At 53.2% G+C, this 129403-nt stretch overlaps 4 protein-coding genes and 1 long non-coding RNA gene across 14 annotated transcripts; 2 read left to right on the top strand and 3 right to left on the bottom strand.

Annotated features, from left to right (window-relative positions):
• The first annotated feature begins 11997 nt into the window (after positions 1-11997).
• Positions 11998-56391, top strand: LOC106995141 (putative bifunctional dTTP/UTP pyrophosphatase/methyltransferase protein). Its single transcript, XM_077988167.1, has 13 exons — positions 11998-12193; positions 18596-18727; positions 23973-24020; positions 28576-28640; positions 29821-29882; positions 30537-30645; positions 33669-34056; positions 36227-36389; positions 39966-40150; positions 42612-42744; positions 44117-44260; positions 49283-49405; positions 56042-56391. The coding sequence occupies exons 1-13, from the start codon at positions 12101-12103 to the stop codon at positions 56260-56262; spliced, it is 1866 nt and encodes a 621-aa protein (XP_077844293.1). The 5' UTR covers positions 11998-12100; the 3' UTR covers positions 56263-56391.
• On the bottom strand, positions 34063-55905 carry LOC114676043 (uncharacterized). 5 transcript variants are annotated; one of them, XR_013412681.1, is made up of 4 exons: positions 54938-55905; positions 51251-54321; positions 50475-50658; positions 34063-35006 (listed from the first exon to the last, which is right to left on the bottom strand). It is a non-coding gene; the product is annotated as an uncharacterized LOC114676043 (long non-coding RNA). The 5 variants fall into 5 exon arrangements; XR_013412679.1 differs by lacking the exon at positions 34063-35006 and adding an exon at positions 44149-44282; XR_013412680.1 differs by lacking the exon at positions 34063-35006 and adding an exon at positions 48262-48428.
• Positions 56392-56532: 141 nt separating the features above from the next.
• On the bottom strand, positions 56533-70320 carry LOC144338472 (uncharacterized). 3 transcript variants are annotated; one of them, XR_013412676.1, is made up of 3 exons: positions 68265-70320; positions 60863-64336; positions 56533-60539 (listed from the first exon to the last, which is right to left on the bottom strand). XR_013412676.1 is itself a non-coding variant. In XM_077988173.1 (2 exons), exon 2 carries the CDS (start codon positions 57848-57850, stop codon positions 56810-56812), a length of 1041 nt encoding a protein of 346 aa, XP_077844299.1. In that variant the 5' UTR covers positions 57851-64336; positions 68265-70320; the 3' UTR covers positions 56533-56809. The 3 variants fall into 3 exon arrangements, 1 of the variants encoding a protein (XP_077844299.1); XR_013412675.1 differs by having other exon boundaries at positions 56533-61027; positions 61427-64336; XM_077988173.1 differs by having other exon boundaries at positions 56533-64336.
• A 1702-nt stretch (positions 70321-72022) lies between these two features.
• On the top strand, positions 72023-77437 carry LOC719811 (ADP/ATP translocase 3). Its single transcript, XM_015126871.3, has 4 exons — positions 72023-72237; positions 74519-75005; positions 76147-76287; positions 76837-77437. Exons 1-4 carry the CDS (start codon positions 72127-72129, stop codon positions 76992-76994), a joined length of 897 nt encoding a protein of 298 aa, XP_014982357.1. The 5' UTR covers positions 72023-72126; the 3' UTR covers positions 76995-77437.
• A 5290-nt stretch (positions 77438-82727) lies between these two features.
• On the bottom strand, positions 82728-121037 carry LOC106995138 (interleukin-3 receptor subunit alpha). 4 transcript variants are annotated; one of them, XM_077988164.1, is made up of 12 exons: positions 120633-121037; positions 115694-115778; positions 112908-113026; positions 110712-110826; positions 107931-108063; positions 107661-107842; positions 103907-104022; positions 98249-98275; positions 92948-93062; positions 86770-86875; positions 85176-85257; positions 82728-82990 (listed from the first exon to the last, which is right to left on the bottom strand). In XM_077988164.1, the coding sequence occupies exons 2-12, from the start codon at positions 115755-115757 to the stop codon at positions 82916-82918; spliced, it is 1134 nt and encodes a 377-aa protein (XP_077844290.1). In that variant the 5' UTR covers positions 115758-115778; positions 120633-121037; the 3' UTR covers positions 82728-82915. The 4 variants fall into 4 exon arrangements, with proteins under 4 accessions (XP_077844290.1, XP_077844291.1, XP_077844292.1 ...); XM_077988165.1 differs by having other exon boundaries at positions 115694-115775; positions 120633-120962; XM_077988166.1 differs by having other exon boundaries at positions 107661-107845; positions 120633-120871.
• Between the last annotated feature and the right edge of the window lie 8366 nt (positions 121038-129403).

The following is a 129403-nucleotide window of genomic DNA, read 5'->3' as shown; positions in this document are numbered from 1 at the left end:
GGGGAACCTCCCTGGGAAACAGCGCTCTTCCACACATGGATGAAGGAGAGGCAGAGAGTGCAGTGATGCAGCCACAAGCCCAGGGACCCCTGGAGCCCCCAGGAGCTGGGAGAGGCGGGAAGGATCCTCCCTTAGAGCCCCCCAGAAGGAATTGGATACAACTGTAGTAGATTGAATAGTGGCCCCCAGAAACATCTGTCCGTAGCCTAATGCTCAGAGCCTGTGAGTAAGACCTTATTTGGAAACAGGGTCTTTGCAGATGTGATTAAGTTAAGGACCTTGAGATTGGATCCTTCTGGAGTAGGGTGGGCCCTAAACGCAATGGCAGGTGTCCTTCTAAGACACACAAGAGGAGATGCAGACACAGAGGAGGAGGCCACGTGGAGACGGAGGCAGAGACTGGAGTGATGCGGCCACAAGCCCAGGGACCCCTGGAGCCCCCAGGAGCTGGGAGAGGCAGGAAGGATCCTCCCCTCGAGCCTCCAGAGGGAACTGGGGGCTGCAGGAGAGACCCAGAACTTCCACAGAAAGAGAGAAATTGTCCTCCTGCTTCTCTAGACTGTCCCAAAGCTGAACCCTAGAAAGCAAAGCTGATACAGGAGCCTCCAGGACTGAAAGGCCTCAGTCAGCAAGAGACCCCGTAGGAGATCCAACCACAGGTGCTCAGCGTGGGCCTTGGGTGTGTCTTGTGGGGGTGGGGGGCGGAACCCGTGAAAAACCTCAGAGTAACACCTTCAGGGCAATGCACAGAAGATCCCTAAACTGCCTTGTAAACAAAACTGAGAGCTTGAGTCAGAGGAAGCCGAGAGGATATCCTTCCTCGACACTGTGTGAGAACGCCGACATCCTCCCGCAAATGAAGACGTTGCAAGCAGGCAAAGTGCTTCAGGTTTTTTTTTTTTTTTTTTTTTTTTTTTGCCTTTATGACGATTTGTGCAGCCACTTGGCTATGGAGAGCGACCGACACCCCCTCTTACATCTGTGAATGTTTCCTGGAAGCTGACTCCGTGTGTTCACTTGCCGAGCTTTGAGTAAAAAGATAGCACGTGTCTGTTGACTCACACCCGTGTTTTAAGATGGAAAACTTTACTTCTGTCCTTGGCAGGACATGGAGAGAGGGAGGCACTCCAAAAAGTCTCAGCCTCCATCAAGACGTGGTGGTTCATGCCGGTAATCCCAGCACTTTGGGAGGCTCAGGCCGGAGGACTGCTTGAGTCCGGGAGTTCAAGGGCCAATCTAGGCAACACGGTGAGACCCTGTGTCTGTAAAAATTAAAAATAAAACATAAAAAAAAAATCAGCGTTGATGCTGCTTCTGTTTTGTTCCACTGCAGAAGGAAAATGTGTTTCTGTCTCTGATTTCTGTGGGGTTTGCATTTTAAACACAGACCCCATTTGATGCTGGATCCAATGTCTTATCCTCTTCACAGGCTCCCTGTCTTGGTCCGTTTATCCTGCTGGAAAACAAACAAACAAAAACAAAAACAAAACGCCATTGCTTTACTCAGGGTTCTCTAGAGGGACAGAACTAATAGCATAGATAGATAGATAGATAGATACATAGATAGATACATAGATAGATAGATAGATAGATAGATAGATAGATAGATAGATAGTAGGTAGATAGATACAGATAGATAGATGATAGATAGATAGATAGTAGGTAGATAGATATAGATGGATAGATAGATAATAGATAGACAGTAGGTAGATAGATATAGATAGATGATAGACAGACAGATAGATAGATAGATAGACGATAGATAGATAGATAGTAGGTAGATAGATACAGATAGATAGATAATAGATAGACAGTAGGTAGATAGATATACATAGATGATAGACAGATAGATAGATAGATGATAGATAGATAGATAGTAGGTAGATAGATACAGATAGATAGATAGATAGATAATAGATAGACAGTAGGTAGATAGATATAGATAGATGATAGACAGACAGACAGACAGATAGATAGATAGATAGATAGATAGATAGATAGATAGATAGTAGGTAGATAGATACAGATAGATAGATGATAGATAGATACATACATACACAGACAGATAGATAGATAGATAGATAGATAGATAGATAGTAGGTAGATAGAGATAGATGATTGATAGATTGATAGATAGTAGGTAGAGATAGATAGATGTAGATAGATAGATAGATGATAGATACAGATAGATAGATAGATGATAGATAGATAGATAGATAGATAGATAGTAGGTAGATAGATACAGATAGATAGATGATAGAGACATAGATAGATAGATGATACATAGATAGTAGGTAGATACAGATAGATAGATGATAGACAGATGATAGATAGTAGGTAGATAGATACAGATAAATGATAGATAGTAGATAGATATAGACAGATAGATGATAGATAGATAGATACATACATACACAGATAGATAGATAGATAGATAGATAGATAGATAGATAGATAGATAGGTAGATAGATAGTAGGTAGATAGATACAGATAGATAGATGATAGATAGATAGATAGATAGTAGGTAGATAGATATAGATAGATAGATAATAGATAGACAGTAGGTAGATAGATATAGATAGATGATAGACAGACAGACAGATAGATAGATAGATAGATGATAGATAGATAGATAGATAGATAGTAGGTAGATAGATACAGATAGATAGATAATAGATAGACGGTAGGTAGATAGATATACATAGATGATAGACAGATAGATAGATAGATAGATAGATAGATAGATAGATGATAGATAGATAGATAGATAGTAGGTAGATAGATACAGATAGATAGATAGATAATAGATAGACAGTAGGTAGATAGATATAGATAGATGATAGACAGACAGACAGATAGATAGATAGATAGATAGATAGATAGATAGATAGATAGATAGTAGGTAGATAGATACAGATAGATAGATGATAGATAGATAGATACATACACAGATAGATAGATAGATAGATAGATAGATAGATAGATAGATAGATAGATAGATAGATAGTAGGTAGATAGATACAGATAGATAGATGATAGATAGATAGATAGTAGGTAGATAGATACAGATAGATAGATAGATAATACATAGACAGTAGGTAGATAGATATAGATAGATGATAGACAGACAGACAGACAGACAGATAGATAGATAGATAGATAGATAGATAGATAGATAGATAGATAAAAGAGTTTAAGACTGGGCGCAGTGGCTCACACCTGTAATTCCAGCACTTTGGGAGGCCGAGGTGGGCAGATCACCTGAGGTCCAGAATTCAAGACCATCCTGGCCAACAAGGTGAAACCCCGTCTCTACTAAAAATACAAAATTACCAGGCGTGGTGGCGGGCACCTGTAATCCCAGCTACTCGGGAGGCTGAGGCAGGAGAATCGCTTGAACCTGGGAGGCGGAGGTTGTAGTGAGCTGAGATCACGTCACTGCACTCCAGCCTGGGTGACAGAACAAGACTCTGTCTCAAAAAAAAAAAAAAAAGACAAATGGATAGATACATGGATAGATAATAGATGGATAGATAGATGCATACATGGGTAGATAGATGATAGATTGATAAATGGATGATAGGAGATAGATAGATAGATAGATAGATAGATAGATAGATACATACATACATACATACATACATACATAGATGAAAGGTAGATGATAGATTGATAGATGATAGATGAAAGTATAGATGATGGATAGATGGATAGATAGACAACAGATTGATGATGGAAAGATAGATGGATAGATGGATAGAAGATAGATAGGTATATAGATAATACATTGATGATGGAAAGATAGAAAGGTGAATAGATGGATAGAAGATAGATAGATAGGTAGATAGATAGATAGATAGATAGATAGATAGATAGTTATACAGATGATAGATAGATGGATACATAGATAAACAGAATGGATGGATGGATAGATAATAGATGATAGCTAGATAGATGCAGGTAGATAATGGATACACAGATGGATAATAGATAGATAGACAACATAAGTGGGGGGATAGATGACAGATGAGGTAGGTAGGTAGATACAATAGATAGATGACAGGTAGGAAGAATAGATAGATGATGGATAGACAGATATATATATACATAGATGGATAGATAGATACATAGATGATAGATAGATACATACATAGATGGATAGATAGATGATAGATACATATATACATACATAGATGGATACATACATAGATGATAGATGCATACATATATAGATACATGGATAGATACATAGATGATAGAGAGATACATACATACATACATAGATGGATAGATAGATGATAGACAGATATATACATGGATAGATAGACGATTGGATAGATACATACATACATAGATGGATAGATAGATGATAGATAGATACATATATACATACATAGATGGATAGATACGTAGATGATAGATGCATACATATATAGATACATGGATAGATACATAGATAGATGATGGAGAGATACATACATACATACATAGATGGATAGATAGATGATAGACAGATATATACATGGATAGATAGATGATAGATACATAAATACATATATGGATAGATAGATGATAGATACATATATACATACATAGATGGATAGATACATAGATGATAGATGCATACATATATAGATACATGGATAGATACATAGATAGATGATAGAGAGATACATACATACATACATAGATGGATAGATAGATGATAGACAGATATATACATGGATAGATAGACGATTGGATAGATACATAAATACATAGATGGATAGATAGATGATAGATAGATACATATATACATACATAGATGGATAGATACGTAGATGATAGATGCATACATATATAGATACATGGATAGATACATAGATGATGGAGAGATACATACATACATACATAGATGGATAGATAGATGATAGACAGATATATACATGGATAGATAGATGATAGATACATAAATACATATATGGATAGATAGATGATAGATAGATACATATATACATACATAGATGGATAGATACATAGATGATGGATGCATACATATATAGATACATGGATAGATACATAGATAGATGATGGAGAGATACATACATACATACATAGATGGATAGATAGATGATAGACAGATATATACATGGATAGATAGATGATAGATACATAAATACATAGATGGATAGATAGATGATAGATAGATACATATATACATACATAGATGGATAGATACGTAGATGATAGATGCATACATATATAGATACATGGATAGATACATAGATAGATGATAGAGAGATACATACATACATACATAGATGGATAGATAGATGATAGACAGATATATACATGGATAGATAGATGATAGATACATAAATACATATATGGATAGATAGATGATAGATAGATACATATATACATACATAGATGGATAGATACATAGATGATAGATGCATACATATATAGATACATGGATAGATACATAGATAGATGATAGAGAGATACATACATACATACATAGATGGATAGATAGATGATAGACAGATATATACATGGATAGATAGACGATTGGATAGATACATACATACATAGATGGATAGATAGATGATAGATAGATACATATATACATACATAGATGGATAGATACATAGATGATAGATGCATACATATATAGATACATGGATAGATACATAGATAGATGATAGAGAGATACATACATACATACATTAATGAATAGATAGATGATAGATAGATACATACATAGATACATAGATAGATACCTACATAGAGACATGCGTACATAGATGGATAGATGATACATACATACATAGATGGACAGATACATAGATGATAGATACATACATACACATACAGATGGATAGATACATAGATGATAAATAGATACACACATACATACATAGATGGACAGATACATAGATAGTTGATAGATACATACATACATACATAGATACATGGATAGATACATAGATGATAGATACATGCATACATAGATGGATAGATACAGAGATGATAGACAGATACATACATACATAGATGGATAGATAGATGACAGACAGATATATACATGAATAGATAGATGATTGATAGATACATACATACATAGATGGATAGATAGATGATCGATAGACATATACAAACATACAAACATAGATGATAGATAGATAAATACATACATACATAGATCCATAGATGGATGGATAGATAGATAGATATCATGGCTAAATAGATGGAAGGGTGATAGATAGATCCGCAGACAAGATAGATGGATACATGATAGATGAATAGCTGGATAAATGATGGACAACATAGACACATAGATAGATGATAGATAGACAAACCCTCGCATGCTAACTCAGGGTTTCTCCACCTCAGCACAGCTGACATTTGGGGCTGGAGGGCTCTCTGCGGTGGGGCCGTCCCAGGCACTGTAGGATGTTGAGCAGTGGCCCTGGGCTCTGCCCACCAGATGGGAGCAGCACCCCCACACTGCACACACCCAGACATGACAGCCAAAAATATCTTCAGACATTGCCAGGTGTTTCCTGGACGGTAGGATCTCCTCAGTTCTTGGCAACTGAATTACACACAACCTACAAACAGGCACACATTTGAGAATCTTTGAACATCAGACTATGCGATGCTGGCTCAATGCAAAACAGGACATTAAGGAGAGAAGCCCGGCCTGGCGGGATGGGGTGTCTGAGTTTGCCGGGGTTGCCATAGCAAAGTTCTGTACGCTGTACAGCTTAGACAACAAACATTGATTCTCCCACAGTCCTGGAGGCTGGAGGTCTGAGGTCAAAGTGTGGGCACGGCTGGTTCCTCCTGAGGCCTCTCTCCTGGGCTTGGAGACGCCGTCTTCTCCTTGTGTCCTCACAGCGTCATCCCTCCATGTGTGTCTGTGTCCTCATCTCCTCTTCTTATGGGATGTCTTAGTCCATTGCAGGCTGCTATCACAGAATACCATAGACTGGCTGGCTTAGACACAACAGGCATTTGGCCGGGCACAGTGGCTCACGCCTGTAATCGCACCACTTTGGGAGGCCGAGGCAGGCAGATCACCTGAGGTCAGGAGTTCGAGACCAGCCTGACCAACATGGTGAAACCCTGTCTCTATTAAAAGAAAAAAAAAATACAAAAAATTAGCTGGGCGAGGTAGCAGGCACCTGTAGTCCCAGCTACTCAGGAGGCTGAGGCGGGAGAATGGCGTGAACCCTGGAGGTGGAGCTTGCAGTGAGCCGAGATTGCACCACTGCACTCCAGCCTGGGCGACAGAGTGAGATTCTGTCTTAGAAAAAAAAACAAAAAAGAAAACAAATAAACAACAACAACAAACAAAAAACAGGCATTGGCCGGGTGCGGTGGCTCATGCCTGTAATCCCAGCACTTTGGGAGGCCAAGGCGGGCAGATCACCTGAGGTCAGGAGTTCGAGACCAGCCTAACCAATGTGGTGAAACCCCGTCTCTACTAAAAAAAATAATAATAATACAAAAAAATTAGCGGGGCGTGGTGGCAGGCGCCTGTAGTCCCAGCTACTCGGGAGGCTGAGGCAGGAGAATGGCGTGAACCCAGGAGGAGGAGCTTGCAGTGAGCTGAGATCGCGCCACTGCACTCCAGCCTGGGGGACAGAGCGAGACTCTGTCTCAAAAACAAACAAAGAAACAACAACAAAAAAAAAAACAGGCATTGGCCGGGCATGGTGGCTCATGCCTGTAATCCCAGCACTTGGGAAGGCCAAAGTGGGTGGATCACCTGAGGTCGGGAGTTTGAGACCAGCCTGGCCAACATAGAGAAACCCCATCTCTACTAAAAGATACAAAAAATTAGCCGGGCGTGGTGGTGGGCACCTGTAGTCCCAGATACTCAGGAGGCTGAGGCAGGAGAATCGCTTGAACCTGGGAGGCAGAGGTTGCAGTGAGCCGAGATCGTGCCACTGCGCTCCAGTCTGAGCAACAGGGCAAGAGTCAGTCTTAAAAAAAAAAAGCAAAGGAAATTCTGAAGGGCACGTTGAGAGCAGGAGGGCTGCAGTAGTGAGGGCTTTTGAGCAGTTAAATCTCTGCCTGGTGGGGTTTCAATGCTGTGGCCATAACGGAGAACTTACAGGCTGCTGGACCCCATCTCTGGTTAGCTGGCACCCCTTCTGGAACGCTGGTATGGGGGACTGGGTGGATCCGTGTCTCCCCATCGACTTGTCTACCAGGTGAATAGCACCTTATTTGGAAATAGGGTTCTTACATGTGCAATTAGTTCATGGTTTCAAGATATCATGCTGGATTAAGGTAGACCCTAAGTCCAATGACAAGTGTCCTTCTAAGAGACAGAAGAGGAGACACAGACACAGAGGAGAAGGCCACGTGGAGACGGACGCAGAGACTGGAGTGATGCGGCCACAAGTCCAGGGACGCCTGGAGCCCCCAGCAGCTGGAAGAGGCAGGAAGGATCCTCCCCGAGAGCCTCAAGAAGAAACCAAACACAATTGCAATGGTTTAGATGGTGAGCTCCAAATGATATGTCCATGTCCTAAGCCCCAGAACCTGGGAATGAGACCTCACTTGGAAAAAGGATCTTTGCAGATGTGGTTAACGATGAGATCATCCTGGAGTAGGGTGTCCCTTAAGCACAATAACAGGTGTCCTTGTAAGAGAGAGAGGAGGAGACACAGACACAGAGGAGGAGGCCACGTGGAGACGGAGGCAGAGACTGGAGTGATGCGGCCACAAGCCCAGGGACACCTGGAGACCCCAGGAGCTGGGAGAGGCAGGAAGGATCCTCCCCTAGAGGCTTCAGAGGGAGCGTGGCCCTGCCTATGCCTTGATTTCAGATTTCTGGCCTGCAAGGCTGTAATGCAATTGACTTTTGCTGTTTTAAGTTCCAGGGTTTTCAGTGACGGTTACCAGTAACCCCCACTGTAGGTCACTGAACCCTTCAGCTTTGCCTGTACCTGTTCAGGAAGTGGCAGCGTTCACTTCATCTTCCATAGATAATTGCTATAATTTTCTTTGCTATTTTTCCTTTTCTTTTTCTTTTTCTTTCTTTTTTTTTTTTTTTTTTTTTTTTTTGAGATGAAATCTTGCTCTGCCGCCCAGGCTGGAGTGCAGTGGTGCGATCCCGGCTCACTGCAAGCTCCGCCTCCTGGGTTCAGGCCATTCTCCTGCCTCAGCCTCCCGAGTAGCTGGGACTACAGGTGCCGCCACCTCGCCCGGCTAATTTTTTGTATTTTTCAGTAGAGACGGGGTTTCACCGTGTTAGCCAGGATGGTCTCGATCTCCTGAGTTCGTGATTTATCTGCTTCCCAAAGTGCTGGGATTATAGGCATGAGCCACCGCACCCGGCCTTCCTTTGCTATTTTTCTTTATGATTTAATATCTCACCCGCGGCTGGGCCCAGTGGCTCACACCTGTAATCCCAGCACTTTGGGAGGCTGAGGTGGGTGGATCACCTGAGGTCAGGAGTTCGAGACCAGCCTGGTCAACACGGCGAAACCCCATCTCTACTAAAAATGCAAAAATTAGCCAGGTGTGATGGCAGGTGCCTGTAATCCTAGCTCCTCTGGAGGCTGAGGGAGGAGAATCGCTTGAACCTGGGAGGCAGAGGTTGCAGTGAGCCGAGATCATACCATTGTGCTCCAGCCTGGGTGACAGAGTGAGACTGCATCTCAAAAAAAGAAAGAAAAGAAAAGAAAAGAAAAGAAAAGAAAAGAAAGAAAGAAAGAAAGAAAGAAAGAAAGAAAGAAAGAAAGAAAGGAAGAAAGGAAGGAAGGAAGGAAGAAAGGAAGAAAGAAAGAAAGGAAGAAAAGAAAAGAAAAGAAAGAAAGAAAAGAAAAGAAAAGAGAAAAGAAAGGAAAGAAAGAAAAGAAAGGAAGGAAGGACGAAAAGAGCTTCACTTGCATGGAGTTTATGTTATATGCAGTACAGTTTGTAAAGTTGTGATTCCCTCTGTTGCTTCAAAACGAAGAAAAGTTACTTCTCCAAAAATATGAAATATGAATCTGTATGCTGCTGTTATGTTTAAATTTTTTTTTTCAAAACTCACAATATTGCAAATCAGACATCACATGGTTTAGGTGTTTTATTTTTTCCTCCCGTTTATTTGACTATTCTGTAACTTCTCTGTTTTCCGTTTTCTCCATAATGTATTGGACACCCTCAGACGTCGTTCCACAGTGAACAAGAGTAACTGTGGGATTCCGTTCTCTGTATCTGCACATCGCTGGCATGTGATCTGGGTGTATGATTATTTTTGACATTTTATTTTAAAATCTTCTGAGTCACAAAAGGCTGGGGAAACAGTACCCGGAGTCTCCAGGCCACGTTGGGTTTATGTGGAGCAGGTGCGGCTGGGCTCTGGGTGGGGGCGGGTTAAGAAAAATCCAGGCACAGCTCACGCGCGCCCCCTGCAGCCTGCGGCGCGCAAGGGACCCGCTGCCTGGAGGTGGGGTCCGTTTAGGGAGGGAAGGTGCAGCCGAGACCACCAGGGCGTCCCTGACCTCGCAGCGCCCGCTCTGGTCCCATCCCTGAGCCCACAGGGGGTCCCCACGCCGCGCCCATCACCAGGCGCGCGGATCCCCAATGTCCACGCCCCTCCCACAAGGACCCCCACCTTCTTCCACACCCCTCCCACCCAGCCCGCGGGGACCCCCATCTCCATACCCTTCCCAGCATTCTCGCGGGGACCCTCATCTCCAAAGCTCTCCCACCATCCCCACGGGGACCCCATCTCCACGCCCCTCCCACCATCCCCGCGGGGACCCCATCTCCATGCCCCTCCCACCGGTCCTGGAGGGGTCCCCTTCTCCACGCCATTCCCACCAGTCCCGCGGGGACCTCATATCCACGCCCCTCCCACCAGGCCCGCGGGGACCCCCATATCCACGCCCCTCCCACCAGGCCCTCGGGGACCCTCATATCCACGCCCCTCCCACCAGGCCCTCGGGGACCCTCATATCCACGCCCCTCCCACCAGGCCCGCGGAGACCCCATCCCCACACGCCTCCCACCGGTCCTGGAGGGCCCCCCGACGTCTCCACACCCCTCCCACCAGGTCCGTGGACAGCCCCATATCCATGCCCCTCCCACCGGTCCTGGAGGGACACCCCCATCTCCTCGCCCCTCCCACCAGACCCGTGGACAGCCCCATATCCACGCCCCTCCCACCAGGCCCGCGGGGACCCCATATCCACGCCCCTCCCACCAGGCCCGCGGGGACCCCATCTCCACGCCCCTCCCACCAGGCCCGTGGACACCCCGTCTCTACGCCCCTCCCGCCGGCCCTGCGGGTAACCCCCGATCTCTACGTTCCCCAAGACGGCGCCCACAAGACCCCCATCTCTGAGCCTGGCCCCCCCACTTTCGGGTAAGAACACCCCACCCCCCACCGCTGTTCACAACCGCAGCCGCGGGAACCCCAGCATTTCCACTCCCCACGCCGCGCCTGCAAGGAACCCCAGGAATCCACGCTGGCCTTTCCTCCCTGGGGGACCCCCAGCTGCTGGCGCGTCCTGCGGGATTGTCAGTCTTGGCGCTGCGGGCGGGGCGGGGAGGGGCGGGGCGAGCGCCAGGGGCGGGGACAGGGCCCGGGAGGCGGAGCTGGGGGCGGTGCTTCACTGAGAGGCCGGGGCGGTGCCCGAGGGGAGTCGGGCGGGGGTGTGGCCTGGGCGTGGCCTCACGGGGAGACCAATGGAGGCGTGGAGTGGGCGTGGCCTGGAGGGGTGGGCAACGACGGCGAGGCCGGGGCGGGGCATCGCGGGGAGGCCAATGAAGGCATGGACTGGGCGTGGCCTCACGGGGAGGCCAATGGAGGCGTGGAGTGGGCGTGGCCTGAAGGGGAGGGCAACGACGGCGAGGCCGGGGCGGGGCATCGCGGGGAGGCCAATGAAGGCATGGACTGGGCGTGGCCTCACGGGGAAGCCAATGGAGGCTTGGAGTGGGCGAGGCCTGGCGAGGAAGGCAATGAAGACCTGGACGGGGCGTGGCCTCGCGGAGGCGGGCGGGGCGTGGCCTCGCGGAGGCGGGACTCTGGCCGCCGTTTTTTGCAGCTGCGCTCACCACGGGCTCTGGGCTCAGCTCCGCGGACTCCCGGCTCCCGGCGTGGGCGCCATGGTGCTGTGCCCGGTGATCGGGAAGCTGCTGCACAAGCGCGTGGTGCTGGCCAGCGCCTCCCCGCGCCGTCAGGAGATCCTCAGCAACGCGGTGCGGCCTGGGCCTGGGCGGGGCAGGGGGCAGGGGGCGGAGGGGCTGAACCCAGGAGGGCCCAGAGACCCAGGAACCCGAGGGGTAGGGATGGGAGAGTGACCCGAGACCCTGAGGGATGGGGGAGGGCAGAGTGACCCGGGACCCCCAGGAATGCGGTTGGGGAGAGTGACCCGGAAGCTCCAGGGATGGGGGAGGGGAGAGTAACCCGGGACCCCCGAGGGATGGGGGTGGGGAGTGACCTGCGACCCCTTAGGGATGGGGAAGGAGAGAGTAACTCGGGACCCCTAGGAATGGAGAGGGTAGAGTGACCGAGGACCCCTAGGGGTGGGGAGAGCAGTCTGACCCTGGACCCCCATGGATGGGGACGGGGAGAGTAACCCGGGACCCCTAGGAATGGGGAGGGCTGAGTCACCCAGGAGCCCCTAGGGGTGGGGAGAGCAGTCTGACCCTGGACCCCCATGGATGGGGACGCGGAGAGTAACCCGGGACCCCTAGGGTTGGGGAGGGCTGAGTCACCCAGGAGCCCCTAGGGACGGGGGAGGGGAGAGTAACCCAGGCCCCTAGGAATGGGGAGGGCAGAGTGACCTGGGACCCCCAGGGATGTGGGAGGGGAGAGTAAGCCGGGACCCCTAGGGATGGGGAGGGCTGAGTCACCCAGGAGCCCCCAGGGATGGGGGAGGGGAGAGTAACCCAGGCCCCTAGGAATGGGGAGGGTAGAGTGACCCGGGACCCCCAGGGATGTGGGAGGGGAGAGTAACCCGGGACCCCTAGGGATGGGGGAGTGGGGGAGAGTAACCCAGGACCCCTAGGAATTTGGAGGGCAGAGTGACGCGGGACCCCCAGGGTTGGGGGTGAGGGGAGTAACCCAGGACCCCTAGGGATGGGGTTGGGGAGAGTGATCCCGGACCCCTAGGAATGGGGAGGGCAGACTGACCCAGAACCCCCAGGGATGGGGACGGGGAGAGTAACCCGGGACCCCTAGGGTTGGGGAGGGCTGAGTCACCCAGGAGCCCCTAGGGGTGGGGGAGGGGAGAGTAACCCAGGCCCCTAGGAATGGGGGATGGCAGAGTGACCTGGGACCCCCAGGGATGTGGGAGGGGAGAGTAACCCGGGACCCCTAGAGATGGGGAGGGCAGAGTCACCCAGGACCCCTAGGGATGGTGGTGGGGAGACTAACCCGGGACCCCCTAGGGATGGGGTTGGGAAGAGTGACCCAGGACCCCTAGGCATGGGGTTGGGGAGAGTGACCTAGGAGTCCCTAGGCATGGGGTTGGGGAGAGTAACCTGGGACCCCTAGGAATGGGAAGGGCAGAGTCACCCAGGACCCCTAGGGATGGTGGTGGGGAGACTAACCCGGGACCCCTAGGGATGGGGAAGGGGAGAGTGACCTAGGAGCCCTAGGCATGGGGTTGGGGAGAGTGACCTAGGAGCCCCTAGGCATGGGGTTGGGGAGAGTAACCTGGGACCCCTAGGAATGGGAAGGGCAGAGTCACCCAGGACCCCTAGGGATGGTGGTGGGGAGACTAACCCGGGACCCCTAGGGATGGGGAAGGGGAGAGTGACCTAGGAGCCCTAGGCATGGGGTTGGGGACAGTAACCTGGGACCCCTAGGAATGGGGAGGGCAGTGTGACCCAGGACCCCTAGCGATGGGGAAGGGGAGCGTGACCCAGGACCCCTAGGGATGGGGATGGGGAGACTAACCCAGGACCCCCCTAGTGATGAGGGAGAGCAGAGTGACCCAGGACCCCCTAGGAATGGGGAGGGCACAGTGACCCAGGACCCCCTAGGGATGGGGGAAGGGAGAGTGACCCGGGACTCCCTAGGGATGGGGGAGGGGAGTGACCTGGGACCCCTGGGGATTGGGGAGGTGAGTGATCCAGGACTTCTAGGGATGGAGTGAGCCCTGTGACTGAAGGTTGGGCTTCATCGCTGGGGTGTGGGAAGTGTTTCCTGGTGCCCCCGTGGGGATCTTATTGCAGGTGGTAGTGGGCCTAGGCAGTGGGTGTCTGCCTCTCTGGAGCCCTAATGACATGGAGGAGAGGGTCTAGTGATGAAGGGATAGTTACTGGTGATGGGGGTAGTTACTGGTGATGGGGGATAGTTATAGGTGATGTGGGATAGTTACTGGTGATGGGAGATAGTTACTGTTGATGGGGGGATGGTTACTGGTGATGGGATATAGTTACTGGTGATGGGGGTTAGTTACTGGTGATGGGGGTAGTTATTGGTGATGGGGGGTAGTTACTGGTGATGGGGATAGTTACTGGTGATGGGGGTAGTTACTGGTGATGGGGGGCAGTTACTGGTGATGAGGGGTAGTTACTGGTGATGGGGGGTATTACTGGTGATGGGGGGGTACTACCCTCACTGGTGATGGTGGGCAGTTACCGGTGATATGGGGTAGTTACTGGTGATGGGGGTAGTTACTGGTGATATGGGATAGTTACTGGTGGTGGGGAGTAGTTACTGGTGATGGGGGTAGTTACTGGTGATGGGGAGTAGTTACTGGTGATGGGGGTAGTTACTGGTGATATGGCATAGTTACTGGTGATGGGGGTAGTTACTGGTGATGGGGGGTAGTTACTGGTGATGGGGGTAGTTACTGGTGATATGGCATAGTTACTGGTGATGGGGGTAGTTACTGGTGATGGGGGTAGTTACTGGTGATGAGGAGTAGTTACTGGTGATGGGGGTAGTTACTGGTGATATGGCATAGTTACTGGTGATGGGGGTAGTTACTGGTGATGGGGGGTAGTTACTGGTGATGGGGGTAGTTACTGGTGATATGGCATAGTTACTGGTGATGGGGGTAGTTACTGGTGATGGGGGGTAGTTACTGGTGATGGGGGTAGTTACTGGTGATGGGGAGATGGTTACTGGTGATATGGGATAGTTACTGGTGATGGGGGGTAGTTACTGGTGATGGGGGTAGTTACTGTTGATGGGGGGATGGTTACTGGTGATGTGGGGTAGTTACTGGTGATATGGGATAGTTACTGGTGATGGGCGGTAGTTACTGGTGATGGGAGGTACTATCCTCACTGGTGATGGGGGGCAGTTACTGGTGATGAGGGGTAGTTACTGGTGATAGGGGTAGTTACTGGTGATGGGGGGTAGTTACTGGTGATGGGGATAGTTACTGGTGATGGGGAGATGGTTACTGGTGATATGGGATAGTTACTGGTGATGGGGGATAGTTACTGGTGATGGGGGTAGTTACTGTTGATGGGGGGATGGTTACTGGTGATGTGGGGTAGTTACTGGTGATATGGGATAGTTACTGGTGATGGGCGGTAGTTACTGGTGATGGGAGGTACTATCCTCACTGGTGATGGGGGGCAGTTACTGTTGATGGGGGGATGGTTACTGGTGATGTGGGGTAGTTACTGGTGATATGGGATAGTTACTGGTGATGGGCGGTAGTTACTGGTGATGGGAGGTACTATCCTCACTGGTGATGGGGGGCAGTTCCTGGTGATGGGGGGTAGTTACTGGTGATGGGCGGTAGTTACTGGTGATGAGGGGTAGTTACTGGTGATGGGGTAGTTACTGGTGATGGGGGGTAGTTACTGGTGATGGGGATAGTTACTGGTGATGGGGGGTAGTAACTGGTGATGGGGGGCAGTTACTGGTGATGTGGGGTAGTTACTGGTGATGGGGGTAGTTACTGGTGATGGGGGGTAGTTACTGGTGATGGGGATAGTTACTGGTGATGGGGGTAGTTACTGGTGATGGGGGGTAGTTATTGGTGATGGGGATAGTTACTGGTGATGGGAGTAGTTACTGGTGATGGGGGTAGTTACTGGTGATGGGGGGTAGTTACTGGTGATGGGGAGTAGTTACTGGTGATGTGGGGTAGTTACTGGTGATGGGGGGTAGTTACTGGTGATGGGGGGTAGTTACTGGTGATGGGGGGTAGTTACTGGTGATGGGGGGTACTACCCTCACTGGTGATGGAGGGCAGTTACTGGTGATGAGGGATAGTTACTGGTGATGCAGGGTAGTTACTGGTGATGTGGGGTAGTTACTGGTGATAGGGGTTAGCTACTGGTGATGGGGGTTAGCTACTGGTGATGGGGGTTAGCTACTGGTGATGGGGATAGTTACTGGTGGTGATGGGGGTAGTTACTGTTGATGGGGGTAGTTACTGGTGATGGGGGTTAGTTACTGGTGATGGGGTAGTTACTGGTGATGGGGGTAGTTACTGGTGATGGGGGTAGTTACTGGTGGTGGGGAGTAGTTACTGGTGATGGCAGAAAAGTTATTAGTGATGGTGGGGTAGTTACTGGTTGCCTATGGATAGAGCAGTGGGCAGGAGTCTGCTCTTGGGAACTAAGGACAGGAGGTCTGGTACCCTGGGAGAGGGGACCCCACGTGCCTGGGCCTAGTGACGGGGATGAGAATGGTCTGGGTGCCTTACAGAAGGCATGGGTCTCCATGATGGGGGGTGACGGGGCATAAGGCAGGAGTCTACGTGATCTGGGGTTGAGGTCTGCGGGGCAGGTCCAGGGCTTGGTGACTGGTGCCCTGAAGACCAGGATGGGCGTTGGGGCCAGGATCTGGGTACGCCTTCAAGAGGTGAGAAGGGCTGAGGAGGGTGTAAGAGTTGAAGAAAGATGAAACAAGAAAAGCAGCTTCACAGTCAAAGACAGATTTATTTTGGAGAATAAGCCTGAGGGGGGCTTCCGGCGGCGTTCGGTCGGGAGCGTTCTCTTACAGACTGAGGGTACTTAAGGGTTTAGGAAGGGAAGCCTATGGCGGGCTCGGAATGTTTCTGTGTGAGGCAAAGTTGACTGATGGGTTGGAATGTCTCTGGTCTGAGGGGAGCTTAACTTGGCCTTGGGATGTTTCTGGTCACAGTGGTTTATTTCAGGGTTTGACTGTTTCTGGTCATGCTGACATTAGCCATGAGGCTCATGATTTGGGGCTGGTTTTAGGCGGTTTTTAATCAAGGGAACTTAAAATGGTGGCACTTGTCCAAGATGGTGGTAAGTGTCCAAGATGGCCGTGCGTGTCCAAGATGGCCGTGCGTGTCCAAGTTGGCCGTGCGTGTCCAAGTTGGCAGTATGTATCCAAGATGGTGATATGTGTCCAAGTTGGCCGTGCATGTCCAAGATGGCGGTGTGTGTCCAAGATGGCAGTATGCGTCCAAGATGGCAGTATGTGTCCAAGTTGACCGTGTGTGTCCAAGATGGCGGTGTCTGTCCACGATGGCGGTGTGTGTCCACGATGGCGGTGTGTGTCCACGATGGCGGTGTGTGTCCAAGATAGGGGTGTGTGTCCACGATGGCGGTGTGTGTCCAAGATGGCGGTGTGTGTCCAAGATGGCAGTGTCTGTCCACGATGGCGGTGTGTGTCCACGATGGCGGTGTGTGTCCACGATGGCGGTGTGTGTCCACTATGGGGGTGTGTGTCCACGATGACGGTGTATGTCCAAGATGATGGGGTGTGTCCAAGATGGTGGTGTCTGTCCACGATGGGGGTGTGTGTCCACGATGGCGGTGTGTGTCCACGATGGGGGTGTGTGTCCACGATGGTGGTGTGTGTCCACGATGGGGGTGTGTGTCCACGATGGCGGTGTCTGTCCACTATGGCGGTGTGTGTCCACGATGGTGGTGTGTGTCCACGATGGGGGTGTGTGTCCACGATGACGGTGTATGTCCAAGATGATGGGGTGTGTCCAAGATGGCGGTGTCTGTCCCAGATGGCGGTGTGTGTCCACGATGGCGGTGTCTGTCCAAGATGACAGTGTGTGTCCAACATGGGGGTGTGTGTCCAAGATGACGATGCTTGTCTGTCAGAGGGGGAGATGCGGAGTTCCCTGAGCCCTGGCAGGTTGTGACAGCCAGGGGCACCCCCACTGGGGGCATTTACCACCATCATTCCTGACCCCACAGTCTCTGCGGGGATCACTACCTCTCAGACCAGGCCTCCCCAGGGACGCTGTTTTTTCTTCCTGGGTACCAGGGATTGACTCAGAGCCATCATTGCTTCCTTTCCCGCAGCCATCACTGCTGGCATTTTTCCTGAACTTCCTGTGGGCAGGATGGTTTTACCCCAACCATCAGGGCTCCGGGAACCCTCTGCCACCATTGACTCATGCGTTCAGGGCCTGAGTCAATCCTTCCCCGCTGGCCTCTTCGTTCCTGGCTTCTTCCTTTGCCAATGTCTTCCGTCGAGAGCCAGGAAGGCCCCCGGTCAGTCCCTGAAGGCCCCTAACCACACTTAGGGAAAGCTCTGGTGAGTTTCCGACTCCCCGGCCACACTCAGGGAAGGTTCGGTGGATGGAGGAGAAGATCGGGGCGTGTAGCCAACATCTCCTGCCAATCCTGCACGTTCCGTTCCGTTTTCTTAGGATCTGTCGTTGACCCTCCTGACCCCTTTTTCTTCTGTTGCAGGGTCTGAGGTTTGAGGTGGTCCCCTCCAGGTTTAAAGAGAAGCTGGACAAAGCCTCCTTCGCCACTCCGTACGAGTACGCCATGGAGACCGCCAAGCAGAAGGCCTTGGAGGTGGCCACCCGGATGCACCAGGCAAGGGGCCCCCTGCCCTTCTGCCCCCATGAAAATTCCTTTGCTCTGACGAGGGGATTTGCAGGTGCTAAATATCCATGATACAAATAAGTGTCATTCACAAGATACAGTTGGTGCCACAGCTGAGCTATTACTATGTTACAATGTAATGCGCTGTTGCAAGTAACCTAATAGTTACTTAGATAATAGTATCATTTATGATACAGAATTAATGTAGATTATTACTATATGTGTTATATTCTCTTGCAATTGATATCATAGTATCATTTATGATATAGAATTAATGAAGCTTATCTGTTACTATGTTATTCTCTTGCAATTGATGTAGCATCATTTATGATACAGAATTAATGTAGATTATTACTATATGTGTTATATTCTCTTGCAATTGATATCATAGTATCATTTATGATATAGAATTGATGTAGCTTATCTGTTACTATGTTATTCTCTTGCAATTGATGTAGCATCATTTATGATACAGAATTAATGTAGATTATTACTATATGTGTTATATTCTCTTGCAATTGATATCATAGCATCATTTATGATCTAGAATTAATGTAGCTTATCTATTACTGTGTTATTCTCTTGCAATTGATATAGCATCATTTATGATATAGAATTAATGTAGATTATTACTATATGTGTTATATTCTCTTGCAATTGATATCATAGTATCATTTATGATATAGAATTAATGTAGCTTATCTGTTACTATGTTATTCACTTGCAATTGATATAGCATCATTTATGATATAGAATTAATGTAGTTTATCTATTACTATATGTTACAATATTCTCTTGCAATTGATATCATAGCATCATTTATGATCTAGAATTAATGTAGATTATTACTATGTGTTATATTCTCTTGCAATTGATATCATAGCATCATTTATGATCTAGAATTAATGTAGATTATTACTATGTGTTATATTCTCTTGCAATTGATATCATAGTATCATTTATGATATAGAATTAATGTAGCTTATCTGTTACTATGTTATTCTCTTGCAATTGATGTAGCATCATTTATGATACAGAATTAATGTAGATTATTACTATGTGTTATATTCTCTTGCAATTGATATCATAGCATCATTTATGATCTAGAATTAATGTAGATTATTACTATGTGTTATATTCTCTTGCAATTGATATCATAGCATCATTTATGATCTAGAATTAATGTAGCTTATCTGTTACTATGTTATTCTCTTGCAATTGATATAGTATCATTTATGATATAGAATTAATGTAGCTTATCTATTTATGTTACAATATTCTCTTGCAATTGATATCATAGCATCATTTATGATCTAGAATTAATGTAGATTATTACTATGTGTTATATTCTCTTGCAATTGATATCATAGCATCATTTATGATCTAGAATTAATGTAGATTATTACTATGTGTTATATTCTCTTGCAATTGATATCATAGCATCATTTATGATCTAGAATTAATGTAGATTATTACTATGTGTTATATTCTCTTGCAATTGATATCATAGCATCATTTATGATATAGAATTAATGTAGCTTATCTGTTACTATGTTATTCTCTTGCAATTGATATAGTATCATTTATGATATAGAATTAATGTAGCTTATCTATTTATGTTACAATATTCTCTTGCAATTGATATCATAGCATCATTTATGATACAGAATTAATGTAGATTATTACTATGTGTTATATTCTCTTGCAACTGATATCATAGCATCATTTATGATCTAGAATAATGTAGATTATTACTATGTGTTATATTCTCTTGCAGTTGATATCATAGCATCATTTATGATACAGAATTAATGTAGATTATTACTATGTGTTATATTCTCTTGCAGTTGATACCATAGTATCATTTATGATATAGAACTAATGTAGCTTATCTGTTACTGTGTTATTCTCTTGCAATTGATATAGCATCATTTATGATATAGAATTAATGTAGATTATTACTATGTGTTATATTCTCTTGCAATTGGTATCATAGTATCATTTATGATATAGAATTAATGTAGCTCATCTATTACTATATGTTTTAATATTCTCTTGCAATTGATATCAGCATCATTTATGATCTAGAATTAATGTAGATTATTACTATGTGTTATATTCTCTTGCAATTGATATGAATAGTATCATGTATGATATTCAATTAATGTAGCTTATCTATTACTATGTATTCTAATCTCTTATGGTCGGGCGCGGTGGCTCACGCCTATAATCCCAACACTTTGGGAGGCCAAGGCGGGCGGATCACCTGAGGTCAGGAGTTCAACACCAGTCTGGCCAACATGGTGAAATCCCATCTCTACTGAAAATACAAAAATTATCTGGGCGTGGTGGTGCACGCCTGTAATCCCAGCTACTCAGCAGGCTGAGGCAGGAGAATTGCATGAACCCGGGAGATGGAAGTTGCAGTGAGCTGAGATCATGCCACTGCACTCCCGCCTGGGCGATAGAGCAAGACTCCGTGTCCAAAAAATAAAAAATAATTTATCTTGCAATTAATATAATAGTATCATTTATGATATACAATTAATGTAGTTTATTACTATGTGTTATAATATTATCTTGCAATTAATATAATAGTATCATTTATGGTATACAATTAATGTCCAGTATTACTATGTGTTGTAATATTCTACAATTAATATAATAGTATTATATATTGTAATAATATGATATAGAATTATGTAGCTTATTACCGTGCCACTATGTAATATCTGATTGCAATTAATGTAACATCATTTCTAATATAGAATTATGTAGTTTATCTGTTCCTATATGCTACAATGCAATATACAATTATAATTAATATACTACTATCATTTAAGATTTAAGATTCATGTAGCTTATCTGTTACTATGTTATGAATGTAATATTGCAATTAATATAGTAATATCAGTTACAATATAGAATTAACATCTATCACTATGTGTTGCGATACACAGAATTAGTATGTGTTACTGTGTGAGACTATGTAATACACTATGACAATTAATATAATTGGATCATCATCTAGAATTACGTCACTTATCTGTTACTATATGCTACTATGTAATACACTATTATTTTAGTAGAGGTGGAGCTTCACCATGTTGGCCAGGCTGGTCTCCAACTCCTGACCTCAGGTGATCCACCTGCGTCGGCCTCCCAAAGTGTTGAGATTACAGGTGTGAGCCACCGCGCCCGGCAGTAATATACTATTATAATTAATACACTCCTGTCATTTAGGATAGAGAAGTCATGTAGCTTATCCATTACTATATGTTATATAATGTATGACTCCAATTAATATATGAGTCACAATGTATAAAATTAACGCAGCTATTACTATATGTTGTAACTTGCTGTTACAGAGAATGTAATACTATCATTTAGGATATAGAGTAAATGTAGCTCCCCTGTTGATGTGTGTTACCATACAATACGCCATGGCACTTAATAATAAGAGATACATTAGAGGGCCGGGTGCGGTGGCTCACACCTGTAATCCCAGCACTTTGTGAGGCCGAGGCGGGCGGATCACGAGGTCAGGAGATCAAGACCATCCTGGCTAACACGGTGAAACCCCGTCTCTACTAAAAACACACATACAAAAATTGGCTGGGCGTGGTGGCGGGTGCCTGTAGGTAGTGGCAGGTGCCTGTAGTCCCAGCTACTCGGGAGGCTGAGGCAGGAGAATGGCGGGAACCTGGGAGGCGGAGCTTGTAGTGAGCTGAGATGGCGCCACTGCCCTCCAGCCTGGGTGACAGAGCGAGACTCTGTCTCCAAAGGAAGGAAGGAGGGAAGGAAGGAAGGAAGAAAGGAAGGAAGGAGGGAGGGAGGGAGGGATGGAGGGATGGAGGGAAGGAAGGAAGGAAGGAAGGAAGGAAGGAAGGAAGGAAGGAAGGAGGGAGGGAGGGAGGGAGGGAGGGAGGGAGGGAGGGAAGGAAGGAAGGAAGGAAGGAAGGAAGGGAAGAAAGACATTAAAGGAAGGAAGGAAGGAGGGGAGGAAGATATTAAAGGAAGGAAGGAAGGGAAGGAAGACATTAAAGGAAGGAAGGAAGGAGGGGAGGAAGACATTAAAGGAAGGAAGGAAGGGAAGGAAGACATTAAAGGAAGGAAAGAAAGAAGGGAAGGAAGACATTAAAGGAAGGAAGGAAGGATGGAAGGAAGAAAGGAAGGAAGGAAGAAAGACATTAAAGGAAGGAAGGAGAAAGACATTAAAGGAAGGAAGGATGGAAGGAAGGAAGGAAGGAAGGAAGGAAGACATTAAAGGAAGGAAGGAAGGAGGGAAGGAAGGAAGGAGAGAGAAAAGGAAAGGAAGAAAGCCATTAGAGGGAATGCTGTTGTGAGTAGTGCTATGAAGACAGGAATATTGATTGTGGCTTTTGGCAGTGCAGAGCTTAGGGAGGCCAGGGCTGGGGGCGACGAAGGTCAAAGCTGCACGCAGATGTCCTGTGACTGCCGGCTGCTCTGCGGCTGAATTTCCAACCTGGATTTGTTTTATCACCCTAAGTACCTTTTTTTTTTCTTTCTTGCCTTTTTTGTTGTTGTTGTTGGAGACGGAGTCTTGCTCTGTCACCCAGGCTGGAGTGCAGCGGTGCGATCTCGGCTCACTGCAACCTCCACTTCCTGGGTTCCAGAGATTCTTCTGCCTCAGCCTCTGAGTAGCTGAGATTACAGGTGCCCGACTGATAAATTTGTATTTTTCTTAGAGACGGGGTTTCACCGTGTTGGCCAGGCTGGTCTCGAACTCCTGACCTCAGGCGATGCACCCGCCTCAGCCTCCCAAAGTGCTGGGATGACAGGCGTGAGCCGCCGCGCCCGGCCCTAAGTACCTTTTTCTGAAATTACATCGAACAGGTCAAAAGTCTTTTGGCCTTAATTCTGGGCAACTTGGGGCCCCTGGATCAACCTCAAGTAGAACCTGGAAGAACAAAAACTTACGCAACAGGCATCGTGTTTCCCGTGGTGCCCGTGAGACGCTCTGTGAGTGCCGGACCCCTGATCCTGCAGCCCCTGGGGCCCCGGCCTCACCCACGTTCCAGCCCCTGCAGGGGGACCAGCTGGGACGCCCACTCGTGTCCTTGCTCATGACTTGGAGCGTCCCCAGCCTGAACTTCCAAAGTGGGCCTGGCTTTGCACCCTGTGCTGCTGTTTCACGCCCGTACCAACGGGGTGGACACTCCTCTGTGAGACCCACGGCATGTCACCACTAAACCGGAATCTTGCTTTCTTGCAGAAGGACCTGCGGACGCCCGACGTGGTCATCGGGGCCGACACGATCGTGGTGAGTGCGGCCAGGGTCCCTCCTTTCTAACGTCCGACTTGGTTTTCACGTGCTGGGTGACTCTGCCTGTTCCGGACGTTCCGGGTTCCCTTGAAGACAGCAGTCCTTCGCCAGGGGCCAGCAGCGCCTCCTGGGTATGAGCACCCTGGCCTGTGGAGGAAAGGGGTGGACTCGCTTCCGGAAACTTCCATCACAAACCGCCACCAGATAAGGGGCCTAAAGGCACAGGAAGGGGCCGGGCGCCGTCGCTCGCCCCTGTCATCCCAGCACTTTGGGAGGCCGAGGCGGGCGGATCACCTGACGTCAGGACTTCGAGATCAGCCTGGCCAACATGGTAAAGCCCCATCTCTACCAAAAACACAAAAATGATCACGCCTGTCATCCCAGCACTTTGGGAGGCCGAGACGGGCGGATCACGAGGTCAGGAGATGGAGACCATCCTGGCTAACACGGTGAGACCCCGTCTCTACTAAAAAAATACAAAAAAATATTAACTGGGCGTGGTGGCGGGCGCCTGTGGTCCCAGCCGCTCGGGAGGCTGAGGCAGGAGAATCGCTTCAATCCGGGAGGCGGGGGGTGCAGTGAGCCGAGATGGCGCCACTGCTCTGCAGCCTGTGTGAGAAGAGCAAGACTCCACCAAAAAAAAAAAAAAAAACAAAGGCACAGGAAGGTACACAGTTCTGGAGGCCAGAAGCCACAAATCAAGGTGTCTGTAGGATTCGTTCCTTCCAGACGTACTGAGGAGACGTTGGTCTTGGTCTGTCTCCAGCTCCTCGTGGCTGCCGGCAGCTCCTTGTATCCTTTGGCTCATGGATCCCGTGGTTCCTATCGGTGCCTCCATCTCCATGTGGCCTTCTCCCCTCTGGGTGTCAGTGTCCAGATTTTCCTCTTCTTTTTCTGGTTTTGAGACGGAGTCTCACTGTGTCGCCCAGGCTGGAGTGCAGTGGTGCGATCTCAGCTCACTGCAACCTCCGCCTCCCAGGTTCAAGCGATTCTCCTGCCTCAGCCTCCCGAGTAGCTGGGATTACAGGCACCTGCCACCATGCCTGGCTAATTTTTGTATATTTAGTAGAGACGGGGTTTCACCACGTTGGCCAGGCTGGTCTCGAACTCCTGAGCTCAGGTGATCCACCCGCCTCGGCCTCCCAGAGTGCTGGGATTATAGGCATGAGCCACCGTGCCCGGCCGACATTTTCCTCTTCTTATGATGACACCTCTCATAAAGTGCCCGCCCTAATCCTGTCCAACCGCATCTTAATTACATCGGCAAAGACCCATTCCTCTTTTTTTTTTTTTTTTGAGACAGAATCTCACTCTGTCCCCCAGGCTGGAGTGCAGTGGTGTGATCTCGGCTCACTGCAACCTCCGCTTCCCAGGTTCAAGCGGTTCTCCTGCCTCAGCCTCCCGAGTAGCTGGGACTACAGGCACCCGCCACCACGCCCAGCTCATTTTTGTATTTTTAGTAGAGACGGGTTTCATCATGACCAGGCTGGTCTCAAACTCCTGACCTCAAGTGATCCGCCTGCCTGGGACTCCCAAAGTGCTGGGATGACAGGCGTGAGCCACCGCGCCTGGCTGAAACTTTCCCCTTTTTATAACACCACCACCCATAAAGTGTCCACCCTAATCCTTTCCAACCGCATCTTAATTACATCGGCAAAGACCCATTTTTTTTTTGAGATAGAGTCTCACTCTGTTGCCCAGGCTGGAGTGCAGTGGTGGGATCTCGGCTCACTGCAACCTCCGTCTCCCGGGTTCAAGCAAATCTCCTGCCTCAGCCTCCCGAGTAGCTGAGACCACAGGCACCTGCCACCACACCCGGCTAATTTTTGTATTTTTAGTAGAGACGGGGTTTCACCGTGTTAGCCAGGATGGTCTCAAACTCCTGACTTTGTGATCCACCTGCCTCGGCCTCCCAAAGTGCTGCGATTACAGCCGTGAGCCACCGCGCCCGGCCTATGTCTTTTGTTTCTAAGCCACCTAGTCTCTGGTATTCTGTGATAGCAGCCTGAAATGGACTGAGACATCTCATAAGAAGAGGGGATGAGGGCACAGACAGACACAGAGGGACGACCCTGTGAGGACACAGGGAGAAGATGGCGTCTCCAAGCCCAGGAGAGAGGCCTCAGGAGGAACCAGCCCTGCCCACACCTGGATCTCGCCCTTCCAGCCTCCACGACCGTGGGAGGATCAATTTCTGTAGTTTAAGCCACCCGGGTTAAAGGACTTTGCTATAGTGACCTGAGCAGACTAACACATCTGCTCTTAAGTATGTACCCGAAAGGATTCAAAACAGGTCTTCAACCAAAAACTTCCACATAAATGTTCACAGCAGCACCATTCACAACAGCTAAAAGCCAGGAACAGCCCACATGCCTTTCAGTGGATAAATGGATAATTACAACACGGTCCATCCACACACAGTGGAATACTATGCAGCCATGAACAGGAACAAGGCTGGCCGGGCGCGCTGTCTGACGCCTGTAATCCCAGCACTTTGGGAGGCCGAGGCGGGCGGATCACGAGGTCAGGAGATCAAGACCATCCTGGCTAACACGGTGAAACCCCGTCTCTACCAAAAAATACTAAAAATTAGCCGGGCATGGTGGTGGTGCCTGTAATCCCAGCTACTCAGGAGGCTGAGGCAGGAGAATGGCGGGAACCTGGGAGGCGGAGCTTGCAGTGAGCTGAGATCCGGCCACTGCACTCCAGCCTGGGCGGCAGAGTGAGACTCCGTCTCTAAAACAAAAAAAATTACCTGGGCGTAGTGGCGTGCACCTGTAATCCCAGCTACTTGGGAGGCTGAGGCAGGAGAATCACTTGAACCTGGGAGGCAGAGGTTGCAGTGAGCTGAGACTGCACCACTATACTCCAGCCTGGGCAAAAGAGTGAGACTCCATCTCAAAGGAAAGGAAAGGAAAGGAAAGGGGAAGGGAAGGGAAAGGAATGGGAAGGGGAAGGGAAGGGGAAGGGAAGGGGAAGGGAAGGGGAAGGGGAGGGGAGGGGAAGGGGAAGGGAAGGGGAGGGGAGGGGAAGGAGAAGGGAAGGGAAGCGGAAGGGAAGGGGAAGGGAAGGGGAAGGGAAGGGGAGGGGAAGGGGAAGGGAAGGGAAGGGGAAGGGAAGGGGAAGAGGAAGGGAAGGGAAGGGGAAGGGGAGGGGAGGGGAGGGGAAGGGGAAGGGAAGGGAAGCGGAAGGGAAGGGGAAGGGAAGGGGAAGGGAAGGGGAAGGGAAGGGGAAGGGGAGGGGAGGGGAGGGGAAGGGGAAGGGAAGGGGAAGGGAAGAGGAAGGGAAGGGAAGGGGAAGGGGAGGGGAGGGGAAGGGGAACGGAAGGGGAAGGGAAGGGAAGGGAAGGGGAAGGGAAGGGGAAGAGGAAGGGAAGGGAAGGGGAAGGGGAGGGGAGGGGAAGGGAAGGGGAAGGGAAGGGGAAGAGGAAGGGAAGGGAAGGGGAAGGGGAGGGGAGGGGAGGGGAAGGGGAAGGGAAGGGGAAGGGAAGAGGAAGGGAAGGGAAGGGGAATGGGAGGGGAAGGGAAGGGAAGGGAAGGGAAGGGGAAGGGAAGGGGAAGGGGAAGGGAAGGGGAAGGGAAGAGGAAGGGAAGGGAAGGGGAAGGGAAGGGGAAGGGAAGGGGAAGAGGAAGGGAAGGGGAATGGGAGGGGAGGGGAAGGGAAGGGAAGGGAAGGGGAAGGGAAGGGAAGAGGAAGGGAAGGGGAAGGGGAGGGGAGGGGAAGGGGAAGGGGAGGGGAGGGGGAGGGGAAGGGAAGGGGAAGAGGAAGGGAAGGGGAAGAGGAAGGGGAGGGGAAGGGAAGGGGAAGAGGAAGGGGGGAAGGGGAAGGGGAGGGGAAGGGAAGGGAAGGGGAAGGGAAGGGGAAGGGAAGGGGAAGAGGAAGGGAAGGGGAAGAGGAAGGGGAGGGAAGGGGAAGCGGAGGGAAGGGGAGGGGAGGGGAGGGGAAGGGGAAGGGAAGGGGAAGGGAAGGGAAGGGGAAGGGAAGGGGAAGAGGAAGGGAAGGGGAAGGGAAGGGGAGGGGAAGGGAAGGGGAAGGTAAGGGAAGGGGAAGGGAAGGGGAAGGGAAGGGAAGGGGAAGGGAAGGGGAAGGGAAGGGGAAGAGGAAAGGGAGGGAAGGGGAAGCGGAGGGAAGGGGAAGGGGAAGGGAAGGGAAGGAAAGGAAAGGAACAAGGAACATGAATGGACCTTGAGGACATCACGCTCAGTGACGGAAAGCAGGCACAGAGGACGGCAGGTTGCAGGGTTCCATGACTACGCCGTGTCCACAACGGGCAAACGCACAGTGAAAGAAAGAGGATCTGGGGAGGGGCACTGGGGCGGGACAGCTTCGTGGGGCCAGGGTCTCCTTCTGGGGTGAAGAGAACATTCTGGAACCAGGCAGGTCGCGGTAAGGCAACGTGGTCCGTTCAGGTAGTTGTTTGATACGGTGACTCTCGGGCCGTGTCCACTTCATTTCCGTAAAACGAGTGAGTTCTGCGAATGGCCCCATGGGGCTTGCGCGGGCCTGACTCAGGTGGCGGGGACCCACTCCCCGCGTTCCCTTCCTCTCGCAGACGGTCGGGGGGCTGATTCTGGAGAAGCCGGTGGACAAGCAGGACGCCTACAGGATGCTGTCCCGGTGAGCACCGTGCCGGCCTCGGAGCTGTCTCAGGTTCTGGGCCAGAGTAGCCGGCATATCCGGCCGGGTGTCCTGGGGAGCAGGGTGGATGTGTCTCAGCTCTGCCGTCGGAGCTGTGCTGTCTGTGCTCCTCTGTGTGAGCTGTGTGTGTGAGCTGTGTGTGTGAGGTGTGTGTGTGAGCTGTGTGTGTGAGCCGTGCTGTGTGAGCCGTGCTGTGTGAGCTGTGTGTGTGAGCTGTGTGTGTGAGCTGTGTCTGTGAGCTGTGTGTGTGAGCTGTGTGTGTGAGCTGTGCTGTGTGAGCTGTGTGTGTGAGCTGTGTGTGTGCGCTGTGTTGTGTGAGCTGTGCTGTCTGAGCTCTGCTTTCTGAGCTGTGTGTGAGCTGTGCTGTGTGAGCTGTGTGTGTGAGCTGTGTGTGTGAGCTGTGTGTGCGCTGTGTGTGTGAGCTGTGTTGTGTGAGCTGTGTGTGTGAGCCGTGCTGTGTGAGCCGTGTTGTGTGAGCTGTGTTGTCTGAGCTGTGTTGTGTGAGCTGTGTGTGTGAGCGGTGTGTGTGAGCTGTGTGTGTGAGCTGTGCTGTGTGAGCTGTGTGTGTGAGCTGTGTGTGTGAGCTGTCTGTGTGAGCTGTGTGTGTGAGCTGTGTGTGTGAGCCGTGTGTGTGAGCTGTGCTGTCTGAGCTCTGCTTTCTGAGCTCTGCTTTCTGAGCTGTGTGTGAGCTGTGCTCTCTGAGCTGTGCAGGGAGGCAGGCACCATCCCTCCATGCTCACCCTTGTCTGGGATTCTGCAGCACCGATCCCAGAGTGTCTCACGCCCACTGCAGACTGTTGGGGCCATGAGAAGTTGGCAGTGCCCTGTCCTTCCCACTGGGCGTCCTGGACCTGAGCCCACAGCCTGGCATCTCACTCCCATCCCAGGACATGGGAGAGACGCGCCCCTCCCTGCCCGCCATAGGCCCAGCTGAGGGCTGCCCGGCCTGGGGCCTCCCGTCAGGGCCACGGCTCGTGGGATTTGTGACGCCTTCCTTGGCCTCTCCGTAAAGGTTTCCCTGGAGACCACACGGCAGGACCATCGGGAAGCAGAGACTGGGGACAGAGCCAGGACCAAGGACACCTCGCTGGCTCCCTGGTTTGAGACTCGCTTTGTAGCTCTCACGGTTCACAGCACGGTCACCGGTTGTGTCTTGCAGGTTGAGTGGGAAAGAGCACAGCGTGTTCACAGGCGTCGCCATTGTCCACTGCTCCAGCAACGGTAACCGTGGCCCGGGGATCGGGGTCCCCCCCAGAGGCCGAGAGAAGAACCCGGGACATTCTCAGGACCCTGGGCTGGAGGGAGGGGGACGGTTACCCACCCCCACCCCCAGAGGGGTTTGTGCTTATGGCCTGCCTGGGAAAGTTGTCAGCCGATTTGGAAGTGTGCAGGAGAAAGGAAAACGTGTGCTTTGTCTCTCTTTCTTTTTTTTTTTGAGACAGAGTCTCGCTCTGTTGCCCACAGGCTGGACTGCAGTGGTACAATCTCAGCTCACTGCAACCTCTGCCTCCCAGGTTCAAGCGATTCTTCTGCCTCAGTAGCTGGGATTACAGGCGCCCATCACCACGGCCAGCTAATTTTTGTATTTTTAGTAGAGACGGGGTTTCACCATGTTGGCCAGGCTGGTCTCGAACTCCTGGCCTCAGGTGATCCACCTGCCTCAGCCTCCCAAAGGGCTGGGATTACAGGCCTGAGCCACCACGCCCAGCCCCTTTCTCTCTTTTCTTGTCTGAGACGCACCCCTTTCCCCCATGAACCATCCACATCTGAACTGTGCGCTACACTCAAGTCCACACCTCCACAGCCTTTCCACTGTCAGGGCACGGAGGTGACAAGCTGGCGTCCAGGCTCACCCCCAGGGCTCTGTCCTTGCAGACCGTCAGCTGCACACCAGGGTCTCGGAATTCTACGAGGAAACGACGGTGAAGTTCTCGGAGCTGTCTGAGGAGCTGCTCTGGGAATACATCCACAGCGGGGAGCCCATGTGAGTCTCGGGGGCGGGGGGAGGACGGGGGACACGTGTGGAAGCCTCTGGCCACCCTCACACGCGGGGTCCCACTCGGCCTTTGGGAAAGAAGGAGGCCCCTGTTCCTGAGGCCGTGTGGCAGAGGGAGAGCCGCCCGGCTGGGAAGCACAATTATCCCTGGGCACACCTGTACTTTTCTGAGCCACCCGCTGCTCGCTGGGGGCTCGTCCAGGCACCTGCTCAGGTTGGGTCATTTGCTCCAGGGGCTCACAGAACTCAGGACAGCACTTTTCCTTCCCAGTTCCTTCTTCACGACCACACTGAGCCATGGAGGCTCAGAGAACCAGACTCCCAGGACAGAGAGGGGCCGGGTGGGAGCCAAGGGCTGCGGTGGGGACGGGGGAGGCCCTGGGCAGGGGTAGAGAAGTTCATGCCGTGGGAGGAGGAGACCCCAGAGGTCTATGCCCAGCATGCTGGCTACAACTAACACTGAGAAACGGTGTGATCCAAAGTCACCCTAAGAGGTGATTCTAACTGTCGTCCCTGCCAAAGAATGGTGAGCGTGGGAGGTCTGCCGGCACCCGTCGGCTTCACTCATCATCCACCATCTGCGTTTATATGGGTTATACTCATCTACATCACACATCATGTCTACATAATGATACATTATATAACGTAATGTGATAGAATTATATTTACAATTACATATAATTTATGTATTACACATATATTAATTATACATAATTATACATTATGCAAATAGTTTATATATTATATATTTGTAATCTATTCTATTATACTGTAATATGTACATATAATATATTTTATTATAGAGTATAAATCATAATTTCGATTGATATTTAATGGTTAATTTTTAATGATTAATTTTAATTAATATTAAGTAATGATTGTCATAATTAATATTAATGTAATGTAGTTATACACCATTATAATTATAATAGATATTGTTACAATACATTATATTATAGATTATATAACACTTAAAATAGTTTATATAATAGGGACTGTTATATATAGTTATATATAATTTATTATATATTATAATAAAATATAATTATATATATTTATGTAATATAGAATTATATATGAATCTATGATATGATGGATAATATATATGTATTAAATATGAATAGATGTAACTATACATATTAATACATATTAATTACATAATACTATATATTATATGTTATGTGTGATTATATACATATAAATTATATATTAAATATATGTAATTATACATATTAATTATATATAAGATACAATATTATAATATATAAATATTATATATAATATACATAATATGTAATTATATATAATATAACATGATTATATTAAAAATAATTATATTAAATATATTTTTATATTATAAAAGTATATAAAATATTTATATATTTATGTATATAAATTTGTATAAAATACGTTTATATATATATAAATAATTTTATCTATTTTTTTGAGACAGGGTCTCACTGTCACCTGGGCTGCAGTGCAGTGGCAAAGTCATAGCTCCCTGCAGCCTCAACCTCTCCAGTCAAAATGATCCTCTCACCTCAGCCCCGCTAGTGGCTGGGTCTACAGATGGACACCACCACGCCTGGCTAATTTTTTAAAATTTTTTGTAGCAATGGGGTCTCACTATGTTGCCCAGGCTGGTCTTGAACTCCTGGGCTCAAGCAATCCTCCCACCACAGCCTCGTGAGTAGCTAGGACCACAGGCACACGCACCAACGCACAGGCCCGATTTTGTTTTTGGTTTTTGTCGAGACGGAGTCTGCGTAACGTATACGTATCTTAACCTAGAGGATGCTACGTCAGCTGAAATAAGCCAGGCAGAGAAAGATACCACAGGATCTTACTTATATGGAATATAAAACAGTTGCACTTAGTCAAAGAATACAAGATATAAGTCAGGGCCAGGTGCGGTGGCTCACGCCTGTCATCCCAGCACTTTCGGAGGCCGAGGCGGGTGGATCACTTGAGGTCAGGAGTTTGAGACCAGCCTGGCCAACATGGCGAAACCCCATCTCTACAAAAAATACAAAAATTAGCCGGGCGTGGTGGCGGGCGCCTGTAATCCCAGCTACTCTGGAGGCTGAGACAGGAGAATCGCTTGAACCCGGGAGGCGGAGGTTGCCGTGAGCCGAGATCACACCACTGCACTCCAGCCTGGGCGACAGAGCGAGACTCCGTCTTTAAAAAAAAAAAAAAAAAAAAAATTAAGTGAGACGGGAGGAAGAATTTCAAGGCTTTTTCCAGCCTGGTGACTGTGGCTTTCAGTAACACTGTCTTACTGGAAAATTGCCAGCACACTAGATCTCAAGTCTTCTCCCCACACACACAAAATAAGTACATGAGGTGCTGGATAGGATAATTGGCTTGATTTAATGATGTTACATGTATACGTATGTCAAAATATATCCCATTTAACACATGAAATTTTTTTTTTTTTTTTTTTGAGACAGAGTCTTGCTATGTCAGCCAGGCTGGAGTGCAATGGCGCGATCTTGGCTCACTGCAACCCCTGCCTTCCAGTTTCAAGCGATTCTCCTGCCTCAGCCTCCCGAGTAGCTGGGACTACAGGCACCTGCCACCACGCCTGGCTAATTTTTTTTTTTTTTTTTTTGAGATGGAGTCTGGCTCTGCCGCCCGGGCTGGAGTGCAGTGGCCGGATCTCAGCTCACTGCAAGCTCCGCCTCCCGGGTTCACGCCATTCTCCTGCCTCAGCCTCCCGAGTAGCTGGGACTACAGGCGCCCGCCACCTCGCCCGGCTAGTTTTTTGTATTTTTTAGTAGAGACGGGGTTTCACTGTGTTAGTAATTTTTGTATTTTCAGTAGACGGGGTTTCACCATGTTGGCCAGGCTGGTCTCGAACTCCTGACCTCAGGCGATCCACCCGCCTCGGCCTCCCAAAGTGCCGGGATGACAGGCGTGAGCCACCGCGCCCGGCCTTGCCCTGAAATTTTTAGACCCGGAAACTTTTCTCCCCGTCGTCACCTCTTAACCTTCCCCTGCCCACCCAGGGACAAAGCTGGCGGCTACGGGATCCAGGCCCTGGGCGGGATGCTGGTTGAGTCTGTGCACGGGGACTTTTTGAACGTCGTGGGCTTCCCGCTGAACCACTTCTGCAAGCAGCTGGTGGAGCTCTACTACCCACCCCGCCCGGAGGACCTGCGGCAGCCCGTCCAGCACGACTCCATCCCGGCCGTGGACACCTTCGAAGACCTCAGTGATGTGGAGGGGGGCGGCTCGGAGCCTGCTCAGAGGGAGACGGGCAGCCGCGACGAGAAGGCCGAGGTGGGAGCGGCCGGACAGGCCACGGCCGAGGCCGAGTGCCACAGGACTCGGGCGACCCTGCCCCCGTTCCCCACACGCCTCCTGGAACTGCTGGACGGCTTTAAACTATCAAAGGTACCTGTGTCTGTCTCCTCAGGTTGCTTTCACCGATAACCCCACACACTCGGCTTGAATCAACAGTCCTGAAGGCTGGCAGTCTGAGGTCAAGTTCTCTCAGGGCCACGCTTTGTCCGAACGTTCTAGGGGAGGCTCCTTCCTGCCTCTCCCAGCTCCTGACGGCTCCAGGCATCCCTGGGCTTGTGGCCGCATCACTCCAGTCTGCCTCCGTCTCCACGTGGCCTCCTCCTCTGTGTCTGTGTCTCCGTCTCCTCTTCTGTCTCTTAGAAGGACACCTGTCATGGGACTTGGAGTCCATCCTTCTTCATGATGATGTCCTCTTGAGATTATTAATTATATCTACCAAGACCCCTTTTTAAAACAAGGTCCCATTCACAGGTTCTGGGGATCAGGATATGGACAGATTTTTCAGGAGGACCACAGTTCAATCTACTCCAGGTGTATCCAGTTCCCTCTGGAGGCTCTAGGGGAGGATCCTTCCTGCCTCTCCCAGCTCCTGGGGGCTCCAGGCGTCCCTGGACTTGTGGCCGCATCACTCCAGTCTCTGCCTCCGTCTCCACGTGGCCTCCTCCTCTGTGTCTGTGTCTCCTCTTCTCTCTCTTAGAAGAAGGCCTGTTGTTGGGTTCAGGGCCCTGATGCAGGATGATCTCATCTCAAGATCCTTAACTTGATTACATCTGCAAAGACCCTATTTCCAAATCAGGTCTCATTCCAGGTCCTGGACTTTAGGATGCGGACAGATCTTTCTGGGGGCCGCTGTTCCATCTGGTATAATTATATTCCGTTCCTTCTAGGGTTCTAGGGGAGGATCCTTCCTGCCTCTCCCAGCTCCTGGGGGCTCCAGGCGTCCCTGGGCTTGTGGCCGCATCACTCCAGTCTCTGCCTCCGTCTCCACGTGGCCTTCTCCTCTGTGTCTGTGTCTCCTCTTCTGTCTCTTACAAGGACACCTGTCACCGGATTTTGAGGCCTCCCTAATCCACTGACTCCAGCTCATCTGAAGTCCCCTAGCTTACTTGCATCTGCAAAGACTCTTTTTTTTTTTGAGACGGAGTCTGGGTCTGTCGTCCAGGCTGGCGTGCGGTGGCGCCATCTCGGCTCACTGCAAGCTCCGCCTCCCGGGTTCCCGCCATTCTCCTGGCTCAGCCTCCTGAAGGGTTTCGCCATGTTGGCCAGGCTGATCTCGAACTCCTGACGTCAGCCGATCCACCCACCTCGGCCTCCTAAAGTGCTGGGATTACAGACGTGAGCCACCACGCCCAGCCTCAGGCCCCGTCTTTCAGCCGTTCTGCAGGTCTGCGCTCCCAGGGTCCCCTCAGGGCGCACAGCAGACCGAGAAGGGATGCAGCCCTCCCAACACCAGGTGTCCCTTACAGGGCATCCTCTGGGAAGCAGAGGTGGGGATGTCAGGTGCAGGAGGGGTGCAGGTTTTGGGGAGACAGGGAGACCGGGCTGACACCTCCTGTCATTCATCATCACCAGGAGAGAGAACATGAGGTGAATAAGGAATAAAGGTAGTTACGGCACATTCCATCTCTGTCTCTAATTTACTGAGTGATGATTATTAAATCACCACCGGATGGATTATAAACAACAGACATTGATTCTCCCACCGTCCTGGAGGCTGGAAGTCTGAGATCCAGGTGTGGGCAGGGCTGGTCCCTCCTGAGGCCTCTCTCCTGGGCTTGGAGACGCCGTCTTCTCCCTGTGTCCTCACAGGATCATCCCTCTGTGTGTGTCTGTGTCCTCATCTCTTCTTATAGGGACCCCAGTCCTATTGGATGAGGCTCCACCCAAATGACCTCATTTTACCTGAATCACTTCTTTCAAACCCTGCCTATGCATACCGTCACATCCTGACCTGAGGGACTGGGGGTATTAGGGGGGCAACATACGGGTTTGGAACTCAGTCCATATCTGCAGCACGTTGATTTTTCTCCCACAGGCTGGTTTTTCTGCATGATGTTCACTGCTGTGCTTTTACCTTGTGTACGCCTTGTTTTACAGCTGGAGACTTGATCCTCCAGATCCCCAGCGTTCTCTGTAAAAGGCGGCTCGGTGGCCCCGTCGAATACTTTCGACAACATTGGTCTGCGTCTTTTGGGTCTGCGGGAGTCAAAAGTACTCGGCAAGTGACTTCATGGGTCTCTCTGCACTTGTTTTTTAACAGGCCCTGCTCACTGCTTGCAAGCTGAAGGTGTTCGATTGGTTAAAACGTGAAGCACCCCAGAAGGCGCCAGATATTGCCAGCAAAGTGGACGCCTCTGCCTGTGGAACGGAGAAGCTTCTGGACGTCTGTGCTGCCATGGGGCTCCTGGAGAAGACAGAGCAAGGTGACAGGACCCAGCGGGTTTTGCTCTGACGATCTTTACAGGTAGAAGTCATTGAGGGAAGGTGAGCTGGAGCCCGGGCAGAGCGAGGAAGGAGGGCCAGACCTTCTATCCTTCTGCCCTCGGGAACGCTGCTTTTCCCAGAACGGGGAGAAGCAGAGGGTGAATGAGAGAGGGGGAACAGTGGTGGCCGCAAGCACGCCGGAGAAGTGTGACGTCCTTATGGGCTCTAGTCTCAAAGGGGCTGTATCAGTCCATGTTCTCCTGAGAAACAGAACCCAGTAGGGTGCACACAGACATTAATTTACTTGCTGATTGATGTTTATGGACAGATAAGGTGGGTGGATGGGTAGACAGATACATAGATAGATGATAAATGCATAGATACCTTGATATAGATTGACGATACAGAGATGATAGATACATAGGTGATGGGAAGAATTGATAGATACATAAATGGATGGATGGATGGTAGGTGGATAGATGGATGGGAGGAAGGATGAATGGATGGATGGACAGATGGATCGATCAATGGACAGATGGATGGATGGGAAGGTGGATGGATTGGTGGATCAGTGGATGGGTGGATGGATAGATGGATGGACGGATAGACGGATGGATAAATGAAAGGGTGGGTGGATGGATGGATCAATGAATTGGTGGATGGGTGCATAGATGGGTGGGTAAGTGGATGGATGGGTGGATGGATGAGTGGGTGAGTGGATGGGTGGGTGGATGGATAGATGGATGGATGTGTGGATGGAAGGATGTGTGGAAGGATGTCTCGATGGAGGGATAGATGATTGGATGGGTAGGTAGGTGAATGGATGTGTGGATAGATGGATGAGTGGGCATGTAGATGGGTGGGTGGGTGGGTGGGTGGATGGATGGATAGATGGATGGATAAATGAAAGGGTGGGTGGATGGATGGATCGATGAATCGGTGGATGGGTGCATAGATGGGTGGGTAAGTGGATGGATGGGTGGATGGATGAGTGGGTGAGTGGATGGGTGGGTGGATGGATGGATGGATGTGTGGATAGAAGGATGTGTGGATGGATGGGTGGATGATTGGATGGGTACGTGGGTGAATGGATGTGTGGATGGATGGATGAGTGGGCATGCAGATGGGTGGGTGGATGGATGGATGGATACAATGGATAGATAAATGAAAGGATGGGTAGATGGATGGATGGATCAATGAATCGGTGGATGGGTGCATAGATGGGTGGGTAAGTGGATGGATGGGTGGATGGATGAGTGGGTGGGTGGACGGATGGATGGACGGATGGATGGATGAATGGATGCATGTGTGGACTGATGGATGAGTGGGCATGTGGATGGGTGGGTGAATGGATGGATGAGTGGATGGATAGATGCATGGCTGGGTAGATGATTGGGAGTGTGGGTGAACAAATGAGTGGGTGGACGGATGGATGGATGGATGGATGGATGGATGGATGGATGGATGGATGTGTGGATGGATACATGTGTGGATGGATGGATGAGTGGACATGTGGATGGGTGGGTGAATGGATAGATGAGTGGATGGATGGATGCATGGCTGGGCAGATGATTGGGAGTGTGGGTGAACAGATGGGTGGGTGGGTGGACGGACGGACGGATGGACGGATGGATGGATGGATGGATGGATGGATGGATGGATGGATGGGTGGATGGATGGATGAGTGGGTGGGTGGGTGGATGGATGGATGGATGAGTGGGTGGGTGGGTGGATGGATGGATGGATGAGTGGGTGGGTGGGTGGATGGATGGATGCATGGATGAGTGGACATGTGGATGGGTGGGTGAATGGATGGATGAGTGGATGGATGGGTGCATGGCTGGGTAGATGATTGGGAGTGTGGGTGAACAAATGAGTGGGTGGACGGATGATGGATGGATGGATGGGTGGGTGGGTGGATGGATGGATGGATGGATGGATGGATGAGTGGACATGTGGATGGGTGGGTGAATGGATGGATGAGTGGATGGATGGGTGCATGGCTGGGTAGATGATTGGGAGTGTGGGTGAACAGATGGGTGGGTGGGTGGACGGATGGATGGATGGATGGATGGATGGATGGATGGATGGATGAGTGGGTGGGTGGGTGGATGGATGGATGAGTGGGTGGGTGGGTGGGTGGATGGATGGATGGATGGATGGATGGATGGATGAGTGGACATGTGGATGGGTGGGTGAATGGATGGATGAGTGGATGGATGGGTGCATGGCTGGGTAGATGATTGGGAGTGTGGGTGAACAAATGAGTGGGTGGACGGATGATGGATGGATGGATGGATGGATGGATGTGTGGGTGGATGGATGTGTGGGTGGATGGATGAGTGGATGGATGGGTACATGGCTGGGTAGATGATTGGGAGTGTGGGTGAACAGATGGGTGGGTGGACGGATGATGGATGGATGGATGGATGGATGGATGTGTGGGTGGATGGATGTGTGGGTGGATGGATGAATGGATGGATGGGTGCATGGCTGGGTAGATGATTGGGAGTGTGGGTGAACAGATGGGTGGGTGGGTGGACGGGTGGATGAATAGATGTATCGGTGGATCGGTGGATGGGTAGCTGGGTGGGGGAATGGATGGAAGGAGTTGGACAGGCTTGCTTCTGGGGTTTTCAGTGAGCTGGATGAGGCCCACTCACATTTTGGAGATTCATCTCCTTTCCTTAATGTCAAACCGATGGTAGATGCAAACGCCAGCTTCAGTGCACCTCCACACCCACATCTAGATGGGGGTTTGATTGCGTAACTGGGAACTTAAGTGTGGCCACAACCACGAAGGAAGGATCAGCCTCGTTGGGTAACAGTTACAGCAGTCGACAGCTGGGGCATGGTGGCTATAGTCAGATGGATGATGTTTATTTTATTTTATTTTTGAGACGGAGTCTCGCTCTGTCGCCCAGGCTGGAGTGCTGTGGCGCGATCTCGGCTCACTGCAGCCTCCACCTCCTGGGTTCCCGCCATTCTCCTGCCTCAGCCTCCCGAGTAGCTGGGACTACAGGCGCCCGCCACCTCGCCCGGCTAATTTTTTGTATTTTCAGTAGAGACGGGGTTTCACGGTGTTAGCCAGGATGGTGTCGATCTCCTGACCTCGTGATCCGCCCGCCTCCGCCTCCCAAAGTGCTGGGATTACAGGCGTGAGCCACCGCGCCCGGCCGTTGTTGTTGTTTTTGAGATGGTGTCTCGCTCTGTCACCCAGGCTGGAATTTCAGTGGCATGATCTCGGCTCACTGCAACCTCTATCTCCCAGGTTCAAGCCATTCTCCTGCCTCAGCCTCCCAAGGAGCTGGGACCACAGATGCCCGTCACCACACCCGGCTAATTTTTTTGTATTTTTAGTAGAGACGGGGTTTCACCGTGTTCGCCAGGATGGTCTCGATCTCCCGACCTCGTGGTCTACCCGCCTCGGCCTCCCAAAGCGCTGGGATGACAGGCGTGAGCCACCGCGCCCGGCCGACGATGCTGATCGTAACATCTCAGTGATGCGTCCCCTACGGTCAGGTTTCCTTGGGTTTCCTCGTTAGGAGGTCACAGGACCGTCCCCGTTTCTTCAGGTTACAGTAACACGGAGACAGCCAACCTTTACCTGGCGTCGGACAGTGAGTACTCTCTGCACGGCTTCATGTTGCAAAACGACGACGTCATCTGGAACCTCTTCACGTACCTGGAGTTTGCCATCCGAGAGGGGAGAAACCAGCACCACAGGGTGCTGGGGAAGAAGGTGGAAGATCTATTCCAGGTATAGCGTAACAGCCCCGCACACACCTTTTTCCACCTAGCGTGCATTTTGCTAAAGCACTTTGGCACCCAGCTCACCAGGCACCTTGAGCCATCTGTCTCCGGTCTGACGGATCCCAAAGGCTCGGCTCGTTCCGCCTGGAGACCTTAGTGCCGTGGCCTTTGCGTCCCTCAGCCCGGGAACAGGTGCAAGGTAGACCCTCGTCCACCGTTATCCAGCAGCTGATGAACATAGAATTCCCTGCTAGAAACGGGTCTGAAGGCCACGCACAGGGGCTCGCACCTGTCATCCCAGCACTTTGGGAGGCCGAGTCGGGAGGATGATTTGAGCCCAGGAGTTTGAGACCAGCCTGGGCAACATAGTGAGACCCCATCTCTGCAAAAAAAAAAAAAAAAAAAAAAATTAACGATTAGGCTGGGCACGGTGGCATGAGCCTGTAATCCCAGCTACTTCGGGAGGCCGAGGTGGGTGGGAGGGTCCCTCGAACCCGGGAGGTCGAGGCTGCCGTGTGAGCCGTGCTGCCGCACTCCAGCCCGGGCGACAGAACAAGGCTCTGTCTCAAAAGCAGCAACACAGGAAGGAGCGGGACAGCCTGCGTCAAATGAATGCCCTGGTTTTTTTTTGTTTTCTTTTGTTTTGTTTTTTGCTTCAATGGAATCGACACTTGCTTATCCGAGACCGCCGTTTGCAAAGCGCTGGCTGCATCCTCTCACCCCTCCTTCCCCTTTCCCCGCCCAGAACCTCTCTGAGGTGGACGCGCGAGACGTTGTGGGGTCCGTGGGGCCTCTGCGGGCGGCGAGGGGGTCTCGGTCTGCAGGGCTGCACCAGACGGGCGTGGGGAGTCTGCTGTGGGCTCGGCCGGCCACGGCCTCATTCCTCCTCGGCAACCTCCGTCCCTATGGCACCGAGCGCCCAGTCAGAGAGCGTGTGTGTGTGCTGCAGAGATGGACCCCAGGGAGCCTGGGGCTTCGTTCCGATGTCAGGGAGAGACACAGACAGACAGACAGAGGGAGACACAGAGAGAGACAGGGAGACAGAGACAGGGAGATAGAGGGAGACAGAGACAGGGAGGCTGAGAGACAGACAGAAAGAGAGATAGAGGGAGACGGGAGACAGTGAGATAGGAAGACAGAGACAGGGGGACAGAGAGATAGATAGAGGGAGACAAAGACAGAGAGACAGAGGGAGACACAGAGAGAGAGACAAGGAGACAGAGAGATAGAGGGAGACAGAGACAGACAGGCAGAGATGGAGGCAGACAGAGACAGGGAGATAGAGGGAGACGGGAGACAGAGAGAGAGACAGTGAGATAGGAAGACAGAGACAGGGGGACGGAGACACAGATAGAGGGAGACAAAGACAGAGAGACAGAGGGAGACCGACAGGGAGACGGGAGACAGAGAGAGATAGTGAGATAGGGAGAGAGAAACAAAGAGGGAGACAGAGTAAGAGACAGACAGAGACACAGAGGGAGATGAGAGACAGAGGGAGACAGCGAGGTAGGGACACAGGACAGGGAGCCTTGGAGAGACAGAGATAGAGGCAGATAGAGACAGAAACAGGAGACACAGATAGAGGGAGACAGAGGCGGAGGGAGATAGAAAGACAGAGACAGACAGAAGGAGACAGAGAGAGAGAGAGAGAAAGAGGAAGACAGAGACGCACCGAGGGAGACAAACAGAGACAGACAGACGGAGACCAAGGGAGACAGAGTCGGAGAGAGACAAAAGCCAGTGGCGGAGAGAGAAGCCGAGAGGCGTGGCCGGGGGCCCCGAGCCGGCGTGAGCAGCTGGCCTGGGCATCGCAGAGGACACATCCCTAAGCCCCATCATTGCCACCCGCGCAGGGGAGGGCCGGGAGCCCCCGTGGGATTTAGGGAGCCAGGATGGAGCGGGGCCGTCCCGCCGGGAGTCGGGCTCAGAAGCAGCCTCAGCAGGGTTTGCATGCCCTGGCGGGGACAGGGGATGTCCGCGCAAACCCCGGACGCAGCCCCGAGCCAGGATGGGCCTGGGCTCCTCCGGGACCCGGGGTAGGTGCCACCGGGGGAGACGTGGGGAAGCTCGGAGTGGAGCTTCTCCTCTGCACACCGGAATTCTCGGAGGAGCCCCCTCTGCCACACCACACCGGCGGGGTGAAGCACGAGCACCCTCCAGGGTGAAAAGCTTGATTGTGAAAAGCCTATTGGGAAACTCAGACGCTTGGAGTTCAGGCTGTGATGCGGACCAAGCGATTCCAAGGAGACGGCCCACCACTTTGGGGTCCTCCGTCCCCAGCCAGCCCAGCCCCCACAGAGACAGGGGCGCCCAACACAGCTGTGGTGGGAAGTCTCCTCTGCAGCCCAGGCCTGGCTGAGCCCCTACGCCCTGGAGCCCTGCGCTTCGACCCCCGGACCCCCGGGGAGAGGCTGGGCGGACCCTCGGCCCGTGCTCCCTGGCGCCCCTGAGCCCCCGCTGTGTTCCAGGACGCGTACTACCGGAGCCCGGAGACGCAACTGCGGTTCATGCAGGCCATGCACGGCGTGGCAAAGCTGACTGCGCGCCAGGTGGCCACGGCCTTCGATCTGTCCCGCTTCTCCTCCGCCTGCGACGTGGGAGGTGGGTAGCCCCCCCCCCCCACCCCTCCAGGGCTCTCCTTCCTTTCGTTGATTAAGCCGCGGGCATCTTCCCTGCTCAGGACACCTGCAAACTGCCTTTTTCCACTGAGAAACCTGACGACGACCTGAACTGGGCCAGGCTGAGTCCCAGATGGTGGGTGGATATTCCCACATTCCAGGAGTCCCCCTACAGACTCTGGGGCCCTCTCTGTTGGCCGCGGAGCTGAGGCAGAGCACCTTGGAGCCGCTGGCTTCCCCTCAGCAAGTCTGATTATATCCTGACTCACCCTCCACCCCACCCCAGCCCTGGACAGTGGGTGGAGCAGTAGACACGTTCCCAAGGGGTGCTGGGGGATCAGGGGCCTGGGATGATTCTCACACCATCCGCTTACATTTCCCCAACCTCGGAATGCCTCTCCTCCTTGTGGTCCAGAGTGGCTGCTGTAGCACCAGCCATTGTGTCTATATCCCCATGGCAGGAAGGAGAAGGGAGAAGTACAGCCCCCACCTCTGGGCTGGAAGGATTTCCCTGCAGGTCTGTGCCCCCACACGTGGCCCAGAGTGGCTGCTGTAGCACCGGCCATTGTATCTATATCCCTGTGGCAGGAAGGAGAAGAGAGGAGTACAGCCCCCACTTCTGGGCTGGAAGGATTTCCCTGCAGGTCTGTGCCCCCACACGTGGCCCAGAGTGGCTGCTGTAGCACCGGCCATCGTGTATACATCCCCACGGCAGGAAGGAGAAGGGAGGAGTACAGAGTACACCCCTGGGCTGGAAGGATTTCCCTGCAGGTCTGTGCCCCCACACGTGGCCCAGAGTGGCTGCTGTAGCACCGGCCATTGTGTATACATCCCCACGGCAGGAAGGAGAAGGGAGGAGTACAGAGTACACCCCTGGGCTGGAAGGATTTCCCTGCAGGTCTGTGCCCCCACACGTGGCCCAGAGTGGCTGCTGTAGCACCGGCCATTGTGTATACATCCCCACGGCAGGAAGGAGAAGGGAGGAGTACAGAGTACACCCCTGGGCTGGAAGGATTTCCCTGCAGGTCTGTGCCCCCACACGTGGCCCAGAGTGGCTGCTGTTGCACCGACCATCGTGTCTATATCCCCATGGCAGGAAGGAGAAGGGAGGAGTACAGCCCCCACCTCTGGGCTGGAAGGATTTCCCTGCAGGTCTGTGCCCCCGCACTCACCTGCTTGCACAGTCTTGTCTGGGACCCCAGCGAACTCCCCACCACTGGCTTTCCCTTCCAGCATGGGTCTCAGTGCCATGCCCTCGAACATGACTTCTGCCCCGGTTGAGCTTGGGAGAGTCGTCAGCGTTCCGTAGGCACCAGGACGACCTGGCCGCAGAGCGTGTATTTGCTTCCCCGCAGGCTGCACAGGTGCACTGGCCCGAGAGCTGGCCCGCGAGTACCCTCGTCTCCAGGTGACTGTGTTTGACCTCCCGGACGTCGTCGAGCTGGCCGTCCACTTCCAGCCCGCCGGACCACAGGCGGCGCAGATCCACTTCGCAGCAGGTGAGCCTTCCTCGCGTTCGCCCTGCCAACGTTTTCCAGGCTCCGTCATCTCTTTCCAGACAGAGTGCGTGGCTGTGCGTGTACCCGTGTTTCTGCGTGGGCGCTTCTATGGTGGGTGTCTGTGTGCATACATGACTGTGTGCTGTGCTTGTGTGTGTGCATCTGTCTGCATGTGTGTGTGGTATGCCCTTGGGCGTGTCTGTGCGTGAGAACGTGTGTGTGCGTGTGTGTCTGCATCCGCACGTGTGTGTGTACGTCTCTGGTGTGTGGTTGCATATGTTTCTGTGAGAGGTTGTGTGTGTGTCTGTGTGTCTGCCTCTGTGTGCATGTTGTGTGCCGATGGGTGTCTGTTTGTATATATGACTGCTGGGGTTGTGTGTGCATGTGCGTGTCTGTGGGCATGTCTGTGTGTCTGCATCGGTGTGCATGGTGTGTCTGTGGGTGTCTGTGTGCATATGTGATGGCTGTGCTTGTGTGTCTGTGTCTCTGTGTGTTTCTGTGTCTGTGTGGTATGTCTGTGTGTGTGTGTCTGTGCGTGAGACTGTGTCTGTGTCTGCGTGTGTGTGCACGTCTCTGTGGTGTGTGGTTGCATATGTTTCTGTGAGGGTGTGTGTGTGCACCTGTGTGGATATAGGTGTGCATGTCTGTGTGTGTGTGCATGCTGTGTGCTGGTGGGTGTCTGTGTGTGCATGCTGCGTGCCGGTGGGTGTCTGTGTGTGCATGTCTGTGTGTGTGTGTGTGCATGCTGCGTGCCGGTGGGTGTCTGTGTGTGCATGTCTGTGTGTGTGTGTGTGCATGCTACGTGCCGGTGGGTGTCTGTGTGTGCATGCTGCGTGCCGGTGGGTGTCTGTGTGTGCATGTCTGTGTCTGTGCATGCTGCGTGCCGGTGGGTGTCTGTGTGTGCATGTCTGTGTGTGTGTGTGCATGCTGCGTGCCGGTGGGTGTCTGTGTGTGCATGTCTGTGTGTCTGTGTCTGTGCATGCTGCGTGCCGGTGGGTGTCTGTGTGTGCATGTCTGTGTGTGTGTGTGTGCATGCTGCGTGCCGGTGGGTGTCTGTGTGTGCATGTCTGTGTGTGTGTGTGTGCATGCTGCGTGCCGGTGGGTGTCTGTGTGTGCATGTCTGTGTCTGTGCATGCTGCGTGCCAGTGGGTGTCTGTGTGTGCATGTCTGTGTGGGTGTGTGCATGCTGCGTGCCGGTGGGTGTCTGTGTGTGCATGTCTGTGTGGGTGTGTGCATGCTGCGTGCCGGTGGGTGTCTGTGTGTGCATGTCTGTGTGGGTGTGTGCATGCTGCGTGCCGGTGGGTGTCTGTGTGTGCATGTCTCTGTGTGTGTGTGTGCATGCTGCGTGCCGGTGGGTGTCTGTGTGTGCATGTCTGTGTGTGTGTGTGTGCATGCTGCGTGCCGGTGGGTGTCTGTGTGTGCATGTCTGTGTGTGTGTGTGTGCATGCTGCGTGCTGGTGGGTGTCTGTGTGTGCATGTCTGTGTCTGTGTGTGCATGCTGCGTGCTGGTGGGTGTCTGTGTGCATGCTGCGTGCCGGTGGGTGTCTGTGTGCATATGTGACTGCTGTGGCTGTGTGTGTCTGTGTCTCCGTGTGCATATGTGTGTGCATGTCTGTGTGTCTCCGTCTGTGTGCATGGTGTGTGTCGGTGTCTGTGTGCATGTGTCTGCTGTGCTTGTGTGCGTGTCTGTCTCTGTGTTTGTGTCTGTGTGTAGTATGTCCTTATGTGTGTGTGTCTGTGCGTGAGACTATGTCTGTGTCCACGTGTGTGTGCACGTCTCTGTGGTGTGTGTGTGTGTGTCTCTGAGGGTACGTGCATGTGTCTGCGTGTCTGTGTGGGCATATGTGTGCATGTCTGTGTGTGTGCGTCTCTGTGTGCCCGTCTGTGCGTCTGTGCATGTCACTGCTGTGCTTGTACATCAGTGTGTGCATGTGTGTCTGTGTGTGCATGTGTATGTGTGTGTGGTATGTCCTTGCGTGCATGTCTGTGCATGAGAATGTCTGTGTGTCTGCGTCTGCGTCTGTGTGTGTGCAACTCTCTGTGGTGTGTGCTTGCATACGTGTCTGTGAGGGTATGTGTTTCTGTGTGTCTGTGTGTACATGTCTGTGTGTGTGTCTGCATCTGCGTGCGTGTGTGTGCCTGTCGCTGTGTCTGTGTGCCCATCTGTGCATGTGTCTGCATCTGTGTGTGTGTGTCTGTGTGCCCATCTGTGCATGTGTCTGCATCTGTGTCTGTGTGTCTGTGTGCCCATCTGTGCATGTGTCTGCATCTGTGTGTGTGTGTGTGTCTGTGTGCCCATCTGTGCATGTGTCTGCATCTGTGTGTGTGTGTGTGTCTGTGTGCCCATCTGTGCATGTGTCTGCGTCTGAGTGTGTCTGTGTGGGCCTGTCAGTGTATCTCTGTATGTCCGTGCTTGTGTCTGTGTGTGCATGTCTTTCTGGTGTGTGCTTGCATGTGTGCCTTTGTGTCTGCAGGACTGTACGTCTGTGCATTTGGATGGGTGTATGTGTGCGTGCCTGTGTGTCTGCGTCCGTGGGTGTGCCTGTGCATGTCTGTGTGTGGGTCCAGAGAGACACGAGGGCATCTCCAAACAGGTGGATGAGACCGGGTGCGCTGGCTCACACCTGTCATCCCAGCACTTTAGAGAGGCCGAGGCGGGAGGATCACCTGAGGTCAGGAGTTCGAGACCAGCCTGACCAACATGGTGAAACCCCGTCTCTACTAATAATACAAAAACCAGCCGGGCGAGGTGGCGGGCGCCTGTAGTCCCAGCTACTCAGGAGGCTGAGGCAGGAGAATCGCTTGAACCCGGGGGGAGGCGGAGGTTGCAGTGAGCCGAGATCGCGCCACTGCACTCCAGTCTGGGCAACAGAGCGAAACTCCATCTCAAAAAAGAAAAAAAAAAAAACGAGACACCTGACATGCCGTAATTCAGTACCATCCTACAGCCGCCAGGCCTGCAGGCACAGGTGCTGGGGACCTCCATGCCCCTCCACTGGAGGTTTCTGGATACTTTTTTTTTTTTTGAGACGGAGACTCGCTCTGTGGCCCAGGCTGGAGTACAGTGTCCGGATCTCAGCTCACTGCAAGCTCCGCCTCCCGGGTTCACGCCATTCTCCTGCCTCAGCCTCCCCAGTAGCTGGGACTACAGGCGCCGCCACCTCGCCCGGCTAATTTTTTGTCATTTTGGTGGAGACGGGGTTTTACCGTGTTGACCAGGCTGGTCTCGAACTCCTGATCTCAGGTGATCTGCCTGCCTCGGCCTCCCAAAGTGCTGGGATTACACCCCGCCCGGCCGGAAATGCTAAAGTTTAAAATCATGAGCCCTGAAAGAGCACCTTCTCCTCAGAGCTGGGGGAAAGCAGCTCAGACTTCCCACCACACACCCTCCCGCCCCTTCTTTCCCCTCATGCAACTCGCAGCTTGCTTGCTTGCTTGGCTGTGGTTCATATTTGCTGGACACAGCAGGGTTAGCCATCAGTCAATACAAACACTTCTGTGACCATCCGCAGGTGCACACCAGCACACGGTAGCTACGGGGTTTCCCGGGGTGACTGGAACAAACTAGCCCAAGCGGGGGCCTCACAACTTCCAAAACCACAGGAATTTATCCTCTCCCAGTCCTGGAGACCAGAGTCTGAGATCAAGACATCTCAGGGCTGGGAGGATCCTTCCTGCCTCTCCCACCTCCTGGGGGCTCCAGGCGTCCCCGGGCTTGTGGCCGCATCACTCCAGTCTCTGCGTCTGTCTCCACGTGGCCTCCTCCTCTGTGTCTGTGTCTCCTCTTCTGTCTCTTACAAGGACACCTGTCATTCCATTTAGAGCTGAGCTAATCCTGGGTGATCTCATCTCAAGATACTCAACAGAATGACACCCGCAGAGACCTTCTTTCTAAATGAGATTCTATTCACAAGTCTACGGGTTAGGACATGGACAGATCTTTTGAGGTCACCATCCCAGCCCACTGCAATCGTGTCTGGTTCTTTCTGGAGCCTCTGGGGGAGGGTCCTTCCTGCCTCTCCCAGCTCCTGGGGGCTCCAGGCGTCCCTGGGCTTGTGGCCGCATCACTCCGGTCTCTGCCTCTGTCTCCACGTGGCCTTCTCCTCTGTGTCTGTGTCTCCTCTTCTGTCTCTTAGAAGAACACCTGTCATTGCATTTAGGGGACACCCTATTCCAGGATGATTGCATCTTGAAATTCTGCACTCAATGACATCCAGAGAGACCCTATTTCCAGATAAGTTCCCATTCCCAGTGACCGAGAGTCGGCACCTGAATGTATCTTTTAAGGGGACGCCATTCACCGCACTCCAGCAGACCATCTTTTAATTTCAGCAATCATAGAGGGGCGTGCCGCTACACGCACCCCCCTGCAGGCAACCCTTCCGGGGTGCCTGAATCGGGATCGCCAGGGAAGGCCCCGCTGTTGCCCACTCCCTAGCAGTGCGGCCCCGACGCTCCCTGGCTGAGAGAGACACCCATTTGCGCTGACTCTGCCTGCCTCGCCCAGGTGGTGCCTCTGAATTTCCTTTTTTCCTCCCTTGCCTTTTTTTTTTTTTTTGTCAGCCGGGCTGGAGTGCACTGGCGTGATCTCAGCTCACTGCAGCCTCCGCCTCCTGGGTTCAAGCGATTCTCCTGCCTCAGCCTCCCGAGTAGCTGGAATTACAGGCACCCACTACCCCCGTCCAGCTAATTTGTATTTTTAGTAGAGCTACGGCTTCGCCATGCTGCTCAGGCTGGTCTCGAACTCCTGAGCTCAATCTGCCTACCTCAGGCTCCGAAACTGCTGAGATTACAGGTGTGAGCCGCCGTGCCCGGCCTTTCCTGGCCGGAGTCTAACCGCACGCCCGTGGCATCGCTAACCAGCTCCTCTGTTCAAGTACCCATGGGGATATACTCATTCCTGCCCACACCCCTCTCTTCTCCATCCCTGATTTAGGATGTGGGTGGCCGTCCGAGGATCTGTCCGGGGAGGACTGCTTCTCCCATACCTGACGGACGTGTCGCCTTTTGTCTTTAAACCAGGTGATTTTTTCAGGGACCCCCTCCCCAGCGCTGAGCTATATGTCCTGTGCCGGATCCTGCACAACTGGTCAGACGACAAAGTCCACAAGTTACTCAGCAAGGTCGCCGAGAGCTGCAAGCCAGGTGAGAGCCCGTCGTCACGTTCACTCTTTTTGTTAAGACGTAGTTTTCGGTTCAAGTTTTACAAGGAGGCCGGGCGCGGTGGCTCACACCTGTCATCCCAGCACTTCGGGAGGCTGAGGCAGGTGGATCACCTGAGGTCAGGAGTTCAAGACCCGCCTGGCCAACATGGTGAAACCCCGTCTCTACTAAAAATACAAAAATTAGGCCGGGCGCGGTGGCTCAAGCCTGTAATCCCAGCACTTTGGGAGGCCGAGACGGGCGGATCACGAGGTCAGGAGATCGAGACCATCCTGGCTAACACGGTGAAACCCCGTCTCTACTAAAAAATACAAAAAACTAGCTGGGCGAGGTGGCGGGCGCCTGTCATCCCAGCACTTTGGGAGGCTGAGGCAGGCGGATCACCTGAGGTCAGGAGTTCGAGACCCACCTGGCCAACATAGTGAAACCCCGTCTCTACTGAAAATACAAAACTTAGGCAGGCGTGGTGGCGGGCGCCTGTAATCCCGGGTCCTTAGGAGGCTGAGGCAGGAGAATCGCTTGAACCCAGGAGGTGGAGATTGCAGTGAGCCGAGATTGCACCACTACACTCTAGCCTGGGTGACAGAATGAGATTCTGTATCAAAAAAAGAACAGCCAAAAAAGAACTGGCTTATGTGATTTTTGGAGGTTGGCAAGTCCAGCGTCTGGATGAGAGGCCCGCGACATTGTGGAGGATAAATCCGCTGTATTTAAAGTTGGCCAATGTGGTCAGGTGCAGTGACTCACACCTATCATGCCTGCACTTAGGGAGGCCAAGGTGGGCAGATCACCTGAGGTCGGGGGTTTGAGGCCAGCCTGGCCAACACGGTGAAACCCCGTCTCTACTAAAAACACAAAAAATTAGCCGGGCATGATAGCAGGCACCTGTAATCCCAGCTACTCGGGAGGCTGAGGCAGGAGAATCGCTGGAACCTGGAGACGGAGGTTGCAGTGAGCCGAGACGGTGCCACTGCACTCCAGCCTGGGCAACAGAGCGAGACTCCATCTCAAAAAAAAAAAAAAGAAAATCCTAAAGAGAAAATATATTTACCATTATGAAGTTGAAGTGGCTCATCCTAAAGGTCTTCATTCTTGTTGTCTTCACACTGAGGAGGCTACAGAGGAGGAGGAAGCCGTGGGCTGCTCTTGCTGTCTCAGGGGTGGCCGAGGCAGAGGGAAATCCGTGAGTGAGGGCAGTTTAGAGCCGTGTTGCTCAAGGGTCAGCTGGATCGAACCTGTGTGTTTATACACAGGCACAAGTGTACACACACACACACACACACACACACACACACCACAGGCACAAGTGTACACACACACACACACACACACACACACACACCAGGCACCCTCTCGGCTCAAAGCCTTCGTATCAGGTTTCTCCCGTACACACACACACACACACACACACCACGCACCCTCTCGGCTCAAAGCCTTCGTATCAGATTTCTCCCGACACACACACACACACACACACACACCACGCACCCTCTCAGCTCAAAGCCTTCGTATCAGATTTCTCCCGTCACACACACACACACACACACCACGCACCCTCTCGGCTCAAAGCCTTCGTATCAGATTTCTCCCGTCTCTCTCTCTCACACACACACACACACACACACAGACGTATCAGGTTTCTCCCTTCCCCCCAGCCTGCTCTGGAGCCGGGTGGGGCTGCTGGAACCCCAGGCTCCAGGGGTATCGATTTCCACAATGGAAGGACATGGCCCTGAGGGAATCTGGTGGGCGTTCAGGCTCCGTCAGAGTTCAAAGTTGCTGCTGCAGTGAGAATTCCTAGAATATTTGCAGAGAACACTTAATTACCTTAACGGAGCCGGCCAGGACTCCATAGGTTCAGCTGGTCAAGAGACTTCCATCCTTTTCTCTCTCCCTCTCCCTCTTTCTCCGTCTTTCTCTGTGTATCTATCTTTTTTTTTTTTTTGAGACGGAGTATCGCTCTGTCACCCAGGCTGGAGTGCAGTGGCCGGATCTCAGCTCACTGCAAGCTGCGCCTCCCGGGTTCACGCCATTCTCCTGCCTCAGCCTCCCGAGTAGGCACGTGCCACCACGCCCGGCTAATTTTGCATTTTTAATAGAGACGGGGTTTCACCATGTTGGTCAGGCTGGTCTTGAACTCCCAACAGGTGATCCACTCACCTGGGACTCCCAAAGTCCTGGGATTACAGGCGTGAGCCACTTTGCCCGGCTCTCTTTATATATATATATATTTTTTGAGACGAGGTCTCATTTTGCTGCCCAGGCTGGTGTGCAGTGGTGCAGTCACAGCTCACTGCAGCCTTGACCTCCTAGGCTCAAGCTATCCTCCCACCTTAGCCTCCCGAGTAGCTGTGAGTACACGCATGCATCACCATGCCCAGCTAATTTTTTTTAAAAGTTTTCTTTTGTGAGGCCGGGCGCCATGGCTCACACCTGTCATCCCAGCACCTTGGGAGGCCGAAGCCAGCAGGCTACGAGGTCAGGAGTTTGAGACCAGCCTGAGCAATAGGGTGAAACTCCATCTCTACTAAAAACACAAAACTTAGCCAGGCATGGTGGCGGGCGTCTATACTCCCAGCTACTCAGGAGGCTGAGGCAGGAGAATCGCTTGAACCCAGAAGGTGGAGGTTGCAGTGAGCCGAGATCACGCCACTGCACTCCAGCCTGGGCGACAGAGCGAGAGTCTCAAAAAAAAATAACCAAAAAGGTTTCTGTGGAGATGGGAGTCTCTCTCTGTCACCCAGGCTGAAGGGCAATGGTGTCATCATAGTTCACTGCAGCCTTGACCGCCTGAGCTCAAGCAATCTTCCCTCCTCAGCCTCCCCAGTACCTGGGAGTACAGGCATATATTACCATGCCCTGCTACTTTTTTAAAATTTTTTTTTGTAGAAATGGGATCTTGCTATGTTGCCCAGGCTACTCCCAAACTCCTGGGCTCAAGCGATCCTCCTGCCTTGGCCTCCCCAAATGCTGGGGTTAAAAGATGCTCGAGCCACTGCACCTGGCCTCTGTCTCTCTTTCTCTCCCTCTTCCTCTCTGTCTTCTCTCTGTGACTTTTTATGTATCTCATCTATCATCAGTCTGTTTCTCCTCTCTCCTCTTTTCTCCCTTCCTTCCTTATCTGTCTTCTGTCTCTTCCTCCCTCTCCTCACCCTGCCTCTGTCTCTTTTTATACTTCTACCATCATCCTTTTAAAAAAAAAATCCTTTTTAAAAAATAAAATAAAATAGAGACCAGATCTCACTATGTTGCTCGAGTTGGTTTGAAATTCCTGGGCTCAAACCATCCTCCCACCTCAGCCTCCCAAAGTGCTGGGATTACAGGCGTGAGCCACTGCACCTGGACTTCTAACAGTGATCCGTCAGCTATCTGTCATCTGTCTATCATTTATTATCTATCTATCCATCCATCCATTCATCTACCTACCGATCATCTACCATCTATTCATCTATCCATCCATCTCATCCATGCATCCATCTATCTATCCATTCATCTATTTGCCCATCATCTACCATCTATTCATCTATCCATCCATCTCATCCATGCATCCATCTATCCATCCATTCATCTACCTACCCATCATCTACCATCTGTTCATCTATCCATCCATCTCATCCATGCATCCAACTATCCATCCATTCATCTATCTGCCCATCATCTACCCATCTATTCATCTATCCATCCATCTCATCCATGCATCCATCTATCCATCCATTCATCTACCTACCCATCATCTACCATCTATTCATCTATCCATCCATCTCATCCATGCATGCATCCATCCATCCATCTGCCCATCTACCATCTGTTCGTCTATCCATCCATCTCATCCATGCATCCAACTATCCATCCATTCATCTATCTGCCCATCATCTACCATCTGTTCACCCATCCATCTCATCCATGCATCCATCCACCCATTCATCTGCCCATCATGTACCATCTGTTCACCCATCCATCCATCTCATCCATGCATCCATCCACCCATTCATCTGCCCATCATCTATCATCTGTTCACCCATCCATCCATCTCATCCATGCATCCATCCATCCATCTGCCCATCATCTACCATCTGTTCACCCATCCGTCCATCTCATCCATGCATCCATCCATCCATTCATCTATCTGCCCATCATCTACCATCTATTCACCCATCCATCCATCTCATCTATGCATCCATCCATCCATTCATCTATCTGCCCATCATCTACCATCTATTCACCCATCCATCCATCTCATCCATGCATCCATCATTCCATCTGCCCATCATCTACCATCTATCCACCCATCCATCCATCTCATCCATGCATCTATCCATCTGCCCATCATCTACCATCTGTTCACCCATCCGTCCATCTCATCCATGCATCCATCCATCCATGTGCCCATCATCTACCATCTATTCACCCATCCATCCATCTCATCTATGCATCCATCCATCCGTTCATCTATCTGCCCATCATCTACCATCTATTCACCCATCCATCCATCTCATCTATGCATCCATCCATCCATCTATCTGCCCATCATCTACCATCTATTCACCCATCCATCCATCTCATCCATGCATCTATCCATCTGCCCATCATCTACCATCTATTCACCCATCCATCCATCTCATCCATGCATCCATCCATCCATTCATGTGCCCATCATCTACCATCTATTCACCCATCCATCCATCTCATCTATGCATCCATCCATCCGTTCATCTATCTGCCCATCATCTACCATCTATTCACCCATCCATCCATCTCATCTATGCATCCATCCATCCATCTGCCCATCATCTACCATCTATTCACCCATCCATCCATCTCATCCATGCATCTATCCATCTGCCCATCATCTACCATCTATTCACCCATCCATCCATCTCATCCATGCATCTATCCATCTGCCCATCATCTACCATCTATTCACCCATCCATCCATCTCATCCATGCAACCATCTATCCATCTATCTGCCCATCATCTACCATCTATTCACCCATCCATCCATCTCATCCATGCAACCATCTATCCATCCATCTACCTACCTACCTACCTACCCATCATCTATCATCTATTCACCCATCCATCCATCTCATCCATGCAACCATCTATCCATCCATCTACCTACCTACCTACCTACCCATCATCTACCATCTATTCACCCATCCATCCATCTCATCTATGCATCCATCCATCCGTTCATCTATCTGCCCATCATCTACCATCTATTCACCCATCCATCCATCTCATCCATGCATTCATCTATCCATCCATCTACCTACCTACCTACCCATCATCTACCATCTATTCACCCATCCATCCATCTCATCCATGCAACCATCTATCCATCTATCTGCCCATCATCTACCATCTATTCACCCATCCATCCATCTCATCCATGCAACCATCTATCCATCCACCTACCTACCTACCTACCTACCCATCATCTATCATCTATTCACCCATCCATCCATCTCATCCATGCAACCATCTATCCATCCATCTACCTACCTACCTACCTACCCATCATCTACCATCTATTCACCCATCCATCCATCTCATCCATGCATTCATCTATCCATCCATCTACCTACCTACCTACCCATCATCTACCATCTATTCACCCATCCATCCATCTCATCCATGCAACCATCTATCCATCTATCTGCCCATCATCTACCATCTATTCACCCATCCATCCATCTCATCCATGCAACCATCTATCCATCCATCTACCTACCTACCTACCTACCCATCATCTACCATCTATTCACCCATCCATCCATCTCATCTATGCATCCATCCATCCGTTCATCTATCTGCCCATCATCTACCATCTATTCACCCATCCATCCATCTCATCCATGCATTCATCTATCCATCCATCTACCTACCTACCTACCCATCATCTACCATCTATTCACCCATCCATCCATCTCATCCATGCAACCATCTATCCATCCATCTACCTACCTACCTACCTACCCATCATCTACCATCTATTCACCCATCCATCCATCTCATCTATGCATCCATCCATCCGTTCATCTATCTGCCCATCATCTACCATCTATTCACCCATCCATCCATCTCATCCATGCATTCATCTATCCATCCATCTACCTACCTACCTACCCATCATCTACCATCTATTCACCCATCCATCCATCTCATCCATGCAACCATCTATCCATCCATCTACCTACCTACCTACCCATCATCTACCATCTATTCACCCATCCATCCATCTCATCCATGCAACCATCTATCCATCTATCTGCCCATCATCTACCATCTATTCACCCATCCATCCATCTCATCCATGCAACCATCTATCCATCCATTCATCTACCTACCCATCATCTACCATCTGTTCATCCATCCATCCAGGAGAACTGGAACGGACCCAGGTGATGCATCCATCTATCCACCAATCTTTCGATCTAATCTCCTTCTCCCCGTCTGTCCGCCCTGCATCGTTCTGTCTCACTGCCCTCCCCTCCCTGTGTAAGGGTTGTCGGCAGCCTCTGCTCACAGCTCTGAGCTCCCATTGCCCGCTGTGTCCCCCTGAAGGATCCCCGCCTGGCTGGCCAGGACTCCGGCTCTCTGCTCTCCCCCCCCAGGGGCCGGCCTGCTGCTGGTGGAGACGCTCCTGGATGAGGAGAAGAGGGAGGCGCAGGGTGGCCTGATACAGTCGCTGAACATGCTGGTGCAGACTGAGGGCAGGCAGCGGAGCAGAGGCGAGTACCAGTGCTTGCTGGAGCTGCACGGCTTCCACCAGGTGCAGGTGGTGCACTTGGAGGGTGTCCTGGATGCCATGTTGGCCACCAGAGTGGCCCCCTGAAGCCCAGGCAGCGTGTTCATTATAGGGACGTCCTCCCCCAGGCTGCAGGTGGACCGCCTGGTCCCCAAGTACATAGGACAGTCACATAGGAGCGTGCAGTCGTGGCTGAATAAAGAAAGCAAAAGTCTGTCCGTGGCTCCTCTGTGAGAGTTCTTGATGAGGGAAGAGGCTGCATTTGGGGAGAAGGGGACAGAGGGTGCATTTGGGGAGGAGGGGATGGAGGCAGCATTTGAGGAGGAGGGGAAGGAGGGTGCATTTGGGGAGGAGGGGATGGAGGCAGCATTTGAGGAGGAGGGGAAGGAGGCTGCATTTGGGGAGGAGGGGATGGAGGCTGCATTTGGGGAGGAGGGGATGGAGGCTGCATTTGAGGAGGAGGGGATGGAGGCTGCATTTGGGGAGGAGGGGATGGAGGCTGCATTTGAGGAGGGGAAGGAGGCTGCATTCGGGGAGGAGGGGAAGGAGGCTGCATTTGGGGAGGAGGGGATGGAGGCTGCATTTGAGGAGGGGAAGGAGGCTGCATTCGGGGAGGAGGGAAAGGAGGCTGCATTCAGGGAGGGGGAAGGAGGCTGCATTCGGGGAGGAGGGGATGGAGGCTGCATTTGGGGAGGAGGGGATGGAGGCAGCATTTGAGGAGGAGGGGATGGAGGCTGCATCTGGGGAGGAGGGGAAGGAGGCTGCATCTGGGGAGGAGGGGATGGAGGCTGCATTTGGGGAGGAGGGGATGGAGGCTGCATTTGGGGAGGAGGGGATGGAGGCTGCATTTGAGGAGGGGAAGGAGGCTGCATTCGGGGAGGAGGGGAAGGAGGCTGCATTCAGGGAGGGGGAAGGAGGCTGCATTCGGGGAGGAGGGGATGGAGGCTGCATTTGGGGAGGAGGGGATGGAGGCTGCATTTGGGGAGGAGGGGATGGAGGCAGCATTTGGGGAGGAGGGGAAGGAGGCTGCATCTGGGGAGGAGGGGAAGGAGGCTGCATCTGGGGAGGAGGGGATGGAGGCTGCATTTGGGGAGGAGGGGATGGAGGCTGCATTTGGGGAGGAGGGGATGGAGGCTGCATTTGAGGAGGGGAAGGAGGCTGCATTCGGGGAGGAGGGGAAGGAGGGTGCATTCGGGGAGGAGGGGGAGGAGGGTGCATTCGGGGAGGAGGGGGAGGAGGGTGCATTCGGGGAGGAGGGGAAGGAGGGTGCATTCGGGGAGGAGGGGAAGGAGGCTGCATCTGGGGAGGAGGGGATGGAGGCTGCATCTGAGGAGGAGGGGAAGGAGGCTGCATTTGGGGAGGAGGGGATGGAGGCTGCATCTGGGGAGGAGGGGATGGAGGCAGCATTTGAGGAGGAGGGGAAGGAGGCTGCATCTGGGGAGGAGGGGAAGGAGGCTGCATTTGGGAAGGAGGGGAAGGAGGCTGCATTCGGGGAGGAGGGGAAGGAGGCTGCATTCAGGGAGGGGGAAGGAGGCTGCATTCGGGGAGGAGGGGGAGGAGGCGGCATTCGGGGAGGAGGGGAAGGAGGCTGCATTCGCAGAGGAGGGAGATGGAGGCTGCATTCGGGGAGGAGGGGATGAGGCTGCATTTGGGGAGGAGGGGAAGGAGGCTGCATTTGGGGAGGGGGGACAGAGGCTGCATTTTGGGAGAGGGGATGGAGGCTGCATTTGGGGAAGAGGAGGAAAAGGAGGCTGCATTCGGGAAGGAGGGGACGGAGGCTGCACTGGGGGAGGAAAGGAAGGAGGTTGCATTTTTGGAGGAGATGGAGGCTGCATTCAGGGAGGAGGGGGAGGAGGCTGCATTTAGGGAGGGAGGTACAGAGGCTGCATTTGGGGAGGAGGAGGGGAAGGAGGCTCCATTGGGGGAGAAGGAGAAGGAGGTTGCATTTTTGGAGGAGATGAAGACTGCATTCAGGGAGGAGGGGACGGAGGGACAGCAGGGAGGACCGTTCAGCCCGGCGGACGTCCTGGGAGCCAGCAGCCTTCCAGAGTAGCCGGTGGGGACTCGCGGGGAGGGTGGTGGGGACGGGGCTTTCTCACGGCTGCTACGAGGGTGCCGTCCACCAGGCAGGTTCTTGGTCCTTCTCCGCACCCCAGCCTGCATCTTCCCACCTTCCCCACGATTTCCAGTGTGTCTCCTCTGTGGGAGCACCGTCGCTGCCGCTCACCCCCGGACGCCCACAGGCCACAGAGTGGCAGTTCTCCGGGCAGCTTCCGTGTCTCCTGTCTTGGTGTAGAGACTGTCACGAGCGGGACCTCCCCAGCCCCTCCTGCAGGGCTGAAATGCGTCTGTAAAACACCCCCTCCCCGAGTCCAGGCAGGCCAGACTCACACCTGCCCTGCGAGGACCTCCTGGGCACACAGTCACTGCGGCTGTAGGGAGCCCGGCGAATCCACATTTCCCCCGTGCTCCACTCCCAGTTCCTGCTGCCGGGCTGTGTCCCGACCCTCAGACCTCAGTTGGCCCTGTGGGGCCCACACAGCCCCCTTTCCTCCCTAGCCCCTCCGGGAACAGCTGGGCCAACCTGGGGCTGGGCTGGGCTGGGGCGGAGCCCCTCAAACCACAGCCTTGACCTCCAGGAGCACCGAGGTTCAGGCATGATCTGAAAAGCAGGGAGAACCGGAGCAGACCCAGGTGATGTTTTTAGGGCAGACACACCCACAGCTTTCCCGTTCCCGGGCTGGGCGTCCGTCTGCGTGATATTTCAGCTGTTTTCCTTTTTTTTTTTGAGACAGAGTCTCGCCCTGTCGCCCAGGCTGGAGTGCAGTGGCCGGATCTCAGCTCACTGCAAGCTCCGCCTCCCGGGTTCACGCCATTCTCCTGCCTCAGCCTCCCGAGTAGCTGGGACTACAGGCGCCGCCACCACGCCCGGCTAGTTTTTTGTATTTTTTCTTTAGTAGAGATGGGGTTTCACCGAGTTAGCCAGGATGGTCTCGATCTCCGGACCTCGTGATCCACCCGTCTCGGCCTCCCAAAGTGCTGGGATTACAGGCTTGAGCCACCGCGCCCGGCCGGTTTTCCTTTTTTTGAGACGGAGTCTGGAGTTTCGCTCTTGCTGCCCAGACTGGAGTGCAATAGTGCGATCTCGGCTCACCGCACCCTCCACCTCCTGGGCGGCCTATTTCAAGGTGCCCGCTGGACAGGTGGGTGTGTGCTTTTCTGCAGTGGTCACGCGTGATCGCAACACCCAAGTCACAAGCTGCTGCACCCTTACTGTTGCCTGGCATCACAAAAGAATGTGTAGGTTGCTTTGTGCTTTAAGAAAACAGCTGAAATAGGCTGGGTGCAGTGGCTCACACCTGTCATCCCAGCACTGTGGGAGGCCGAGGAAGATAGATCACTTGAGGTCAGGAATTTGAGAGCAGCCTGGCCAACATGGTGAAACCCTGTCTCTACAGAAAATAACAAAAATCAGCCGGGCGTGGTGGCGGGCGCCTGTCATCCCAGCTACTGGGGGGAGGCTGAGGCAGGAGAATCGCTTTAACCTGGGAAGCGGAGATTGCGGTGAGCCACGATTGTGCCATTGTACTCCAGCCTGGGCAACGAGAGTGAAACTCCATCTCAAAAAAAAGAAAAGAAAAAGAAGAAAAAAGAAAACAGCTGAAATCGGCTGGGTGCAGTGGCTCACGCTTGTAATCCCAGCACTTTGGGAGGCCGAGGCGGGTGGATCCCCTGAGGTCAGAAATTTGAGACCAGCCTGGGCAACATGGTGAAACCCTGTCTCTTCAGAAAATACAAAAAATCAGCCGGGCGAGGTGGCAGGTGCCTGTAATCCCAGCTACTGGGGGGAGGCTGAGGCAGGAGAATCACTTGAAACCAGTAGGCAGAGGTTGCGGTGAGCCGAGATCGTGCCCCACTGCACTCCAGCCTGGGCGACAGAGCAAGACTCCGTCTTAAACAAATAAAAAAAAGAAAACAAAACTGATTTCTATATATTTTATGTAACATAAATTATGTGTTCTATAAATTCTGTAAATGATGCGTTCTATCCATATACAGGTATGTGTGTAGAGGTGTGTGTGTTCAGGTGTGTATACGTACATACACACCCATCTGCACACACACACACACACAGATACGGTCATACGTGTCACTGAACGACACGGACCTGTTTTGAGAAATGCGTCCTTCGGCAATTCTCTTTGTGTGCACATCACGGGGTGCGCTCACACATACCGCCGTGGCACACACAGCCTGCTACTCACCTGGGCTGTGTGGCAGGGCCCCGGGCTCCCGGCCTGCTACTCACCTGAGTGTGCCGAGTGCCGTAGGCTGCTATAACACAACGGTAGGTGTTTGTATGTCTACAAATAAAGACACAGGAAAACTACAGTATTACCATCTCCTGGGACTTCTGATGTCTACGAAGGCCGTTGTTGACTGAGGGAACGTTACCAGGCACGCGTGACTGTGTGTGATTCTGGACAGACTCCGTTTTTTTTTTTTTTCTTTTTTGAGACAGAATCTCGCTCTGTCGCCCAGGCTGGAGGGCAATGGCGCGATCTCGGCTCACTGCAACCTCCGCCTCCCGGGTTCAAGCCATTCTCCTGCCTCAGCCTCCCCACAGTAGCTGGATTACAGGCACCCACCACCACGCCCGCCTAATGTTTGTATTTTTGGTACAGACCGTGTTTCACCATGTTGGCCAGGCTGGTCTGGAACTCCTGACCTCAGGTGATCCGCCCGCCTCGGCCTCCCAAAGTGCTGGCATTGCAGGCGTGAGCCACCGCGCCTGGCCTAACCGCACTTTTTTTTTTTTTTTACGATCACACGTGGTGTCTCCATGGCAGGCCTAGATGGACCAGGAAGAAAATTCGACTTTGATGATGAAAGGGGGAGTCCAGAGCAGTGGTGCGTGGCTGTGGCCCTCACCGCTTGGCAAGCAGGAAGGATGAGGCTTCCAGGCCCCTCCAATCACACTGGCCTCAGCGTGGGGCCAGACAGGACAGCCGCCAGGCGATGCCACAGAGCCCAGCCCTGGAAAGCGGCCAGCCCTCCGTCCCTCCTACTCCCTCCTCCCTCCCTTCCCATGTCAGCCTGGCCCAGAGCTGTCCCTCCTTCCTCCCTCCCCAAGTCAGCCTGGCCCAGAGCTGTCCCTCCTCCCTCCCTTCCCACGTCAGCCTGGCCCAGAGCTGGGGCGACAGATAGCATCCCGGTCACCTTGGGCTGCCTGCAAGGTTTCCCCATGTACCTGCAGGACGCCATCTGTCTTAAGGCACGAAGGCCTCTGCAGGGTTCACAGACGGCTTCCACAGCTGCTCTCTGCTCCATCTCAGGTGACCACTGGCCATCTCGAAAGCAACCTGCTTTGATGGCTTTCAAGCCTGAAGCTCCCTCCTCTCCAGCCCCTGCCACTGGGGACGGGGAATCGGGACAGGATGGAGACAGAGGCAGGCCCAGCCCGCCAGTTGTAGGGGCCAGGGACAGATTCCCACCTCTTGGGTGCCCAGGGAAGGCCCCACCCCGGATTGAAACGTTCGTGGGTCCGAGAAGGTTCTGGGACTCTGCCCAGGAAAAGGCTGGCATGGGGGGCCCCTCGGTGGAGAGAACCACAGGCATCTGACCTCGGGGGAGCCCAGGCCCTGCGTGGTCTTGGCTGCTGGGAGTGGGCTGGGGGGCCACGTGATTGCAGCAGGACCTCCGGCGTGGCCTCCCTGTGTTCTGGTCCCCACGCCCATGTGTGCCCTTAAACTAAGGGTCCATGGAGGGCGTCCCCCAGGTGGAAGGAACCTGCAGGACACCCTCAGCAGAAGCCAGACACAGGGTCCCTGGGACCTGTTCCCTCTCACTCTCCCTTCTGTGTCTGCTGGAACTTTTTTTTTTTTTTTTTGAGGAGTCTTGCTCTGTCGCCCAGGCTGGAGTGCAGGTGGTGCGATCTCGGCTCAGTGCAATCTCCGCCTCCCAGGTTCAAGCGATTCTCCTGCCTCAGCCTCCCCAGTAGCTGGAATGACAGGCGCCCGCCACCACGCCCAGCTAATTTTTTTGTATTTTCAGTAGAGACGGGGTTTCACCATGTTGGCCAGGCTGGTCTCGAGCTCCTGGCCTCAGGCCTCTCAAAGTGCTGGGATGACAGGCGTGAACCACCGCGCCCAGCCCGTCTTTTTATTCATTGGAGTAACTGTGCAAAAGCAGCACCTCTGGACTCTGAGAGTCTCTGTGTGGCATGCATAGAACATCGCAAAGACTGCGATGATTTAAAAACCAGTGGCCGGGCGCGGTGGCTCAAGCCTGTAATCCCAGCACTTTGGGAGGCCGAGACGGGCGGATCACAAGGTCAGGAGCTCGAGACCATCCTGGCGAACACGGTGAAACCCCGTCTCTACTAAAAAAATACAAAAAACTAGCCGGGCGAGGTGGCGGGCGCCTGTCGTCCCAGCTACTCGGGAGGCTGAGGCAGGAGAATGGCGGGAACCCGGGAGCTTGCAGTGAGCTGAGATCCGGCCACTGCACTCCAGCCTGGGCGACAGAGCGAGACTCCGTCTCAACAACAACAACAACAAAAAAACCAGTGGGGTGACAAGGCTGGAAGTCTGTGCAGGGCAGCCTGGCCGGCCGGGTTCACCCACTCCCTCCTTCTCCACTCAGCGAGCACTGCACTGAGGGCCTGGTGCATACCAGGAGTGTCTGTCTGGCTCCAAAACACCCTCTGGATTTATCTGGGGGCTGGGGTGGTGGGAGGAGGACAACAGACCCTCAGGATGATGTTGAGTACACAGCTCCTCCCCACCTGCCGAGCTCAATGCCCTTTTCCAGAGTAAAGGTCTTAGGGGGCTCTTCGTGGGGGAGAGGTCTTGGGGGGCCCTTGTGAAGGGGGAGGTCTTGGGGAGCCTTCGAGACGGAGATCTTGGGGAGTTGTCTTCCAGGGGCAGGTCTTGGGGGGCCTCTTTGGGGGGAAAGGCTTTGGGGGACCCTCTTCATGGGGGAAGTCTGGGGGGCTTCCTTCAGAGGGCAGGTCTTGTGGGGACCCCTTTGGGGGAGGCCTTTTGAGGAGCCCTTTTCAGGGCGGTGGCCCTGGGAGTCCCTTTTCAGGGAGGAGGTCTTGGGGAGCCCTCTTCAGAGGGAAGGTCTTTTGGGGGTCCTCTTCTGGGCAAAGGGGTCAGGCCCCCTCATCCTGCAGTCTCATCAGCTCTCCCTGGCCCACACTTCTTACGGGCAGAGCCTCGGTAATGATTAATTACAGAACAGCTGCCGTGGCCCCACCCAACACAGAGCCTGGCACCCCACCCCACCCCGCAAAAAGCCCACCTCAGCCCTGCTCTGATTCCTTCCCGGCCATCGGATGAAGCCTAACGTCGCTTCCGGGTGGGACGTGGTGGCTCACACCTGTCATCCCGGCACTTTGGGAGGCCGAGGCGGGCCGATCGCTTGAGGTCAGGAGTTCGAGACCAGCCTGCTGCTTGGGCCCGGCACCCAGGATGTGCTTGGCAAATGCTTCTGGAATGGATGGATGACACCCCGTCTCTATTAAAAATACAAACATGAGGCGTGGTGGCACGCACCTGCAATCCCAGCTACTCGGGAGGCTGAGGCAGAAGAAACGCTTGAACCTGGGAGGTGGGGCTTGCAGTGAGCCAAGATCGCGCCACTGCACTCCAGCCTGGGCAACAGAGCAAGACTCCGTCTCCATACACACACAAAAGCCACCTCTACTTCTATATGAACCCACCACTTCTCTGAACCCCAGGGGGCTTTCTGGACGCAGATTCCATGACAGCACCCGCTGGTCAGGCAGCAGTGATCGCTGAAGCCACGCGGGTAATTTTATCAGACGCTGGCAGATAAGGAGTCCTCGTGGCCGAGTGCCTGGCAGGCGGATCGGGACTCATTCCTCTCTACTCAGTCCTTGGAGGGGGAGGGCGGTGAGAGACACAAGCTTTACTCCCACTACCCAGCAGCTGTTCTCTCCCTCACTTCCAATTCCCGGCTGTGAGGCTCACCTCACCCTCCTTTCCCAGGGAGGCCATGTCCCCGGGTTCCGGGGCAGGTGGCCCCAGAGGCTTCCCAGGTCATGCCCTAGTCAGGCATGGCGACTGCGTTGTTCCCTCCCAGATACGAGGGGCAAAGAAGTTAGCGTCCAGGGCTAAGTCCCACGTGCAGGACTCTGTACGGAAAAACAGCCCCAGTTAGCAATTCATCCATCCATCCATCCTTCCATCCATCCATCATCTATTCATCCATCCATTCATCCATCCATCCATTATCCATTCATTCCCGAATTTGCCGAGTGAGCACATCCATCTATCCATGCATCTATCCACCCACCCATTCATTATCCATCCATCCATCCTTCCATCCATCCATCCATCATCCATCCATCCATCCATCATCCATCCATTCCAGCATTTGCCAATCAAGCAATCCATCCATCCATCCATCCTTCCATCCATCCATCATCTATCCATCCATCTATTCATCCATCCATCCATTATCCATTCATTCCCGAATTTGCCGAGTGAGCACATCCATCTATCCATGCATCTATCCACCCACCCATTCATTATCCATCCATCCATCCATCATCCATCCATCCATCCATCATCCATCCATTCCAGCATTTGCCAATCAAGCAATCCATCCATCCATCCATCCATCATCTATCCATCCATCCATTCATCCATCCATCCATTATCCATTCCAGAATTTGCCGAGTGAGCACATCCATCTATCCATGCATCTATCCACCCACCCATTCATTATCCACCCACCCATCCACCCACCCACCCACCCATTCATTATCCAACCATCCATCCATCCATCCATCATCCATCCATTCCAGCATTTGCCAATCGAGCAATCAATCCATCCATTCATTCATCCACCCCCCCACCCCCCCCACCCATTCATTATCCAACCACCCACCCATCCATTCCAGAATCATTTGCCAAGCAAGCACATCCATCTATCCATCCATCCACCCACCCATTATCCATCCATCATCCATCCATTCCAGAAGCATTTGCCGATCAAGCAATCCATCCATCCACCCATCCATTCATTATCCATCCATCCATCCATCCATCATGTATCCACCCATCCATTCCAGAAGCATTTGCTCATCAAGCAATCCATCCATCCATCCATCCATCCATCCATCCATCCATCCCAGAAGCATTTGCTCATCAAGCAATCCATCCATCCACCCACCCACCCATTATCCATCCATCCATCCATCCATCCATCCATCCATCCATCCCAGAAGCATTTGCTGATCAAGCAATCCATCCATCCACCCACCCACCCATTATCCATCCATCCATCCATCCATCCATCCATCCCAGAAGCATTTGCCAAGCACATCCATCTATCCATCCATCCACCCATTATCCATCCATCCATCCATCCATCCATCCATCCATCCATCCATCCCAGAAGCATTTGCCAAGCACATCCATCTATCCATCCACCCACCCACCCACCCATGATCCATCCATCCATCATCCATCCATCCATTCATTCCAGAAGCATTTGCCAGCAATCCATCCACCTACCCACCTATTCATTATCCATCTATCCATTCATCCACCCACCCACCCATTATCCATCCGTCCATCATCTATCCACTCATTCATTCCAGAAGCATTTGCCAATTAAGCAATCCATCCATCCACCCACCCACCCATTCATTATCCATCTATCTATCCATCATCCATCCACTCATTCCAGAATCATTTGCCAAGCAAGCATATCCATCTACCCATCCATCCACCCACCCATTCATTATCCATCCATTTATTATCCATCCATTCATTCCAGAATCATTTGCCAAGCAAGCATATCCATCTACCCATCCATCCACCCACCCATTCATTATCCATCCATTCATTATCCATCCATTCATTCCAGAATCATTTGCCAAGCAAGCACATCCATCTACCCATCCATCCACCCACCCATTCATTATCCATCCATTCATTTTCCATCCATTCATTCCAGAATCATTTGCCAAGCAAGCACATCCATCTATCCATCCATCCACCCACCCATTCATTATCCATCCATTCATTCCAGAATCATTTGCCAAGCAAGCACATCGATCTATCCATCCATCCACCCACCCATTCATTATCCATCCATTCATTATCCATCCATTCATTCCAGAATCATTTGCCAAGCAAGCACATCTATCCATCCATCCACCCACCCACCCACCCATTCATTATCCATCCATCCATCCATCCATTCATCCATCCATCCATTCCAGAAGCATTTGCCGATCAAGCAATCCATCCATCCACCCATCCATTCATTCCAGAATCATTTGCCAAGCAAGCACATCCATCTATCCATCCACCCACCCACCCATTCGTTATCCATCCATCCATCCATCATCCATCTATTCATCCATCATCTATCCATCCATCCAGCCATCCAGCCATCTATTATCCATCCGTCCATTATCCCTCATTCCAGAAGCATTTGCCAAGTGAGCACATCCATCTATCCACGTATCTATCCACCCACCCGTTCATTATCCATCCATCCATCCATCCATCCATCCAGTCATCCATGCATCTATCTATCCATCCATCCATCATCCATCCATTCCAGCATTTGCCGATCGAGCAATTCATCTGTCCACTCACCCACCCATTCATTATCCATCCATCCATCCATCCATCCATTCCAGAATCATTTGCCAAGCAAGCACATCCATCTATCCATCCACCCACCCATTCATTATCCATCTATCCATCCATCATCAATCCATCATCTATCCATCCATCCATCCATCCACCCATCTATTATCCATCCGTCCATTATCCCTCATTCCAGAAGCATTTGCCGAGTGAGCACATCCATCTATCCACGTATCTATCCACCCACCCGTTCATTATCCATCCATCCATCCATCCATCCAGTCATCCATGCATCTATCTATCCATCCATCCATCATCCATCCATTCCAGCATTTGCCGATCGAGCAATCCATCCGTCCACCCACCCACCTATTCATTATCCATCCACCCATCCATTCATTCCAGAATCATCTGCCAAGCAAGCACATCCATCTGTCCATCAATCCACTCACCCACCCACCCATTATCCATCCATTATCTACCCGTCCATCATTGATCCATCCATATCCATCATCCATTATCCATCACCCATCCATTCATCCATTATCCATCCATCCATCTTCTGTTCGTTATCCATCCATTCATTCATCCATCCATTCATTATCCATCCATCACCCATCCATCATCCATTCATTATCCATCCATCCATCCATCATCCATCCATCCATCCATTATCCATCCATCAATCCATCCACCCATTATCCATCCATCCATTATCCATCCATCCATTATCCACCCATCCACCCATCATCCATCCACCCATCATCCATCTATCATCCATCCATCCATTATCCATCATCTGTTCATTATCCATCCATCCATTATCCATCATGTATCTATCCATCCATCACCCATCTTTCCATTCATTATCCATCCATCCATCCATCCATCCATCATCCACCTACCCATCCATCCCAGAAGCACTTGCCAAGCACATCCTGTGTGCCAGGCCCAAGCAGGCAGGCATCCTCCTGGCTCGGAGAGGAGCCTGAGCAGAGCCCACAGACAGCACCACCCTGCTGGCGGGTCACCAAGCCACCAAGCCAGTGCAGGCTGAGGGCTGAGCACACAGAGCGCCATCTCAGTGTCTGGACATGGTTAGCCGTCCCCACCCGCATGGAAGGAACCTTCTTCTCTCCCCTAAGACAGGCTTTGCAGACTTGGAAAGGGAACACCGTGTTCCAGGGCCCAGGCACTGAAAACCAGCACCAGGGCCCCGTCCTGCGCGACCTCGCTGAGGCTGGGAAACCAACACAGGCCTGTTGGGCGCAGCGCCCCAGCAAATTCCCCACCCCTGCCCAGCACCCACAGTGCTCCCGGCCTCCTGCAGGGAGCCTGGCTTGGTCCTGGGTCCTCAGAGGACACTGTCCACCGCCGGGGCCCTAGCAGAACCTCAGGAATGTGCTTGGTCTCCACGCCCTCCCCACAGCAAGGGCCCAAGGTTAGACCTACCCATGCTTCAGTGACTTCTGAGCCACCCGTCCCGCCGCCCAGCTGCCGCTCCAGCCTCCAGAGCCGGCCCCAACCTCCAGCCCCAGCCTCAGCCGCTCTCCCTAGAGGTCAGAAAAAGCCTCAGGCAGGGCTCACAGCTGCACCCAGGAGTCACCCAGGGTGAGTCCGCTCTCCAGGGCAAGCGGGTCCCTGCTGTCCACCCACAGCCAGGGACTGTACCTCCTCAATACACAAGGGAGATAAAGGAAAAACAAGAGCGAGAAAGCACAGGGAGAGAAAAGGAAGGGAGAAGGAAACGGAAAGAAGAGGAAGGAAAAGAAGGGAGGAAAGGAAGGAAGGAGAGAGAGCGGGAGGAGAGGAAAAAAGAGGGAAAGAAAGGGAGCGATGGGGAAAGGCAGGAAATGAAGCGAGAGAGGGAAAGAAAAAAAAAGGAAGGAAAGACGGGAGGGACGGACGGGAGAAAGGGAGGAAAAGGGCAAAGGAGGAGGTGGGGAGACAGGAAAGAAGGAAACGGGGAGGGAGGAGAGAAGAAAAAGGAAAAAGAGGGAGGGAGGAGAGAAGAAAGAGGCAGGGAGGGAGGAAAGAAAAACAGGCAGGAATAAGAAAAAAGAAAGGGAGGCTGGGCGCGGTGGCTCACGACTGTAATCCAGCACTTCGGGAGGCCGAGGTGGGCGGATCACCTGAGGTCAGGAGTTCGAGACCAGCCTGGCCAACATGGTGAAACCCCGTCTCTACTAAAAATAAAAATAAAATAGCCGGGCGTGCTGGCACCAGCCTGTAATCCCAGCTAGTTAGGAGGCGGAGGCAGAAGAATCTCTTGAACCCGGGAGGCGGAGGTTGCAGTGAGCTGAGATCATGCCACTGCACTCCAGCCTGGGTGACAGAGCGAGACTCCATCTCAAAAAAAAAAAAAAAAAAAAAAAGGAGAACAGGGAGAAAGGGAGAAACAGACGGCAAGAGAAGAGCGAGACAAGAAAGAATAAAAGAAAGGAAAAAGAAAAAGAGAGGGAGAAAGGGAGAGAGGGAGAAAGGGAGAGAGGAAAGAAAAGAACGGAAAAGACACGACCAGGCACAGTGGCTCACCAGGAACAGTGGCTCACAGCTGTCATCCTAGCACTTTAGGAAGCCGATGTGGGCGGATCCCCTGAGGTCAGGAGTTCGAGACCAGCCTGGCCAACATGGTGAAACCCCGTCTCTACTAAAAAATATAAAATTAGCCAGGCGTGGTGGTGGGTGCCTATAATTCCAGCTACTCGGGAGGCTGAGGCAGGAGAATCCCTTGAACCCAGCAGGGGGAGGTTGCAGTCCAGCCTGGACAACAAGAGCGAAACTGTGTCTCAAAAATAAATACATAAAACAAACCGGAAAAGAGAGGGGGGAGAAAGGGAAGAGAGGGAGGGAGACAGGAAAGAAAGAGGAAAAGGGAGGGAAGGAGGGAAAGGGAGAAAAAGGAGGAAGGGAAGGAAAGAGAAAAAGAAGGGAAGGAAAGAGAAAAAGGAAGAAGGGAAGGAAAGAGACAAAGGAAGAAGGGAAGGAAAGAGAAAAAGGAGGAAGGGAAGGAAAGAGAAAAAGGAGAAAGGGAAGGAAAGAGAAAAAGGAAAAAGGGAAGGAAAGAGAAAAAGGAGGAAGGAAGGAAAGAGAAAAAGGAGGAAGGGAAGGAAAGAGAAAAAGGACGAAGGGAAGGAAAGAGAAAAAGGACGAAGGGAAGGAAAGAGAAAAAGGAGGAAGGAAGGAAAGAGAAAAAGGACGAAGGGAAGGAAAGAGAAAAAGGAGGAAGGGAAGGAAAGAGAAAAAGGAGGAAGGAAGGAAAGAGAAAAAGGAGGAAGGAAGGAAAGAGAAAAAGGAAGAAGGAAGGAAAGAGAAAAAGGAGGAAGGAAAGAAAGAGAAAAAGGACGAAGGGAAGGAAAGAGAAAAAGGAGGAAGGGAAGGAAAGAGAAAAAGGAGGAAGGAAGGAAAGAGAAAAAGGAGGAAGGAAGGAAAGAGAAAAAAGAGGAAGGAAGGAAAGAGAAAAAGGAGGAAGGAAGGAAAGAGAAAAAGGAGGAAGGAAGGAAAGAGAAAAAGGAAGAAGGGAAGGAAAGAGAAAAAGGACGAAGGGAAGGAAAGAGAAAAAGGAAGAAGGGAAGGAAAGAAGAAAAGGGGAGAAGGAAAAAGGGAGAAAAACGTAAGAGGGAGGGAGGAAAGAAAAAACAGGAAGGGCGGAGGGAGAGAAGAAGAAAAGGAGGAGAAAAAAGGAAAAGAGGGAAGAAAGGGAGCAAGAAAGGAAGGAGAGAGGGAGACAGACATGAAGGAAGAAGGCAGGGCGGGAAAGGAAGGGAGAGGCGGAAAGAGGGAGAAAAAGGAGGGAGGCGGGAAAGCAGCAAAACTCAAAGGCAAGCGGGGAAGGAGGGAGACGGGGGGCCAAGGGCGGGCGGGAGAGAGCCGGGAAGGGAGAGGAGGAGGCGGAGGAAGCAGAAAAGGCGGGAGGGAGGGAGGGAGGGAGGAAGGGCGGACAGGGAGGCCGGGAAGGGCGACCCCGGCCGCAGCCCCCCGAACCCGACGGACACTGGCAGATCGGGGAGCCCAGGGCGGGTGGGCGCGGCCCAGGGACCCCCAGCCCCAGCGCGGAGGGCACCGCGGGGTCAGAGGTCGGAGGCCCAGGGATCCCCCCCCCCCCACCCAGCCCGAGCGCGGAGGGCACCGCGGGGTCAGAGGTCGGAGGCCCAGGGACCCCCCCCCCTACACCGAGCCCGAGCGCAGAGGGCACCGCGGGGTCAGAGTTCGGAGGCCCAGGGACCCCCCCCCCCACACACCCAGCCCGTGCGCGGAGGGCACCGCGGGGTCAGAGGTCGGAGGCCCAGGGACCCCCCCCACACCCAGCCCGAGCGCAGAGGGCACCGCGGGGTCAGAGGTCGGAGGCCCAGGGACCCCCCCACACCCAGCCCGAGCGCGGAGGGCACCGCGGGGTCAGAGTTCGGAGGCCCAGGGACCCCCCCCCACACCGAGCCCGAGCGCAGAGGACACCGCGGGGTCAGAGGTCGGAGGCCCAGGGACCCCCCCCCCCACACCCAGCCCGAGAGCGGAGAGCGGTGCGGGGTCAGAGGTCGGAGGCCCAGGGACCCCCCCCACACCCAGCCCGAGCGCAGAGGGCACCGCGGGGTCAGAGATCAGAGGCCCAGGGACCTCCCCCGACCCAGGACGGGCGCGGAGGGCGGCGCGGGGTCCCCCGGGTAGACTCCGGCAGGAAACGGGGTCTCCCGAAGTGGGACCCGGGAAAGTGTGACGGGGTCGGAGCCGCCTGGAGGTCAAGGGTCAAGGGTCGGGGGTCGGGGCACCACGTGTTGCGCATCCCGGCCGGGTAGCCGCGGCCTCCGGGAGAAAGCGGGCGGCGCTCTCGGAGCGACCCGAGTACCAGGGTGGGCTCCTGACTCCGCAGCCGCCCGCCAGCCCGCTCGGGTACCGGCAGCGGCGTGACCTTCACAAGGTCAAGGCTACCGCGGAACACCCCCGCGCTGCCCCTACGGCGCATGGGCGGAGCCTGACTCCCGGCATACCTCGGGGTGCGGGGCGGGGCGTCTCCGGGGAGCGCAGCCAATGGGCGCGGTGCGCTGGAGAGCGGGGCGGGGCGCGGCGGGGTTCCCGGCAGCCCTCGGGGGCGCGGCACGCAGGCGGGGGTGGGTCGTGGCCGGGCGGCGCAGCCAATGGGCGCGGCGCGAGGGGGCGTGGGGGCGGAGAGTGGGCGTGGCGTCGGCGCCTCAGCGGCTGCGCGGTGGCCGCTCCGTCCTTTCGGTCCCGGCGGCGGCAGGGCTGAGCCAGCGACGCCCTCCATTCACTCTCCGCGCCCGCTCTCCGGCTGTCCGCCCGTTCCGCTGCCCGCCCCGCCACCATGACGGAACAGGCCATCTCCTTCGCCAAGGACTTTTTGGCCGGAGGCATCGCCGCCGCCATCTCCAAGACGGCCGTGGCTCCGATCGAGCGGGTCAAGCTACTGCTGCAGGTGGGGACGCGGGCGCGGCCGCTCCGGGGATGGGGGGACGGGAACCGAGTGGCCGGGCCGGGAGGGGACGCGGGCAGCGGAACCCTGCAGGCGGGCGCCGGAAGTGGAAGGCCGCGATGGCTTTGTCCAAGCGCCGCCGGCTTCCGGGGCAAGCGTCACGTGACCGCTGCGGCAGGGCGTGGCGACGTCCACGCGTGCGCACTGGGCCCGGCCGGCGGCGGGGATGCGGCACGGGCCTGAGGGCGCATGCGCGACGGACCAGGCCCAGGGATGCACCTTGCAGCGGGCGGGCGGGCCTTGACCTTGAACTCAATCCTGCGGGTCCTCCGGGCTGGGACCAACCTTGCCGGCGGTCGCCTGGCCGGTGTCTGCTCTTGCCCCGTCCACCGTGAAGGGCAATTCTAAGGCCCACGGGGCAGCGAGCCTGCCCGCAGGTGTCCTGGAATAACCAGGATACGGTTACTGGTGGTTCTCACCCCCCTCTTCATAGCTCATTTGTGTAATTCTGATCCAGAGCGATGCATTTTTTTGTCTTTGGGGAGAGGGTTATCGAAAGCAGATGATGCCTAGGAACACTGCTGCCAGCACGTCCTTGTTCACGTTGTACTCCCAGTGACCAGCTCGGTGATGGGAATGCATGGGTTTGGCCGCAAGGACAGGTCACGCCCGCGATCCCAGCGCTTCTGAGAGGCCTGAGGAGGATTGCTTGATGCCAGGAGTTTGAGAGCAGTGGGGGGCAACAGAGCAAGACCCCACCTCAAAAAGAAATTATTTTAACTGAAGGAAGAAGGGCGTCCAAGTGCGTTGAGAGGCCTGGGGAGGATCGCTTTTGAGCTCAGCAGTTTGAGACCAGCCCTCTAAGATAATTATTTTAAACTTAGCAGGGTGGCGTATTCCAGGAGTTTGAGACCAGCCAGGGCAACGTAGCAAGACCCCCACATCTTTAAAAAAATTTTTCTTTTTTTTTCGAGATGGGGTCTTGCTCTGTCCACCAGGCTGGAGTGCAGTGGCGCCATCTCAGCTCACTGCAAGCTCCGCCTTCCAGGTTCACATCACTCTTCTGCCTCGGCCTCCCGAGTAGCTGAGACTACAGACGTCTGCCACCACGCCTGGCTAATTGTTTGTATTTCTAGTAGAGACGGGGATTTTACCGTTTTAGCGGTCTCAATCTCCTGACCTCGTGATCCACCCACCTCAGCCTCCCAAAATGCTGGATTACAGGCGTGAGCCACGGTGCCCGGCTTAATATTTTTTTTAGAACTTAGCAGGGCGGGGTGTCCCAGCGGCTCGAGAGGCCCAGGGAGGATCACCTGAGCTCAGGAGTTTGAGAGCAGCTTGGTCACCGTAGTAAGACTCCATCTCTCAAAGTAATTTTTAAAGATAGTGGGGCTTGATGGTTGTGCACCTGTAGACCCGGATACTCGGGAGACTGAGGCGGGAGAATGGCCTAATCCACGAGTTGGAGGCTGCAGTGAGGTGAGATCGCACCACTACACTCCAACCTGGGTAACAGCATGAGACCCTACCTTTTTTTTAAAAAAGAAAGATGAGGACAACTTACCAGTAATGCCCACAAGCTAGTTTCCTAAACAAGATGATGCACTCTGGCCGGGTACAGTGGCCCATGCCACCTTCGGGAGGCCAAGGCGGGCGGATCACCTGCGGTCAGGAGTTCGAGAGCAACCCGGCCAACACGGTGAAACCCCGTCTCTACTAAAAATAAACAAAATGAGGCCGGGCACGGTGGCTCAAGCTTGTAATCCCAGCACTTTGGGAGGCCGAGACGGGCGGATCACGAGGTCAGGAGATCGAGACCATCCTGGCTAACACAGTGAAACCCCGTCTCTACTAAAAAATACAAAAAAAAACTAGCCAGGCGTGGTGGTGGGCGCCTGTAGTCCCAGCTACTCGGGAGGCTGAGGCAGGAGAATGGCGTAAACCCGGGAGGCGGAGCTTGCAGTGAGCTGAGATCCGGCCACTGCACCCTAGCCTGGGCGACAGAGCGAGACTCCGTCTCGAAAAAAAAAAAAATAAACAAAATGAGGCAGGCATGGTGGTGGGCACCTGTAATCCCAGCAACTTGGGAGGCTGAGGCAGGAGAATCGCTTGAACGCAGGAGGCAGAGGTTGCAGTGAGCCGAGATCACCCCATTGCACTCCAGCTTGGGCAACAAGAAAGAATGATTTGTGTCCAAAAAAAAAACAAAAAAAATCACTCTGTAGCTGGGATGTTTCGGGTGGTTGGCCCCGGGTCTGGTCTGGACACCCTCTGCGTCCCCCAGGTCCAGCACGCCAGCAAGCAGATCGCCGCCGACAAGCAGTACAAGGGCATCGTGGACTGCATCGTCCGTATCCCCAAGGAGCAGGGCGTGCTGTCGTTCTGGAGAGGCAACCTGGCCAACGTCATCCGCTACTTCCCCACTCAAGCCCTCAACTTCGCCTTCAAGGATAAGTACAAGCAGATCTTCCTGGGGGGCGTGGACAAGCACACGCAGTTCTGGAGGTACTTTGCGGGCAACCTGGCCTCCGGCGGTGCGGCCGGCGCCACCTCCCTCTGCTTCGTATACCCCCTGGATTTCGCCAGAACCCGCCTGGCCGCGGACGTGGGAAAGTCAGGCACAGAGCGCGAGTTCCGGGGCCTGGGAGACTGCCTGGTGAAGATCACCAAGTCTGACGGCATCCGGGGCCTGTACCAGGGCTTCAGCGTCTCCGTGCAGGGCATCATCATCTACCGGGCCGCCTACTTCGGCGTGTACGATACGGCCAAGGGTACGTGTGGCGGCCGTCGCAAAGTCCCAGAGACGGGATCGATGCGCAGACATTCCCTCGGGGTCCCTTGGGCTGAAGGTCTGAGATCCAGGTGTGGGCAGGGCTGGTCCCTCCTGCGGCCTCTCTCCTGGGCTTGGAGACGCCGTCTTCTCCCTGTGTCCTCACAGGGTCGTCCCTTTGTGTGTGTCTGTGTCCTCATCCTCTCTCCTTATGAGGTGTCTTAGTCCATCTCAGGCTGCTGTCACAGAATACCATAGACTGGGTGACTTATAAACAACAGACATTGATTCTCCCACAGTCCTGGAGGCTGGACGTCTGAGATCCAGGTGTGGGCAGGGCTGGTTCCTCCTGAGGCCTCTCTCCTGGGCTTGGAGACGCCGTCTTCTCCCTGTGTCCTCACAGGGTTGTTCCTCTATGTGTGTCTGTGTCCTCATCTTCTCTTCTTATGAGGTGTCTTAGTCCATCTCAGGCTGCTGTCACAGAATACCATAGACTGGGTGGATTGTAAACAACAGACATTGATTCTCCCACAGTCCTGGAGACTGGACGTCTGAGATCCAGGTGTGGGCAGGGCTGCTTCCTCCTGAGGCCTCTCTCCTGGGCTTGGAGACGCCGTCTTCTCCCTGTGTCCTCACAGGCTCGTCCCTCTGTGTGTGTCTGTGTCCTCATCTCCTCTTACAAGGACACTAGGCTCATAGGATGGGGCCCACCCTGCTGACCCCCTTTACTGTTACTCACCTCTTCAGAGACCTCACATGCAAGTACAGTTGCATTCTGAGGCCCTGGTGCCGGGGGTGGGACGTCAGCATGTGGATTTTGAGGACACAATGTAACTCCCGTCGTAACTGTGACCCTTTAGAAGGTCAGGGCCCTCGCTTTTCCCCCAACAGGCCTAACCCCGGCCTCTGGAACTGTCTTGCTGGGCTCCGGTAGGTGGCCGGCGGCCTCTTCCCCTCCTGGCCCTGCCCCGACCTTTGGTGTTGTAAACATCAGCTTGCACCGAGCAGCCACGTGGAGGGGGCACGGGTGGTCTTGGAAGAGCTCATCACCACCTCGGGTGGCCGTGAGCACACAGCGGAGGCTGAGCCTGGTCTCCGGTGGCCGTGCAGGCGCTGGAAGGTGACGTGCCGTTCCCCCGCAGGCATGCTCCCCGACCCCAAGAACACGCACATCGTGGTGAGCTGGATGATCGCGCAGACCGTGACGGCCGTGGCCGGCGTGGTCTCCTACCCCTTCGACACGGTCCGGCGGCGGATGATGATGCAGTCTGGGCGCAAAGGAGGTACCCGCGCGGGCTCGGGAGGCGGGAGACCCTTGCTAGTGGGAAGGGAAACCAGGAGCTCCTTGGCCTGGGCCGGTGGGAGGCCAGGAACCATCAGAGGAGGCACTGTCCCGGGCGTGGGAGGCAGCAGTGTGTCAGAAAGTAACCGGCTGTGCGGAACGAGTTTCCTGAATGATGGGCTTCTGATCTTGGGGGTTTCATGGTCCAGGCAGCAATTGCTGCATCCCCACCTCCTAGAACCTCCGCCCACATCCACACCCTCGATCCTGCCCTCTCTGCGTGGACGCCAGGGGAGGAGATGGGGGACGCCCAGGGCAGGGCCTGAAGCCCTGTGTCCAGCCCTCCTCGAGACAGTGGCTTACGAGGACGGCTTGAGCTCAGGGCACGGGGTCACCAGAGCCTCGGGTTTCCCTCCTATAATCAGAACTGTGGCTCAGGCGTCCGGGGTGTTACTTCTGTAAAACGTCTTCAGGGGTGCAGGTGGCGTCCGTGTCTCGAGGAGCTCGGCGGCGAGGCCCTCACTGTCTCACCGTCTCCCTGTCGTTGCAGCTGACATCATGTACACGGGCACCGTCGACTGCTGGAGGAAGATCTTCAGAGACGAGGGGGGCAAGGCCTTCTTCAAGGGTGCCTGGTCCAACGTCCTTCGGGGCATGGGGGGTGCCTTTGTGCTGGTCCTGTACGACGAGCTCAAGAAGGTGATCTAAGGGCCGCGGCCTCCTCCCCACACACACCAAGGGAACCAAGAGAACCACGTAGAATCCTCAACCGTGCGGACCATCAACCTTCGAGAAATTCCATTTGTCTTTTTCCCAGCCGGACCCTGCCCGTAGACGGCGGCCGGGGAAGGCTGTAGAGAAGGGGCGCGACGCGATCCAGTCGTCGGCCCCCGATTCCATGTCTTGATCACGGGGTGGGAGGGAACCATGGCGTCCCCGCGGGCCCATGGGCGAGGCACTCCAACACTGAGACCTAGAGTCCAGACGCTTGTAGGACCCGAGTCGTGTTTTAAGTATTTATTTAAAACAAAAGAATCATGTTTCCCATTTGTACTTCAGCGCTAGCCCCTGTTTTTGCACGGCCGAGTACTAGCAAGTATGTTCTGTGTTGGGCATCCTGCTGCAAAACAATAAACCGAGGACACACAGGGCCTCCTGCCTGACCGCACCTCTCCACGGGGCAGCCTGGGGTCTGCAGATGGGGGCTGGGCCCATGGGACGCAGGTGGGGCCACGCTCTGCCCCTGTGGCCAGCCCACGTTCCTGGCGTGCGGTGCCGCCGCCTCCCCAGCACCCCCAGGACACAGCAGACAAGGTCACAGCTGGGAAGAGGAGGGGGGTAGAAACCAAGGCTGGCGGAAGTGTAGCCGGGCTCCGTGGTGAATGCTGGAGGTCCCCAGGGCACCTGCACTTACTGTGCCTTCTCTGAGACCATTCGTGTGACCGTAACACCTTGGCTTGGTTGTAAATAAGACACGTGTCTCCTAGCTCTGAAGGCTGGAAGTCCCAGAAAACCAAGGCGTGGCCGGTTCGGTCTCTGGTGAGTACCCGGTTCCTGGCTTGCGGATGGCGCCTTCTCCCTGTGTGTCCTCACACGATGGAAGAGGCCAGGGAGCTCTCCGGAGTCCCTTTTACAAGGGTGGGGATCCCATCCAGGAGGCCTCACCACCTCATCACTCCCAGAGACCCCCACTTCCCACACCGTCACTTTGGAGAGGGGTATTTTCAGGCTGAATCTTGGGGAGACCCAAATGGGCATGAGGGCCCGCGTTCCTCTCCGCCTCCCACAGCTCCCGAGGGCCACGCCAGCCCCCGTTCCAGCGTGAACAGTGGAGTCGGCTGGGGTCCCCAGAGTGGCCGCTGTGTGTCCGTGGGTTCGCCCGTGAGGATCCCACCACAGGGGGTGCCCACCGCCGGGCACGCCAGCTTCCTTCGAGCTCCCTGCGCACATTCATTGCGAGGCAAGAAACGCCGTGTTGACTCTGCCAGGCTGAACGTTGGGCCTTGGTGGTGCCAGCACACGGCAGGGCCACAGGGACCGCAGCCCTGGGGATCCACAGCTGGCTCTCCTGGGCTCTCCACAAATCCCAGCCGTAGTAAAAAAAAAAAAAAAAAAAATCTGTTTTTTGAGTTGGAGTCTTGCTCTCGCCCAGGCTGGAGTGCGGTGGCGCCATCTTGGCTCACAGCAACCTCTGCCTCCTAGGTTCAAGCAGTTCTGCCGCGGCTTCCCAAGTAGCTGGGATTATAAGCGTGCACCATCACACCCGCCTGCTTTTAGTATTTTTCGTGGAGATGGGGTTTCACCATGTTTGCCAGGCTGGTCTCAAGTTCCTGGCCTCAAATGATAGACCGCCCGCCTCGGCCTCCCAAAACGGTGGGATGACAGGTGTGAGCCACCGCGCCTGCCCCGAAAGGCAGACTCGACATCCCTGCACTTCGCCAGGTAGAAACCCTCATTTGTGTCCCGATGAGTCCCGTGTTTGTCACGTGTCTCGGCCCGGAGGCAAGTGGAGAAACAGGAGCTTCCGCCATCAACCCTGTGGGTCCTGCACACCCTCCACAAAACAGCCACGACCCCCAGGGACCCGTGGGTCCTGCACACCCTCCACAAAACAGCCACGACCCACGGGGACCCGTGGGTCCTGCACACCCTCCAGAAACTAGCCACGGCCCACGGGGACCCGTGGGTCCTGCACACCCTCCAGAAACTAGCCACGGCCCACGGGGACCCGTGGGTCCTGCACACCCTCCAGAAACTAGCCATGGCCCACGGGGACCTGTGGGTCCTGCACACCCTCCACAAAACAGCCACAACCCACAGGGACCCGTGGGTCCTGCACACCCTCCACAAAACAGCCACAACCCACAGGGACCCGTGGGTCCTGCACACCCTCCAGAAACTAGCCACGGCCCACGGGGACCCGTGGGTCCTGCATACCCTCCAGAAACTAGCCACCCTCCACAAAACAGCCACAACCCACGGGGACCCGTGGGTCCTGCACACCCTCCACAAAACAGCCTCGACCCACAGGGACCCGTGGGTCCTGCACACCCTCCACAAAACAGCCACGACCCACGGAGACCCGTGGGTCCTGCACACCCTCCACAAAACAGCCACGACCCACGGGGACCCATGGGTCCTGCACACCCTCCAGAAACTAGCCATGGCCCACGGGGACCCGTGGGTCCTGCACACCCTCCACAAAACAGCCACAACCCACAGGGACCCGTGGGTCCTGCACACCCTCCAGAAACTAGCCACGGCCCACGGGGACCCGTGGGTCCTGCACACCCTCCATAAAACAACCACGACCCACGGGGACCCGTGGGTCCTGCACACCCTCCACAAAACAGCCACGACCCACGGGGACCTGGGCTCCGAGTTCCTGCCTGGAGCCGTGGTAACTGCTTCATCCACTCTTGGACATGTTTTCACTCCTGTGACTTCATAGATTTTAACATAGTAATCCGGGCATGGTTTCCTTAGCAGTTCCAGTGAAATCCTACGTGGTGGTATACTGGACTCTGGGGGATTTGGGGGATTCGATGGTGGCGGGGGAGGGTATCCAAAGTTACAGTTCAAAGACCAGCAAGTGCACTTCGCGTTACTTTTTTTTTTTCGAGATGGCGTCTCACTCTTGTCACCCCGACAGGAGTGCAATGCTGTGCTCTCGGCTCAACGCAACCTCCGCCTCCCAGGTTCCAGCCATTCTGCTTCAGCCTCCCACGTAGCTGGGATTACAGGCATACGCCACCACGCCCGGCTAATTTTGTGTTTTTAGTACAGACGGGGTTTCACCACGTCAGCCGGGCTGGTCTCAAACTCCCGACCTCAGGTGATGTGCCTACCTCGGCCTCCCAAAGTGCTGGGGTGACAGGCGTGATTTTACACACATAAGCCACCGTGCCTGGCCAGTCCTGCCCAATCTTGAAATGCTGAGGCTCTTAGCAAGCTGAGTGTTGGAGGTAACTTCATAGGAAATAATACGTGGTGTTACTAAGAGAATCCTGCCTCGTGGGTACTACCAAAATCACAGTTCTGGTTGGGCTCCGTGGTTTAGCTCTGTAATCTCAGCACTTTGGGATGGTGAGGGGTGGATCGCCTGAGGTCAGGAGTTCGAGACCAGCCTGACCAACATAGAGAAAGCGCGTCTCTACTAAAAACACAGATTAGCCGGGTGCGGTGGCGCTTTGGGAGGCCGAGGTGGGCGGATCACATGAGGTCAAGAGTTCCAGACCAGCCTGGCCAACGTGGTGAAACCCGTTCTCTACTAAAAGCAAAGTTAGCCGTCCATGGTGGCAGGTGCCTGTAGTCCCAGCTACTGGAGAGGCTGACGCAGGAGAATTGCTTGAACCCAGGAGGCAGAGGTGACCCAGGAGGTCAGCTGAGATGGTGCCAGTGCACTGCAGCCTGGGTGACAAAGCAACAGTCCGTCTCAAAAAAACAAGCCGGGCACGGTGACTCACGCCTGAAATCCCAGCACTTTGGGAGGCCGAGGCGGGCGGATCACCTGAGGTCGGGAGTTTGAGACCAGCCTGACCAACATGGAGAAATCCCGTCTCTACTAAAAATACAAAAATTAGCCGGGCATGGTGGTGGCGCACGCCTGTAGTCCCAGCTACTTGGGAGGCTGAGGCAGGAGAATCACTTGAACCCGGGAGGCGGAGGTTGCAGTGAGCGGAGATCGCGCCACTGCCCTCCAGCCTGGGCCACAGAGCGAGACTCTGTCTCAAAAAAATCACAGTTCCTTCGTGTGGATATGCAGTGGGGCGGTTTCGACTCATCCTGGGCTCCCTGGGAGGGTTCCGTGTTCTAGGTGGAAAAGCCGCGGACATCGGGACCGTCCCCGGGGGCTGCACGTGGGCTGACAGGCTCCCTCCTTGCCAGCGTCACTCCTGCCTGGATTCCTTCTCCCTGCTTTCCTCCCCCGCCACACACAGGCAATACTCCTTTCACCTCTTTTCCTGCAGCTCCAAGTACCCCCGTTTTCGGTTTGGCCCTCACACCCGGCAGAGGCCCGGTCGGGAAGACCCCAACGGGGAGACGGGGCCTGGGGAGGGGATCAGAAGTCGAGCCTGCATCCAACTCTGGGGAATGAGGGCAGGGACGCAGAGGTCAGGCCGGGGTGGGGACGGAAGGGCCCAGGCTGGCCTCAGGGTGTGAGCGCAACTGAACCTGCCAGGGCAGATCCCAGAGCCCTCGCCGGATGTGGGCAGCTCCTCAGGTCTGTGGGTAAAAAGGAGCGTGGACACGGCATGTTTACGGACATTAGAGTCTGCCTGGCTACACAAGCCCTGTACCGTGGCTTAGAGACGTGCAGCCAGGCCGGGCGCGGTGGCTCACGCCTGTCATCCCAGCACTTTGGGAGGCCGAGACGGGCCGATCACGAGGTCGAGAGATCGAGACCATCCTGGCCAACACGGTGAAACCCCGTCTCTACTAAAAATACAAAAATTAGCCGGGCGTGGTGGCAGGTGCCTGTAGTCCCAGTTACTCGGGAGGCTGAGGCAGGAGAATGGCGTGAACCCGGGAGGCGGAGCTTGCAGTGAGCCGAGATGGCTTCATTTCACTCCAGCCTGGGCCACAGAGCGAGACTCTGTCTCAAAAAAAGAGCTGTGCAGCCAGGGTCACGTGTACAACTGGGGGCCGGAGAGGACAGACAAGCCAGGCAGGACATCTGGCGCCCTCGGAAAGCAGCAAAGCTGTTGTTTCTCAGAAGTCCTAGAGGAGCCAGTTATAAGACGCTGGAGGCCGGGCGCGGTGGCTCACGTCTGTCATCCCAGCACTTTGAGAGGCCAAGGCAGGCGGATGAGGTCAGGAGTTCGAGACCAGCCTGGCCAACATGGTGAAACCCCATCTCTACTAAAAAATACAAACATTGGCCGGGTGTGGTGGCGGGTGCCTGTCATCCCAGCTACTCCGGAGGCTGAGGCAGGAGAGGTCTGAACCCCAGAGGCAGATGTTGTAGTGAGCCGAGATCACGTCACTGCACTCCAGCCTGGGCGGCAGACCGGGACTCTGTCTCAAAATAGAAAAAAGGCCAGGTGTGGTGTCTCACGCCTGTAATCCCGGCACTTTGGGAGGCCGAGGTGGGCGGATCACAAGGTCAAGAGTTCGAGACCAGCCTGGCCAAGAGACCAACCTGGTCACTAAGGTGAAGCCCCGTCTGTACTAAAAATAGATACATTAGCCGAGGGTGGTGGCAGGTGCCTGTCATCCCGGAAACTCGGGAGGCCGAGGCAGGGGAACTGCTTGAACCCGGGAGACGGAGGTTGCTGTGAGCTGAGATTGCATCACTGCACTCCAGCCTGGGCGACAGAGCGAGACTCCAAAAAAAAAACGTGGAAACGTCTGTCTAGTAGTGTTGGAGGAATGGGGCTGAATCCAGAGACGGGGACCCGTGAGTGGGGGGAAAAAAAAAAAAGCACTTTTATCATGAAGTAAACACACAGAAGTTCTGTTCTTTCCTTTTCCTGGCATCTTCCGACTACATTGCACAGGTGTCTCCCACGCCCACCACCCGTTAGGAACGTCCATTCCTGCGCCGCGTCCAGCAGCCACAGGCTGTGCAGGTGCCTGGCCCGGCCAGGGAGATTGAGGCAGCCCCCGGCAGGCCCTGAACCCCGGTCTCAAGTTTTCTCCACCACCTGCACTTCAGACACCAGACACTCCTCCAGGCCGGCTTTGCCCGCCTCCCAGACCACCTGCAGAGACAAGAGGAGGCAGGGTGAGTCGGGCACCCCTAGATAACAGAGCCCAGGTCCTGATCCGCAGGGGCCTGTCCCATCTCAAATCGGCTCTGAGGGCCAGGTGCGGTGGCTCGCGCCGTTAATCCCATCACTTTGGGCCGGGTGCGGTGGGTCACACCTGTAATCCCAGCACTTTGGGCCGGGCGCGGTGGGTCACGCCTGTCATCCCAGCATTTTGGGCCGGGCGCGGTGGGTCACGCCTGTGATCCCAGCACTTTGGGCCGGGCGCGGTGGCTCGCGCCTGTGATCCCAGCACTTTGGCCGGGTGCGGTGGGTCACGCCTGTGATCCCAGCACTTTGGGCCGGGCGCGGTGGGTCACACCTGTCATCCCAGCACTTTGGGCCGGGCGCGGTGGGTCACACCTGTCATCCCAGCACTTTGGGCCGGGCGCGGTGGGTCACACCTGTCATCCCAGCACTTTGGGCCAGGCACGGTGGATCACACCTGTAATCCCAGCACTTTGGGCCGGGCACGGTGGCTCACACCTGTCATCCCAGCACTTTGGGTCGGGCGCGGTGGGTCACACCTGTCATCCCAGCACTTTGGGCCGGGCACGGTGGGTCACACCTGTCATCCCAGCACTTTGGGCCGGGCACGGTGGGTCACACCTGTCATCCCAGCACTTTGGGCCGGGCACGGTGGGTCACACCTGTCATCCCAGCACTTTGGGCCGGGCACGGTGGGTCACACCTGTCATCCCAGCACTTTGGGCCGGGCACGGTGGGTCACACCTGTAATTCCAGCACTTTGGGCCGGGCGCGGTGGGTCACGCCTGTCATCCCAGCACTTTGGGCCGGGCGCGGTGGCTCGCGCCTGTGATCCCAGCAGTTTGGGCCGGGCGCGGTGGCTCGCGCCTGTAATCCCAGCACTTTGGGCCGGGCACGGTGGGTCACACCTGTAATCCCAGCACTTTGGGCCGGGCACGGTGGGTCACGCCTGTAATCCCAGCAGTTTGGGCCGGGCGCGGTGGGTCACGCCTGTAATCCCAGCAGTTTGGGCCGGGCGCGGTGGGTCACGCCTGTCATCCCAGCACTTTGGGCCGGGAGCGGTGGGTCACACCTGTAATCCCAGCACTTTGGGCCGGGCACGGTGGGTCACGCCTGTCATCCCAGCACTTTGGGCCGGGCGCGGTGGGTCACGCCTGTAATCCCAGCAGTTTGGGCCGGGCGCGGTGGGTCACGCCTCTCATCCCAGCACTTTGGGCCGGGTGCGGTGGGTCGCGCCTGTGATCCCAGCACTTTGGGCCGGGCGCGGTGGGTCGCGCCGTTAATCCCATCACTTTGGGCCGGGCGCGGTGGGTCACGCCTGTCATCCCAGCACTTTGGGCCGGGCGCGGTGGGTCACACCTGTCATCCCAGCACTTTGGGCCGGGCGCGGTGGCTCGCGCCTGTCATCCCAGCACTTTGGGCCGGGCGCGGTGGGTCACACCTGTAATCCCAGTACTTTTCGGAGGCCGAGACGGACGGATCACGAGGTCAGGAGATCGAGACCACCCTGGCCAACACGGTGAAACCCCGTCTCTACTAAAAATACAAAAAAATCAGCTGGGTGTGTTGGTGCGCGCCTGTAGTCCCAGCTACTCGGGAGGCTGAGGCAGGAGAATCGCTCGAACCCTGAACCGGGAAGGTGGAGGTTGTGGTGAGCTGAGATCGCACCACTGCACTCCAGCCTGGGCAAGAAGAGCAAACCTCCGTCTCAAAAAAAAAAAAAAAAGAAAAAAATCCGCCGTTCCCTGGTGTGTGGGGCGCCGAGACAGCCCGTGATCACGGTGGGCGGGGAGCCCGGTGTCCCCCCCACCCCCTTCATCCTGCAGGTTTTGGCAGACGGTGTCCAGCCGCCTAGTCCAGGGCGTCTCACTCTGGTCGCCCAGGCTGGAGTGCGGTGGCTCGATCGTCGTTCACTGCAGCCTCCGCCTCCCGGGTTCAAGAGATCCTCCTCCCTCAGCCTCCCAAGTAGCTGGATTACAGGTGCACACAGCACCACGCCCGGCTGATTTTGTATTTTTAGTAGGGATGGAGTTTCCGCATGTTGGCCAGGCTGGTCTCGAGTTCCTGGCCTCAAACTGTCCGCCCGCCTGGGCCTCCCAAAACGGCCACCACGCCCGCCCAGACCCCTCCCGCGGCGGAAGACGTAACATACCAGCTTGTCCTGTTGGAAGGTGTCACCGATGGGGTCTTTCATGTGTGGGATGCGGGGAAACAGCCTCTGCATCACCAGATACCTCGGAGGAAAGAGAAATGGTCCAGCTCTGAACCCAGCACCCACCAGCTCATCATCCGGGACACGGCGTGTCCAGGACAGGCAGGGCCAGGACGGAGCAAAAGACTCCAGTCATCTACTCCAGGGGTCTCCCTTTTCCCGGCCCCCGAGGCCCTGACACGCCCCCGACAATCATCGTAGGCAGGCACTGGTGTCTAAGAGGGAGCAGGGCGCTGGGACCGGAGCCACCCGGGGTGCAGCTGCCAACACAGCCTTGGTGCCTCAGGTCACGGAGTTTACGACTTGAGCCAGTAGCTTGCAGCTCCTCCTCCTCCCTGTCCCTCTCTACTCCTCCTCCTCCTTTTCCTCCTCTCCCCCTCCCTCCCTACTCCTCCTCCTCCCCTTCCCTCCCTACTCCTGTTCCTCTCCCCTCCCTCCCTACTTCTCCCCCTCCCTCCCTACTCCTCCTCCTCTCCCTCCCTACTCCTCCTCCTCCCTCCTCCCTCCCTACTCCTCCTCCTCCCTCCCTACTCCTCCTTCTCCCCCTCCCTCCTCCTGTTCCTCTCCCCTCCCTCCCTACTCATCCTCCTCTCCCCTCCCTCCCTACTTCTCCCCCTCCCTCCCTACTCCTCCTCCTCCTCTCCCTCCCTACTCCTCCTCCTCCCTCCTCCCTCCCTACTCCTCCTTCTCCCCCTCCCTCCTCCTGTTCCTCTCCCCTCCCTCCCTACTCGTCCTCCTCTCCCCTCCCTCCCTACTTCTCCCCCTCCCTCCCTACTCCTCCTCCTCTCCCTCCCTACTCCTCCTCCTCCCTCCTCCCTCCCTACTCCTCCTCCTCCCTCCCTACTCATCCTCCTCTCCCCTCCCTCCCTACTTCTCCCCCTCCCTCCCTACTCCTCCTCCTCCTCTCCCTCCCTACTCCTCCTCCTCCTCTCCCTCCCTACTCCTCCTCCTCCTCCTCCCTCCCTACTCCTCCTCCTCCCTCCTCCCTCCCTACTCCTCCTCCTCCTTTTCCTCTCCCTCCCCCTCCGTCTCCCCCTCCCCCTCCGTCTCCCCCTCCCCTTCCTCCTCCCCTTCCCCTCTGGGAGATAGAAGTTACCACCGCACCCATTTGACAGTTTGTGAAGCTCTGATGCCTGGCAAGGAGACTGGGTCTGGCCGGGCACAGTGGCTCACGCCTGTCACCCCAGCACTTTGCGAGGCCGAGGCGGGCAGATCAACTGAGGTCAGGAGTTCGAGACCAGCCTGGTCCACCTGGCAAAACCCCATCGCTACTAAAACTGTAAAAATTAGCTGGGTGTGTTGCTGGGCGCCTGTAATCCCAGCTACTGGGGAGGCCGAGGCAGGAGGATCACTTGAACCCGGGAGACGGAGGCTGCACTGAGCCGAGATCGCGCCGTTGCACCCCAGCCTGGGCCACAAGAGCGAGACTCAGTCGCAAAAATGCTCCTAATGATGCTCAGGACGGTTCTGTGAATAACTTTCAGGGTCGCACTGGAAACAAGAGGGACCCCCGCGGATGCCCTGGAGGGCTCACCTTCTGCAGACGAGGAACACACAGAGCAAGGCCAGCAGCGTCCCCAGCGCGATCAGCAGCGACGTCCGCCAGGCACGCGAGCTCACGCCCTCCTCCTGGTCGCACTCTGGGGGAGAGGACGAGAGGGTCACGGACCGGGGCCTCGGTCTAGGGGGAGAGGACGAGAAGGTCACGGACCGGGGCCTCGGTCTAGGGGGAGAGGACGAGAGGGTCACGGACCGGGGCCTCGGTCTAGGGGGAGAGGACGAGAGGGTCACGGACCGGGGCCTCGGTCTAGGGGGAGAGGGTCACGGACCGGGGCCTCGGTCTAGGGGGAGAGGGTCACGGACCGGGGCCTCGGTCTAGGGGGAGAGGGTCACGGACCGGGGCCTCGGTCTAGGGGGAGAGGACGAGAGGGTCACGGACCGGGGCCTCGGTCTAGGGGGAGAGGACGAGAGGGTCACGGACCGGGGCCTCGGTCTAGGGGGAGAGGGTCACGGACCGGGGCCTCGGTCTAGGGGGAGAGGGTCACGGACCGGGGCCTCGGTCTAGGGGGAGAGGGTCACGGACCGGGGCCTCGGTCTAGGGGGAGAGGGTCACGGACCGGGGCCTCGGTCTAGGGGGAGAGGACGAGAAGGTCACGGACCGGGGCCTCGGTCTAGGGGGAGAGGGTCACGGACCGGGGCCTCGGTCTAGGGGGAGAGGGTCACGGACCGGGGCCTCGGTCTAGGGGGAGAGGACGAGAAGGTCACGGACCGGGGCCTCGGTCTAGGGGGAGAGGGTCACGGACCGGGGCCTCGGTCTAGGGGGAGAGGGTCACGGACCGGGGCCTCGGTCTAGGGGGAGAGGACGAGAAGGTCACGGACCGGGGCCTCGGTCTAGGGGGAGAGGGTCACGGACCGGGGCCTCGGTCTAGGGGGAGAGGACGAGAGGGTCACGGACCGGGGCCTCGGTCTAGGGGGAGAGGACGAGAAGGTCACGGACCGGGGCCTCGGTCTAGGGGGAGAGGGTCACGGACCGGGGCCTCAGTCTAGGGGGAGAGGGTCACGGACCGGGGCCTCGGTCTAGGGGGAGAGGGTCACGGACCGGGGCCTCGGTCTAGGGGGAGAGGGTCACGGACCGGGGCCTCGGTCTAGGGGGAGAGGGTCACGGACCCGGGCCTCGGTCTAGGGGGAGAGGGTCACGGACCCGGGCCTCGGTCTAGGGGGAGAGGGTCACGGACCGGGGCCTCGGTCTAGGGGGAGAGGGTCACGGACCGGGGCCTCGGTCTAGGGGGAGAGGGTCACGGACCGGGGCCTCGGTCTAGGGGGAGAGGACGAGAAGGTCACGGACCGGGGCCTCGGTCTAGGGGGAGAGGGTCACGGACCGGGGCCTCGGTCTAGGGGGAGAGGGTCACGGACCGGGGCCTCGGTCTAGGGGGAGAGGACGAGAAGGTCACGGACCGGGGCCTCGGTCTAGGGGGAGAGGGTCACGGACCGGGGCCTCGGTCTAGGGGGAGAGGACGAGAGGGTCACGGACCGGGGCCTCGGTCTAGGGGGAGAGGACGAGAGGGTCACGGACCGGGGCCTCGGTCTAGGGGGAGAGGACGAGAAGGTCACGGACCGGGGCCTCGGTCTAGGGGGAGAGGGTCACGGACCGGGGCCTCGGTCTAGGGGGAGAGGGTCACGGATCGGGGCCTCGGTCTAGGGGGAGAGGGTCACGGACCGGGGCCTCGGTCTAGGGGGATCAGGGACCATGGGCTCTCCCCACAGCCCTGAAAAGCAGACAGGTGGCTGCCACATGGGGAGGCGTCCAGGGGGGACACCCCCGTCCTGCCACCCGCACAGGAACCGTGACCACCTGCGGGCCACCTATGTCCCCGGACAAGAAGGGACGTCCGGGCCTCCCAGGCCCAGCCCGGAACCCGGAGCGACATCCGGACCTCCCAGCCCGGAACCCTGCGTTCCCGGACAAGGAGGGACATCCGGGCCTCCCAGCCCCAGCCCGGAACCCGGAGCGACATCCGGGCCTCCCAGCCCCAGCCCGGAACCCTGCGTCCCAGGACCCGGAGCGACGTCCGGACCTCACAACCCGGAACCCTGTGTCTCGGGACCTGGAGCGACGTCCGGACCTCCCAGCCTGGAACCCTGCGTCCTGGGACCCGGAGCGACATCCGGGCCTCCCGTCCCCAGCCTGGAACCCGGAGCGACATCCGGGCCTCCCAGTCTCAGCCCGGAACCCGGAGCGACATCCGGACCTCCCAGCCCGGAACCCTGCGTTCCCGGACAAGGAGGGACATCCGGGCCTCCCAGCCCCAGCCCGGAACCCTGCGTCCCAGGACCCGGAGCGACATCCGGACCTCACAGCCCGGACCCTGTGTCTCGGGACCTGGAGCGACATCCGGACCTCCCAGCCTGGAACCCTGCGTCCTGGGACCCGGAGCGACGTCCGGGCCTCCCGAACCCAGCCTGGAACCCGGAGCGACATCCGGACCTCCCAGCCCCAGCCCGGAACTTTGCGTCCCAGGACAAGGAGGTACATCCGGGCCTCCCATCCCGGAACTCTGCGTCCCGGAACCCGGAACAACATCCGGACCTCCTAGCCCGGAACTCTGCGTCCCAGGACAAGGAAGTACATCCGGGCCTCCCAGCCCCAACCTGGAGCCCGGAGCGACATCCGGACCTCCCATCCCGGAACCCTGAGTCCCGGGACAAGGAGGGACATCCGGGCCTCCCAGCCCCAGCCCGGAGCCCTGCGTCCCGGGAGAAGGAGGGACATCCGGGCCTTCCATCCTCAGCCTGGAACCCTGAGTCCAGGGACCCGGAGTGACATCCGGGCCTCCCAGCCCGGAACCCTCCGTCCCAGGACCCGGAGCGACATCCGGACCTCCCAGCCCGGAACCCTGTGTCTCGGGACCCAGAGCGACATCCGGGCCTCCCAGCCTGGAACCCTGCGTCCCGGAACCCGGAGCGACGTCGGGGCCTCCCAGCCCCAGCCCGGAACCCTCCGTCTCGGGACCCAGAGCGACATCCGGGCCTCCCAGCCTGGAACCCTGCGTCCCAGAACCCGGAGCGACATCCGGACCTCCCAGTCTGGAACCCGGAGCGACATCCGGGCCTCCCAGCCCCAGCCCGGAACCCTGCGTCCCAGGACAAGGAGGTACATCCGGGCCTCCCAGCCCCAGCCCGGAACCCTCCGTCTCGGGACCCAGAGCGACATCCGGGCCTCCCAGCCTGGAACCCTGCGTCCCAGAACCCGGAGCGACATCCGGACCTCCCAGTCTGGAACCCGGAGCGACACCCGGGCCTCCCAGCCCCGGCACGGAACCCTGCGTCCCAGGACAAGGAGGTACATCCGGGCCTCCCAGCCCCAGCCCGGAACCCTCCGTCTCGGGACCCAGAGCGACATCCGGGCCTCCCAGCCTGGAACCCGGAGCGACATCCGGGCCTCCCAGCCCCATCCCGGAAGCCTAAGGGAGTTGGAAGACACGTGGATCCCTGTCTGCCTGGTGCTGGGGACACGGGGAGCGCCGGGGCGTCCACTGTGCCTCGCAGCCTGGCAGGTGCTTTGGGTGCGGTCAGCACGGGGTGGGGGGGAAGCTGAGGCACCACCGGCGTGCGTGCTTGGAACTCGATTTTCTGGGTATCACGGAGTGTGTCTGTGTTGTGTATTTTGTGTGTATTAATTTTTTTTTTTTTTGAGAAGGAGTCATGCTCTGTTGCGTGTGTGTGTGTTGTGTACTTTGTGTGTATTTTTTTTTTTGAGAAGGAGTCATGCTCTGTTGCGTGTGTGTGTGTTGTGTATTTTGTGTGTATTTTTTTTTTTGAGAAGGAGTCATGCTCTGTTGCGTGTGTGTGTGTTGTGTATTTTGTGTGTATTAATTAATTTTTTTTTTTTTTTGAGGAGTCTGGCTCTGTGGCCAGGCTGCAGTGCAGTGCTGCAATCTGATCTCAGCTCACTGCAACCTCCCTCTCCCGGGTTCAAGCGATTCTCCTCCTGCCTCAGCCTCCCCAATAGCTAGGACTACAGGCACCTGCCACCACGCCCAGCTAATTTTTCCTTTTTTTTTTTTTTTTTGAGACGGAGTCTCGCTCTGCCGCCCAGGCTGGAGTGCAGTGGCCGGATCTCAGCTCACTGCAAGCTCCGCCTCCCGGGTTCCCGCCATTCTCCTGCCTCAGCCTCCCGAGTAGCTGGGACTACAGGCGCCGCCACCTCGCCCAGCTAGTTTTTTGTATTTTTTAGTAGAGACGGGGTTTCACCGGGTTAGCCAGGATGGTCTCAATCTCCTGACCTCGTGATCCGCCCGTCTCGGCCTCCCAAAGTGCTGAGATTACAGGCTTGAGCCACCGCGCCCGGCTAATTTTTCTATTTCTAATAGAGACGGGGTTTCATCACCTTGGCCAGGCTGGTTTCGAACTCCTGACCTCAGGTGATCCACCCGCCTCGGTCTCCCAAAGTGCTGGGATGACAGGCCTGAGCCATGGTGCCTGGCCAGAAGCTTTTACTCTCAAGCAATCCTTTTCTGAATCCGGCTGCAGAGTGCATAGGCACAGCCACTCTGGATGGGAGAGAGCAACCCCTGGCCTGCAGACGGTTGTCTTATTTGATTTGATTTTTTTGAGACGGAGTCACGCTCTGTGGCCCAGGCTGGAGTGCGGTGGTGCCATCTCGGCTCCCTGCAAGCTCCGCCTCCCGGGTTCACGCCATTCTCCTGCCTCAGCCTCCTGAGTAGCTAGAACTACAGGCGTTCGCCACCAGGCCTGGCTAATTTTTGTATTTTTAGTAGAGACGGGGTTTCACCATGTTAGCCAGGATGGTCTTGAGCTCCTGACCTCGTGATCCGCCCGCCTCGGCCTCCCAAAGTGCTGGGATTACAGGCGTGAGCCACCGCGCCCGGCCAGTTCCTGTTCTTTAATCCACACACATTTGTGGCCAGTCTGTCTCTCTTTATGTCTCTCTCTCAGACAGAGTCTCCCTCTGTCAGCCTAGGCCGGAGGGCCACGGTGCAATCACAGCTCACTGCAGCCTCAACCTCCTGGACTCAAGCCATCCCTGTCGTCCCAGCTACTTGGGAGGTTGAGATGGAAGGATCCTCCTGAGCCCTGGAGGAGGTGAGCTGTGATTAGCCCCGGGACACACCTAAGCTAAAGCCTCTCGGGGGAGAGCTGGGGCCTGGGAGATTCGGCCTCCGGCTGTGCTGTTTCCAGAATGGTTCATTGTTTGAATCATAGGAGAGGAGATCTGCTTTTAGATCGGCTCAGGAAGCAACGGCAGTTTTTTGTTGTTGTTGTTTTTTTAGGCTGAGTGTCACTCTGTCACCCAGGCTGGAGCGCAGTGGCACGATCTGGGCTCACCGCAACCTCTGCCTCCCAGGTTCAAGCGATTCTCTGTAGTAGCTGTGGGATGACAGGCATAAGCCACAGCACCCGGCCTAATTTTTGTATTTTTAGTAGAGACGGGGTTTCACCATGTTGGCCAGGCTGGTCTCGAACTCCTGACCTCAGGGGATCCACCCGCCTCGGCCTCCCAAAGTGCTGGGATGACAGGCCTGAGCCATGGTGCCTGGCCAGCAGCTTTTACTCTCAAGCAATCCTTTTCTGAATCCGGCTGCAGAGTCCATAGCCACTCTGGATGGAAGAGAGCAACCCCTGGCCTGCAGACATTTTTTTTTTTTTTTGAGTCTCGCTCTGTGGCCCAGGCTGGAGTGCAGTGGTGCCATCTCCGGTCACTGCAAGCTCCGCCTCCCGGGTTCACGCCATTCTCCTGCCTCAGCCTCCCGAGTAGCTGGGACTACAGGCACCCGACACCACGCCCGGCTAATTTTTTGCATTTTTAGTAGAGACGGGGTTTCACCGTGTTGGCCTGCATGGTCTCGATCTCCTGACCTCGTGATCCGCCCGCCTCGGTGTTATTCCAAGGCCCAGGGGGTGTCTGTCAGTGGGATGACCTTGTTTCCCCTCCACGTCTCCTCTCGTGAATAAGATTAAGGTGTGAGGTCACCATCAGGTTCAGGCTCCTTTTGGAGGTCACAAACTGGGGGAGTGAATCTCCTCTCCTTTGCGGGCAGAACACCAAGAAACAATGAAGAACTGGTGACCCGTAGGCAGGCAGGCGGGGGGTGGCCTGTGTTTCCGTGACCCAGGATGGCACGCCTGGCTTCCACTCACCCGTGAGGGAGACAGGAGGGGCACGCCCCGCTCACCCCACTCTCCCCACTCACCGAAGCGCTGGGGGGTGCTCCAGGCACTCAAGAATTCATACACTGTTTCCCGGGCTCTTATTTGCACTGTGTACGTTCCAGGATTGGGTAGCTGGAAGGAGGTTGTGTCTCTGACCTGTGGTTTAAAAGAAAATAAAGAAGGAAAGAGGGGCCGGGTGTAGCGGCTCATGCCTCTCACCTCAGCACTTTGGGAGGCCGAGACAGGTGAATCACCTGAGGTCAGGAGTTCAAGACCAGCCTGGCCAACGTGGTGAAACCTTGTCTCTACTAAAAATACAAAAATTAGGGTGTGGTGGCAGGTGCCTGTAGGCCCAGCTACTCTGGAGGCTGAGGCAGGAGAATCACTTGAACCTGGGAGGTGGAGGTTCCAGTGAGGTGAGATCATGCCACTGCACTCCAGCCTGGGTAACAGAGACTGTGTATCAAAATAAGAAAAGAAAGAAAGAAAGAGAGAAAGGAGAGAAGAAAGAGAAAAGAAAGAGGAAGAAAGGAGGGAGGGAGGGAAGGAGAAAAAAGGAAAGGGAGGGAGGCAGGGAAAGAGAAAAGAAAAAAAAGGAAAAGAAAGAAGAAAAGAGGGGCTGGGCGCTATGGTTCATGCCTCTCACCACAGCACTTTTGGAGGCTGAGGTGGGAGAATTGTTTAAGCCCAGGAATTTGACACCAGCCTGGGCAACATAGCAAGACCCTATCTTTACTGAGAAAAAAAAAAAAATGTAAAAATTACCAGACATGGTGACACACGCCTTTGGTCCCAGCTACTGGGGAGGCTGAGGTGGGAGGATACTGTGAGCCTGGGAGTTTGAGACCAGCCTGGACAACAAAACCCATCTCTACAAAAAAATTTTTTTGTTTTGTTTTGAGACGGAGTTTCGCTTTTGTTGCCCAGGTTCAGGTGATTCTTCAGCCTCAACCTCCCGAGTAGCTGGAATCACAGGCGTGCACCACCACGACCGGCTAATTTTGTATTTTTAGTAGAGACGGTGTTTCTCCATGTTGATCAGGCTGGTCTGGAACTCCCGACCTCAGGTGATCCGCCCCCTGCCTCAGCCTCCCAAAGTGCTGGGATTACCGGCATGAACCACCACGCCCAGCCAAAAATATGCTATGCTATGCTATGCTATGCTATGCTATGCTATGCTATGCTATTCTATTCTATTCTGTTCTATGCTATTCTATTCTATGCTGTGCTATTCTATTCTATGTTATTCTATTCTATGCTGTTCTATTCTATGCTATGCTATTCTATGCTGTTCTATGCTATTCTATTTTATGCTATTTTATGCTATGCTATTCTAGCCTATGCTATTCTATGCTATGCTATTCTATGCTATGCTATTCTAGTCTATGCTGTTCTATGCTATGCTATGCTATTCTATGCTATTCTATTCTATTGTATTCTATGCTGTTCTATGCTATGCTTTTCTATTCTATTCTATTCTATGCTATGCTATGCTATTCTATTCTATGCTATTCTATTCTATGCTATTCTATTCTATGCTATTCTATTCTGTGCTATTCTATTCTGTGCTATTCTATGCTATTCTATTCTATGCTATGCTGTACTATTCTATGCTGTGCTATGCTGTGCTATGCTATGCTATGCTATGCTATGCCATGCCATGCCATGCCATGCCATGCCATGCCATGCCAGAGCCTTGCTCTGTCGCCCAGGCTGGAGTGCAGTGGCGTGATCTCAGCTCACTGCAAGCTCTGCCTCCTGGGTTCACGCCATTCTCCTGCCTCAGTCTCCCAAGTACCTGGGACGACAGGCGCCCGCCACCTCGCCCGGCTAGTTTTTTGTATTTTTTAGTAGAGACAGGGTTTCACTGTATTAGCCAGGATGGTCTCGATCTGACCTCGTGATCCACCCGCCTTGGCCTCCCAAAGTGCTGGGATTACCGGCGTGTGCCACCGCGCCCAGCCCCAAAGTTTTTTTAAATGAACTGACATGGTGGCAAACACCTGTAATTTCAGGTACTCAGGAGGCTGAGGCAGGAGGATCCCTTGAGCTCAGGAGGCAGAGGTTGCAGTGAGCCGTGATTGTGCCACTGACCTCCAGCCTGGGTGACACAGTGAGAGCCTGTCTCAAATTAAAAACCAAAAAAAAAAAAAAAAGAAAAAACCATTCATATTTACAGCCTCAGCCCCCAGCACCTTTCAGTGGGGCCTTATGATGAAATAGCTGTTCATGGCAGATGTCATGAAGATGCAAATTGAGATGATGTCATTTTGGATTAGGGTGGGCCATAAATTCTATGACCGATGCCCTTATAAGAAGAGGAGACACGGCCAGGCGCAGTGGCTCACGCCCGTCATCCCAGCGCTTTAGGAGGCTGAGGTGGGCGGATCACTTCAGGTCAGGAGTTCGAGGTCAGCCTGAGCAACAAGGTGAAACCCTGTCTTTACTAAAAATACAAAAAATTAGCTGGGCGTGGTGGTGGGCACCTGTAGTTCCAGCTACTCGGGAGGCTGAGGCAGGAGAATGGCGGGAACCCGGGAGGCGGAGCTTGCAGTGAGCCGAGATCCGGCCACTGCACTCCAGCCTGGGCGACAGAGCGAGACTCCGTCTCAAACAAAACAAAACAAAAAAGAGACACAGATGCAGAGAAAAAGGCCATGTGGAGACGGAGGCAGAGAGTGGAGTGATGTGGCCACAAGCCCAGGGACCCCTGGAGTCCCCAGGAGCTGGGAGAGGCAGGAAGGATCCCCATTCATCCGTTAAAATGGACTAATACAGGGGGACAGACAGAGACAGATAGAGAAACAGACAGAGAGATGGAGGCAGAGAGAGGGAGAGAGAAAAACAGAGACAGAGAGAAGCGGAAACAGAGGGACAGAGACAGAGAGAGTGGGTGATGGAGTCTGGCTGTGTCCCCACCCAAATCTCATCTTAAATTCGAGCTCCCATAATTCTGACGTGTTGTGAGAGGGACTGGGCGGGAGATAATTGAATCATGGGGGCAGTCTCCCCCATACTGTTCTCAGGGTAGTGAATACGTCTCACGAGATCTGATGGTTTAATAAAAGAAACCCTTTCTCTTGCCTCTCTCCTTTTTTTTTTTTCTCCAGACATAGTTTTGCTGTCACCCAGGCTGGAGGGCAGTGGCACGATCTCAGCTCACTGCAACCTCCGCCTCCCGGGTTCACGCCCTTCTCCTGCCTCAGCCTCCCGAGTAGCTGTGACTACAGGCGTGCGCCACCACGCCCGGCTAATTTTTTGTATTTTTCGTAGAGACGGGGTTTCACCATGTTGACCAGGCTGGTCTCGAACTCCTGACCTCGTGATCGGCCCACCTCGGCCTCCCAAGGTGCTGGGATGACAGGCGTGAGCCACCACGCTTGGCCCTGGAGGCCATTATTCTAAGTGAAGTAACTCAGGAATGGAAAACCAAATATCGTATGTTCTCATCTGTAAGTAGGAGCTAAGCTATGAGAATGCAAATGCACAAGAATATTATGGAACTTGGGGACTCGGGGGTGAGGATGGAAAGGAGGTGAAAATAAAAGACTACATATTCAGGCCAAGCATGGTGGCTCACGCCTGTTATCCCAGCATTTTGGGAGGCCAAGGCGGGTGGATCGCCTGAGGTCAGGAGTTCGAGACCAGCCTGGCCAACATAGTGAAACCCTATCTGTATTAAAAATGCAAAAACAAAACTTAGCTGGGCGTGGTGGCGAGTGCCTGTAATCCCAGCTACTTGGGAGGCTGAGGGAGTAGATCTGCTTCAACCCGGGAGGCAGAGGTTGCAGCGAGCCGAGATCGTGCCACCGCACTCCAGCCGAGGCAACAAGAGCAAAACTCCGTTTCGAAAAGAAAGATGAAGAGAGGGAGGGAGAAAGGGAGAGAGATACAGAGAGGGGGAGGGAGATAGAGACGAGAGAAAGAGAGGGAGGGAGAATGAAAGAGGGAGAGACGGGGACAGTGGGAGACAGAGAAAGAGGGAGGGAGAAACGGAGAGAGATACAGACACACAGACTGGGAGGGGGGAGATACAGACAAGGAGAGAGAGACGGAGGGAGGGAGAATGAGGGAGAGACAGAGACACAGATGGGGACAGTGGGAGATAGAGACGGAGAGAGAGAGATGGAGGGAGAAAGGGAGATACAGAGACAGACAGAGAGGGGGAGATAGAGAGAAGGAGGGAGAAAGGGAGAGAGATCCAGAAACACGGAGACAGATACAGGGAAACAGACGGACAGAGAGAGAGGGACATGACAATGCCGTGTGCGGCTGTTTGTTCCTCCGGATCCCAGGCAGGGGCTGGTGGAGGGTCCTCTGTGTGACGTGCTCGTCTGAGGCCTGGGCCACCTGTCTGTCAATGCTTGTCTCTGCTGGGTAGAACTATGGTTTGGTAGCGCGTTCCTGCTGGACTGGGGCTGCCTGGCCCGGGGTAAGGCATGTGGGGCAAATGGGGGGACCTCGTTTGGACGGCGCCTGGCCAGCCACAGCGTCTGGCTCTCACACCTCGGGAGGGGTCATCCCTGACTCTGCCCTTTCCCATCCCTCAATTTGGGGATGGGCTATATCCCAATTTTGCAAGATTGCAGTAAGGGTGACACCCAGAGCCTGTCAAATGAAAGCCACTGAACCGTGACTAATAATATTATAATAATATTATTATATAATTATATATTATTATATATTATACATTTGCATATATACAATTTATATAGATGTATATTATAATTATGTATAATATATTAAACAATTATATATTATAAAATATATTTATTATATATTATAAAAATATATAATATATAAATTATAAAATATATATAATTATAATGACATATAACATAATTGTATCTATAATTATACATAACATATAACTATAATATATAACATAAATATATAAAATATAAATTATATATAATATAAATATGTAATATATAAATGTTGTATATTATATACGGTGACAGCAAGACTGCATCTCAAAAATAAATATATGATATATAATATATAATTATATATATTATGTGATTACATACATGATTATATATCATCATATATGTCACATTATATATAATATAAATAACATGATTATATATATCACATATAATATATAACAATATTACAACATATACAGCATATCACATATATATAACATATATGTAATATATAGCATATATTATATATTATATGTTGTGTGTTATCTAATACATCATATGTAATATATAATTATATATTGTAATAAATGGTATATTATAATAAAAATATTAATACAATAATAGTATTATTAATATTAATAATAAAACCCTCTGCAATGTCAAGTACAGCGTCTGGGGCTACGCAACACTCACCTGTTCTGTCCTTACAGTCTGCATTCTCTGCAAGACAAAAGCAAACAAACTTTTGAGTGTCTGGAGGCTTACCTGACAGCCTCCTCCTTCCAAACTCAAATTTCTTTCTCCAGGAAAACCAGCAAAACAGTGGGGGCTCTGGGAAGGCCTTGGGGCAGCAGTGGGGGCAAAAGCAGTAGGGGTACATAGCACCTGACCAAAAGGTTGGTTGGTTGATTTATTTATTTATGAGATGGAGTCTTGCTCTGTCACCCAGGCTGGAGTGCTGTGGCGTGATTTTGGCTTACTGCAAGCTCTGCCTCCCGGGTTCACGCCATTCTCTTGCCTCAGCCTCCCGAGTAGCTGGGACTACAGGCGCCCACCATCACACCCGGCTAATTTTTTGTAGTTTTAGTGGAAAGTTGGCCAGGATGGTCTTGATCTCTTGACCTCATGATCTGCCTGCCTCGGCCTCCCAAAGTGCTGGGATTACAGGCGTGAGCCACCACGCCCGGCCCAAAAGGTTTCTTACGGTGTACAAGCCCTTGTGGCAAGACCTTGGTGGGAGGGGGCTTCGTGAGGCCTGTGGACAAACAAGACCCACTGTCCTCTCAGACTGCCTCCGGATGCACCCAGGGGTAGCCACAGACAGCCTATGCCAGGCCAACGAACTGGGGGGGATGCAGCACCAGACTAGCTAGGACTCCGCCTCTGGTTGCAGCTACGCCTGCTCCCTCATCAGTGAAAGAAAGAAAGAAGTCTGTGCTGTATTTATTTTCTTAAAAAAAAAAAAAAACACATGGGCTCAAAACTACTTGGTAATATAAAAGAAATTCATAGACCTAATGTTTTTGAGCAGATATAGACTTACAGAAAAACTGCATATGAAATAATCGGTATTTGAGCATAAATAATAAATATATGGCCAGGCACGGTGCCTCGCACCTGTAATCCCAGGCCTTTGGGAGGCTGAGGCGGGTGGATCACGAGGTTAAGAGTTCGAGGCCAGCGGGGCCAAGATGGTGAAACCCCGTCTCTACTAAAAAATACAAAAAAAATTAGCCAGGGGCGGTAGGAGGCACCTGTAATCCCAGCTACTCAGGAGACTGAAGCCGAGAATCGCTTGAACCTGGGAGGCGGAGGTTACAGTGAGCTGAGATCGTGCCGCTGCACCCCAGCCTGGGTGACAAGAGTAAGACTCTATCTCAAAAATAAATAAATAAATAAATAAATAAATAAATAAAAATAAAAAACTAAATATAGTACATAGGCTGGGCCCGGAGACTCACACCTGTAATCCCAGCACTTTGGGCGACAGAGCGAGACTCTGGCAATGCAATGCAATGCACTACACTACACTACACTACACTACGATACGACACAATACAATACGATACATAAAAAAAAATTTAAAAATTAAAAAAAAATTTTTTTTTTTTTTTTTTTGAGACGGAGGCTGGCTCTGTCGCCCAGGCTGGAGTGCAGTGGCCCGATGTCAGCTCACTGCAAGCTCCACCTCCTGGGTTCAGGCCATTCTCCTGCCTCAGCCTCCCAAGTAGCTGGGACTACAGGCGCTCACCACCTCGCCTGGCTAATTTTTTGTATTTTTTAGTAGAGACGGGGTTTCACCATGTTAGCCAGGATGGTCTCGATCTCCAGACCTTGTGATCCACCCATCTCGGCCTCCCAAAGTGCTGGGATTACAGGCTTGAGCCACCGCGCCTGGCCAAAAATTAAAAAACATAAAATAAATAAATAAATGAAATGAAATGAAATAATAAAATAAAATAAAATACTAAATATAACACATAGGCTGGGCCCGGAGGCTCACACCTGTAATCCCAGCACTTTGGGCGACAGAGCAAGACTCTGTCAATGGAATGGAATGGAATGGAGAATGGAATGGAATGGAGAACGGAATGGAATGGAGAACGGAATGGAATGGAGAACGGAATGGAATGGAGAACGGAATGGAATGGAGAATAGAATGGAGAATGGAAGAGAGAATGGAATGGAATGGAGAACGGAATGGAATGGAGAATGCAGAACGGAATGGAATGGAATGGAACGGAGAATGGAATGGAACGGAATGGAATGGAGAACGGAATGGAATGGAGAACGGAATGGAATGGAATGGAATGGAGAACGGAATGGAATGGAGAACGGAATGGAATGGAGAACGGAATGGAATGGAGAACGGAATGGAATGGAGAACGGAATGGAATGGAGAACGGAATGGAATGGAGAACGGAATGAAATGGAGAACGGAATGGAATGGAGAACGGAATGGAATGGAGAACGGAATGGAATGGAGAATAGAATGGAGAATGGAAGAGAGAATGGAATGGAATGGAGAACGGAATGGAATGGAGAATGCAGAACGGAATGGAATGGAATGGAACGGAGAATGGAATGGAACGGAATGGAATGGAGAACGGAATGGAATGGAGAACGGAATGGAATGGAATGGAGAATGGAATGGAGAACGGAATGGAATGGAATGGAACGGAGAATGGAATGGAACGGAATGGAATGGAGAACGGAATGGAGAATGGAATGGAATGGAGAATGGAATGGAATGGAGAATGGAATGGAGAACGGAATAGAATGGAGAACAGAATGGAGAATGGAATGGAATGGAAGAATGCAATGGAGAATGGAAGAGAGAATGGAATGGAATGGAGAACGGAATGGAATGGGGAATGGAGAACGGAATGGAGAATGGAATGGAATGGAGAACGGAATGGAATGGAGAATGGAATGGAATGGAATGGAGAATGGAATGGAGAATGGAATGGAATGGAGAACGAAATGGAATGGAGAATGGAATGGAATGGAACAGAGAATGGAATGGAACGGAATGGAATGGAGAACGGAATGGAGAACGGAATGGAGAATGGAATGGAGAACGGAATGGAGAATGGAATGGAATGGAAGAATGCAATGGAGAATGGAAGAGAGAATGGAATGGAATGGAGAACGGAATGGAATGGGGAATGGAGAATGGAATGGAATGGAGAACGGAATGGAATGGAGAATGGAATGGAATGGAGAATGGAATGGAGAACGAAATGGAATGGAGAATGGAATGGAATGGAGAATGGAATGGAGAATGGAATGGAATGGAATGGAGAATGGAAGAGAGAATGGAATGGAATGGAGAACGGAATGGAATGGGGAATGGAATGGAGAATGGAGAATGGAATGGAGAATGCAATGGAATGGAGAACGGAATGGAATGGAACGGAGAATGGAATGGAACGGAATGGAATGGAATGGAGAACGGAATGGAATGGAGAACGGAATGGAATGGAGAATGGAATGAAATGGAATGGAATGGAATGGAGAACGGAATGGAATGGAATGGAGAACGGAATGGAATGGAGAATGGAATGGAATGGAGAATGGAATAGAGAATGGAATGGAGAACGGAATGGAATGGAATGGAGAACGGAATGGAATGGAGAATGGAATGGAATGGAGAATGGAATAGAGAATGGAATGGAGAACGGAATGGAATGGAGAATGGAATGAAATGGAATGGAGAGTGGAATGGAATGGAATAGAGAACGGAATGGAATGGAGAACGGAATGGAATGGAGAATGGAAGGGAGAATGGAATGGAATGGAGAACGGAATGGAATGGAGAACGGAATGGAATGGAGAATGGAATGGAATGGAGAACGAAAAGGAATGGAGAATGGAATGGAGAATGGAATGGAGAACGGAATGGAATGGAATGGAGAATGGAAGAGAGAATGGAATGGAATGGAGAACAGAATGGAATGGGGAATGGAATGGAGAATGGAGAACGGAATGGAGAATGCAATGGAATGGAGAACGGAATGCAATGGAATGGAGAATGGAATGAAATGGAATGGAGAATGGAATGAAATGGAATGGAGAACGGAATGGAATGGAATAGAGAACGGAATGGAATGGAGAATGGAATGGAATGGAGAATGGAATGGAGAACGGAATGGAATGGAGAATGGAATGGAGAATGGAATGGAATGGAGAATGGAATAGAGAATGGAATGGAGAACGGAATGGAATGGAGAATGGAATGAAATGGAATGGAGAATGGAATGGAATGGAGAACGGAATGGAATGGAGAATGGAATGGAGAACGGAATGGAATGGAGAATGGAAGGGAGAACGGAATGGAATGGAGAACGGAATGGAATGGAGAACGGAATGGAATGGAGAATGGAATGGAATGGAGAACGAAAAGGAATGGAGAACGAAAAGGAATGGAGAATGGAATGGAGAACGGAATGGAATGGAATGGAGAATGGAAGAGAGAATGGAATGGAATGGAGAACAGAATGGAATGGGGAATGGAATGGAGAATGGAGAACGGAATGGAGAATGCAATGGAATGGAGAACGGAATGCAATGGAATGGAGAATGGAATGAAATGGAATGGAGAATGGAATGGAATGGAATGGAGAACGGAATGGAATGGAATGGAGAATGGAATGAAATGGAATGGAGAACGGAATGGAATGGAATAGAGAACGGAATGGAATGGAGAATGGAATGGAATGGAGAATGGAAGAGAATGGAATGGAGAACGGAATGGAATGGAGAATGGAATGGAGAATGGAATGGAATGGAGAATGGAATGGAGAACGGAATGGAATGGAGAATGGAAGGGAGAATGGAATGGAATGGGGAACGGAATGGAGAACGGAATGGAATGGAGAATGGAATGGAGAATGGAATGGAATGGAGAATGGAATGGAGAACGGAATGGAATGGAGAATGGAAGGGAGAATGGAATGGAATGGGGAACGGAATGGAGAATGGAATGGAATGGAGAACGGAATGGAATGGGGAACGGAATGGAATGGAGAACGGAATGGAATGGAGAACGGAATGGAATGGGGAACGGAATGGAGAATGGAATGGAATGGAGAACGTAATGGAATTTGGAACGGAATGGAATGGAGAATGGAATGGAATGGAGAACGGAATGGAATGGAGAACGGAATGGAATGTCTCAATAAATGAATAAATAAATAAATATTTATGTTCCACTGGGCCCCTGTATCCACAAGCGTTACATGTGCGATCCAACGACCCGTGGATCAAAAATATTTGAGTAACTTGCATTGAATCTGTAGATCACTAAAAAAGAAAACAGAAAGTTCAAGAAAAAAATAAAAATAACCACACAACAATAAAAATAATAGAAATAAAACACAATAGACCGCATAAGGTCTAAAATTTTTGGTTTTTTTTTTTTGAGACGGAGTATCACACTGTCGCCCAGGCTGCAGTGCAGTGGCACGATCTCGGCTCACTGCAACCTCCGCCTCCCAGGTTTACGCCATTCTCCTGCCTCAGCCTCCCGAGTAGCTGGGACTACAGGTGCCCGCCACCTCGCCCGGCTAGTTTTTGTATTTTTAGTAGAGACGGGGTTTCAGCATGTTGGTCAGGCTGGTCTCGAACTCCTGACCTTGTGATCCGCCCACCTTGGCCTCCCAAAGTCCTGGGATGACAGGTGCGAGCCACCGCGCCCGGCCTTTTTTCTTTTTCTTTTTTTTAACGATCCCTGCGTTCTGTGGCGTTATCAGAGATTTTTTTGCCCGTCCCAAGGCCCCAGAGTGCAACTTCCCAAAAATCAGGGATGTCCAGGGCGGGGGTGGTGGGGGGAACGGGTGAACGGTTTACCTTTTGGATCCGAAGCTCATAGCGGAATTTGCGATTGAAATGACTTTTCATTTTCCAGTGCATGAAGGAATGTGTCTCATTACACTCTCCAGTCATGTTGGGTGGAGTTAATCTCTCTAACAATGAGAAAAGCACTTTTAGCAGTAAAAATCAATTCTTTTTTTTTTTCTAGAGATACTTCACACAGGACTGAGCCGTGCTGGGGGCGCTGGGGGAAGTGACCCTCCTTAGGATTTGCATCCTGGGAACCCCACTGTCCTGGGAGCAGCCTTGAGCACCACCCTTTTGGTCACTTCAGTACCAGCTTTTCTGAGGATTGGCAGGTGCACATCTTTGTCCCTGCCCCCTCCATCTCTGGGCTCAGCCCCGCTGGGCAGCCTGACCCACTCCCCACCCCTGCCCAGCGCCAACCCCCACTCCCCATGCCCCCTCTGCCCGCCTACAGCCCACTGCAGCCTTGAGGGCCCTCTCCGCAGCATTCAGGATGGGCCCTCCAGAGACTCCTGCACTTTTGACCTGTACATATCCTTCTGGAGCTGCCACTTCCCGGCTTCTCTCCTCCCGCCCATCCCCACCTCAGCCCCCTGAGGGGATGTCCCGCCACTCCCAGCGGCCCAGGGCATCCTCCACGTCCAGGGAACCCCAGGCACTTCCACATTCTCAGGCCAGCGCAGCCCTGTGTCTCCGGCTGTCTGTCTGGGTCTCCCCTGGGCCCCTGGAAGCAAGTCCAGCCCTGGCCCCCGCCTCCTTCTCCCCCTCCTCCTGCTCTCCTGTTCTTTCTCCCCTTCCCTACCCTCCTCCCCCTCCACTCCTCTTCCTCTCCCTCCTTTTTCTACCCCTTCTCTCTCTCCTCCCCATTCTCCTTGTCACCCTCCTCTTCCCCTCTCCTTTCTCCTCCTCCTCCCCTGCTCATTCTCCTCCTCCTCCTCTTTTTCTTCCTCCTGTTCCTTCTTCCTTCTGCCCCTCCTCCTCCTTTTTCCTCCCCTTCCTCCATCCTCTCCCCTCCTTCTCCCTCCTCCTCTCTTCCCTTCTCCCCCTCCACCCTCCTCCCCCTCCTTTTCCTCCCTCTCCTCCTCCTCCCCTGCCCATTCTCCTCCTTTTTCTTCCTCCTCTCTTCCTGCTCCTTCTTCCTTCTGCCCCTCCTCCTCCTTTTTCCTCCCCCTCCTGCTCCCCTTCCTCCATCCTCTCCCCTCCTTCTCCCTCCTCCTCTCTTCTCTTCTCCTCCCTCCACCCCCTCCTTATTCTCCCTCTCCTCCTCCTCCCTTGCCCATTCTCCTCCTTCTCCTCCCACTCCTTCTGCCCCCGTCCTCGTCCCTCCCTCTCCTGCTCTCCTTCCTCCACCCTCTCCCCTCCTCCCTCCTCCTCTCTTCCCTCCTCCACCACCACCCTCCTCCCCCTCCTTTTCCTCCCTCTCTTCCTCCTGTCCTTTCTCCTTCTCCTCCCCCTCCTCAGCTCACTACCCTTATACCCCACCTTCTCTGTCTTCCCCTCCCTCCCCCTCCTACTCCTCTCCATTCTCCTTCCTCTCTTCTCCCTCCTCTTCCTCCTCCACCGTCTCCTCCTCCTCCTTCTTTCTGCCTCTTGTTCTTTCTTCTCCTCCTCCTCCTTCCCTCCCCATCTCCACCTCCTCCCCCTCCTTTCCCTCCGTCTTCTTCTCTTCCTCCTCCTCCTCCTTTTCCAGTTTCCTCTTTTCTTCCTTCCCCTCCTCCTCCCCCTGCTCATGTTCTTCCTCTCCTCCCTTCTCTTCTCCTTGTCCTTCTCCTCCTCTTCCTCATTTCCCCCTCCTCTTCCAAGGTATCCAAGCACCCTCCCCGTGGGGTCAGGGCATGTCTGCTCTGGGCATATTGACATTCTCACCACCTGGGAGGTTCCCCGGAGCTCGGATGTTGTGGACTGAAAGTGTGTGTCCTCCTGTCCCAAATTCCTGTGTTGAAGCCCTGACCCCTGGTTGGACGGTGTTAGAAGGTAGGGCCTTTGGGAGGTGACTGGGGTGGGCTGAAGTTATGAGGGTGGACCGCTATGATGGGGGGGTACCATGACCCGTGATGGAACCCATGATGAGGGATTCCATGACTCATGATGGAACCTATGATGGGGGCTCCCATGACCCATGACCCATCACGGGGGCTCCCATGACCCACAATGGAGGCTCCCATGACCCATGGTTGCAGGGGGTCCCATGACTCATGATAGGACCCATAAGGGATCCTATGACCCATGATGGAACCCATGATGAGGGATCCTATGACCCATGATGGAACCCAAGATGAGGGATCCTATGACCCATGATGGAACCCAAGATGAGGGATCCTATGACCTATGATGGAACCCATGATGAGGGATCCTATGACCCATGATGGAACCCATGATGAGGGATCCTATGACCCATGATGGAACCCAAGATGAGGGATCCTATGACCCATGATGGAACCCATGATGAGGGATCCTATGACCCATGATGGAACCCAAGATGAGGGATCCTATGACCTATGATGGAACCCATGATGAGGGATCCTATGACCCATGATGGGACCCATGATGAGGGATCCTGTGACCCATAATGAAACCCATAATGAGGGATCCTATGACCCAAGGTGGGACCCGTGACAGGGGATCCTATGACCTATGATGGGGGATCCTATGCCTCATGATGGAACCCATGATGGGGGCTCTCATGACCCATGATGGGGGGGATCCCATGGCTCATGATAGGACCCATGATGGGGGATCCTATGATCCATGATGGGGGGGTCCCATGACCCATGATGGGACCATGATGAGGGATCCCATGACTCATGGTGGAACCCATGATGGGGGATCCAATGATGCATGATGGGACCTATGATTGGGGATCCTATGACCCATGATGGGGGTGTTGCATGACCCATGATGGGACCCATGATGGGGGATCCTATGACCTATGATGGGACTCATGACAGGGGATCCTATGACCCATGCTGGGAGGGGTCCTATGACCCATGATGGAACCCATGATGAGGGATCACATAACTCATGGAGGAACCCAAGATCAGGGGTCTCATAACTCATGGTAGGACCCATGACAGGGGATCCTATGACCCATGATGGGGGATCCTATGACCTGTGATGGGACCCATGATGGGGGATCCTATGACCCCTGATGGAACCCATGACAGGGGATCCTATGACCAATGATGGAACCCATAATGAGGGGTCCTATGACCCCTGATGGAACCCATGACAGGGGATCCTATGACCAATGATGGAACCCATAATGAGGGGTTCTATGACCCATGCTGGGAGGGGTCCTATGACCCATGATGGAACCCATGATAAGGGATCACATAACTCAGGGTGGAACCCATGATCAGGGGTCCCCTAACTCTTGGTGGGACCCATGACGGGGGCTCCTATGACCTATGATGGGACCCACGATGGGGGCTCCTATGACTCATGATGGGACCCGTGATGGGATCCTATGACCCGTGACAGGACCCATGACGGTGTGAGTGCCTTTCTAACAAGAGACCCCAGAACTTCATCTCTCTCTCTCTCTACCATATGAGACATAGTGAGAGGATGACCCTCTGCAAGCCAGGAGGAGACCTCCCTAGGAGCCCAGTCGGCCAGCACCCTGACCTCCAACGTGCAGCCTCTGGAAATGCGAGAGGCCAGTGTCTATGTGTGGGCCCACCCGGTCCGTGGGATGTGGCCTGAGGCTAAAACCGTGGCCTCGCAGAGCTGAGGGTGGGAGGGAATGTCGTGGGCTACTCACCAATCTGTGAAAAGAAGACAAACTTATCTGTGCAGGGGATACTGACGGCTGCGCTCCTGCCCCTCACCAGGATGTGGGAACTTTGAGAACCGCGGGAGAGTCGAGCGATGTCATCGAACCGACACCCGATCTGTGTTCCCCGAGCATCCGTTTTGTAGCGAAGGCACCTGTACTGTTCGTGGCTGCTGCGGTAAGCGGTAAGGTTGCGGGACGACCGTGCCCCGAAGGCCTGCACCGGGGACAGCCCGACCTGCCCAAGGGCACACCTACTTGGGATTGTTCAAGTACAGGTCGTACTGGACGTCAGCGGGGGCCGCCGGGCCTACCACCCAGCTGCAGCTCAAGAAATCCACGTCATGAACCCAGCAGGTCAGATTCTCCGCGCCTGCCTGAGGCGTCCCACCTGGGTTCACAAACATAAAAGAAAACTCGAATCGGGACCAGGTGTGGGGGCTCACACCTGTCACCCCAGCACTTTGGGAGGCCCACGCGGGTGGATCACCTGAGGTCAGGAGTTCGAGACCAGCCTGGCCAATGTAGTGAAACCCCGTCTCTACTAAAAATACAAATATTAGCCGGGCGTGGTGGCTCACGCCTGTCATCCCAGCACTTTAGGAGGCCGAGGCGGTTGGATCACCTGAGGTCAGGAGTTCGAGACCGGCCTGGCCAACATGGAGAAACCCCATCTCTAATAAAAATATAAAAAAATTAGCCAGGTGTGATGTTGGGCCCCTGTCATCCCAGCTACTAGGGAGGCTGAGGCAGGAGAATTTCTTGAACCCGGGAGGCAGAGGTTGCAAGAAGCCGAGATCGCATCAGTGCACTCCAGCCTGGGCGACAGAGGGAGACTCTGTCTCAAAAAAATAAATAATAAATAAATAAAATTCTAATCGCTTTTTAGAGTGCCTTTCGTATTCTGAGACCATGGAGGATACACAAGCAATTGTAAAAAAATAGTAATAATACAGAGAGATCCTAGACATTCTTTTATTTATTCATTTTTATACAGAGTCTCGCTCTGTCGACCAGGCTGGAGTGCAATGGTGCGATCTCAGCTCACTGCAACCTCTGCCTCCCGGGTTCAAGCGATTCTCCTGCCTCAGCCTCCTGAGTAGCTGAGATTACAGGCACCTGCCACCACACCCGGCTAATTTTGTATATTTAGTAGAGACGGGGTTTCACCATGTCGGCCAGGCTGGTCTCGAACTCCCGACCTCAGGTGATCCACCTGCCTCGGCCTCCCAAAGTGCTGGAATGACAGGCATGAGCCCCCACACCGAACCTCCCCAGGGAGCACTTTTACAGCCAAACCCACCTCTCTCCAGCTCTCGCTCCTGCTTATATCCCTGCAAACCAGGAGACTGTTTTCTATTTATAAAATGTTGCCATTTCAAGACAGTTGTATAAATGAAATCACTCTGTGTGTTACACTCTGGCGTGCTCTTTTTTTCCAACTCAGCATAACTCCCTGGGAATCTATTAAACTTAAAAATAATTAACTCGAGGCCAGGCACAGTCGTTCACGCCTATAATCCCAGCACTTTGGGAGGCCGAGGTGGGCGGATCACCTGAGGTCGGAAGATTGAGACCAGCCTGGCCAACATGGTGAAACCCCATCTCTACTAAAAATACAAAAATTAGCCAGGCGTGGTGGCAGGTGCCTGTCATCCCAGCTACTCGGGAGGCTGAGGTGGGAGGATCACTTGAGCCTAGGAGTTTGAGACCAGCTTAGGTAACATAGCAACACCCCATCTCTATTTAAGGCGGGGCGTGGTGGCTCACCCCTGTACTCGCAGCACTTTGGGAGGATGAGGCGGGCAGATCACGAGGTCAGGAGTTTGGATCAGCCTGACCAACATGGTGAAACCCCATCTCGACTGAAAATACAAAATTAGCCAGGTATAGTGGCGGGCGCCTATAATCCCAGCTACTCAGGAGGCTGAGGTAGGAGAATCGCTTGAACCCGGGACGCGGAGAAAGAGAAAGAGAAAGACAGAGGGAAAGAGAAAGAGCAACAGAGAGAAGGAAGGAAGGGAGGGAGGGAGGGAAGGAAGGAAGGAGAGGAGAGGAGAGAAGGAAAGAAGGGAGTGAGGCAGGGAGGGAAAGAAAGAGAAAGAAGGAAGGAAGGAAGAAGGAAAGGAAGAGAAGGAAGGAAAGAAAGAAAAGAGAAAATAAAAGAAAGGAAGGAGAGAAGAAGAGAAGGAAAGAAGGGAGTAAGGCAGGGAGGGAAAGAAAGAGAAAGAGAAGGAAGGAAGAAGGAAAGGAAGGAATGGAAGGAAGGAAGGAAAGAAAGAAAAGAAAAGAGAAAGGAAAGAGAGAAGAGAAAGAAAGGAGTGAGGCAGGGAGGGAAATAAAGAGAAAGAGAAGGAAGGAAGAAGGAAAGGAAAGAAAGGAAGGGAAGGAAGAAGAAAGAAAGAAAAGCAAAGAGAAAAAGGAAGGAAGGAGAGAAGAGAAGGAAAGAAGGGAGTGAGGCAGGGAGGGAAAGAAACAAGGAAGGAAGGAAGAAGGAAAGGAAAGGAAGGAACGGAAGGAAGAAGGAAGGAAGGAAAGAAAGAAAAAGGAAGGAGAGAAGAAGAGAAGGAAAGAAGGGAGTGAGGCAGGAGGGAAAGAAGGAAGGAAGGAAGGAAAGAAGGAAAGGAAAGAAAGGAAGGAAGGAAGGAGAGAAGAGAAGGAAAGAAGGGAGTGAGGCAGGGAGGGAAAGAAAGAGAAAGAGAAGGAAGGAAGAAGGAAAGGAAAGGAAGGAACGGAAGGAAGAAGGAAAGAAAAAAGAGAAAAGGAAGGAAGGAGAGGAGAAAGAAAGAAGGGAGTGAGGCAGGGAGGGAAAGAGGGAAGGAAGGAAGGAAGAAGCAAAGGAAAGGAAGGAAGAAGGAAGGAAAGAAAAGAAAAGAAAGGAAGGAAGGAGAGAAGAAGAGAAGGAAAGAAGGGAGTGAGGCAGGGAGGGAAAGAAAGAGAAAGAGAAGGAAGGAAGGAAGACAGATAAGGCAGACACAGGGAGGGAGAGAGCGAGGGAACAGACGGAAAGAACAGACACACAATGAACATTTTTCTCACTGTTCTCAGGGAAGAGGATCCACGTGGAGAACGGGGGACTGGCCACTCGGACGGTGTAGTTGGTCACTTCACATAAGGAAATGGCTCCGAACTGGCAATAGCTGTTGTTCATTGCCTGAGAGAGACACGGGAATGTGACGGCTGCGGGGAGACCATGCTGAATTTGATGCTAAGGATGTTCGGATGTTTTCTGAGGTCGAATTTCGCTCTTGTCGCCCAGGCTGGAGTGCAGTGGCGCGATCTCGGCCCACCGCAGCCTCTCCCTCCCGGGTCCAAGCCATTCTCCTGCTTCAACCTCCCAAGTACCTGGGATTACAGGTGCCCGCCACCACGCCCGGCTAATTTTTAAAGTATATTTTTGGGTAGACAACAGGGTTTCACCACGTTAGCCAGGCTGGTCTCGAACTTCTGACCTCAGGTGATCCGCCCGCCTCGGCCTCCCAAAGTGCTGGGATGACAGACGTGAGCCACTGCGCCCGGACAAAATTTCCTTAGTTTTTTTTTTTTTTCCCCCCCCAACATTTGTGGTTCTAGATAAACTTGAGAGTCAGTTGGCCACGGTATATGGTAAAATCGCTTTGGGGTTCTAAACTGTTTAATCTCTACTCTCCAAAATCACATATGGAAGCCCTAATGTTCAATTGTGACCGTATTTGGAGCTGGAGTCTTTAAAGAGGCGATTCGGGTAAAATGAGGTCATTAGGGTGGGCCCTGATCCAATAGGACTGGTGTCGTTATAAGAAGAGGAGATGGGGACACAGACACACACAGAGGGACGACCCTGTGAGGACACAGGGAGAAGACGGCGTCTCCAAGCCCAGGAGAGAGGCCTCAGGAGGGACCAGCCCTGCCCACACCTGGATCTCAGACGTCCAGCCTCCAGGACGGTGGGAGAATCAATGTCTGTTGTTTAGGCGTCCTGGGCTGTGGGACTTTGTAATGGTGGCCCGAGCAGACGCATAAAGGCCTGTGATTTGAATTGTATTGAACAGACATAGCACTTGGAGGGGACGAAATGGGTTCTCAAGGAAACGTGTTCCTTTACCACAAGACACTGACTTGGAAATCGCTCACATTCTCACCTGGGCCGCCCCGTGAGGTCTGGCCCTGTTCTCCAACCCTGAGAACGCAGGTGATGACAAGCTGGGGGATTTGGAAGGATTTCGGGATGAGAACCATGTTTCCTGAGCACACACTTTTGTTTTTTGTTTTGGTTTGTTTTGTTTGAGACGGATGTTTGCTCTTGTCGCCCAGGCTGGAGTGCAGTGGCGCGATCTCAGCTCACTGCAACCTCCGCCTCCCAGGTTCAAGCGATTCTCCTGCCTCAGCCTCCTGAATAGCTGGGATGACAGGCACCTGCCACCACGTCTGGCTGATTTTTATTTTTATTTTTCAAGACAAAGTCTCGCTCTTGTCCTCCAGACTGGAGTGCAATGGCACAATCTCGGCTCACTGCAACCTCCGCCTCCCGGGTTCAAGTGATTCTCCTGCCTCAGCCTCCCGAGTAGCTGGGATTACAGGCACCCACCACCACACCCGGCTAATTTTTATATTTTTAGTAGAGACGGGCTTTCGCCACATTGGCCAGGCTGGTCTCGAACTCCTGGCCTCAGGTGATCCATCCGCCTCGGCTTCCCAAAGTGCTGGGATGACAGGCGTGAGCCACCACGCCCAGTTAATTTTCGTATTTTTAGTGGAGACATGGTTTTGCCATGTTGGCCAGGCTGGTTTCGAACTCCTGACCTCAAATGATCCACCTGCTTTGGCCTCCCAAGGTGCTAGGATTATAGGCGCCCGCCACCACACCTAATTTTTTTTTGTATTGTTAGTAGAGACAGGGTTTCACTATGTTGGCCAGGCTGGTCTCGAACCCCTGACCTCAGGTGATCCGCCCGCCTCGACCTCCCAAAGTGCTGGGATGACGGGCGTGAGCCACCGCACCCAGCGTGCGGTTTGGTTTTCCACCAGTCATAGGTTAGCCTCGTTTCATTTTCACGTCCACCCTGTCCAGTGTGTGCCACCTTGGATATCCCGCGGATGGGGAACCAGACCCTCCAAACTCACTTCAAATCCCACAGCTGGCTTCGGGGCAGAACCCAGGTACTTATGACAACAGGGACGGGAGCAGTGCTGGTTCTCAGATTCCTGCGGGAGACGGAAACGTCTCGTTTGTCAACCGTAGAGAATAGGATTTACCGGCATAGAATAGTCGGTGCCTTTGATACACTCCACGTCGGTCACGTTTCTGTTCAGGTCCCACATCAACTGCTGAGCCTTTTCTTTCATCCTTAGATTCCTGATTGGTGCATTTGGATCTAAAACGGTGACAGGTTGGAGTTAGAAGAGATACACACAAATCTTTTTTTTTTTTTTGGAGACAGAGTCTCGCTCTGTCGCCCAGTCTGGAGTGCAGTGGTGCGATCTCGGCTCACTGCAAGGTCCGCCTCCCGGGTTCACGCCATTCTCCTGCCTCAGCCTCCCGAGTAGCTGGGATAATAGGTGCCCGCCACCACGCCCGGCTAATTTTTTGTATTTTTAGTAGAGACGGGGTTTTACCGTGTTGGCCAGGCTGGTTTTGAACTCCTGACCTCAAGTGATCCACCCGCCTCAGCCTCCCAAAGTGCTGGGATGACAGGCATGAGCCACCACGCCCGGCCGGTAAAAGGCAATATTCTATCACATTTTGCTGGTCACCCGGGCGAGAAACATACATCAGATATTTCTCCAGGGGTTTATCTCTGATCGGCCACTTAGAAAACTTGAGGAAATGACTCTGTAAACTGTAAGGATCTTCAGTGGTTATCAAGGTCAACAACCTTGGTCTGATAAGCAAGACCAAAACAGAAGAACATTTAGACTTCTGACATTATTTTCCCCTAACTTTGAAGCATAATTTATTCCTTCAAACAAACTCACTGAGAAAAAAATTCTTATAAGACTATTATTTATTTACTAATTTATTTATTTATTTACTTATTTATTTATTTATTTAGAGATAGAGTCTCGCTCTGTCTCCCAGGCTGAAATGCAATGGCACGATCTCAGCTCAGCTCACCGCAACCTCCACCTCCTGGGTTCAAGGGATCTTCCCAAGTAGTTGGGACGAGAGGTGCACGCCACCATGCTCAGATTTTTTTTTTTTTTTTTTTTTTTTTGAGACGGAGTCTCGCTCTGTCGCCAGGCTGGAGTGCAGTGGCGCGATCTCGGCTCACTGCAAGCTCCGTCTCCCGGGTTCAAGAGATTCTCCTGCCTCAGTCTCCAGAGTGGCTGGGACTACAGGCACCTGTCACCATGCCCAGCTAATTTTTTTGTATTTTCAGTAGAGACAGGGTTTCACCATGTTGGCCAGGCTGGTCTTGATCTCCTGACTTCGTGATCTGCCCCCCCTCGGCCTCCCAAAGTGCTCTGTCGCCCAGGCTGGAGTGCAGTGGCGTGATCTTGGCTCACTGCAACTTCCACCTCCTGGGTTCAAGCGATTCTCCTGCCTCAGCCGCCCGAGTAGCTGGGATTACAGGCGTGTGCCACCACGCCCAGCTAATTTTTGTATTTTTAGTAGAGACGGGGTTTTACCATGTTAGCCAGGCTGGTCACGATCTCCTGACCTCATGATCATCCATCTGCCTTGGCCTCCTGAAGTGCTGGGATTACACACTTGGGCACGGTGGCTCACGCTGGCAATCCCAGCACTTTGGGAGGCCGAGGCGGGTGGATCACCTGAGGTCAGGAGTTCGAGATCAGCCTGGTCAACATGGTGAAACCCCGTCTCTACTAAAAACAGAAAAATTAGCCGGGCGTGGTGGCGGGCGCCTGTATTCCCAGGTACTTGGGAGGCTGAGCCAGGAGAATCAATGCAACCCGGGAGGTGGAGGTTGCAGTGAGCCACGGTCACGGTATTGCAATCCAGCCTGGGCAACAAGAGTGAAACTCTGTGTCAAAAAAAAAAAAAAAAAAAAAAAAAAAAAAAAAAAAAAGTTAAAGAATGAAAAGCAAATTAAAATGAAAAGAAATTCAAGCTAAAAGGAAACTGCTGCAATAGCAGACAGTAAAAACGAATGAAAAAAAGGCCAGGCACGGTGGCTCACACCTGTAATCCCAGCACTTTGGGAGGCTGAGGCACGTGGATCAGCTGAGATCAGGAGTTCGAGACCAGCCTGACCAACATGGCGAAATCCTGTCTCTTAAAAAAAAAAATAGAGAAATTAGCCGGGCGTGGTGGCGGGCACCTGTCATCCCAGTACTTTGGGAGGTCGAGGCGGGTGGATCACTTGTGGTCAGGAGTTCGAGACCAGCCTGACCAACATGGCAAAATCCTGTCTCTATAAAAAAAAAAATAGAGAAATTAGCCGGGCGTGGTGGCGGGCACCTGTAATCCCAGTACTTTGGGAGGTCGAGGCGGGTGGATCACTTGTGGTCAGGAGTTCGAGACCAGCCTGACCAACATGGCGAAATCCCGTCTCTATAAAAAGAATACAGAAATTAGCCGGGCGTGGTGGCGGGCACCTGTCATCCCAGCGACTTGAGAGGCCGAGGCAGGAGAATCGCTTGAACCCGGGAGGTGGAGGTTGCAGTGAACTGAGATCGCGCCACTGCACTCCAGCCTGGATGACAGAGTGAGACTCTGTCTCAAAACAAAACAAAAAAGAAAAAAGAAAGAAAAAAAAAACATAACATAAACCGTGCAGGAAACTGAAACTTGGTAAACTGGCACTCCGGATCCCAGCGTGCGACTTTCATCCTAAGACCTCACATGGCGTCTGCGTCACCATCAGGTGCCTGCCTGTGACATCGTATTGCCGTTGTGCCAGACGCTGCGTTACAGGGACCTTGGCGACGGGTACAAGTAGGTCTCTGAGTCATTCCTGACCCGCCGCACGAGACTCTGCCATGAGCTCAACATGGAAAGTCTCCCCGAAGAACAGCAGGTGACACTGTGCGTTTGTCCCCCCCACCCTCCACGGTCGATTTTTTTCTCCAGCTCTTACCCTCCTTGGTTTGCAGGAGACAGGGCGTGGCGACCAGGAGCAGCGTCAGCCAAAGGAGGGTCATCGGGAAGGACGGAGGTGCCTGCTGGAGGAGAACGGAGAGTCAGGCAGCGGGGACTGGCCATGTCTGTTTGCACGTTTGCACATGACCGCGTGCATGCCTGTGCACACGTGTCTATAAGCATACGTGGCTGTGTGCCTGCCCATCTGTGTACATTTGTGTGCCCGCGTGTATCTGGGTGCACACATACGTGTCTGTGTGTTTTCTTTTCTGTGTGTGACAGAGTCTCGCTCTGTCACCCAGGCTGGAGTGCAGCGGCAAGATCTCGGCTCGTTGCAACCTCCGCCTCCCGGGTTCAAGTGATTCTCCTGCCTCAGCCTCCTGAGTAGCTGGGATGACAAGCACCTGCCACCACGCCCAGTTAATTTTTGTTTTTGTTTTGTTTTTTTTTTTTGAGACGGAGTTTTGCTCTTGTCGCCCAGGCTGGAGCGCAGTGACGCGATCTCGGCTCACCGCAACCTCTGCCTCCTTGATTCAAGCGATTCTCCTGCCTCAGCCTCCCAAGTAGTTGGGATTACAAAAGCAGGCACCACCACGCCCGGCTAATTTTGTATTTTTAGTAGAGACGGGGTTTCACCATGTTAGCCAGGCTGGTCTCGAACTCCTGACCTCAGGTGATCCGCCCGCCTCGGCCTCCCAAAGTGCTGGGATTACAGGTGTGAGTCACTGCACCCAGCCAACCTTTTGTATTTTTTAGTAGAGACAGGGTTTCGCCATGTGGGCCAGGCTGGTCTCGAACTCCTGACCTCAGGTGATCCACCTGCCTTGGCCTCCCAAAGTGCTGGGTTACAGGTGTGAGCCACTGTGCCCGGCTGTGTTTGTGTGTTTTCATGCATATGTATCTGTGCGTGCGTTCCATGCATACACACATGTGCATACACCGATATACACGCATGAGTCTGCCTGTGTGCGTGCCTCCATGTGCCTAAAAGTGCATATTTATGTGCATGCATGTGTGAATGTATGTGTACAAAGGTGTTTGCATGAGTGTGTACGTGTGCATGTATGTGCATTTCTGTGTGTGTACGCATCTGTGTGTGTGTCAGCCTTTCCATTTTGAAAGAACCTCTACCGGCCGGGTGCAGTGGCTCACGCCTGTCATCCCGGCACTTTGGGAGGCTGAGGCAGGTGGATCGCCTGAGGTCAGGAGTTCAAGACCATCCTGGTCAACATGGTGAAACCCCGTCTCTACTAAAAATACAAAAATTAGCCGGGCGTGGGGACACTCACCTGTCATCCCAGCTACTCGGGAGGCTGAGGCAGGAGAATCGGTTGAACCCGGGAGGTGGAGGTTGCAGTGAACCGAGATCGCACCACTGCATTCCAGCCTGGGTGACAGAGCAAGACTCCACCTCAAAAAAATAAAAATAAAAAAAGAAAGCAGATGAGGTCACAGATATGTTAATTATCTTGATTTAGCCATTCCACAAGGCATACATCTTTCAAAACAGGGTTAGACACCACAAATATATACAATTTTGGCAATTAAAAAAATAATTTTTCACATGCCTGTAATCCCAGCTACTCGGGAGGCTGAGGCAGGAGAATGGGTTGAACCCGGGAGGCGGAGCTTGCAGTGAGCCGAGATCGCGCCACTGCACTCCAGCCTGGATGACAGAGTGAGACTCCATCTCAAAAAAAAAAAAGAAAAGAAAAGAAAAAGAAAATTAGCCAGATGTGGTTGCAGGCACCTGTAATCCCAGCTACTCAGGAGGCTGAGGCAGGAGAATCGCTTGAACCCGGGAGGCGGAGCTCGCAGTGAGCTGAGATGGTGCCACTGCCCTCCAGCCTGGATGACAGAGCGAGACTCTGTTTCAAAAAAAAAACAAAAACAAAAAACGGATAGTCCGTTCTTGGCTCCGGCTGTATCCACAAACCAGTAAAACTCATCCCCTGGGGCACAGCGGGAAACTCAGATGACAAAGCAGTGGAAGGAAGTTTAATTAGAATTATGAGTCAACGCAGACAGAAATTCTTAAGTGGCTGCAGTTACGGTAACAAAGGGGTGCAGGGCCTCAGCCTCCTGGGCTGGAACTGTTTCCGATGTCCCAGACAGGCTGGTTCTCCTACACCGTACTTTGGGGTGATAGCTTTCTTTTCTCTTTATTTTTCTTTCTTTTTTCTTTCTTTTCTTTTCTTTTTTTTTTTTTTTTTTTTTTTTTTTTTTGAGACGGAGTCTCGCTCTGTCGCCCAGGCTGGAGTGCAGTGGCCGGATCTCAGCTCACTGCAAGCTCCGCCTCCCAGGTTCACGCCATTCTCCTGCCTCAGTCTCCCGAGTAGCTGGGACCACAGGCGCCGCCACCTCGCCCGGCTAGTTTTTTGTATTTTTTAGTAGAGACGGGGTTTCACCGTGTTAGCCAGGATGGTCTCGATCTCCTGACCTCGTGATCCGCCCGCCTCGGCCTCCCAAAGTGCTGGGATTACAGGCGTGAGCCACCGCACCCGGCCATTCTTTTCTTTTTTTTTTTGAGACGGAATCTCACTCTGTCGCCCAGGCTGGAGTGCAGTGGCGCGATCTTGGCTCACTGCAACCTCCACCTCCCCGGTTCAAGCAATTCTCCTGCCTCAGCCTCCTGAGTAGCTGGGATTAGAGGCACACACCACCACACTCAGCTAATTTTTGTATTTTTAGTAGAGAAGGGGTTTCACCGTGTTGGCCAGGCTGGTCTCAAACTCCTGACCTTAGGCAAACCTCCGTTCTTTGCCTCCCAAAGTGCTGGGATGACAGGTGTGAGCCACCGCGCCCAGCCTACCATCTTTTAAAGAACCAAATGGCTTTAGCATCAGTAGGCCTTGCAAGGCAACAGGCGGTATCTAGAGTCTCCATTCGGACAGAGTCTGTGTTCCGCTCAGCCAAGAGACCAGGGGGTGAGTGCCCATAGTGGCCACACGGTCCAAAGTGTGCTGGGCGCACCACGCACAGTCACACTCGCCTGTAGGGGCCGTGGTCCAGGAAGACACCGGAGAACGTTGGGACATCTGTGCTCTTAACATTTATTGATCAATATTTTCACTGGCCAGGCGCGGTGGCTCACGCCTGTCATCCCAGCACTTTGGGAGGCGGAGGCGGGGGTGGACTGCCCGAGGTCAGGAGTTCGAGACCAGCCTGACCAACATACGAAACATACTAAACATACAGAATCTCTACTACTCTACTAAACATACAAAATTGCTACTAAACATACAAAAATTAGCCGGGCGCGGTTGTGGGCGCCTGTAGTCCCAGCTACTCAGGAGGCTGAGGCAGGAGAATGGCTTGAACCCGGGAGGCGGAGCTTGCAGTGAGCCGAGATCGCGCCACTGCACTCCAGCCTGGGCGACAGAGTGAGACTCTGTCTCAAAAAACAAAAAAAACACACCACCACTTCTATCTTCTAGAACATTGTCGTCACTCCAAAAGGAGACCCCAGGTCCATTAAAGACCCGTGCTTCCCCCACCCAGCCCCTGGCAACCACTCATCCACTTTCTGTCTCTGTGGATTTACCTGTACCTGGACATAGGGAATAAATGCAATCGTACGGACACTATGTATCTTTTTGTATCTGGCTTCTCTCAGGAAGCATGATGTGCTCACTGTTCACCCACATTGCCACCTGTGGCAAAGCCCTGTTCCTTTTCATGGCTGTGTAATATTCCACTGTGTGGATGGACCACATTATATTTCTCCATTCATCTATAGAGGGGTATGAGGGCTCACAGCACCTCTTGGCCACTGAATGAAGCTGCTTGTTCCTTTTCATGGCTGCATAATATTCCACTGTGTGGATGGACCACATTATATTTCTCCATTCATCTATAGATGGGGGTATGAGGGCTGTCTCCACCTCTTGGCTACCATGAATAAAGCTGCTTGTTCCTTTTCATGGCTGCGTAATATTCCACTGTGTGGATGGACCACATTATATTTCTCCATTCATCTATAGATGGGTATGAGAGTTCTCTCTACCTCTTGGCTACTGTGAATAAACCTGCTTGTTCCTTTTCATGGCTGCGTAATATTCCACTGTGTGGATGGACCACATTATATTTCTCCATTCATCTATAGATGGGTATGAGAGTTCTCTCTACCTCTTGGCTACTGTGAATAAACCTGCTTGTTCCTTTTCATGGCTGCGTAATATTCCACTGTGTGGATGGACCACATTATATTTCTCCATTCATCTATAGAGGGGTATGAGGGTTCTCTCTACCTCTTGGCTACCGTGAATAAAGCTGCTTGTTCCTTTTTCATGGCTGCGTAATATTCCACTGTGTGGATGGACCACATTATATTTCTTCATTCATCTATAGATGGGTATGAGGGCTCACACCACCTCTTGGCCACTGTGAATAAAGCTGTGAGGAGGGACCTGAGGTTTCACCAGCCATCCGGGACATTCTGAGTCCCACCAGCCTTTGAAAACCACTGAGAACGGCATGAAAAGACTGGGGTCCCAGCCCCAAAAACGGCTACCCGGCTGGCAGTCAGCCCACCCTGGGCGTGAGCTCTTTCACTAGCTTTCTAAATAAACAGAGAACTCTGTTTATTAGAATCCGGGCTTTCTAATAAACAGAGAACCCTAGGCACGTGTGGGTGTTTACATTTTTCTAGCAAGCACGCCGAAAAACCGGAAAACACAGTAACATTACTTCTAACGCTATCACCTTTCTCAACCCAAGGCGTCTGAGATGACATGACGGCTTCCAGCACGCGAGCCACCTACCAACGATGAATGAGATCGCAAGCATCCCTCTTTGGTACCGGGCCGTTGAACGTGCCCTGTGGTACCCACGGACGGCAGGTCTCAGCGGAAACCGGTTCGGTGCCAGTGAATGCCCCGTGTCTGCCAGGACGGATTTAGGAACCCACCATCCACCGCCTCCCGTGCTTGCCGTACCTTAAATGCAGATCCAAGTCCTGTGTGGAGGAAACAGCACGAAAGGTGTAGTCTCTGGGATGTTTCTGATATTTTCCCTGTGTGTGCTAGAAGCAGCTTCCCCGAAGAGAAACCGAACGTTGTCCTCCCAGATTGAGCTGTTTTATAAGCTCCAGCCGGGGCCCCACCCCGGAAAGTCAGACCCAATGGGGATCTGGCAGTGGGGAGGGGGCCGTCAGAGACCCCCTTTCTCTCCCACGGGCTGGGATCCCGGGGTCAGCAGGTTCGTAACCCGCGGCAGACTTTCCTTGAAAGTTTCTTTCTTTGAAACTTGTCATGTTCCCCGTTCTCATTTTTTTTTTTCTGCCAGTGTTTCTGTTTGCTATAATTAGAATTCAGGCTATAGCTATTCAAGCAGGATTGGGCAACTTCCTGACAGAGTAAATTCAGCCCTGGAGGGGTGAATGCTGGTATCCAGGGGCTCCTGCCTGTGTCTTCTCCCTGTGCCCAGACAGGGGAGGTGGCTCCCGGCCTCAGATGACGGATCTTATTAAAGATACGTTAGTGGCCAGGTGCAGTGGCTCACGCCGGTCATCCCAGCACTCTGGGAGGCCGAGGCGGGTGGATCATTTGAGGTCACGAGATGGAGACCAGCCTGGCCAACACGGTGAAACCCCCATCTCTATTAAAAATACAAAAATTAGCCTGGCATGGTGGTGGGCACCTGTAATCCCAGCTTCTTCGGAGGCTGAGGCAGGAGAATAGCTTGAACCTGGGAGGCGGAGGTTACAGTGAGCCAGGACGGCACCACTGCACTGCAGCCTCGGTGATAAAGCAAGACCCTGTCTCAAAAAAAAAAAGTGGTCAGGTGCGGTGGCTCACACCTGTCATCCCAGCACTTTGGGAGGCCGAGGCGGGTGGATCACCTAAGGTCAGGAGTTCGAGACCAGCCTGGCCAACATGGTGAAATCTCGTCTCTAGTAAAAATACAAAAATTAGCCAGGTATGGTGGCAGGTGCCTGTAATCCCAACCTTCTCCGGAGGCTGAGGGAGGAGAATAGTTTGAACCTGGGAGGCGGAGGTTACAGTGAGCCAGGATGGCGCCCCTGCACTCCAGCCTGGGTGATAAAGCAAGACTCTGTCTCAGAAAAAAAAATAAATAAATAAAAGATATCTTAGTAGCCAGGTGCGGTGGCTCACGCCTGTCATCCCAGCATTCTGGGAGGCCGAGGCGGGTGGATCAACTGAGGTCAGCAGTGCGAGACCATCCTGGCCAACATGGGGAACCCTCGTCTCTAGTAAAAATACAAAAATTAGCCAGGCGTGGTGGCAGGTGCCTGTAATCTCAGCTTCTCCCATGGCTGAGGCAAGAGAATTGCTTAAACCCGGGAGGCGGAGGTTACAGTGAGCCAGGATGGCGCCACTGCGCTCCAGCCTGGGTGATAAAGCAAGACTCTGTCTCAAAAAAAAAAAAAAAAAAAAAAAAAAAAAAAGCTCTTTGTAAAGTCCAGCCCCGAATGGGGCACCCACCGACGTGTCCCCGGCTTCCCTTTCCAATGCTGAAATCTGTTATTTTTGTTTGCTCAGCACACACAGTCCCAGACACCCTTTCCCCTCCCTCTGAATTTATCAACTCTCTCGTGCTTGGCACCCTTTTCAATTCCAGCCCAACCTCAGCCGTTCCATGGAGCCCCCACCTTGCAGCCCGGTTCCTTTTTTTTTTCCCCCAGGCTGGAGTGCGGTGGCGCGACCTCCGCTCACTGCAACCTCTGCCCCAGGTTCAAGCGATTCTCCTGCCTCAGCCTCCCGAGTAGCTGGGATGACAGGCGTCTGCCCACCACGCCCGGCTAATTTTTTGTGTTTTTAGTAGAGACGGGGTTTCTCCATGTTGGCCAGGCTGGTCTTGAACTCCTGACCTCAAGTGATCTGCCCACCTCGGCCTCCCAAAGTGTTGGGATGACAGGCGTGAGCCATGGAGCCCGGCCCTGCCCCAGCTTCTTCTCTCTCCACTGCTGTTCTAGGGTGAGTTACCTCTCTCCCCACCGCCCCCTAAATTGACGTCCACCTGGAGTCTCACAAGCTGACCTTACTTGGGAAGAGCGTTGTTGCTGATATAATTAACTCCAATGAGATTTTGTGGGAGCACGATGGACTCTAAAGGCAGTGACAGGTGTCCTTCTAAGAGACAGAAGAGGAGATGCAGACACAGAGGAGGAGGCCACGTGGAGACGGAGGCAGAGACTGGAGTGATGCGGCCACAAGCCCAGGGACGCCTGGGGCCCCCAGGAGCTGGGAGAGGCAGGAAGGATCCTCCCCTAGAGCCTCCAGAGGGAACTAGATACAGCTGTAGTGAATTAAACTATAGCCCCAGAAAGATCTGTCCGTGTCCTAACGCCCAGACCTGGAATAAGGCCTTATTCAGCAATGGGGGCTTTGCAGATGCAATTAAGTGAAGGAGTGTGAGATGAGATTATCCTGGATGAGGGTGGGTCTTAAAGGCAATGACAGGTGTCCTTGTAAGAGACAGAAGAGGAGACACAGACGCAGAGGAGAAGGCCACGTGGAGACGGAGGCAGAGACTGGAGTGATGTGGCCACAAGCCCAGGGACGCCTGGAGCCCCCAGGAGCTGGGAGAGGCAGGAAGGATCCTCCCCTAGAGCTTCCGGAGGCAACTGGATACAACTTAAGTTGACTGATCTGTGGTCTCCCCAAAAGACATATCCCTGTCGCTATCCCCAGAACCTGTGAATGGATCTTATTTGGAAAAGGAATCTCTGGAGATGTCATTGAATGAAGAATCTCAAGATAAGATCATCCTGAATCATCTGGGTGGGCCCTAAATCAAACAACACTTCATTTGGAAAAATAGTCTTTGCAGATGTGTTTAAGCAAAGGATCTGGAGATGAGATCATCCTGGAGTAGGGTGGGCCCTACATCCAATGACAGGTGTCCTTCTAAGAGACAGAAGAGGAGACACAGACACAGAGGAGGAGGCCACGTGGAGATGGAGGCAGAGACTGGAGTGCCTCTACCCCGGCTGTAACTTCCCCACCTGCTGTGGTCCCTGTGAGCGGGGATGGGGGTTGAGGGAGCCTTTACCCCACCCACAGGGAGTGTGAGGTCCTGGCCCCGCTTTGCAGTTCTCTGTGTTAAACCAGGTCCATCCCCCTGGCCTGGTGCTGCGGTGAGGATTCAGGAGGCAACGGTGGCCTGAGGGACGGGTGGCTTTTGGACGTGCCGGTGCCCCTGGATCGGGTGGGGAGGGCTCTGCAATATGTTAATGTGACCGTTTCCCTCCAGAAAAAAAAAAAAGGCCGGAAGTCAGACCCACCTCCCTAAGTCCCCGCAGAGGCCAACAGCTTTCAAAGCTTTTCCTCTTTCCTGGACGACCTGCTGACCCCACCCCACCCCTGGGCTGCCCACCGCTCCCCGCCAGCATCCTTCCTCCCTCGTTCTGTGAATCGCAGGGTCAAGGTCTCCCCTGGGCCAGTGGCTTTGAGCAACCAAAGTCACAGCAGACACCTCTGAGATCTCCTCTGTGATGAAACCCTGACTCATTAGGACGCCTGGGCTTCAACCAACCGGGCATTGTACCTCTTTTTTTTTTTTTTTTTTCTTTTCTTTCTTTCTTTTTTGCTTCCACCAACCCTTGAAGTCTGCTTGGGGGCCCAGGTGTCTCCTGTCAACTGTCTACAGACACGCTGAAACGTTGACTGCAGCCCAGGAGGCTAGGGGTGCACCCAGGCCCCACCAAAGTCTCCTACACAGGTTTTCTTTTGTGCTTTTCAGATGGACTTTTCGCTCTTGTCGCCCAGGCTGGAGAGCAGTGGCGCGATCTCGGCTCACCGCCACCTCCGCCTCCCGGGTTCAAGCGATTCTCCTGCCTCAGCCTCCCGAGTAGCTGGGATGACGGACACCTGCCACCACGCCCAGAAAAGGATGTTGGAAACGATGGGGTTGTCAACTTGATGTCACCTCACGGCTAACCGCTTCCTTATTTTTTTTTTTAATTGGATATATTTAACCTACAAACAAGATGTGTTGATACAGAATTTACTCCTCAACAATGTGGGGGTTACAGACACTGCCATGTCCTGCAGTCAAAAATCCAAGTATAGGGTTGGGCGCGGTGGCTCACACCTGTCATCCCAGCACTTTGGGAGGCCGAGGCGGGCGGATCACCTGAGGTCAGGAGTTCGAGACCGGCCTGGCCAACATGGTGAAACCCCGTCTCTACTAATAATACAAAAATTAGCCAGGTGTGGTGGTGTGCACCTGTCATCCCAGCTACTTGGGGGGCTGAGGCAGGAGAATCGCCTGAGGTCAGGAGTTCGAGACCAGCCTGGCCAACATGGTGAAACCCCATCTCTACTAAAAATACAAAAATGAGCCGGGTGTGGTGACGGGCTCCTGTCGTCCCAGCTACCCAGGAGGCTGAGGCGGGAGAATCGCTTGAATCCAGGAGGTGGAGGTTGTAGTGAGCCGAGATCGTGCCACTGCACTCCGGCCTGGGTAACAGAGCGAGACTCTGTCTAAAAAAAAAAAAAGAAAAGAAAATCCAAGTGTAACCTTTTTTTTTTTTTTTAAGACAGAGTCTCGCTCTGTCGCCCAGGCTGGAGTGCAGTGGCCGGATCTCAGCTCACTGCAAGCTCCGCCTCCCGGGTTCACACCATTCTCCTGCCTCAGCCTCCCGAGTAGCTGGGACCACAGGCGCCCGCCACCTCGCCCGGCTAATTTTTTGTATTTTTTAGTAGAGACGGGGTTTCACCGTGTTAGCCAGGATGGTCTCGATCTCCTGACCTCGTGATCCGCCCGTCTCGGCCTCCCAAAGTGCTGGGATGACAGGCGTGAGCCACCGCGCCTGGCCCCAAGTGTAACTTTTAACTCCTCCAAACCTTAGCAATGAACAGCCTACTGTTAACCAGAAGCCTTACTGATAACATAAACAGTTAATTCATACATATTTGTTACGCTCTATGTAAGCTATACTGCATTCTTGCAATTAAGTAGGCTAGAGAAAAGAATGGTATTAAGAAAATCATGGCAACAGCCTGGGCGCGGTGGCTCACGCCTGTCATCCCAGCACTTTGGGAGGCCGAGGCGGGCAGATCACAAGGTCAGGAGTTCGAGACCAGCCTGACCAACATGGTGAAACCCCATATCTACTAAAAATACAAAAATTAGCCAGGTGTGGTGGCGGGTGCCTGTAGTCCCAGCTACTCGGGAGACTGAGGCAGAATTGCTTGAACCCGGGAGGCGGAGGTTGCAGTGAGCTGAGATCGCGCCACTGCACTCCAGCCTGGGCGACAGAATGAGACTCCATCTCAAAAACAAAACAAACAAACAAAAATCAAAAAAAAAAGGAGCCAGGTGTGGTGGCGGCACCTGTAGTCCCAGCTACTTGGGAGGCTGAGGCAGGAGAATCACTTGAACCCGGGAGGCGGAGGTTGCAGTGAGCCGAGATCGCGCCACTGCACTCCAGCCTGGGCGACAGAGCAAGACTCCATCTGAATTAAAAAAAAAAAATTAATACAAACACACTGGCACAGTTGGGTCAGCTTTTTTTCCCCAGGGTAACAGCTTACAAAATGAGGGTGACAATGTTGCAACCCAGAGACTGATACAATCTTACTTAGGTCTTCCCAGTATTACTAAGCATTCAGTTCTAAGTAATTTTATCACTTGTAGAAAATAACCCTTTAGATGGTCAGTCATTCTACTATAAAGACACATGCACACGTATGTTTACTGTGGCACTGTTCACAATAGCCAAGACTTGAAACCAACCCAAATGCCCATCAATGATAGACTGCAGAAAGAAAATGTGGCACATAGACACTGTGGAATACTACGCAGCCATGAAAAAGGATGAGTTCCTGTCCTTTGCAGGGACACAGATGAAACTGGAAACCATCATTCTCAGCAAACTCACACGGACACAGAAAACCAAACGTCGCATGTTCTCACTCATAAGTGGGAGGTGAACAATGAGAACACACGGACACAGGGAGGGGAACATCACACACTGGGGCCTGTCGGGGGCGTGGGGACTAGGGGAGGGAGAGCATTAAGACACATACCTAATGCATGTGGGGCTTAAAACCTAGACTCGGAACCAACCCAAATGCCCATCAGTGATAGACTGGATAAAGAAAATGTGGCACAGAGACCATGGAATACTATGCAGCCATGAAAAAGGATGAGCTCATGTCCTTTGCAGGGACATGAGTGTAGCTGGAAACCATCCTTCTCAGCAAACTCACACAGGAACAGAAAACCACACACCGCATGTTCTCACTCATCAGTGGGAGTTGAACAATGAGAACACACGGACACAGGGAGGGGAATGTCACACACTGGGGCCTGTCGGGGGGTGGGGGCTGGGGGAGGGAGAGCATCGGAACAAATACCTAATGCATACAGGGCTTAAAACCTAGATGACGAGTTGATGGATGCAGCAAACCGCCATGGCACGTGTCTACCCCCATAACAAACCTGCATGTTCTGCACATGGATCCCAGAACTTCAAGTAAACTAAAATAAAAACAGAAATAAAAAACAAAGAAGACAACCCCTTAAAAACCAACACCGGCTGGGCACGGTAGCTCACGCCTGTCATCCCAGCACTTTGGGAGGCCGAAACGGGTGGATCATGAGGTCAGGAGATCGAGACCATCCTGGCTAACACAGTGAAACCCCGTCTCTACTAAAAAATACAAAAAAAAAAAAAACTAGCCGGGCGAGGTGGCGGCGCCTGTAGTCCCAGCTACTCGGGAGGCTGAGGCAGGAGAATGGCGTGAACCTGGGAGGCGGAGGTTGCAGTGAGCTGAGATCCGGCCACTGCACTCCAGCCTGGGCCACAGAGCGAGACTCCGTCTCGAAAAAAAAATTAAAAAAACCGCAATACCTCCCCTCCACCTTCAGTCTGGGGGGATGGGATCATTTTCTTTTATTTTTATTTTTATTTTTTTTTTAGATGGAGTCTCACTCTGTCACCCAGGCTGGAGTGCAGTGGCGCGATCTCGGCTCACGGCAACCTCCGCCTCCTGGGTTCATGCCATTCCCCCGCTTCAGCCTCCCGAGTTCAAGTGATTCTCTTGCCTCAGTCTCCCCAGTAGCTGGGATTACAGACACCTGCCATCGTGTCCAGCTAATTTTTTTTTTTTTTTGAAACGGAGTCTCACTCTGTCACCCAGGCTGGCGTGCAGTGGCGAGATCTCAGCTCACCGCAGCCTCTACCTCCCAGATTCAAGCGATTTTCTTGCCTCAGCCTCCCAAGTAGCTGGGACTACAGGCACCCGCCACCGCACCTGACTAATTTTTGTATTTGCAGTAGGGATGGGGTTTCACCATGTTGGCCAGGCCGGTCTCGAACTCCTGACCTCAGGCGATCCACCCGCCACGGCCTCCCAAAGTGCTGGGATGACAGGCGTGAGCCACCGCGCCCGGCTGGGGTCATTCTGAAAAACTCCTTGGGCTGGTGGCAGAGGAGGGAAGCAATTGGGAACAGCTTCAGAAACTGGTGGGAGGGGGTGGTGGCCTTGGCAGGACTGCACAAGGCGGGAGGAACAGAAACAAGGAAATGAGAAGGGATGGTGGGTGAGCCTGGGAGATAACGCAGGTGGGAGACACCCGAAATAGAGCCTCCTTCACACAACAAGGCGTGCACCTGTGTGCGCAGACCCCTGTGTGTGTGCCACACACGCCAGGAGCACAGCCGACTTTTTGTTTGTTTTTTGAGACCAAGTTTCACTCTGTCTCCCAGGCTGGAGTGCAGTGGTGTGATCTCGGCTCACTGCAACCTCCGCCTCCCGGGTTCAAGCGATTCTCCTGCCTCAGCCTCCTGAGTAGCTGGGATGACAGGTGCCCACCACCACGCCCGGCTAATTTTCTTTCTTTCTTTCTTTCTTTTTTTTTTGAGATGGCGTCTCGCTCTGTCACCCCGACTGGAGTGCAGTGGTGGGATCTCAGCTCACTGCAACCTTCGCCTCCTGGGTTCAAGCGATTCTCCTGCCTCAGCCTCCCATGTAGCTGGGATTACAGGCACCTGCTATCATGTCCAGTTAATTTTTTTTTTTTGAGATGGAGTCTTGCTCTGTCACCCAGGCTGGAGTGCAGTGGCCAGATCTTGGCTCACTGCAACCTCCGCCTCCCAGCTACTGGGGAGGCTGAGGCAGGAGATTCCCTTGAACCCCGGGAGACGGAGGTAGCAGTGAGCTGAGATCGTGCCACTGCACTCCAGCCCGGGCAACACAGCAAGACTCTGTCTCAAACAGAAAAAGAAAAAATGAGCTGGACATGGTGGCAGGTGCCTGTAATCCCAGCTGCTCGGGAGGCTGAGGCTTCCCGTGTGAGGCTGTTGAGGGGTGCACAGTGGCCAGGTAAGTGGGGTGGGACCTGGCTTCGGTTAACCCTCCTCCGGGTTTCTGTCCACTGCTCTCCCCCAGCCTGGGTGATGAGTGGAGACCTCGGGTCTCCCTCCGGTGTCGCAGCCATCCTGGCCGTCCTGTTTGGCTGCTGGAGCAGATTCAGGCCTTGCCAATCTCCATGCCAGAGGCTGCACCTTGATCACAACATGTTGTCCCTGTCCTGGAGGTCAGGAGTCTGAGATCAAGATATCTCAGGGTCAGGCCGGGCGCGGTGGCTCACTCCTGTAATCCCAGCACTTTGGGAGGCTGAGGCGGACGGATCACGAGATCAAGAGTTCAAGACCAGCCTGGTCAACACGTTGAAGTCTCGTGCCTCCTAAAAAAATACAAAAATTAGCCGGGCGTGGTGACAGGTGTCTGTC

Source organism: Macaca mulatta, chromosome X, assembly GCF_049350105.2.
Source record: "Macaca mulatta isolate MMU2019108-1 chromosome X, T2T-MMU8v2.0, whole genome shotgun sequence".
In the NCBI taxonomy this organism is placed as follows: domain Eukaryota; kingdom Metazoa; phylum Chordata; class Mammalia; order Primates; family Cercopithecidae; genus Macaca; species Macaca mulatta.
This window is presented reverse-complemented; position numbering and strand designations above follow the sequence as displayed.

Coding starts and splice junctions, on each gene's coding strand:
- LOC106995141 (XM_077988167.1), top strand. CDS start 12,101: ATGGTGCTGTGCCCGGTGATCGGGAAGCTGCTGCACAAGCGCGTGGTG. Junction 18,728..23,972: donor TGGCCACCCGGATGCACCAG/GCAAGGGGCCCC, acceptor GCTTTCTTGCAG/AAGGACCTGCGGACGCCCGA. Junction 34,057..36,226: donor ACGGCTTTAAACTATCAAAG/GTACCTGTGTCT, acceptor GTTTTTTAACAG/GCCCTGCTCACTGCTTGCAA.
- LOC144338472 (XM_077988173.1), bottom strand. CDS start 57,850: ATGCAGCCTCCTTCCCCTCCTCCCCAAATGCAGCCTCATCCCCTCCTC.
- LOC719811 (XM_015126871.3), top strand. CDS start 72,127: ATGACGGAACAGGCCATCTCCTTCGCCAAGGACTTTTTGGCCGGAGGC. Junction 75,006..76,146: donor CGTGTACGATACGGCCAAGG/GTACGTGTGGCG, acceptor GTTCCCCCGCAG/GCATGCTCCCCGACCCCAAG. Junction 76,288..76,836: donor GCAGTCTGGGCGCAAAGGAG/GTACCCGCGCGG, acceptor CTGTCGTTGCAG/CTGACATCATGTACACGGGC.
- LOC106995138 (XM_077988166.1), bottom strand. CDS start 115,757: ATGACCCTCCTTTGGCTGACGCTGCTCCTGGTCGCCACGCCCTGTCTC. Junction 86,876..92,947: donor GAGCACCCCCCAGCGCTTCG/GTGAGTGGGGAG, acceptor CCTCTCCCCCAG/AGTGCGACCAGGAGGAGGGC. Junction 85,258..86,769: donor GTGTTCCTCGTCTGCAGAAG/GTGAGCCCTCCA, acceptor CTTTCCTCCGAG/GTATCTGGTGATGCAGAGGC.